Source organism: Melanostigma gelatinosum, assembly GCF_949748355.1.
Source record: "Melanostigma gelatinosum genome assembly, chromosome: 18".
In the NCBI taxonomy this organism is placed as follows: domain Eukaryota; kingdom Metazoa; phylum Chordata; class Actinopteri; order Perciformes; family Zoarcidae; genus Melanostigma; species Melanostigma gelatinosum.
This window is the reverse complement of record NC_136651.1, coordinates 11,091,444-11,232,537: the sequence shown is the minus strand read 5'-3', so window position 1 is coordinate 11,232,537 and position 141,094 is coordinate 11,091,444. Positions and strand designations below refer to the sequence as shown.

The 141,094-nt window shown below is 41.7% G+C and overlaps 9 protein-coding genes across 11 annotated transcripts in view; 4 read left to right on the top strand and 5 right to left on the bottom strand.

Moving 5' to 3' along the window:
- morn5 (MORN repeat containing 5) overlaps positions 1-537 on the bottom strand; it is a gene marked incomplete at both ends in the record, with an annotated part of 9,920 nt that extends 9,383 nt beyond the window's left edge. Inside the window, 2 exons of the mRNA XM_079289404.1 lie at positions 238-385; positions 491-537. Of these exons, the coding sequence (XP_079145530.1) occupies positions 238-385; positions 491-537 (195 nt within the window). The remainder of the gene's footprint in view (positions 1-237; positions 386-490) is intronic.
- A 181-nt stretch (positions 538-718) lies between these two features.
- Positions 719-5,747, top strand: ndufa8 (NADH:ubiquinone oxidoreductase subunit A8). Its single transcript, XM_079289281.1, has 4 exons — positions 719-903; positions 2,105-2,268; positions 4,244-4,409; positions 5,251-5,747. The coding sequence occupies exons 1-4, from the start codon at positions 853-855 to the stop codon at positions 5,386-5,388; spliced, it is 519 nt and encodes a 172-aa protein (XP_079145407.1). The 5' UTR covers positions 719-852; the 3' UTR covers positions 5,389-5,747.
- A 27,769-nt stretch (positions 5,748-33,516) lies between these two features.
- Positions 33,517-39,211, top strand: LOC306792837 (keratin, type I cytoskeletal 18; the record flags this gene model as incomplete). Its single annotated transcript, XM_079290177.1, has 9 exons — positions 33,517-33,777; positions 33,866-33,991; positions 34,461-34,543; positions 34,886-35,042; positions 36,201-36,365; positions 36,471-36,596; positions 37,499-37,716; positions 37,988-38,016; positions 39,096-39,211. The coding sequence occupies 9 exons, from the start codon at positions 33,517-33,519 to the stop codon at positions 39,209-39,211; spliced, it is 1,281 nt and encodes a 426-aa protein (XP_079146303.1).
- A 4,748-nt stretch (positions 39,212-43,959) lies between these two features.
- On the bottom strand, positions 43,960-45,204 carry rbp4l (retinol binding protein 4, like; the record flags this gene model as incomplete). The annotated part of the gene is made up of 4 exons (XM_079290207.1): positions 43,960-44,183; positions 44,277-44,389; positions 44,860-44,996; positions 45,088-45,204. 4 exons carry the CDS (start codon positions 45,202-45,204, stop codon positions 43,960-43,962), a joined length of 591 nt encoding a protein of 196 aa, XP_079146333.1.
- A 4,251-nt stretch (positions 45,205-49,455) lies between these two features.
- Positions 49,456-58,741, top strand: LOC306792331 (rod cGMP-specific 3',5'-cyclic phosphodiesterase subunit beta-like; the record flags this gene model as incomplete). Its single annotated transcript, XM_079289403.1, has 23 exons — positions 49,456-49,611; positions 49,831-50,142; positions 51,922-52,074; positions 52,808-52,897; positions 53,052-53,192; positions 53,298-53,372; positions 53,505-53,569; positions 53,831-53,897; positions 53,988-54,035; positions 54,149-54,298; positions 54,527-54,670; positions 54,843-54,908; positions 55,055-55,204; positions 55,286-55,393; positions 55,551-55,660; positions 56,678-56,765; positions 56,871-56,971; positions 57,102-57,209; positions 57,291-57,354; positions 57,450-57,524; positions 57,992-58,075; positions 58,346-58,480; positions 58,688-58,741. The coding sequence occupies 23 exons, from the start codon at positions 49,456-49,458 to the stop codon at positions 58,739-58,741; spliced, it is 2,544 nt and encodes an 847-aa protein (XP_079145529.1).
- A 1,960-nt stretch (positions 58,742-60,701) lies between these two features.
- atp5mea (ATP synthase membrane subunit ea) lies at positions 60,702-61,789 on the bottom strand. Its single transcript, XM_079289159.1, has 4 exons — positions 61,727-61,789; positions 61,243-61,297; positions 60,914-61,012; positions 60,702-60,800 (listed from the first exon to the last, which is right to left on the bottom strand). The coding sequence occupies exons 1-4, from the start codon at positions 61,760-61,762 to the stop codon at positions 60,775-60,777; spliced, it is 216 nt and encodes a 71-aa protein (XP_079145285.1). The 5' UTR covers positions 61,763-61,789; the 3' UTR covers positions 60,702-60,774.
- Positions 61,790-62,796: 1,007 nt separating this feature from the next.
- fyb1b (FYN binding protein 1 b) lies at positions 62,797-74,434 on the bottom strand. Of its 3 annotated transcripts, XM_079290178.1 has the most exons (19): positions 74,259-74,426; positions 70,435-71,434; positions 68,257-68,392; positions 68,079-68,152; positions 67,561-67,583; positions 67,002-67,063; positions 66,611-66,743; positions 66,260-66,419; positions 65,975-66,092; positions 65,817-65,836; positions 65,619-65,691; positions 65,399-65,485; positions 64,888-64,928; positions 64,520-64,592; positions 64,283-64,382; positions 63,853-64,015; positions 63,667-63,700; positions 63,554-63,585; positions 62,797-63,440 (listed from the first exon to the last, which is right to left on the bottom strand). In XM_079290178.1, exons 1-19 carry the CDS (start codon positions 74,259-74,261, stop codon positions 63,418-63,420), a joined length of 2,355 nt encoding a protein of 784 aa, XP_079146304.1. In that variant the 5' UTR covers positions 74,262-74,426; the 3' UTR covers positions 62,797-63,417. The 3 variants fall into 3 exon arrangements, 2 of the variants coding, with proteins under 2 accessions (XP_079146304.1, XP_079146305.1); XM_079290179.1 differs by lacking the exon at positions 65,399-65,485 and having other exon boundaries at positions 62,798-63,440; positions 74,259-74,425; XR_013772846.1 differs by lacking the exons at positions 62,797-63,440; positions 63,554-63,585; positions 63,667-63,700; positions 63,853-64,015; positions 64,283-64,382 and having other exon boundaries at positions 64,567-64,592; positions 65,382-65,485; positions 74,259-74,434.
- A 1,353-nt stretch (positions 74,435-75,787) lies between these two features.
- ccdc80l2 (coiled-coil domain containing 80 like 2) lies at positions 75,788-81,912 on the bottom strand. Its single transcript, XM_079290091.1, has 12 exons — positions 81,311-81,912; positions 81,118-81,206; positions 80,797-80,970; positions 80,509-80,660; positions 79,923-80,246; positions 79,508-79,742; positions 79,173-79,329; positions 78,481-78,617; positions 77,850-78,001; positions 77,585-77,688; positions 76,768-76,848; positions 75,788-76,679 (listed from the first exon to the last, which is right to left on the bottom strand). The coding sequence occupies exons 1-12, from the start codon at positions 81,579-81,581 to the stop codon at positions 76,348-76,350; spliced, it is 2,208 nt and encodes a 735-aa protein (XP_079146217.1). The 5' UTR covers positions 81,582-81,912; the 3' UTR covers positions 75,788-76,347.
- A 5,528-nt stretch (positions 81,913-87,440) lies between these two features.
- Positions 87,441-112,786, top strand: nnt (nicotinamide nucleotide transhydrogenase). Its single transcript, XM_079289793.1, has 22 exons — positions 87,441-87,492; positions 89,303-89,520; positions 93,257-93,486; positions 93,726-93,943; positions 94,143-94,230; positions 94,384-94,472; positions 94,686-94,873; positions 95,204-95,337; positions 95,424-95,615; positions 96,775-96,928; positions 98,074-98,235; positions 100,161-100,271; positions 102,145-102,290; positions 102,428-102,623; positions 103,166-103,399; positions 104,491-104,651; positions 104,852-105,031; positions 105,341-105,500; positions 107,503-107,584; positions 108,788-108,906; positions 109,438-109,553; positions 110,494-112,786. Exons 2-22 carry the CDS (start codon positions 89,364-89,366, stop codon positions 110,641-110,643), a joined length of 3,267 nt encoding a protein of 1,088 aa, XP_079145919.1. The 5' UTR covers positions 87,441-87,492; positions 89,303-89,363; the 3' UTR covers positions 110,644-112,786.
- The last annotated feature ends 28,308 nt before the right edge of the window (positions 112,787-141,094 follow it).

Here is a 141,094-nt window from a genome sequence, read left to right as displayed (position 1 = left end):
GGAGACGTGAAGTGAAAAACAGTAGAGAAACCTAATAACTACCACAATAATGGTGAGTGATTGCTAAAAGGGACCAGATGTAATATCAACTATAACCAATGTGAAACACACAGTCATGCATGTGGATGCATATAGTCTGACATGTACACACACACACACACACACACACACACACACACACACACACACACACACACACACACACACACACACACACACACACACACTACTCCTCACCTCTTTAGCTTTGCCGTTTTCCCAGGTGGCCTCATATTTACTTCCATTTGGAAAGTGTAGCACTCCTTTGCCATGAAACATCCCCTCTTTCATCTCTCCCACATACTTGGTCTCTGTGGGAAACGTGTACTCTCCTTTTCCATCCATCCTGAGGTGGAGAAGAGGTGGTCACATAGCAAAGATAAACTGAATCAACCATGTTTCATATAATTGGTTATCCTGCCGTCTTTAGGGTCATGAAAAATACACTTACTTGTCATTTTTCATCTCTCCTTTATAACTGCTTACGATGAGCTCCATTTCTACATTTACTTGCAAGCTTCTTCTCAAAATAAACAAACAAGCACAACAAACTGTTTTAGCAACTGGACGATACCGTACAATGGCTAAGTGTCATGTCACCATGGCAACAGAGCACCAAAGGAAGCCTCCCAGCTTTGTCCGCGCACTCGATTGCGTCATCAGAACGCGCCTCCGAGCTGACTGCGGCACCAAACCAAACTGACCTTCCTTTTCGCGGCCTCGTCGCTCGTCCTGGTGTCAGACGAGGACCTTGAATGTTTTGCGTTTAAACTTCTGCGTTTTGTTTCATTGTACACACACACACACACAGCCATGTCCACAACGCTGAACTTCCCGTCACATGAGGAGCTGAAGGTGGACGAGGTGAGCGGCGGTTATTTTCTTTAAGCTTGACTGGAAATCATAGCAAAGGCAGAATATGCTAGCTAACTAGCCGCTTGCTAACTTAACCTGCTGTCTGGTTCAAAACAGGCTCAGTAGTCCATAACGTTTGCCATTTGTGTTTAATTCCCTTTGCAATGCTGAGAGTTAGTCGGATAATCTAAATGTATAATGAGTCCACCAGCATTCATATCTGCAACTAGCGATTGTTCCGATATCTACGTTGACAACATTAGCAGCATTTTTTTCGCAGTCTTTAAAGCCCGGTTTATAGAGCTCCTATATAATTCCTTATGGTCACAGTAACTTTACAATGTCTGCCTCTAAACAAAGCTGGCCGGTTTGTGTCAGCAGCAGTGTTATTTGACACATTGATCTTGTCCTTGGAAGTCAGTTGTTAGCTGGCAGCACTTTGTTGTCTTCCAACACTAATAAGGCAACATCACAGATCTAACAAACACAATTCGTGCATGTAAGCTACAAGTTTCTTTTAAATTCAATATATTTAGAATTGCACTGTATTCGATGCTATTACCTCCCCACTTGTAAACCTTATGCTATTGTGTTATTGTACATGCGAAGTGGTGTTGTATAGCCAAGGACATAGTACATTGTTTTACTTTAGCTAGCTTTAATGCATTTAATTGCATTCACACATTCTCAATATTGATTATCGCGTGTGAGACTAGACTTTGCTTAAAGCACAGTAGGCATTTTGTAAAACATTTCCATCATATCTGTCCTGAAATTCCCATCAGGGGTCAACACAAGCCATGCACCTGACAACACTCCTGTAGTTATTAAATAATTTAAAGAGATGCTGGACAGAATTACCGGTATATATGGTTGTCCTCCAAGAAATAGCTCAGACCTCATAGCTGTCTCTTTCATAACGGTCTATTTTTCATTGTTGTTGTTCTAAATACACAAGTTAAACAATAACCACAACAAAGCAGGCTCTATGCAAAATTTTAAAAGGTGCACGTTTCACTATTTTAGCTAGCCTAGCCGTTTAGCTGCAGTCTCTGAACTGGATTACATTGATCCCCAATATTCAAATCAAACACATTCTTTCAGCTCTTTTAATGGGGTCACTAATATCAACACATGTCAGGATAATAATCCTGTCTCTCAGAAAAATGTCTTCATGTATCTACTATAACTCTTATCTGTTTCTGTCCAGATCAATGTCTCCTCTGCAGTGCTTAAGGCTGCTGCCCACCATTATGGCTCCCAGTGTGACAAAGCCAACAAGGAGTTCATGCTCTGCCGCTGGGAGGAGAAGGACCCCAGAAAGTGTCTAGAAGAAGGGAGGAAAGTCAACGAGTGTGCGCTCAACTTCTTCAGGTAACTCTCACCCAGGCTTTTCAATCTTTTTGCCGTCAAATACTCCTGATATATATATATATATATATATATACATAATGTCTGAAACAGTCTTTCAAGAAGGTTTACACATGGTGTGTGTTTTCTAGAGATTTAGAACAAAAGAGTTAATTAATAAGAAATGTAGGAAACGGTAAATATACTAGAAACCTACTGATTAGGCTGAAAATCTGAATTTTTTAGCGATGAAGGCTGCCACAGCGGTGTCATCTGCAAAGGTTATGCTCAGCGAGTGATTGAAGATGTGGCTGAACTTTGGAGCCAGCTAGAGTTTGAGAGACCATTTGAGTTTTTGTATTTTGTCCTCTGTGAGCGACATGTGGGTAGAAAATGAGCCCTGAAGTTGCAAATACTGCTGCTGGACATCTGTTGTTCTCTTGGTTATAGTTATTACGTTTACACAGTTTCCTATCCTGCTACTTGTTCATCTAATACGCATTCCATTCTATTGGCTGTTGGCGGAAGTAGGATGTAGATGCAGATGCAGATGCCAGTCTTCCCTTGCAGAGTATAATAGTTTAGTTTGCAATTTAACTCTAATTCTGGTAAGGGTAGCTAGTTCAGTGTTTGTACTATATGCGCTGAACTTTAAGTGAGTATTTGTGGCTAAATGTTAAGTTTTCTGATTTTCTTGTTTTTAAGAAATTCCGGGTGCGATGGTGTCATTAATGTTCTGAGGTGTATCTTAATGTAAGGAAAGATGAGTGATTAATTAACAGACAACTTGTGAATACAATAAGAATGCTCCACAATACCCGCAACAATAAAAGTAAAATGGAGAAAAAGGCCCTTTTCAAACCCTGCACAGTGAGGTAGTATATATTATAAGTAGGACCAAACTCATTGCAGGAGGATGTGATGGTAAAGGACATCTCATGCTCTTTTTATGGTGAGTTTATGCCTCATGCCATGACCAAACTGAATGTATAACAAGGAGAAATACCCACATTTTTGGTCAAACTTTAAATAACTTTCCTAGGATGTTCCCAGTGTTTCTAAAGTTATTTTTTATTGAGTAAGTTACTGTGTTGCAGTGCTTATCTTAAAGCTTTGGGATAATGCTATCCTATCGAGTCAGTATTTATTCCCACAAATCTTTTTCCATAATTATCTTCACTGTACTATATATTAACTTCATTTAATACAAATCTAATAATGATTGTTTTTTTCTGCATTTTGTTATTGAATGAGAGTGAGTCTCTAAATAAATGCTTTTAATATTGAAATGAAAGAAAAAACAAATCAAGTATCCACAACACCTTTATGTAATTTCTCTGTGCCATTTTATTTTATTAAACAATGATCTAAAGAAGAAAAGGGTTCATTTTCAGAGTTTATTGTGTCTATAAAACTGCCCTCGGGGCTATTGGGTGAAGTGGTCTGGGGTTCCTCACTCTCAACTGCTGCGTCTGTGTTTACTGAACGTTTTGCACTGCGCTTTGCCTAAATCCTGATCTGATGCCCATGCAGCAACTCAGATGCTTTTGTGTGTGTGTGCCTGCCTGTCTGTCTAAAACAGATTGTGTTTCTGGTTCTCTAAAACACATGACCTCTAATTTTAAAGCCGAAACAAACAACCGACACTCTGACCCCAAAGATTAACTGAGAGTTACTGTGAAAGAGCAATACCTGTAATTATTATAATGAGGAAAGAGTTGGGGGAAAAAAAAGCTGTAATTGCGCCCGGGACCTGGTTTGATTCTTAGCTGCTTCTGGCAACTGCCAGCAAACATTAGAATAACTTAAATCACTCGATCAGTTAAGAAAGTTGTTCTTATGGAGACCGTAAAATGTTTTTGTCATAATCCTCAATTTATTTAAAGTCTTTGACATGAGTGAAGCGTGACTTTTCATTCGTTTTTTGGACTATTACCCCAAAAATATTTATTTATTTATACACATTTTATTCTGATTCTGTTTGCACTCTTCCTCGTAGGCAAATCAAGGGCAGCTGTGCCGAGTCCTTCACGGAGTACTGGACCTGTCTGGATTATTCAAACTTGGCAGAGCTGCGGCACTGCCGTAAGCAGCAGCAGGCCTTCGACGGCTGCGCCCTCGATAAGCTGGGGTGGCAGAGGCCCGAGCTGGGAGAGCTGTCTAAGGTGAGCCATACGAGGGATTGACTGCATTCACAATGGCAGCAGCTCGCTTGATGGGCTCTATTCTGGCTGATTATGGGCTGTGCAAGAGTCTCTGATTGTGTCTGCGTCGTGGTGTCATTCGGCCGTAGTTCTGAGCAGACAAATCTCGCATTTTGTGTTGCTTTGTTTTTTCTTTTCATAAAATTGAGCAGGAAACAAAAGAACAAACATTTGACTTGATGTCACTTAGAAAAATGTCCAGGTTGACTGTCCACCAAGTTTCTCTGGTTGCTCAGCTATACAACAAATTGAAAGACTTGTGTTTGAGATGGTGGAGACCAGAGCATGTCAGGAACGGAGGAAAAGAGTAAAGGAAGGACAGACAGACCTGACACAGAAGTCCCACACAAAGTGCAAAGTAAGGGAAACGCAGGCGGAAGGATGAAAGAGGCTGTAAATCATGATCTACAACAGGAAAAGTCTTTTTGCTCATTCTTTGTTTTTACCAATATGTTACAATTCCCTTCCATGAACAAGCACACCGTTAAAGTTTTAAGACGAAAACCCCAGATGATGACAGAGACCTGTCGATCATACGGTAGCCATGCCCTAAACCTAAAGCATACATGTCCTCTAATTGGGACCAACTATTGATTGACACCAGTTAAGAATTCTCACTCAGGTAATACATCAAGTGAGAAGTAGGATCTTTTTCTCATAGACTTCATTCAATCAGCCATCTTTTGCAACCAGAGCAGTTTCCCCCTAATGGCTGTTAGAAGTTTAAAGTTTAAAGAAGGATTTTGGAGCGTTTACACTGACTTCAATGAAGCCCGTGACGCGTGTGTCTTTTCTTTCGTAGGTGACCAAAGTGGAGACCCAGCGGGCCCTCCCCGAGAACCCCTACAAGTCTAGACCACGTCCGGAAGCCAACCCAACCATTGAGGGTAAACTGGAGCCTTCCAAACATGGCAGCAGGTTATTCTTCTGGAGCTGGTGAGGCAGCGCCAGAAAGTCAGTCACCTTCCCAAGCCGTGTGATCAATGATACATCAGCATTACTTCAAAAGGTTTACATCTCTCTGGCGCAGACGGCAGGAACATGGATGCTGGTTTTGCCACCTTTATAAATGTGTACGGTCCGCGGGTTGGTTTTGGACAGAGCTTATGTCCTAACAGTCTCTTCATCAGCTGTACCTCCAGCATCGTCAAACAGTTTGACAAAGGAAGGAAGGAAAGATGGATGATTGTGTTAACAACGTCCATGAATACAGCTTTCTTGACCACTTCTGTAAATGTAATGAGTGAACCAATGCAACATGCTGTTATTGTTGTCAAATAATAAAAAGATAAATTATAATTCTGGATTTTAATGTCTTTATTGATCTATGGAAGACTCGGATGCCTTAAAAAAGATGTACATGTATGTCAGACAGATCAGCTATTTAGAGGTCCTGTGTTGCCAGACACAGTTCCTTCAATATCTGCAAATCGTAGGCACCGCCGTCGTGTTTGCACATCTGTGTTTTGTCAGAGTGTGTATTGTCAGACTTATGACGGGTGAGGTTGGAGGTCAAGGTTCAGGGTCACTACCTGCAGCCAGAGAGAGCAGCTTCCTATTCTTCCTCCCAGCTCACTTCCTGGACTGGAAGAAGACTACGGGAGTCATTCCAGAGATCCACAGTGAAGCGTGTTACTGCTGCCGGCACGCGTGTGTACTCGTGACCCTCAGTCAAAGGAGACGAGAGGCCGATTCAAAGACGAGCCGACCTGTGGAACATAGCGGACCGTGCCAAATCAAACACACCCGCTCACGTACTACCGAGATGTTAAAGTGTAAGTTACCATAAGTTTTTAAAACTATACGAGTAGTAGGCGTGATTTGTTTTGCTCCACTCCAGACGTCAGGCGGGTTGAGTCTTTAACCCACGTGCCATGTGGTTGATTTCTTTGGGGACCAGTAACATTGCATGATTTGACAGCTTTCTCATACACAAAAGCAGAGATGTGGCCGTAGGCTGTTTGCTATTGTTGTAAAAACAACTTGTTTCAGTGCCCAAAACGACAGACTTGACTTATCGCTCGGAGAGGTCGACTGCTATCTTCTGTCGGTCGCTGTGTTTTTATTCAGAATATGTGCAAACACGCTTTGAGCTTCTCTGGTTTTGCTTGTCTTAGATGGAACGTTGATATCATTTCTGCCTGCGACATTTTCCCCACAAGTTTCTTTTCATCCTACCGACAACGTTTCAACACAGTCACCAGCGTATTGCCAAGAACAACCACATATATTTCAGTGTGTACAGTATAGCTTTGTGTATGTATGCAGACGTGCACACGCATGTTTCTACAGGGCGGCACTGGCAGTTGCAGAAATCCCCTCACAAGGTGTGGTCTAGACCTGCGGCTGGCACAGGAAACCCCTCACAGACCCTCTTCTGACCTGGACAGCGGGACAAAGGGAGGAGGGAAGAAGGGATGCAAAGAGGAAAGGAGGTGTGGACGAAGGGAAACATGGAGGAGAAGGGGGTGAGGACAGACAAGGTAACAAATAAGAACATATTAAAGAAGGAGGTAGATGTAAAATAAAAGAAGCAAAACTTAAAGGGAGGTCGAGAATTAAGGGAAACAAGAGACAGGGTTAGAAAAAAACATGATCCAAAAAGGGCAAGGTGGGTAATGACTTGAAAGCAGGCAGACAGACAGAGTGGGGTCTCAGAGGTTGTTCGGTGGCTGGCGGTGAGGCCCCAGGGCTCGTGGCAGGCCCGTCTCCATGCGACTTGCAGGAAACCGAGGGTCATCGTTTGACACCGCACCGCCACAGGAAACGGGCTCTGGCACAGGAAAGAAATACAATACAGCGCTTTGACAAAGCTACAGCCCGCCTGGGAGCCCGGTGCGCTAAAACACTCAAACAGCCCAGCTTGTTCATAACACACGACTGTCAGTGTTCCCATTGTTCGGCGTCAGGTTGGACATAATAAAGTAGATGCTTGAAGTGGTGATGAGCACAGAGCAGTCATACCTGGTCGGTGTTTCTTTTTAGTCTTCTCATCACGTCACCTGTGTTCAGACTGAGGAACTAATTCCTGATGTTCTGCAGCACCATTATTTATTTAACAAAGCAGATTTGTGATAAATGCATCTATTTAAATAAAAATCAATTAATTAAATCGATCAAGTGATATCTGAACATTTACATTGAATTCCCACTTTCTGGAGTACATTACCAATGCATTACTTTACAGTATATCAGTATAATGCTATCGTCCACCTCTCTTCCATGAGACGTGGGCTGCGTCCATGCCATTAAGAGCCCCTAACATGTGGGTGCGCTTCATTTGGCAAACTCTAAAATGAAGGTGAGTTTGATTTGTTTATGTTGGTGAATCTTCCTCGCCATTTTTGCTCTGTGATCTTCAGACTGAACATGTCGCTGAGTGCTGCTTTCATGTCTCCTCGTACTGGACAGGGTGGCTTTGAACTGGCATGCAGGTTGCTCTATGTATAAAACAACACACACACACCCACAAAGCCACAAGTACCACCACTGCATCCATGACCGGTACTCATGGAGATTAATCATCTGAGAGCTTCAAAAGGGTAAGCACACTCGCACATGTGCTCACTTCCACGGCAGCTTTTAATCTTTGTGTTTCCTGAGAAGAGCCATGCAGGCGCATTTACAAGAGATGGAACATCTCGGCAGAGGATGCTCAAATGACTCCTGCTGTGCCACTGTCTGGTGTACCTGCAGGAGCTAAGCAATCTCAGTCTTTGCCAAAGTTGAGCAGTTTTGATAATGATGACACGAAGTAGACTCAGTGGAAAAAGGGCCAAGACTGTGCGCACATTTTGAGGTAAAAAAAAAGTACAATATCACATTTAAGAGGAATATTTATGGTATCTTAAAGGACCAGTGTGTAGAATCTAGCGGCATCTAGCGGTGAGGTTGCAGATTGCAACCAATTTAAACTACGCGGAGAACTACGGCGGCTGACTCGAAAACGCCAGTACAGCAGAGCCCGTATCTGGTTTGTCCATTCTGGGCTACTGTAGAAACTTGGTAATGTAACATAGTGGACTCTGTGAAGAGGACGCGCTCCGTATGTCGATATAAACGGCTCACACTAAGATAACGAAAACAAAGCGTTTTCTTTTTTTAGATAATTATACACTAAAGAAAACATACTTATTTTCCCAACAGACCCCCCTAAATCCTACACGCTGGACATTTACATTTGTGTCTTCAACCTGCAAGCACTTATCTAAAAAAAAGATGTTGCCACTTGGGGGGGGAAGTGGAAACAAACTGTGCATACAACACTGACGTATCACCTTTTATGTCGATATGGGGAACTTGTTAGCAAATTGTTGCCTATTTAAATATCCAGTGGGTACAGAGCTTCATTTGGAGTCGTGTTTATGGCCAACCGACGAATATAAATCCAGCAATCACTTTCCTTTCAGCTAAGTCTTTGGCTGCTACATGCTCAAATGTTTACGAGCACGCTGCTTACTTTGTCTTTACTATTTCGCGCTGGACAGGAAGTGTGCAGTCTAATCTTAAAGCTGTTTTCTCTGACAACAGCTGCCTGCTGCGGCTACAAACAAGGGAGACAAGCGAGAGCGGCAAAACCAAAACAGTGAGCTGAAAGATGCTGGAAAGCTCGAAAGGGAAATTGTAGATTTGGGTCATATTTGTCCGTTGGGCACTGCGAGTGAACCCTGTCATATTATACCTACTCATTGGACATGTTGTTATTTAGAATAGGTAGATTATAGCTGCTATAAATAACCTCTATATCAACATATCTTTATTGAGGATGGATTCTCCTCATTTATGATCCTGCTTCACTCTAATATCATATTCACATAGCAATTGGTGCCTTGCTTAAATTATCAGGGGAAAAAAAATGACACACAGACCATCAAAGCCTTCATCTGTACGGTGACAGAGTGATGACCATGACTTGTGTTTTGCATTCCAGCCAGACATGCTTCACAGCTGCTCTTTCATGCTGCAGTTTTGCCAAATGCCTCTCAATGCGTCGCTTAAACTAACATTTGGCAAATGTTAAGGTTTCACTCAAGGTGTTACTTGGTAGGGTTAAAGACAAGCCGGAGCAGGAGAGCTCTCGCTTCGCAGCACGCTAATGAAGCCCAGTCACACAGTCACGGACAAACGGCGAAACACATTAACTCGCGTGCATGCAGATAAGCACACTTGAACAAATGCGGAGCAGAAAAGACACACGCAAGCACGCACATTAACGGGTCGTGACAAATGTCTTCCCACCGTGATTAAATCTCCAGGACACAGCTGGAATTTTTGTCTTTTAGAATTATATTACAAAGTATTTTGTTTTCTCAGGGTAAGGGTTGCAGTCGTATTTTAAATGACTCCACCAAGACATCAAGATGGATTTTATGAGGGCTCAGCTATCTCGGCCTGTGCCATATGTTTAAAAATATAACTCAAACCGTTTGTTTTCACTGCCTGTTTACTCTGCGGTATCTTAGCAAATGGACTAATGGGAAGTATGTGATGAAACGAGACGTCCGAATGACAGCTCAGGCTGTTGTCACACGGCTTAACACTCAAGGAGTTGTGGTCTGGAAGCCATGCAGTGCAATGTTTATTTGTCTGCAGGCGTGCGTGCATGCATTAGTGTGTGTGTTCGATGTGGGTGTGATGAATATAAAGTGCTCCATGCAGCCTTGAGTGTTGGTATATTTGTGCATCTGTACATATGTGTGAGTAAAATTCATCTGTGTGTGTGTGTGTGTGTGTGTGTGTGTGTGTGTGTGTGCGTTTGTGGTGCTGCAGCTCCTTCTGGGCTAGGCCTATGTTTACTTTGGCCTGATCCCAGACCTTCATCACTTCTCTGCTGATAGCTCCATTCCTCCATCCCTCCGTCCCTCCGGCTATTTACAAGTCTACCGCAGACTGCTTCTCCCTGCGTGCCAACATCCAATCATTTTCCTCCCCGTCCTCTCCTCTCCTTCATACTGTCGTCATTTGCTTTATTTGAGACTGTTTCAGTGCTCTTCCTCAAAAAAAAAAACTAAACCCGTCCTTGTCTCACTCTTCTTTCTCTCAGCCAAATAGGTCAAACCTCGCCAAATTGGAGAGTATATGCACATCCGACCTTTACTCATTCTTTCCTTTGATTTATTTACGCAGTGGCGTATGTGCATTTGTCATGCTGTACTCCTTGTAGAGACAAGAAATGTGTACAGGTAAGTAAGTATCCAATATAAATCTTTTGCGCGGACTTCAAATATATGCTAAAACACAGTTCCCTTAATTAGATGATTGCCTTTTTAGATTTTGTATTGGTGTTACTCTGTTAGCTTCCATCAAACTAAGTAATATGAGTGATAGCTAAAGCTCTTGGCCTTTTTCTCAGCAGACATTTTGTATCCAATAACATTAACGATGGCTCTGTTCTATTCAAGCTGTGGCGCCATGCAAGGCCTGCCTGATGGTGTCTAATTTACCAGGTTGAGAACTTGAAGCATTTCGTTTTTAAATCTTAAATCGAATAAATTGTGGCAGCCAAGTCTTACAGCGGACATGTCCAACTCGAGTCCAAGTCTCGTCAAGTCGCTCTAGTCTACTGAGGAGTGAAGAGTCCCTTTACTCTCGTCAACCCTCATCTCTGACAGTACTACAGCATCAAAGGGACTTTTACAAAGATAGGATATAGATATATATATATATATATATATCCAAAGAGTATTCACACTACGCAGTACACAAACCAGCTGACACACACACACACACACACTGAACTCCAGCCAGTTATAATCTTGCTAGTAGCCAGAGTTGACTTATTCCCATGCGCTGGGAAGCCGATGTCGCTCTAATGCTGTTGTGCTTGTGGTTTCTGCAAGGTATACTGAAGCATTCCTCGGGCGTGCGCTCATCTAAACAAAGCGAGTTAAAAAGGACGCACAGGGGCTCGGGCTACACAGTTGTGGCGGGGCTTCACTGGGTGGCTCCTATCCGACAGAGGGCTCAGAGAGTCTTGGGTTTCCTACGCATGTCAAGGTAGGTTAGCTGTTCCCAGCGTTGGGCCGCTCTGAGGCCTTGGTGGGCTATCAGTCACAACGGGCCCTCCCGTCTCTCTCTCTCTCTGGAAGCCTCCTTCCCTCCCTCCACGCCCTTCTCCCACCCACCACTGCGCCTACACTGACGCACAGCCTGTCTTCTGGCTGTCATCCCAGGTTTAGGCTACATGTCAAGTTTTGCCCTTTTTACTTGTTCGTGTCTCTCAGACCTTACATCCCCTCTGCCTTGCACTTTACTTTCCACTCAGATCATGGTGTGTCACAGTACGGTCCTCACTTGTCATCTTTGATTTTGCTCTCAACTCCAACGTGCATTTAAAGCAAACTCTTGCTGTTCTGTAATTCTCTGCAGTCCACAATAAGCCAAAGGGGGAGAGCTACATTTCATTCCCGTAGGCCATGTTGAGTCATGTTTTGTTTATTCCTGGAAACATCTTGCATGTCGAGGCTGCAGCCCAAGCATATATTTTTAGAGAAAGTGAATGTATTTTGAATATCTCTGTATCGTTTTAGTTGGATTTAAAGTCTAAGTCAGACCGAGGCAGACATATAGGAAACACCACCTCCTCTTTGCAGTGTTTGTCTTGTCTGGGTCACAGTGAGGGAGTGAGAAAGAGACAGTCCAGTCCTCCCATCTCACACGTCCACGCCTCAACACATACATAATCACACCACTTCCAGGTTTACCGAGCCCATAGGGTCCTGCACTAGCCTGCATAAGCCACGCTACAACACTGTTGCTTAATTGTGAGTGCAGGCAGTTTGTGAGTCAAAACTAAAATAACGTTTTGCAAAAGAAAAATAAACTGACAAGGATTTTTCCTGAGAGGAAACCTTTAGTTTACTATATGACATGTTTCTTAATAGTGCTAAAGTGTTCAGTGTTCTTTAAATAAACAATGTGGAGTTTTGCATAGTGGGGCATGAAAGAATGCAGGAGTCTCGCTGCACCTCTCACACATGTCAGCAATTTGGCTGCCTTGTGTATTTTTGATGTTGGAGAAAAAAAAAAGGAACATTTCAAAGTAAACGAAAGAAGGAAAGTCTTATCCGCCTGGCAGCTGCACTCTGGACCAAATTGCTTTCAGCTGATGCGCTGCAGCTCAAACTTGCTTGGGTAATGTCAAGTGATGCATTGCAATACTGAGAAAACAGCGCAGACAAAAAATAAATAAAAAAGGAAAAGAAATGCTGGAAAGTTCCAGTGCTTATTCAGGCAAAGCCCACAAAACCCCCCAACACGCAGACATGCTCAGGAACATCTTATTTTAAGTTGCAGTTTTTTTCTTTTTTGATTTAATCTTCATTTAGTCGTCGAGGATCAAACAGTAGAGATGTGCGGCCTCCGTGTAAACAGTTTGATATTTTAAGCATTTAAGTGACTTACAGGGTGATATATCATTGCAAAGCTGAAGGGGATATAGAATATTTGGCTGACTGATTTTGTTAGTGCTCAAGAGGAGAAGCTATAGAGTTTTTCTATAAATTCAATAAATAAACAAAACATTAAAAGCCACCATAAGAACGCTCCAAATCGTCAAAATATGCTTGTTAAGCAAAACGGCATGCGGAAATTCTTCGTCTACCAGACACACACACACACACACACACACACACACACACACACACACACACACACACACACACACACACACACACACACACACACACACCGTTTGGACATGATGATGATGATGATGATATAATTCATTCATACACTACATTGTGTAACTACATGCTGACATCTGACAAGCATGTACTGAATGCCAGTGCAAACAAATGTGCAAGCAAACAAATGAAGGTACAAATCAAGCATGATGCAAGATTTATTTTTCCTTCGGCATGCAGGCGCGCTTGCACACGTACACAGCTATTTAAAACCCACAAATCACAAATGCACTGAAAGTATACAGTATACATTTAGAAATGCTCCACACACAAACACATCGAGTAAATCAAATTACGTTGCAAGAAAAATAGTGAAGATAAATGAATTTTCCATGTTCAGGGGATTAGATTAGATTTCCAGCAAATTGAGATTTCACAAGATTTTATATTTACACCTCGAAGTCATGACATTTCCTCCAGTGCACAACTGTCATCAAACTCATTTGCGAATTTCATTTTTCACACACACACGTTTTTCACATTTGATAAAATGCCATGGACATTTTTTCTTCCTCTATAATGGCTTCTCTGTATGGTGTTTCCCTAAAAGTCCTTTGCCAACAGTCCAGCTTAATATTACATAAGTGCACCTTTCAAGAGCTTTGAGGAGCAATCATTTATAATCACTTTAATATGCTCTGACAGGCTATGTGGATTTTATAAGAAGTCCACCTTGGAAACAACAGATTTGCCAATGGTTTGAAAGGAAATGACTGTACAAAAAGATAAATATATATATTTAAAATAAGGAAAGAGACAGTTCATGAATATGTTTTTCTTTCACTGGGATGTTGATGATACATCTGAGCGCTCCAATTTAACCCCTTTTACCAACTTTTACCTGCAAAACTCTTCTCTTATACATTCCTGGGTATTATTATTATGCTATTACCATTTTGGGCAACATTTTACGATAAGTCCCTCTATTTAGCATTTATAAGCAGTAAATAGTTTGTACACACTATAATGTCGTGTTTATTTATGTATTTTTCAACAGTTATAACTCCTAATGTGGACACCTACAAGTGGAGGCTGGTGTATAAACACACAATGAATGACAACACAGTTATAATATGTTATTTATGTCTTTGTGGGAGAAGTTATAACTGTTGGCAAATACTGTACATTAATACTCATGTAAAAAATTGGCTTGAAGCTGCATACAACGACATACGTTTTGGGAATGTTTTATTTAATTTGTCATTTTCAACAGAACAGGACATTCAAATGAAGCATTGTCATAACTATTTTTTTGAGGAGGCATTTTACCTCATGAGATATGAGATATGAGAGAGCAGGCAGGGGATGAGGGGAGAGAGATTGGTTATGACGCTGGAGACATTGCAGTTACACGGGCAGCATCTTATACCCCTCGGCCACCAGATTAATCAAGCAAAATTTATACAACAGTGTATAAAAGTTACAACATTGTTTTGTGGTTCATCTCAGTATTCTAGCTCTGACAAAATATGTCCCCATCAATGAATGAATGAATGAAATTTATTTATAGAGCGCTTTTCACAGACATAACATCACAAACTGCTAAACAGAGCAGAAGTTTAAAAGCATAAAAAAAACACAATGTGCCCCTATGGTCAATAAATTACATACACAGAGAAAAAAAATTAAAAATTAAATAAAAAATAATAAAAAATAAAATAAAAATTTTAAACATATTTTAAGAGCAGGTCTGGGACATGTGTTTTTACTCAAACGCCAGCCTAAAAAGGTGGGTTTTGAGCTGTTTTTTAAAAGTATTCACAGTATCTGCGAGGCGTAGAGTCACCACCTGCACACCCTTTGACTTGTGGAGTAAAAACAACACACTCCTTTACAGTAATTTGAAGAAAACAAAATAGATTCAAAAAAGTTGTGGCCAACCAACTAAACCAACCCGAACGGTCAAAAAACTCGCTGTATGACAAGAACACAACAGGTCCACTTGCTCTCTCCCAGCCCCCCGGCTCTGTTTACATTCTGCTGGCTGGGGGATCTGGAAGTGTTTGGCTCGGCTCTGCGCTCACTGGGAACTATCAGACGATTCACATTTTAAACTATTTTGATATCAGCTCTGTGGAGAGTTGCCGTTTTCCTGAGAACATGACTTGCCTCTGGGCTCTGGGGCCTGTTGCTGCACCACCAGAAGAATAAACAGAGGGAGAGGAGGAGAGAGGCGGGGACAGACAAGAGAGGACGATGGGAAGAGAGAGAGAGAGAGAGAGAGAGAGAGAGCATTTGTGTCCCTCAACTTCTACAGTAAAAACAAATACGTTTTTAAAAAGTAATCACACTCTCTGCTGCAAAAATCTCACGATTCTGAGGATAAATGCAGTGTAAACAGACCATGTTAAAAAAAACAGGGTTTAAGATGAGGGACACAATTCCTCATGCAATAAAAATACAAGTACAAAGACCATATTTGAGTAGAGGAAGATGTTTGTACACTGTATTAGCGGATGTGAGCAGCAGGGTCAAGGTTTTCTTGTGAGTACCCGCTTCTTATGTTGAGGTTAAAGGTGCTGGAATTAGAGGGGGAAACCTTCAGCCTGTGTTAATTAGGTGAGTAGTTAAGTTTCACCCTGTTTATGCAGCGCCTGAAGCTCTCTCTCTGTGTGTGTGTGTGTGTGTGTGTGGACAACATAACGGAAAGACCTTAAAATACAGTCAAACAACAGTGATGTTAAAAAGTGTATGATCATAACGTTCAGCTTTTGGGGACACGGATGTCTCTTTCGGCCTCTGGTGATTGGTTAATCTGAAGCAATTTACTACACTGCTGAGGGAAATATTGTACTTCTTATGCCACATTTATTTAACATCTGTACTTACTTTTCAGATTAAGATTTTTTCATAGAAAACATGGGATTGGTTTATGAAACTTGATGCTTCATAAATCATGTAAATGTATATCAAGGAGCTGAAGCTCCACCTCAACTAGCTACAACTTCAAAGTGCATCTTAATGCATCAATAATGATGATCAAATGATATAAAAAATATAGCACTGCAGGGCTTATTCAGCCTAATAATACTGACAATACTTCTGTATGTTTCCTTAACATTTGACATGTGACAAAGGACCTTAATACTGCAGCACTGTTTAATCGATGATGATAATGCAATATATGATATAAAAACGCACAATATTTTATTGATAACTCTATCATTGTACATGCACATTTAGTTAGTCTGTGATATGCGATATGTTGTGTATATGATATGTATGTCATTTAGATTTTTTAAATATCTTTTAAAAGAAAAAGTATGGATCCATTGTTGTTGATGTCGTAAATTAACACAAACCCTGACAACATATTTCATTTTTGAATTTAGTTATATTTAGTTTTTAGTTTTTTAGTTTTAAACTGCCTTCTGTTGCCTTGATTTCTCTCTCTCACACACACACACACACACACACACACACACACACACACACACACACACACACACACACACACACACACACACACACACACACACACACACACACACTGCTAATTGCTAGTCAGCTGCATGACTCACTTGTGTAGCTTGCTTCCTTTTAAATTGTGACTTACAGTAGTTGCTATAACCGCCTGTGACAGTCCTGACAAAAAAAACGCCACGACGGGTTGTATTATGAAGTGTTGTGTTGCTCATTACTATGCATGCGTTTGTGCATTTCTGAATGAGTGCGCATGCACATATTCCTAATGCAAGAACTTAAAACAACCTTGTGGCCAATCAACAGGCCCACCTTCCACGCTTCAGGTTCGTATGACCTATTAGCCAAATGTGTTTATTCAGTGTTTAGTCACTATTACCCTCAGTATGATCCCTGCACTAAAGGGCTAATGGCTGAACATTTTTCCCCCACCAGCCCGACTTCACCGTAAAATAATTGATCACATGTGAGAGTAACTGGCACGCGTTTCCTCTTGTTTTCCTAAAGAGGTGATATCATGCGGTCAGGCTGCTTGTTCGTCACCGAGATAGCGTGATTGCTTCCGGTGCTGAAGAAAGAAAAGAGAGAAAAGAAAGAAAGAAAGAAAGAAAAGTAGACATGTTGAGAGGGCAATGTGGTTCTCAGTGAGGTGCTGCGGCATCAAATCACACATCGAATAATTCGGTGTTATCGCTCTAAAAAACTGGCCCCAGGAGCGAAGCCAAAAAAAGAACAGGATTTGTTTTTCATGCTGTGTTTCAAATGTTCTTTCATTACATCAGCAGGAAATAGTCCTTTATCTAGAACTACACTACGCAGCTGAATTATTTTACCTCTTCCGGAGATAACGTTTCAGCTGCACTGATGCATTTTGTTGATTTCTTTTCCTGAAACATAAAATTCAACGGAAGGTTGGGTGAGATGTTTTTCTTCATTCTCTTTATTTCAGATTATAGTTCAGCATTTTCAGTTGTTATATCTTTAAAATCTGGTCTGTCTCATCAAAAGAAAAATCTGCATTGGCTCCTAGTGGACATTTTTTTACCTAAAATATGAATAAATCAAAAATGAATTTGCACTTTTCCTCATCTCTTCACCATTTGAATACCAATATTATGTGTGATAAATCTGTTAGTCCATGTCAATCCACATATGCAGTTTACTTAAAGTACCACAGGAAGGTGTGTGTGTGTGTGTGTGTGTGTGTGTGTGTGTGTCTGTGTAGTATATTGTTCTGTGTGTGTATTTGTGATTATTCACTGTGTGCATCCCATGTAACAGTAAACTCCTTCAAACTTGGTGTGTGTGAGTTCAGTATGTGAAGGGGCATATATATAAGTGTGCCTGTGCTGCATTTGTGTGTGTGTGTGTGTGTGTGTATGTGTGTGTGTGTGTGTCCTATATGTTACATTTACCTAAACTGCTGCTCTCTCTTTTTCCTGCTTCATTTTGACAAATTTGCCTTTCCAGGAAGCCTCTGAGGTCAGCGCAGCATCTGTTGATACTTAGGTCCAAGATGCAGTCATGAGCACTTGAACACACACACACACACACACACACATTTACACACATGTGCATGGTGCAGGAGCTGCTTTGTATAAGTTACTGAAGAACTGAGACCAATCAGACATGAAGGCGTGTTTAAAGTTCCTAAAGTGACTTTAAAGAGGAGTCTAGGTCTAGACCTCCAGATTTACCGGGGCGGTTAAGAGGGTGTATGTGAAGGAAATGGATCATCATTCTAAGGGGTCTAAACTTGAGTTATAAAATAATTGTAGCATTATAAACAACCGGCCAGTTCAATACAATGAAATAATACAATCGGAATCAATTCAGACTCCCAGGAGTTCGCTGTAAGCTGTTATGTGTTTGTTTTTCAGTGTTAAGTTTCTCAAATAAAAGCTTGACTTGCTGTCTTATCGTCTTCTCAGCATGTGTGCATGTACAGTATGTGTGTGTTTCTTCTCAATATCAGATTACTGACATGCAGACAGTTGTTCATTTTCTCAAAGCTCCAGCCAAAGCTTCCAGAACACCTGGATAGTTACACCGGCTGCATCGGTCTGGCCAAAGCCGTCCACCGCATCAGCCCTTCACCCTCGAGTGTTTTACCCTGTCAGTTTTCATTCCATTTCATTTATGTCTCTTCGCCCAAAACCACATTCCTGACCAAACATGGCCTGATCCCATCAAAGTGATGCCTCAGAATACCTCAGCGAAAACCCTCCGATACTTCAGCGGTACCACAGCGATGGAAGCGATGGAAGGAGAAGAAGCCCATTTTGCTCTCACGGTTTCTGGAACGGGTTCGAGGAGACACCGAGGGGAGAGATGAGAGAAGCCAGGCATTGAGAGGAGATCTGTGAGGAAAAGGGTTTCTGTTCTTGGTTTGGTCTGCAGCCACAGAAACTGGGCTTCACAGCCAAGTCCCTGCACAGAACCCAGAACCGCAGATCGCAGACCTCTGTCTCGGTATGTAGAGGGGTCTGGATTCCACTTTAACCTCATGTTTGTTTTTTCACATTCAGGCCATGAAGAGAAGCGAAGATGAAAACACACTTAAAATGAAGTGACTACTTGATAATTCAACACAAGCAGAATGCACCATTTATCACCTGTGGATACAGAATCACAGAACATCTCTATCCCATAACTGCAACGAGCCACACAGTTGCACAGGGTGACATGTCTGCAGTTTATTTTGAGTCAATCAAATCTTCGCCATCCTGCCGCAGTAAGTAGCCTCCTCGCCAGCGCATCAATTCCACGGCTGAAAATAGTGCATTATTTACTCGTGTTTGGGTTAAGTTTAGTGAACGCAGTGCCCAGATGTTTTTAACTTTTATCTGACGCATGCCAGCATTTTATGTATCACCTATCTTGTTTTTAAAATGCCTTACATTTAGTGCTTACTGTCCCATATTGCTATTTTTGGAATTCTATGTTGGAAAAGTTGTGTATTAAACATATTAACAATGATCAAATATCAATATATTCATCAGCTGTTGCATTACTTAAATGTATGCACAATTCAAACCATGGTTCTCTTGTTCTGTTGTTAAATACATGATGCATGATTACCTTTAGTCGTGATGGTTGGTGACTTGTTCACTGTTGCTTGGTGAGATAATGAATCTTGTACGATGATATAATTATACTAACTGGACAATCGGGAAACACTTTTAAATCATTGTCACACTTAAAAAGAAAGAATGCACTGGATTTCTGGATTTCCTTGACAAAGGTAGAAGACCTTCGGCGGAAGAAACCTTTCAACATCGATCTGTGCTGGTTGTTGTTTGGTTCTGGCAGATTAGCCGAAGGGGAATCAATGGGATGTCTTGATGGGCCAGCGGGCTAAGATGCATAACCGCGGCATCCCTGGTTAGGTTTCAGCGAGTTACTTCCACATTTACTTTCACATATGGCATTTCTCGCTTCGCATTGTCGCTCTTCGTGTCTCCTGTCAGGATCTACAGTTATATCCAATAAAGGCAAAAACAAATGAAGGGGAGCCAACGCTGAGGTTGTGTGTGGATTGAACAAATAAAGTTTATTACACAGCTTGAGAGGTGAGAGTGGATTTTTTTAAACTTTGGAAGGAACCGTTTCCAGTCATTATGCTAAGCTAACAGGCTGTAGCCGCACATTTCCCAAAATGTCAAACTGTTGCGTTTTTGTTAGATGCCAACCTGTTGTTTGCCTTGTGTTTGCACTGCTGCACAGAGCTGCGGGTGTTGCTGAACTGCACAGAGATGAGATGTTAAGATGTTAAGATGCTGCCCCACAGGGCGATGGACTCTCCGTGGCCTGCCGTGTTAACAGGACAGACCTGTTAGAAGAGCGAGGACCACCCCAACGCAGCTTCCCTCAATAAAACTCAACCAGATGTGTAATGAAGGCTGTGTATGCGTGAGGACGGTGTGTGGATGTGTGAGTGTAATCATTCTCACCCGTGTTGCCGTGTGTGTGTGCTGATGCAACCCCCCGTGTGGAGGTTAATGGACGCAACCTCCAGTTAGGTTTGACCAAGTTTCTGCCTGTCTCCCTGTTTCCTCTCTCCCCCCTTTTGTCTCTCTACCTCCCTGTTACCTCACCCTCAACTTTTGTTTTTGTCCTGTCCAACATTTTATTTTTCTATTTGCAGTGTTTTAGGATCTTTTCCCTCTCAGGGCTTACATGCGGAATTCATTTTCATATTCCCTTTCCATAATTCCCCTTTCTCCCCACGTCCTCCTCCTTAACTGACAGCCCTCCACCCCGGCTTCACCTCCTGTACACCCCCCACCCCCTCCTTCATCCCCTCATCCCTACCTTACAGCTGTTGTTTTGGATTAGTCAAACAGCTCCTGTCAGACCCAGTGATCCCTCTCCTTTGCCACCCACAGAGCTGCACTGCACACTCCACTCACTCACACTTTCTGTCTCCCCCTCAGTCTCTCTCTCTCTTGTGCACGTGCACACAAACCGTATTGACATCTTTGACAGGTGCGTGTCAAGGTGTCTCCGTGTGCAGGGCCGTGAGGTTGTCGTGGTTTCAGAGGTCTCTACAGGCTTTCTTTCTTTTCAGGTCCAAGAAGGCGCGACGGTGCTGGCGTACAGCTCACACCTCTCAGCAACACAAAAAAGAGGTTGTTGTTCTAAATCAGACAAGGAGCGCCATCAATTCCCAGAGTTTCACTTCCCTGGAATTCACCATACCTTTCAACTGCTCCTCTCTTCTTCTCCTTCTCCTTCTTCTTCTTCTTGGGTCTCGAGGAGTCTTTATTATTTTTTTTGCGAATTTTGACAGCTGCAGGTCCGGTCATCCATGCTGGGCGAGACAGACTGACACTGAAAAGGGTTTTGACACGATGATGGCAAAAGTAATAGTGTTATTTTAGTCATTTGGAGAAGGGGAGTTTCTGTGTGTGTGCTTGTCTTGTGTGTGCGTGTGCGTGTGTGTGTGTGTGTGTGATAGAAAGAGAGAGTCCAGTTACAATAGCACGGCAAAGATATGCATCGAAGCAGAATTGGGAGAGGTGCTGCATATAATAATTTGACAGAGACATGTCGAATCAATGATGTTGTTTCAGTGATTACAGAAATACATTGCTTTTACTTCAGCGCTTCGATGATACAGTATCGGGGTGTGGTGCAAAGAAAACAGAGGAGTAGCTGTTACTGTTATGAATGAGTGGCAGAAATCTGTCTCCTTATGACCATATAACATCTAAATGTTATGCAGAACATTGTGAGGTGATTGTTTTTTATGTCTGTGTTCATGACTTTGTATCAAGATCAAGCGGTAGCAGTGAAAAAATTAAATTTGCAGTCCAACTCAATGACAGGCCGCCTTCTCATGTGTTATGTGGTTGAATGAGACGTAAAAAGATTTTGTGTTCGTCAGAAATACAGATTGCAACTCTGTGCTTTCAGTGCTTTGAGCTTAATGCTACGTTTTAGCAAGCTAACATGGTCAAAGTGATAAGATGTTGATGTTTAGCAGGTATGATATGTACCATGGTCACCATCTTAGTTTATTGTGTTAGCATGCTAACAGTTGCTTATTAGGACCAAACAATATAAAGCTGAGGCTGACGAGAATGGTGTTTGCAGATATTATGTAACAAATCAAAGTATTGGACTAATATCTCAATTTCAGATAAAAGGTTATTGGATCAATGAAGGTAATGATAAATAGTTATTCTGAAGCATCACTTTTTGTGTAACTCAAAACCACAATTGTTAACTTCAAGGTGCCGCTAAAGGAAGAGTCAGTATCATCTGGGGACCACATATTAACAATGTGTTACACTGTGCTGGAATCACACAAAATAGAAGCTAACCAGGCCCAAAGACTTTAAACCCTTCAACAATGTTGTTTTAATTAGAATACTGTCTGCTTCGTTTCAGCCTTCACATATCAATCACCGTGGCTGTCTGCCCTTTATGGCCATATAAATAATGTATCAATCACACACACACACACACACACACACACACACACACACGTAGATTGATGTGGTGGCTTTAATCAGTTAAATAGCTCCTAGCCAATTAAAACTATTTCTACAGTTAGCAGACGCCATTATGAAGCCATCAGTGCTGAATGATGTGTGTGTGTGTGTGTGTGTGTGAGAGAGAGCGAGAGAGAGAGGGAGAGAGAAAGAAAGACATTACTGAGCTAAAACATTCAAGGTTTTGTTTTGAATGATCTTCAAATAGATTCATAGACCACAAGAAGCAGTTGTTCAGGTTTTTTCAAAGATTATTTTGCGTTATACATGTTTATTTACATGTTTATGTATGACCTCACCTCAGTTTCAACCTGCTTTACTCACAGCTGGTCAGACTCCCTGTCAGTAAAGATCACAATTTTTGGGAAACAACATCTTGCCTCCTCCTCTTTTCCCTCTTCCTCTTCCTCTTTGCTTCCTCTCGGCCTCGTCTCTTCCTCCTGGTGTTTTCTCTCCATCGGCCCCCTCTTGCCCTGCGTACTCCTTCAGCTCAGGACAAGATCCGACCTCCTTCTCCACTCGCAGGCTTCCTCTGTAAGACAATGGCAGAGCAAAAGAGCTGTGTGTGCAGAGAGCTGTGTGTGTGTGTGTGTGTGTGTGCCTGTTTATTTGCAAATGTACAAATATGTGGGGGGGTTATTAGTTATATCAGTTATAGTTATTAGTAGCTTTTGCATGCATATTATTTCTTTTTTGTATCTGCACATTTGTAGGTTTTGTGCACAGAGTAATTGTGTGTGTTGTTCATAAATAATGTGTGTTACTTTCTGTTCATGTAGATTTATGATGCAGGAAACAGTGACCATGTAAAACAATAGAAGATCCACAACACACACACACGTATTCTCTTTTGGCACTCACTTCTCCTGAAACCCCTTCGCTACCACAAGGAACTCCCTTCCTGCCTCAATCATGAAACACACACACACACGCACACACACACACACACACACACTGAGTGACACATCCCCTGGGCTCACAAGTCATCAAGATAAAGCTTGAACAGTTGTGCATCCTCTTTTGGAAAAGTAAGGGTTGGAAATAAGAAATAAAGCACAAGAGAAACAGCCCAGACAGGATGCAGGAAATACAAGTGAGAAGTCTTGTATGTCCACGTATACGAGCTGTCAAATTAATTTGTGGGATTATGGCTGTGAGGAGAAAAAACATGCTCATATATCCGTTATCTGTTCTTTCCCGCTCTAATAACCAATGTAATTTGTGGCCATACGCTGGTATCAGACTAGAAACAACCACATTATTGTTTAAAAAAAGAAGGATAGCAGTGTTAGCCTATCCTGTTCTTCATGAGACAATAACCTTGAGTGCCAGTGGTCACTTATAGAGGAACAATAAGCTTTCTTTCATGTAACCCTTCCCCCCTCTGTTTCGACGGAAGCGTTGGCGGCCCTCTTGAGACGGGCAAAGATGTCCTACAGCCACCGTCCTCTCCCCGCTGTGAATGCGGACCCTGAGATAAAGGTGATATAAAATACATGAGATTATGGTTGTTTCATTGAGCTTTCCCCCCTATTCTCTCTCACAATGCAGTAACAGTCAATCACCTGCATAAAAGAGCCTAAATATAGGGTTTAGGACTTGTTACACCACTACCCGCAGGCTTGTAATTTAAACTTTTCCATTCAGTTTTTTTCAAATGCTTTGGCTGCCGAGGGGAGATTGGCAGCTCTGAGTGGCCAGCAGATGAAGCGGCTGGCGCACTAATGAATAGAACGCTGATTGCAGGATCCCCAAGATGCAAATTGCCGTGCCTGCCACCCCTGACGACCGGCAATTACCGGGCCGCCGCGGCGGACGCCTCGTGCATATTCATCGCACTCGTTGGGCATATTGATCAACAACTTCACTTCGAGCAAGAAGCACTGAAATGTATCATGTCACTCAGTCAGTGCTAAGAAAAAAAAAATACTCAAATTTGACACAGTAACACCGAGCAGCACAAGCCCTTTAACTGTGGAAGGAGTGCTTATTTTAATCAGGCTCAGGTATCGGCTAATTGCTCACAAGTCACATTCAAGAAGAAGTGACAATGCTCATTTGTTAGAAAATATTCATCATTCAATTATTAATTCCTGCGTTTACTTTACCAAATGAACTGCAATTAAAGTCCACTGCCCCGAATAATGACACTCGGCTTTAAGGTTTGTCTTTATCGTGACAAATGTTTCCGTTTTTCAAGATGACCTGTTCATGTCAGGCTTCATTTAAAGCTTCAAAATTGACTTCGCACTACATATGCTCATTAAAGATGAGATCAGTTTCATTTAGTTTTAACAGGAGTCATGTGTCTTTGTAAGTCAGAATTATGTCATTATACTAATAGCGGTTCATTAGGGACCGTGTTACAATGACAAGCTTTTTTCTGTTTTCATGCTGCTAATAAGCACCTATCAGTGCTTAACCCTAGGCACGGACAGTTTTCCGGTTTTGGTTCATTTTGTGTCCGTTTAACTCATATTTTGGAGAGCATACTTTTTACTCACACACACAAACACACACAAACACACACACACACTGCAGGGCAGGCTTCAGAACATGGAATATGAATATGAAAGGGCTTCTTTCAACAACGGAAAAACAAGAGCGCTGCCAGCGGTTAATGGGACCAAATGAAGGAAAGATGAGCAACATCGGATTTTGAGCTCTCTCCCTCAAAACAAACATCCAATGCTCACATTAGCGATGGACCACAGCGCTGTGTCATTATTGTCTTGTGTGTCTTGTTTAGACCCAAAATAACAAGTATACCAATATTCAGCATTCTTTTGTCTTAGAAGCAACTTAAAAAAACATTTATTGAAGGATGTGTTGTTTTTTTTAACATGATAAAGGTCTTAATTAAAGCCCCTGAAAGTTTTGTGTCAATCTTCAGTATTTCTCATTAATTTAACATATTTATGACTAAATATTTAACGCTCAAAGTCCAAGCCATCTGATTCATCAGATTTTCATTCAACTGTTGCTTTACCCTGAGACCTACGACGTCACCTTTTTCAACTGAAGATCAAACCAGTAAGAAAAACATAGAAAACTAAATTCTGTCATTTCAAGATAACAAAACTGTTCTTACTTCAACAGAAAGTTTTATGTTCATTTTAGGACCCCATCACTCAAGAAGACAATTGAGGAAATAGGTTTTTAGGGCCTTTAAAATTAGATTTTGTAACAAGGCCCCTCTAAAGTCACTGATGAACCCAACAATGCAGGATGTGTGTCAGTTGATATTGTACTTCACCGGTGCAAATTTACAAACACAGTTCAAATGGGTCAAATCAACAAAAGCAGGTAAAATAGGTGCTTTTGGGGCAGTGGCTTGCAGTCGGTAAGCCAGCTGTATACTTGGTGAGCTTGAAACTGGAGCCTCACAAAGTTTGTTCCTCTGAGGTGCCACCGAGCCAAACTCCAAACTGCAAACTGTTACAGCAGCTCAGCTGTCAACAGAACTATAGCTTCACCACAAAACAGCTCCCAATGGCACTGCCCTCCCTCTCTCTGCTGCTACTTCATTGGGCTGTGAACAGGATTAGAGTTTGCCCTTAGGGAAGTTTTCCTCTGAAATAAGGGTTAACACACACACACACACACACACTCTTTCCCTTTCAACTTTTCATACACTCACCAGCTATGCATATAGATCCATATCTTAAATATTACCAACCCCTCTGATAATAATCTCCACACACATACTGAGCGGTCTGACGTGTTTACATCACACAAAAGCAACCTGCAGTCAGGCGGGGGGGAGGCGGGGGAAACCCCAAATGTAGGACGGGAAAAAAACTGTATCATTCAAGTAAAGGAAAAGAAAGAGCGAGTGCAGGTGCTGACCTCCTGAGCTGCTCACATATGTTGTTATCGGTGTGTAATTTCTCCGCTGCAGATTCTTATCTCCTTATCAGTGGACTGACGTCCGCCCATCAAACGGTGACTCCGGGCCAAGATTGCATCAATCAGGGTCTGGAGTGGAGCGGTGCTTTGAGCTCCTTAAATTGGTGGAATACTGAATCTACTTCCAATTGTTACCCTCGATTTAAACTTTTGATGGGAAACTGAGAAACAAAGTGGAAGAAAAAAATGCAGAAATATAGATTTGTGGGGGAAAAAAACAGCCTGCAGTTGAAACCATGGCTTGTTTGCATGTGCAACGTGTTGCTGTCTCAAAGAATATATCACAAGGTTTTCTCTATAATATAGTTAAGTGATTGCAAACAACAGGTTTTTTTTGCAGAACTCAATCTGCCATGGAAAAGTTGATTCGAAGAAATGTCCAAAATCCCTCCTGTCCAGCACGCATCATTTAAAGTCTCGGACAAATCTCAAGTATAGTCTTTGAGGACTAGGTCAGCCAATGGATACGCTTTATGATGTGATGTCATAGTTTACGGTCTGCAGTGATCTTAATATGATTCTTAATAAAATGTTAATGATTGCATACATAGGGCTCTGCATTAACACTTTCCACCTGTTTGCAATCATATTTTCTGGGACGCAGAACCTTTGATCAGGATGGTAATGCTGCAGATGAAGACGAAAAGGACTGGACTAATCCTTCTTTGGCTGCTCATCTGTGGCTCCGTCTGTCTGTCTGTCTGTCAGCAAACAGGAAATGCAAGTGACTCCTGCCAGCAACAGAATTGGAACAGGAAGCAATCACTTCAGAAGCAAAATGACGATTGAGACGCGTCAGTCATGTTCATGGCCAGTGCAGCAAGGATGTTGCACACAGTGATGCTGGAGGGATCTCAGGTTTGTTTCTCAAAGAACTTCTTTTTCAGGACTTCTAATAATATTTTGTTTCCACAGGAGGTCTGGTGTTTTAAATGCTTTTATATTTACGCCGGCTCTCACGCGTGTATTTGTGCTTTGCGTTGTGTTGTGTCATCGACTTACAGTTCAATGGTTCCCTCCTAACTAACAAATGAAATCACAAGTGGATTTTGTGTTTGTCCGAAACTGTCATGCTGATATCAGAGCGAATTTCACAATTTCCATCGTCCAAATGAAGCACATCATTGTGTTATTATGAAAGGGATGACCTGACCTGGGTGTCTTTGGTACCACGGTGTTATCTCTCCTCTCTGCCGGTGCTTGCGTTTTGCTGGCGCGGTCACATGATCGCTTGTGACAGGGGTCGTGAAGGGTCAAGTGGGGTCACGAGTAGTATCCTGGCATCCTGCCAGTCTAATCACCTGTTTATTTTTTTAACAACCAAACTCTGATCCACCCTGACTGAAGGAGGGAGAGAGAGAGAGAGAGAGAGGGAAGAAAGAGAGAGCGAGAAAGTGACAGTAAGAGGAAAGGTTGATCATATTTCATCTCATGTAGGAATGTGCCCCTCATCTTCAGTGGTAGTTTTGGTACAAAGTACGGTAGCCTGTTTGTTATTATTAGGTAACACATCCCTTTGTTTAAACCGAGCAGCCTGTAAGTGTAACAGGAAGTGGATACGTTCAAACTTGTGCTGTGCAGCCGGACAGTTCAGATTTACAGAAGTTTATTTTAAAGTCTGGTGGATATTCAAAAGCATCCGAAAATATCAAATGTGTCCAAAATTTCCAAAAAACATGGGTTTGGGAGAAATGTGTATAAAATCCAAACATTTATTTTTGATGAAATGGTGCAGCCACTGAGAAACGTAGACCCTTGGGTTGTAATATTTCACTCAGTGTGTTGTGAGGAGCAGGTCTGGAGGCGGAGCTGTCTGAGGAGGAGCAGGAAGTGGGAGGAGCCTATCTTGTCCAGAGCCTATATATATATGGGACTGAGTTCAGGGGTGAGCCGTTTAACCTGCAGCAGAACCCTGGGATCTCTTCTAACATCAATCGTTTGTCTGAGAGAAACTGTGAGTTCCCTTGCTCTCAGCACATAAAGTGCATTGGTGCTTGAGTTATTGATGTTAGAATTATGAACAATTAGTTCATTCTTGCAAGTAGTATTTGCACCCGATGTGTCAATGTGTCTTGTGATAACAGATGGTACATATATATAGATAAAGCATTGACTGTGCCAGCCTCACTTGCCCACATCCATGTGTTGATCGCAGTAGCCATCTTATCCTTGTACAGTCCTGATTGGGGTATTTTCTTCACAGCGTGAACATAATTTAGCTTCAATGAAGAGCTGAAAAAGCAGATACATAATATGCTGCATACATTTAACTGTTAGACAGTCTAGATTAATTTCCCAACCTTAAAGTGACCATTCTCTTATACCTGTAGTGCTATTTATAAATCTAGATTGTTTTGCTGTGAGTTAGTTCTGGAGGTATCGATGTCTGCATTCTCTCCAATATAATGGGACTATGGCACTCAGCTTGTGATGCTCGGAGTGAAAACAAATTATTTGAAAAATTCAACAATAAATGCCTCTTAAATCCACTTATCATTGGTAATTTGTTTTCTTCTTGTTTGCAATTTCATATAGGAACTATTTTCTTTCAACAATAGTTGCTTACAACAAGGTCTGTGGATTATCCTGCGTAACCGGGTCGTGATTTTTGGAAAGATACGTTGCTGTTGAGCTATTCAAATGTAATTTTTTGGCTCTTTGAGCACCACAAGCCGAGTGTCATATAGTCCTATTATATTCAAGAGAAGGCAAACATCTTGATAAATAGCAAGAGGAAACAAATATATTTTGATTTGGGGCTGTCCCTTTAAAGCTAATTGGAAATTAAAAGACAATACTAAATGCTAAAGAGTTAAAATAATAAAAAAATGTATTACAATTTTTATTCAAAGCCATTTCATTTAATTTAATCTACCAAGCATTTATAAACATGGACAATCCAGTGAGTTCGTCTGTTGGGATGATGAGAGCGAGCACTACAGCTTGTTACTGCCCTCTTTTGGGAAGAACTGCCACCGGCTTTGTTGTGGATTTGACTTGTATTGACCAGCCTTCACCACAGAGTGGAGATATATTACAGCTGTAACGCTGGAGATCACTGACTGGTGAATGACGTGTGGTCTAATGGGAATATATGCAGCGAAGGCACTGGAAACAATTTCAACCAAAATGAGCAATATTGTACTGCAAATGCATTGTATTACCCATATACAATAAACATATATAAATCACATCTTAAAACTAATTTCTATTGATTAGCTTCTCAATAATTATTTTGTCTTTTATGTTTGATATCTTATGTTCTATATGTTCCACGTTGTTGTAACATTTCTTCCTAGGATCATGTGCTTTTAGCAAACAAGCCTTCATCAGAGTACCACAACAGTGATGCAATATGATCATTCAAGAGGACTTTTAGCTGGTTTGTTTCTAATGTTGCAGCTTGTAAAATGTAAGGACACAGATACAGTGCAGAGAATACCGTGACTGCGTTATACAGGAAGTGATTATAGTGTACAGAAGAACAATGTCATGAACATGATAACCAAGCCATTTGCTCAAATACAACTTGCAGGAGCAAAACACTGAATGTTTGTGGATGCAAATGGAGACATTTACAATGCTGAAAGAGAAAAGAAACATTTCCTTCTCTTGTATTTGAACATGATAATATGTGTCACCCACACATTCATAATATCACACCTTCCTCTATGTTTATATGAGATTGTGCATGGACAGTTCAAAGAGTTATTGTTACAGTGTGTGTGTGTGTGTGTGTGCACTGTAGCTCTAGCTCAAATACAGCTTCATCTTTAAAGTTACAACTTCATTAACAATGGCACATTCTTTCGTTTCGTTCAAAGCTTCTATTTTTGTGTCAGCACGTAAACTATTATGAGTGTTCATGTTTGTTCCAAAGTGCTTCGGCCAGCATGTTTTCTTTGTGAGCGACTTGTTGAATATTTCATCTCTGACAGGTAGGAGCGTCAGGTTGCAACGAGATGACTGACTGCAAGACAGGAGTGCTCCACGCCACCCACCGAAACACAAACAATCAAGGGCCGGTGATGCTAATGAGATATATAATAGCACAGATGCAGAGGGCATGCTTTATTGTGATCAGCATGCAGGCAGCAACATGCTTGCAAATAAAACGGAGCATTTAGCAGCCATTTCTCTCAGGGACTGTTGGAGACCAAAAACAGAGCTAAAAGGAGAGTGAGTACAAGGTGGCCAGAAACACTGCTTCAAATTAATGATTATGTTGTTCCAAGTCTGCTGGATGTGTAAAAAGGAAGTTGATTGTGAATATGTTCACCGTATATAAGTCCCCTCGGTGTGTAGTGTGTGCACTTTTACCCTAGAAGTCTGTTTTCACATTCGTCTGATGAACGATCAGCTTAAGTCTGAGTTTCACACATCTGCTTACGAGCAGGATTTTGTGACATCGCAACTAGTTTGTGTGGGAGAAAAATGTATTTGTGTGTTAAATATATTTGTGTAAAATCATATCCATAATTTCAAAAGTAGTCATGTATATTCCCATCACTGAGGCCGGGTATTTGTAGTCTTTTGGCCGCCTCAACAAATTTTGACACGCAACTCATGCAAAACTCTATTTGTAAAGCAACTGCTTCACAATTGTCTGCCTAAGGAACAGGGTGCTTCTATCAGAAGGGAGTAGGAAGAGACGGGGAGTATAGCAGAACAGCCTTGGAGCCCGGGTGAAGATAGAGAGAGAGAGAGAGAGAGAGTGAAGATAGACGTGGGGGAGGACGTAGATAAACAAGTAGGGCAAGATCTCTAATGCAGGGGTAGAGCAAGCGCTGGTCACTATGACGTGCGGCCAGAGGTGAAATCAGGAGAAGACGAGTGGGCAAGGAGACTGTGGGTGATCTGGAAACCCTCGGTTATGGCTTGACCAAGGTGCACAGTGTAACTTGTCTCGGTGAACTGAAGAAAATCCAATCTCTCTCTTGTGTTTTGTGGGTGTTTGTTACTGAGTCCTAATAGTAAGACCCTGTGGTGTCTCACCACGAGTCAGATAGAGAACAGCTACTGAGCCAGCTGTGAAGTGTTGAGTTTTAACATAAATCATAAAGTCAACGAAGCTGAGCATCATCAACAAGAACAAAAAACATTACATTTGGAAGTCAATCGTTGCCCAAAAGAGCAATTTACACAACTGAGATGTGGAAACGTAAAATTCCCAGGCTACATATATACACATTACTATTCCAACAAAAGGGAAGAAGGTTGGAAAAAACACTGTGGAGTATAAATCCAAGCCAAGCTCTACAGAATTGATACAAAAGTAAGTAGAAATGTTTCTTATCAGAGCTGACCATTGTAGTACAGACCAACATTTATTCTGTAACTGCCTCATAATAAAGGTACAACGTGAGAATGGAGTATCTCAGATTATTGCGCCTCAGTAGTAGGCAGGTGAAATGGAGATATGTTACAGTTTCATCAAAAGACTCCACATATCAAAACCTCCAGGAGCAGTAAACACACGCCCCTCCTGTTCCGAGCTAGCCCCTCCCACTTCCTGCACACCTGCATATAAGCGCACCTGTAGCATCAGCAGCACAGATCCTCTGGTATTCCTCTGGACCCCGCTGTGCCTATCTGAAGAAAACTCTGGTGAGTAGGATGTTTTTTTTAAAGAAATTATTTCTTAGTAATTAGATTTATCAGAATTGATTTAAATTGTTTCCAGTAATTCCATTTGGTATTTTACAAAATGTAAAGACTGGAATTTTTTTTACCATTTATCTCAATGAAGACGACGCTCTCTTCCATTCAACAGTTGTCAACACAACTATTTGTCAGCTAATGATGAGATGATTTCAACAAAAAAATGAAATGAAAGTTCCATTTCCTGCACAACAATGTGTTTCTTTGTGTCACTGGAATTCACTCGGAATATTTTCCCGATCATTTTCCCATGCAAGCTCTGTCTTTCATCCGAACAAGGACCGTCTGTCTCCTGCCTGGTCCTTTGTAGTTTTGTGGGAACGGTGTTGCAAGGATCCAGTGACAGAGAGACAGAGAGGTTCCCTTGACCGCTAATCTGCAGAAACACACACACACACGCACACACACACACACACACACACACACACACAGAGACAAAGATACACTGTCCATGTTTGACATCCATGCAGCAACTAGTCACACTTGACGGTCCAGGAAGTAATCTGAACACCTGTGAAACACACCATCAAATGAGGTTGGAGAGAAAATATGAGGTATTTATTCAAAGTAACATTGAGAATATTTTTTTTTTGTGCACTGGATCTAAACAGAGTCATCACTTTCATAATATGTCATAACATGTAACCACATCACCAGTAGTATTAACCTTTAGGACATCTTTTTTTTGGAGCCACTTTTTATCTCCTCTGGTTTTTTTCTGTTTTCGTGAATCCTCCATTAGTGCCTTCTTGAATATAAAATGCACCTTATTATCATGGTAATAGACCGTATGAGAGCGTTCTTGGTCCCGGTGAGAGGCTCTCCTTCGACCCCGGGTTGAGCTGTGCTCATTTCCATTTAGATTTTACACTGGCTTGAGTTGAAGCTGTATTTGAACGGAGCCGAGATGGACAGACTGAAGAGGCTGTGACCGTAGTCAGTCAATGTCTTACATGCAGATGGTTCAATTGAAAAGCCACTAGCCGGTCACATGTGCACTCATTGAAAGACTCCTTTCATCATTTTTAGTGGTCTTGAATATAAGGCCCTACTTTGCGTTTAGCTGCCAAATGCTGGAATAAAACACATTTACTTAAGGGCCACAAAAGAGCTTTTCCACAGCCAGATCTCATGTAACTTAAATGACTGCAATACATCTGCTATTTGAAGTATTCTCCTTATCACATGTGTAATTTGAACATCCATCCAGTGTCTATTCAGAGAGGTGAACCCTCAGCAGCTGTGATGGATGTAACACAAGTGATCTTGCTCTTGTTCTGTTTCTCTCTTCATGTATTGCCTCCACTTTGTCTTTACAAGTTCACCAACATTTCCATGAGTTGTTCATCGTCGTTTTCCTCTTGCCCCACAGCCCCCCCCCCCCCCCCCATCATGGCCTCCAGCATGTCAGTGAGGAGCTTCTCTGTGAACCGTCAGCCCTCCTTTTCCAGCCGCTCTCTGATGGACACCGGCCGCGCTCGCACCCGCGCTTCCGTGTCTTTCACCGCAGCCAGCCCTCTGAGTCGCTCGGCCTCTACCGGCCAGGATCTCAACGGGCCAACACTGCAACTTAATGGCCTTCACGGCAACAACATCAACGATAAGGAAGCCATGCAGAGCCTGAACAACCGTCTGGCCAACTACCTGGACAAGGTCTGACGCATTAAACCAGCACTGTTAAGCGGTTGCTCATTGAACACTAAGATCGTTGAACTGTCTCTTTCTCTTCCTCTTCCTCCAGGTGCGTTCACTGGAGCGCTCCAACGCAGACCTGGAGATGAAGATCAAGCAGGTGATGCTCGACCGCATTCCCAAAGGTCATGATCTTGATTCCATGATGGCCCAAGCTCATGCTGTTGAGCAAGAGGTAGGCATGAAAGGACGTGCAACCACACCAGACATGCAGCATAGAGACCGGCACAAGTTCTCAAGGTCCACGATGATGACATTTGTTATTTTACATAGCCAAAACATCAATGCAAATGTGGGTGCAGGAGTTGCATCACTTGATTCATCAGAGGCAGAATTTGACCTGCGCTTGATCTTTGAGTTAACTTGTACCAAACCAAGCCTGAACAAAGTTAATCATTATTTTTGCCTATTTTGACCAAATGGAAAAAAAGTTACCGTTTAATGAAAACGCGATGCGTCACCTTATTGGACAATGATTCAAACCTGCATGTGTCTTTTGAAACATTGGTACCCCACTTTTACTGCCAGTATACCTTTAAACATGTGAGTGTAATGCATGAAGCATTAGAAGCAGATGCCTTCTGTGTGAAGACTGACTTTAGGGATTTTAAAGTCTATTGTTTCTCTACTTTGGTATTTGGCAGGTGAGGAAGAGGACCTTGGAAAATGCTCGTCTCATGTTAGAGATTGACAATGCTAAACTGGCTGCTGATGACTTCAGAATCAAGTGAGTGGTTCATGATTCAACTATCATATCACTTTGATTTAGACCGCTTTAACCATTCATTTCCTCCTTTTTACCCTATAACGTCAGAGTGCACACAGAGATTCTTGAGTACTTTGTATAATGAAAGTTATGCAAAGAGATGTCACGAGATGGACAGAACTAGATCAATGAAAAACACTCGTCTTCTTTTACATATAAATGTTTGTTCATCTGCAGACACATCCGAGCTTTAAAGGTGACATGCAACTTGATGAGGCATTTTGTAAGCAATTGTAAAGAAAGTAAATAAACATGAAGTATTGTGTTTTCTGCCTTTCTCTCTATTCATCTGGACTTGACGAGGTGGGAGACAGAGCTGGTGATGTGTCAGTCTGTGGAGCGAGACTGTGTCGCTCTGAAAAAGGCCAAGACCGACCACGAGCAGATCATCGCCTCCCTGAGAGGAGATCTGGACAGCCTGAAAGAAGAACTTTACTTCCTCAAGAAAAACCACGAGGAGGTGAGTCTGCTCGAACTCTGTCTGTACTTGTTAATTGGTCTGTACTCTTCTTCACCCACATGGTGTGCACGTCTTTTAACACGCTGTTTATCACATTTACTTCTCCATGACTCGACATTGGCCTTATCTTGTTTTCATTTTGGCCCTCGCTCTTATTCTGCAACCTGCCCTCACAAACAACAAGTTGTTTGATATCGGTCTGACCCAGTTTGGTGGACTCATGAGGTCTTATTTAGAGCCTGAGAGGACAGGGGGAACACAGTGTAGGGAGGGGGGGGGGAGAAACAGAGAGGTGGTTATCTGGTTACTCTGGACAAAAGACACACTAGATCTGGTTTCCTCAACTGCTCTTTCGGCCCAATCAGCTGATCTGAGGCGACCGGACTCCTGTCCTCTGGGGGTGAATAAGAAGATACATTTACCTCCTCTCACCAACAGAAGGATGGATCTCCTACTTACTGAAACACAATGTAAACAAAACAGCACCGATCCAATTCATGACCAGCTGCAGATATCGAGAATGAATTTCACGAACTGAGACTGGATTATTTAGGCTTTTGTTGATCCTGGAATACATTAAGCACATGTATCCTGCATGCATGTATACTTGTTTTACAGTTGCTTGTTTGTCTTATTTGACCACATGTGAAGTTCTGGACCCTGTCCAGTGTGAGGAAAGTGAACTGTTGATGCCTCTTAGTCTGCTCTCATATTTACGTTGAAAGTATAGACTCTCCCCCCACCGACCAAGCAAGGATACAAATACTGTGCATAGAATAAAATACACAGTGTGTGTGTGTGCGTGTGGGTGTCACACACAAAGAAACGAGAGTGAAAGAGATCCAGTGAATAATCATTATTAGAGTTCAGCGTGTGTGTGTGTGTGTGTGTGTGTGTGTGAGCTGAAAAGCCAGAGGTAAGGTGAGGTCGGCCCAATCAATTATGAATGGTGAACATCTAAATTATGAAGACGTCCTCACATCCTCTCTGCCACCCCGCGGTGAAGGGTTCACTATTCCTGGTTTCATATGTCGTCTGTATATTCACACACTGTACAATTTTAAGTTTATTTCGAGATGACAACCATCAGGTTCTTTTAAATAAAAACAAAACAAACGTAAACAAAAGATCATGAAGAAGTCATGTTTCCCCCTGCAGGAACTGGAGCAGATGAGGTCTCGTATTGCCAAAGACGAGGTGAATGTGGAGGTGGACTCGGCCACCGGGCCGGAGCTGGGCACCATTCTGTCCGACCTGCGTTCCCAGTATGAGGGGATTGTCAAGAAGAACAAGGACCAAACAGATCAGTGGTACCTCAAGAAGGTGAGGGGAGCATCTTTCATTTATTTCTGGTGACAAGAGAATTCTCTTAATACATGCATTTTCATTGGAGTGTACATTCCCGTGACGTTTCTGTGTCCTGTCCAGCTGGAGATGGTGCAGAATGACGTGAAGGAGAGCAACGAGGCTCTGAGAGGAGCTCAGAGCGAGCTGGTCGAGAGGCAGCGCTTCCTGCAGAACCTGGAGGTGGAGCTGGAGAGTCTGCACAAACAGGTGAACGATAGCTGTATAGCACAGACACACACACGAGACATCAGAGGATTTCATTCTACAAGCATTGACTGTGGCGAAAGAGACCTTTTGGTAAAGGAGGTGTCTCCATGTCAACATATAAAGAAAATGCACAAGTGTTCACACCTTTTGGCTCCATGAGAATGGATTGATTGCGAGAATTGAAGATTGCTGTTTAGAATAGGACATTCAACAATGTGCACATTGCAGCACAGCAATGTGCTTGTTCCTCCTTTCTGACAGCAGAAGCCTGACACAGTTGTGTTTTTGGTTTAAAAATAATCGTGCAAGTGATGTTTCTACACTTTCAGCTGTGCAAACAAAACTTAATGACCATAAAGCAGTGCAAACACCGCAACCGTGAATTTAAAGTATGACTATGAGTGTTTCTTTTTCACAACGCCAAGATGAATTATGGCGTTGTGTTAAAGATAGACTGGGATTAGAAGGGATTTGACAGATACAACACAGAAAATCCCCATTGAAGTTCAGATTCAGTCTCCATACACAGGTTTATTTTAAATTGACGTCAACGTCTGAGAAAAACCATTTGGCTTTTGGCTCTTCTAATCCTGTGTTGACAGTAAACATGTTCTCCCATGCTAATAAGTCATGCGAGACATGGCGGGTTCAATTGCTACATTCTATAGGGGTGAGTTTCTGTGGTGAGATGGGTAATCATGTCATCATGTCTGAGCAGCGATTTTGTTTTGGATGCCAAGGCCTTGCCAGCTCACAGGTATTTGTTGATTTTAGAATCAGGAGACACAGAGGTTTCGTTTCCACTGGCAAACACCTTCGGAGGAAATGGGACCAAGCCCGCAATGGAGTCAGGTAGGAGAAGGCAGTTCAGCTCTCTCACTATTTCCCCTTTCTCTCCTCAGATGTCGGCGCTGGAAGGTAACCTGGGTGAGACTGGCCAGAAATACTCTTCTGAGATGGAGCGACTGCAGGCCACCCTGAACCAGCTGGAGGACGACCTCTCGCAGCTCAGGCTGGACATGCAGCGCACCAAGACCGACTACGAGCAGCTCCTCCGCATCAAGCAGAACCTGGAGATGGAGATCGCCACATACAGGCGCCTGCTGGAGGGAGAGGAGGCGTAAGTTTTACAGCCTCATGACTGGATGAGAGCATATCAGTCCGCTATAGGCCGAAACGTGTTAGCTTAGCATAGGTTGATTCCAACAGTAACACAAACCCTGTAAAACCACAACTTGTCTTCTGACTATACCATGTTACTCAGTTTAGCTTTACAGGTCCTGGTAAAGCGGAAAAGCGCATTTCTTGAACTGTTCTTTGAAATGTGTTCATCTTGTTTTCAAGTCAATTTAAAGATACTAATTCTAACATGTTTCCTTTCTGCCCCTCAGAGTCAAGGAAGTTCCTCCTCCACCAAAAAGTGAGCGCCTGGCTTTTATTATTTAACTGACAAAAAGAGAGCAAAGTCACTGCTGGTATGTCAGAGCACCAGAAGGACTTTCAAGCACAGTATTATATAACAGCACATAAGCACTGCTCATTCATTTATTCTTATCACGCCCTGAATGAACCAGGGAGGCAAAGAGTGACTAAAGCTGTAATGACGAAGGAGATAAGAACAGCAAACTGTTCCCGTGTGTTTATGTTGTAATTTGACAGCGTTTAAAGACACATATTCATTCACACACCCAATTGGCCCAGGACTAATGGGTGTTTTATGCACCTCAACACAATGCAAACACCAACAACAGCTCAGCTCCTATAGCAACAAAGCTGGGTGTGAAAGCAGTCATCCCAATGTTGTAAGGTACAACATTGGGATGAATGTTTTCACACCCAGCTTTGATTCAGACACAGCAACAACTTGGAAGTGTGTCTTAATCTGACTGACTCATGCTGCTGGATTAACAACTGTTCAACATTCAAAAGACTAAAAACAACACAGAGTCAATCAACTGACGCCTTTAGGAGTCCTTCGTGAGACGGGGGAGTTTAATCGTTTCAGCTGTTTTTCGTGCTCATAGTTCTTCACTTGAAGCTGCAGAGACATAGCGTCTTATTTAGTTCATGTTCAGTGTACAACAAACCAAATGCATCAGGAGAATTAAAACGGTGGTAGTGCAGTGACTGAGCAGGCGATACTCAGAGACAACACACATTACAGAGGAATGTGAGATTAGAATGATTTATTTCCCTGCCTCTAATGGTTAATGTTTTCTCTCCTCTATCATACCACCTCATTGCATCTCATCTCTGCAAATCACATCCTCCTCACACCGCATTATCTCATATTTTCTCCTCTTTTCGTTCAATCTCGTATCATCGAACCGTTGTCTCCTCTTACAATTCATCATCTCTTTTCATCGCAGCTTACTTTCTCACCAGTGTAAATCTCATGCGGCCCCATTTATACTCGTCCTTTCAACTCATTTGATCGAATCTCATTCCAAATCATCCTGTTTTCTTCCATCTCATCTCATGTCATCTGTGTCTGTGCAGAGGAGCCTGATGTTCGCACCAGGAAGATTGTGAAGGTGGTGACTCAGACGATGATCAACGGCAAAGTGGTGGACGAAACCAGCGAGGTGGAGCAGATCGAGGAGACCAAGAAATAAAAAGAGGGAACCAAAAAGTGGCCGAAAGTGGCACAGAGCTGGGCTGCGGAACATCATTATGCCTTGCATAAATATGAGAAAATATTGTTTTGAATAGAGGATTTTTTTTTTTTACTTATCAGTGACGCTTTGATCAATTGTTTGTGTCTGGAGTAAATGCAACAAACATACAGTATATGTCCAGCACTGCTGTAGCTATGCATGCTTCTATCAATTTAGAATAGAGATGTGTTTTTGTGTGGGAGCAACTGACTAACCATCTTCATACTGTCTTACTAATAAAATGTTGTGTACTTAACCAAGATATGTATTACTTATTGTGGAAAAGTTTACTTTTTTTGATGTAATGCATACCTTTACTGCTTTTGCGAGTTTTGTCTTTGCTGTTTTTGTGTTTGTACTCTGACTTAATAAAGTTTCTTTAATCCGTGTCATGTGTACCCCTCTATTCTTTCTTAGAACAAACATTGCTCAAAAACATGTTCGAGATGATATGCAGAAGTTCAAACCCAGCATCAGAATGAGGTAGACGGGCTGGTTTGAGTATTTCTGAAACTGCTGGTCAACTGGGATTTTCACTGAAGACCATTGGGTTTACAGAGAATGGTTTGAAAAAAAGAAAACATCCAACATTGGACAGTAGAAGATTGTAAAAACGTTGCCTGCTCTTTGCAGATGATGTAGTTCAGACAGCGGCCTTCAGCATGCAGTGTGGCGGTTGGCGGCTGATTGTAGAGCGGTCGGGATGAGAGGCAGGTCTGAGGCCATGGCTCTCTGCTGGGAAACGGTGGATTGTGCCATATGGGTTGGGAGTGAGTCCCTGACACCTCATAGGTTGAGGGAAACGCTGGTGTGCATGCTCAATGGGCCCATAGATGTTGAAGATTGCCAGACGATAAAAAAGGAGAGACACATGTGCTTTGTAATTTGTGCTGTTGGTAGCCAAACGTGCAATCTTTCCCACAGTCATGAGGGTGGACACATCTGTTGCCATTGAGGTTAGGTGTGAAGTAAAGTCTCTATCAGCCAGAACATGTACTGCAGCTCTTTCATTGAAGACAAACTCTTGTAATAATTCGGTGAATACTGGGGAAATTACAATGATGAGACAGAGTTGTAAAATAAAACATGTGGCAGGCAATGTGTGTGTTGATCCAGAATGATTCATATTGTTGTCGTCTTCATGTTCGGCTTTTACTCTGCTCCACTTGACAGACTCTGATACATCTGACAATCTCCCAGTGAGCACCTCCTACCTGCACACACACTTTGTCATGACATCACAACCCAACCGTGTCTTCCATCAGCCCTATAATTTAGGGTCATGATCTTTGTAGAGGGGTCACCGAGGTCACCATGCTCCTAAACACCCTCATGAGCAAAAGTCAAAAGGAAGGAAACCAAAACGAACTGACAAACTGATATTTTGCTTTAAAAAAAGCATTGGTTTTATAGCTCTACAACACAGCGTGGAACCGGTGTTTTAGAATGAATTAAATGTAGAGTTGTTTTTTGAAACATCCGATGTAGAAAATGGTGTCTTGTTCTGGATTTAGGGAAATGTGATCCTTGAAACACACATTGACTCCAGCCTCAGGTTATCGCCATGAGCTCCACAGACAGTGTGATAAAAGCATAGCATGTTGTTTCCAGAGCAGTTAGACTGATTTGTCAAAGATCAGGAACAATTTCCCTTAAGTGGAAAGTCTTTTTGTAATGAATGCCAAAAAGCCTGCCATCGAGAGTGAACCGTTGCCATCTGTTCCGCAGGACAAACAGCTTGTAGGATCTTTTAAATTACGTTGTTTATCACAGTACAAGGTACTGACACTCCTTCCTGAAACAGGGAAATTCTCTCTGGGTTCGAAATATAATGCAAAATCTTCTAACTGAACACTTTTTCCATTTTGTGTCTTCTAGTGAAACTCCCCCACAAAACAAGTTTTAATTAGTAAACTAGGGCTGTAAAAGGAAGTTTTTCTTGATGAACAGATTTCTTTGAAAGTCTGTTTCATCATGTCTCTACTAATATGCTGCTGTTGTGTTGTGTTTTGTTTTGCAGTGCTTTCCCTGTAAAGCAGATTCATGGAGCACGAGCTACAAGCAGAAGCTTGTTCATGTTTTTTGTTGTATCTTTTAAATGGCGGCAGGTAGAGTACACAGGCAGTCGCCTTCTGTCTCTCCTCTGTTGTTCTCCACAGAGAGAGAATGACGACATGGTGAGTAGGAGACACACAGATCATTGGATTAAGCGGTCTGGTGGTGTTTCAAAAACAAGTTCATCTCCCATGTTCAGGTGCTGCATTCAGGCACCATTTACTGTGAGATCCCAACACAACACTACGTTTTCAGTCAAGCTGCAGTCATATATTTATTTCTGCTTTCTGGTGTTGTTCCATTACTGGTTATGTGAACAAGAACAGGCCGACATTTTAAAGGTACTACAAAAATCCCTTCAGTCAGATCAAATCTCATCCCCACCCTGAGCCCACAATCACAAACATAATAGCACCAATTATCTTTCAGTGCTCCAAAGTAGTAATAATGGGTCTTCCAGTTCATTGTTTGGTGTTCAATGTAGCATGACTGCCCTCTCGTGGCCAGATCTAATAGTAGCAATTAATGCACAATACAATTCACTCAAGGCAGCATTTGCAAACATTCACAATGTACAGTTTTATGTAAGGTAGAGTGTTTGAACAGTAAAGTCCTTTGTTTCTAGTTGAACGCAGCAACATGACACAGTCTGCATGGACAGTAAAAACGTAAACAGTATGAGAGGAAAGTCACTCGCTTGATATACAAAAGATCCTGAAAAACAGTAGATTAGAATGAGTAGATTTGTGTCTGTCATTTTATCCAAACTTTGCTGCAGAGAAGAACATTGAAGGACCCTGAACTCTGTCATCCTCCAGACGTTGGGTATCTGGGTTCGAGCCTCTTCAGACTCAAGCAGATAAATCCACTTATATTCTTACCTCAAGCTTGGAGCCTATTTTACGCGACAACAGTCTGGCCTTTAACAGTAAGTCTTACAGGTGAGGAGTACAGGTGAGACCACATCCTTTTTTTGGTCTTGTTTTCCATCAAAAGCGATGTCTACGTCGTGTTGGTTTCTTTTATTGTTTGGGTATAAAACATCGCGTATTAAATGGTCTCATTTCCAGGAAGGTCAAACAGTTGATCCTATCAGAGATAAGCAGACTGACTCTACGGCAGCTTTTCTTCCTGTCCCGCCAACCAGTGTCAACACTCACAGAGATTATTCACGCTCCCCTGTCATGCATTGCCATTTTACTACTGGGATGCCTCTACAAATATAACTGAGCAAACTCAGTGAATTATTTTACCTTTTTAGATACATCGCAGAAGAAATCTGACCGTAACCTGCTGAGACGTTTAAACAGGAAGAAGAAGAAAACATCTGAGAACATCTTTTGATGTTGCTGCACAACAGGGGTCATGATCCTTTTCATGGTGTACTGTTTGATAAAGAACGATGACACATGTACATCAATCACGCTAGCATGCTTCTGTGTTATATATGGAATACAAAGTGTGGTTGAAAAATGTCCACATCGTTCTATAATGTCCTCTATACGGGGTTGACAGCCTTTTAATCCTCGGTGTGATTTTACATCTCAAAAATAAGGTCATAAAGTCTGAAAAAAAGTGAAGTATTTCAAAATGTTTCCAGTTCCTTTTTGGAAAGAAATTTATAAAATAAGATTTTTGTCACAACAAAGTTCAATGATACATGTCCAATGAAATATTACTACAAATCACTGCTGTGTAGGAAACATTTTGTCATGATGTCATCTTTGGCTTTTGAGTTGTGTCCGAGCGGGTGACACTGTGTTGCACAAAGTAAGCCGGAGCATGAGGTGTATTATATTGGTTTACAGGAATGCTCGCCCATTATTGGCTTCAGCACGTTGCTATCCAGCGTGTTGCGTAACATCAACAGGATTACACACCAGCTACAGACACAAACATTCCCCGTCTGCCTTTCTGCCTCCCTCACTCTCAGTCTTTCACTGTCGACCATCTCGCTTCTCCCTTCATTCTCATTTGACCTCTTTAGTTATGTAGCTCCTGATATGATCGTTGACCCCTGGGGCATGCTAAGTAGCCAAACAGGTGAGTTAGTATGTAAGAGGACTAAGGTCTCTGAACATCAGACCACCAGTAAGCTCATGACTGATCAGTGTGTATTGTGTTGGGTCTGGCTGCATTCTCTTGAGCTCAGCAGGGATCACAGCCACTTACAAGTGCAGCATATTTTCAAGCCTTAACTGCTGACAAACATTTCTCTGTTTCTATGCTTTATTGAAATAAGGTTTCATGCTTTACCACTAAGGGATTTATATGCAGTCACAACTATTTTTTACAAAAAGGACAAAATTCCGGTGATATTGTTCAGAAAAATATCTTTTATTTCGTCTTTCAAAGCAGCAGTAAAATTTTCCTTACAAACAACGGATGAACACAGAGTGACAGAGGAGGAAATGGATTTTTAAAAAACTGATCTTTTTCCACTGTCTTTGACTAATTATATTCTCGTGTTTTTCCTCCTCTCGGTCTTTTATTTTTAAATTGTTCTGCATCTGTCCAGTCACATAATCACTCTCACATAGCTACGGGCCTTCTTACACATGCACTCTTTCAATCTCCCTCTTCTTGCTTTCAAGCCTTCTTGACTGTAACTGGCTGGCTTCACGCTCTCCTGCTCTGCTCTCTCTTTCTCTTTAGCAGGCTCCAGACTGCAGCACAGGCTGAAACTCTCCGGCCAGGCAGACGTCCTCCTGCTTCTGACGGATGATGCGCTGGATGGCGGGGGGCAGGCCGTGGGTGTTCCTGGAAAAGACAATGGCATAGCCGTCCTCGCAGCTACCATCTTCCTTCAGGGTGCGGCAGGTGTAGGTGATGGCGTAGTTGTCGTAGTCGGTGTCGATCACCCAGTAGTTGTCTCCTAGTTAGAAAGGAAGGAAGAGGTCAGCCAGTGTGAAGAGGAGTGAGGAGATATGAGAGGGGTGTGAGGGTGTGGTATGTGTGCACAGCTGACCTCCGCTGGACAGGTAGCTGGCCAGTCCCTGGTAGTTCATGAACATCTTGCCCGGGCTGGCAGGGTCGGGGACAGAGTACTGGGCGGCCATGTCAGCGCACACAACCCAGAAGCTGCAAGCACACACATGTCAGTGTCAAAGTGAACAATGTACGCCCACAACAAATCAACACTGTTTGGCTAATATCATTTTCTGTCAATTACAGGACATTTCAGCGGCGTAAAGCTCAGAAATTCCAATGACAACATACTGTATCATCGGCATATGCATATAGGCTACTACAGGACAGTGTACTTTACATTTCTCAAAGCAAAGCCTAGATTTCTTTCAGTATGCAGTGGCATAATTGCTTGAAACAGCTGAATTTCTTTAACTTTGTTTGTGCTTTTACAAAATCACACCTGCGCCTAACTGCTGACCCTGAAAACTGAATCAAGATGGTCTTTGTGACCAAACTGGCCATGATCAATAAGGGGCTTAAAGAGACGTGAGGTAAGATGGTTTTTCATTTGAATTATGTAATCTCTGCAGATAGTGAGTGAAATAAAGCAGGGTGAAAAGTCTCTCATTCCTCTGACGCACCCAAACAGAGTGACGCGTCCCTTGGAGGAGGCGGTCATGGAGCCGTCATCATCAATGGTGTAGTCAGCGGAGATGTTGTCCTGCAGGAACAGGCCCTCTGGATCTTTCTTCTGCAGTGCGTACCACTTTCCAGCATACTGCGATGAAAAAGAAGGACGGCGGTCAGAAAGGATTTTACGTACTTCTTTTTTCAACATGCATGCTGTCAATGTGCTTCAATTCACTCACCCTCTTGGGGTCAAAGTCCCCTTTGACTGTGAAGCTGTCAACGACACAGGAGGCAGACAGGCAGTGCTCTACGCAGGACAGCAAGACCAGCAGCAGAGCCAGTTTAGAGGATCCCATTCTAAAACCAGAGACAGACTCATTGATGACACAAAACCGATCTGTTCTACACAAACTTACAATAACGAACCAACAATTTATTTTCCCATTTGATATGATATGAAGAACATAGTAATATTACGTGACATGTCGGAAGAAAAAAATGTATTCTGACAAAAAATGTCAACACCTCTTTACACAGTCCAGTGATGAACAAGTCTCTAACGTCAACAGTCACAGCTGACAGACCAGACAGTTGACATCAAGTGCACAGTACGCGTTCAGAAAACACAATCACAGATAGCGTTTGCTGTTCACTGCAAATACAATTCGAAGTAGAAGGTAAAATGAGTAAAACGGCAGTGTCTTACCTGTTTGAGTCAAAGAAGCAACAGCAATTAAAAATCGACTGTTCGTGGTTATCCACCAGATTGAGTGTTGTGGGTCTTGTGTGTGTGTGAGGCAACCTTTATATACACACTCCGCAGACAAGCTTATGGCTGATTTTCATTGCTTGGTACTAAATAAGGTGCTTAAATCGAGAGGTAATCCTGTCGGGCTGAAATACTTACCGTAATCTTGTTTCTGTATAAAACAAACAGACCTTTATGTAACTGAAACAAAATAAAAGCAGGCACATATCTGAGCAGGTGCAGGAGCATGTACACATCAACAGAATTTGAATAAGCACATGGCACAGCACAGATTAAATGTTTGGATTTGGAGTGTGGATTTTCTCAACCGTAGCTAAACCTTTAAGTGTCAAAAGTGTAAATAAAGTGCTGCAACACAAAATGAAAATGTTCTGCCTCAAATGCCTACTGAGTAGCAACAGAAACTTTTGAGCTTCGGTCTCTGATGTCATTTTTGCAAACAAAACAAAAAGTCGATGTCTGTTATGAAAAAACTGTTTCCAAGAGTGAGTTTCTGATTAAAGCCACTCACGGTCAAACGACGCTGTGCATATTCAAAATATAGCATACAACGATTCAAAACAGAAGGAATGTCTTAAACAAAGTAATGTAAAGTAAAGTAGTCCTGTTGTGGATTGGATGCGTGCATGTAGTGAACTTATAACTCGCAGCAAGATAGCACGTTTTATGTGTTTTCTTGCATTTTAAAGATGGACTACTTTACTTTACATTACTTTGTTTAAGACATTTCTTCTGTTTTGAATCGTTGCACATGTCCATAACATTGTATGCTACATTTTGAATATGCACAGCGTCGTTTGACCGTCATGTTTCTTTGCGACGGTGCCCTGGCAGCCTTAGGGGGTCACGACGCTGACCCTGAACCACAAGGCCGCAGTCCTCCTGTCCTTTGGTGCATTGCCATTCCTTTCCATTTACTGTCAGCTATATTAAAGTCATAACATCTTAAACTACCAGAGGACAGTCACTTGTGTGACCATAGTATGTATTCCCTCTGTAGGACAAGGAGTGTGTGAGTGCTTTAAGAGTACGGGTGCTGTACTATGGGTCTGCTGCGATCTTGTGGTGAGTGTCAGCATCGCAACTAGTATTCTCTTGTGTGTGTGTGTGTGTGTGTGCGTGCGTGTGTGTGTGTGTGTGTGTGTGTGTGTGTGTGTGAGAGAGAGTTATGAGACATATTCAACACCAACATCCTGCTTTAGTACAGAAGACAAACACTTTGCCACAAAGATTGGACTTGCCTAAGGGAGGCCTAAACAAATAACAAATGTTGTGCAAGTAGGAAGAATAATTATCTTTAAACAACAACCTGCTGGAGCTGAACCTCCACTCACTTCACTTTCTCGATGCCCCGTGAATTTCCCTCTTGTTTTAGAAGTGTGGCCGTGCGGGAACTGACTTCAATCAACCGCAGCATGACCGGCTTAATTGCCTTTGCACACAGCTGGAGCACCGTGTTTGACTGGCCAGCATGAACCAAGTTGTTGGTGTAATGAAAGCGTGTGGGAAAAAAACAATCAGAGATGCTGTTCACTGGCTGAGGAACAGGAGATACGGCTTGTTTCTCCACACATTCTGTTGAGTGCTAATTAATGCGTGTAAACAAGTCTCGTATCTCAAACTTCACCTCCAAGTGGACAGATGTGACGCGTCTATAAAAGCAACGGTTCAGTCTGCTTTTGATGTCAGTTATGTCACATGATTAATTAATATCTATATACAGCGTTTTACCAAAGCCTTTTTTTGCATAATTTCAAGAGGGCCAAAAAAAAAAAAGCCTCTGATCTTAGTGGCCCGAAACAGCGTAGGCCCCAATGTCTCTATAGTTCCTAAGATGCTCTGTATCATGGACGACTGAACTGCTGGCTAAAGCCCTAAATGTCTCTCACAACCCGCTACTCTAAAGGGTCCAAAGTAGATAACGTCAGTCGAGCTACTGTTCCATATTTCGGCCTCCCCGTTTAAGAGGCACTACAATAACAATTGCAAAACTCTTTTTTTTTTTTTTTTTCTTAGTGTCTAAACCTGATTTATTTCTGAACCCTAATGAAGTAGAGGAAACATCTTCCTGCACAGAGCAGCATTCACGTAGATCGGCATAGATAGTGGGTTTTACACAGGAAACACAACAGGCTACACACAAAATACACACTCTGACCAAACTGACCAACCTAATTCACTATGCTATGTCGTACACACTCACACACACACACTGTGGACCTGCCGTAGGCCTAATCTATTATAGTGGAAGCAGATTATCTATTTGACCTTTTGTTTAAGGTGTTTACGGAACCTTATTATAGAGAGGTCCTCCCTGCTCTGAATGAAAGGATTCACTTTCTTACAGAAGCACTAAATGCCTCTCTTTCTCCACGTCGTGTCTATGTGTGTTGTTGACAGTATTCTCTCATTGATGTTGAATTAATGTCTGTCTTCCAGCTGGCGTTACTCCCTCGGCCCTATCAGGATGTCACTGACCACCACTCGCTTAAACAACGACAGTCATGGCTGTGGAAACCGGGGGAAAAGACACTGCAGGTAGACTCGCACGTGGAGAAAGACGGAGAGTTTGGGTGCTGAGATAATCAGCTCGTGTCCTAACTAAATAGGGCTTATGCCAGAGGAGGCGTTGTTTAATAAGGACTTAAAGAGCTTGTACAGGTAGACAGACCTGCATGTGTGTGAGAGACAGATAGTATACTGCAGTAGACCACTCGTGAACTGAAAAATATTATGAAAGACGTAGAATAAACTCAAAATACTCATGAACGTGTTTCTCATACTTCTGTGTTTCAAACATTCATTAAATAAAACATGGAAATACAGGAGTTACTACATTTGGATCCCGCTCTCTTTAAGAGTGCAAGAAGCCTGACTACAACTTTTTTTAAATTTGTCACATGGAAATTATTGTACGTAAGGTACCATAGACAAGGATTTTGGCACATACAAGCAGCATTTTACACAAACTACATACATATTACCATTCAAAAAACTAGATCATGTGTCTTCTCACACATTATCAAAGTGACGCTTTATATCTGTGCAAGAAAATGTGGATTTGAGAGGGAACCAATGAGCATTTTACTTCTCTGGAGCTCAGAGAAGACCTTCTAATTAGAGTTTATTACAACCTACGTATCCAACTCCCAATGGAGTTTTTGTCTCCTCTTTTACGGAATTCGCTTCATCAACAGCACACAAATCTCATGAGCTAGAGACACACACAGAAATTGAAAATTCAAGAGTGCAGTGAAAAGAAAGAGAGGGATATGTTAATTGTACAGCTTTAGTGTTAAATCTCTGTGTTTTCCATGCAGTATATTTTCCTGCAGGTTCATTTGATCTGTCTGTGCCGCTACAAACGTATACAGAATGTACTGAAGCACACTGGGCGCTGTAAAATGTGGCCCACATATCTGTTACCAGATGATCAGCTGACAAGTTTAGCAGAGGCCGATCCCTGCTAACCTTCAGCTCTGTCTGCTGATGACAGATGGATTGTTTGGATTCAGCCCTCTGCCTTCTCCTCAGGGCTCTCCCTCACTCAGTCCGCTCATCCCACGAACAGGGGGGATTAATTTGTACCTGCATTTGAATGTGTCCACTTCTGTTTTCCCCCTATGTGTGTAACACCTGGGTAAGATTTGTTTTCCTTTAGGGGATTGACTGGATAAACCGGTAGCTTTGTGTTTTGTTTTGCTTCATCCTTTTATTTCTATTCTGAGAAGTTGGAAGTAGCTAATTCGAGGAAGCGTTGGACCGAGCGGGAGCTCAGTCACTGAGCTGAAGAGGGAGACGACAGGAGCATTTGGGAGAAGAGGGGGAAGAAGGAACCATGGCCCAAAAGGAAGATGTGGAAAAGTTCCTCAAGGAGAACCCTGCATTTGCTAAACAGTACTTTGACAAGAAGATGAGCCCTGCCTCCATGTCAAAGGTGTCAGGACTCCCAGACAAGCAGATCGACTTCAGCCAGTTCAAGGACCTCACTCAGGTAAATTTCATTGTTTCACTTCTTGTTTATTAAGAGAGAAAAAAGCAGGTAGAAACTATTGACCAAACATTGCCATAGTTGAGCAACCAGAGTTACCCCACATAAACCTGTCCATATATAATATAACCTTTGCAAACGTCTGCACTTATAAGGAAGGTCCTAAGCATCTCTCCTGAAAACAAATTCAAAAAATTGGTCAATTTCTTGCTCTGTTTCAAGCTCGAAGAAAGCCAAATCATGTATGACCTGATCAAAGACATGCAGGAGAACATCAACATGGAAAAGGTGGTCTTCAAGATCCTGAAGAGAATCAGTGCGCTCATCCACGCGGACCGCTGCAGCTTGTTCATGTACCGTCAGCGGAACGGCGTCGGAGAGCTCGCCACGAGGCTCTTCAACGTCAACATGGAGGCAGAACTGAACGACTGTGTCGTGCCACCGGACTCTGAGATCGTCTATCCGCTGGACATGGGAATAGTGGGCCACGTGGCCATCACCAAGAAGACCGTCAATGTGAAAGATGTCACAGAGGTTAGTGGCGAGTGGTGACCATGAACGAATTAGAATGATGAAGTTCTATCTGGATGGGGTGCAGATGTTTAGCATGTCTGCAATGTTTGTTTGTTTGTTCGTTCATGACACTACCACCAGATGGCACCACAGCCTTTCATTTTTAAATCCTACACATAGTTTTTTAACTAGGAATTAAATGTTTATCTTTTTAACGATTAAATCTGAATCTCATAGTAACTCATTAATTAAATATGACTCAGCCAACCCGCCTTTTAAGAGGAGGTCCTGCTGAAAGTGTGACATGCAGACAAGTTTAAAATACATGGCACAGTTTGTATGTGGAAATATCAGCATGAAAACCAAAGCACAGCATTAAGGCCATTGCCTGGAATCTTATCAAATGTGTCATCAACATGTGAGATTAAATCCACTCCTTAGTGAACATAAGATGAACCAATACTTTGTAATATCTTTCACACTGTGGTATATTTGCCTTCAATGTATCTGGTTCTACGAGACAATTTTGGGCCACGAGAAGACGTACACAGGACGATCAAAACTCAGGACGACTAGCATGTTGCGGAAGGAATATGATGGACAATATTCCGAACCGCAAAAGTAATCGCAGTGAAACAGATATAGATCAAACCTAAAAAATAGCATGTTGCAGATGGACAAGCATTGATAGATCAAATTTGAAAAAGACTTGATTGTTTATTGTAATGGGATAAAAAGAGACGACATGGAGCTAAAACCCTTTTTGACTTTTGGTGATGCAAACAGTGGGACTGTAACCGACATTCCCCATTATAGAAATAAGCTAAACAATAGAAGCCATCTAGAAATAAAACCAGCTTTAAAACATAGTTTGTGTATCTTTACCATCCATTCCTCTGTTCATGAAGTAAAAACTACACAATGTTTTGGTGTATTATGACTATTATACAAACAGATGTATTTTTTGGACAATATTCAATACATATGTCCAGGCTGAAGCCGTATGTTTTTATTGATTACATTTAACTCACGATGTGTGCAGACAAGTAAAGGAAGAGTTCGTGACACGTCTCTATGAGAGTGTAAATCCCCTTGTCAGACATAATCCATTTATTTCCAGATCCCATCAGCCCGTCAGCTCTAGCTGTGGATTAGACGCCTCTGGCATTTGGTCAGCAGGAATCTAAAACAGGACAAAACAAGCTCACTTTACACTGCCTCCCTCCATACAGACTAAACTACATACTAAATGTGTATTTTGTCCATTTTAATTCAGTGCTGTGGTTTCATAATGAAATCACCTTCATAATCAAGCAGTGGGAAACAGCTGGTTGATCCCATGATTAGGACATTTTGCTTTTGTTAAAAAAAAACATCTTCCAGTTCAGTGTAGGGATTTTAGGTACTTTTCCAAAGAGATTATTGTCAAATGATTTGTCACTTGGACTAGGTTGACAATAATGGTTTTGGTTTTGGTCCAAATGACTTAATGACTATTAAATTATTAATTTAAAAGCAACAAGTGCAATTTATCTCATGATAGTTGGAACATAATTGACCTCTAATGAATCTACTCATGGCTCGATACTCTACAATATACTAAATGAGAATTACATCAATTACATCAATTTAGAGCACATTTACTGCATCATTTAATGCGCTATTAAACAAATTTTGTGCCAAATTTCTCTTTCAAAGCATTTTTTTTTTATGTTCGCAGTAATCGTAATGAAAGCAAGAAATGTTTGCCTTGCAAGTATCCTTAACATTTACTCAAAACATGTGTTTTCTGTCTTCTAGAACCAGCATTTCAGCTCATTCGTCGACGACCTCACAGCATACAAGACCCGGAACATTCTGGCTATGCCCGTCCTCAACGGCAAAGACATGGTGGCTGTGATCTTGGCTCTGAACAAGACCACAGGACCACATTTCACTGCCGAGGACGAGGATGTGAGTCCCAACCACACAAGCAACCGCACACCAAGCACACGCAGCTAAAAGCACAAACTCAGAGCAGAGCAGTTGGACGTTCAGAGGCCAAATCATAGTTTCTTTGACACACAATATTGAAAAGAATTGAATTAATTTGTGCTGAGTATCTCAAATCGTGATTATAACTTTTAAAGACAACTGCCATCGGTGTATCACTACAGCGGGTAGGGAATCCCCTCCGGGCTGACTGGTAGATCACTAAGGTCTTTACGAGTAGGACCAGTGTGTGTTCAGTATACGTTAGGTCATTAATCCCAATTAGCAGCAAACTAAGCTTCAAAATGGAAATAAGCTTTAGGTGGTCAAGTGCGTTATGGACTTAGATCTACAGCAGGTTAATGACTTCACTAACAGCACGTAACTTTAAGGCAGTGTGTGAAATCATAAGCAAAAATAAATAAAGTTCAGCACAATATATTATTTGTAGTTTTATTTGCCAGGGTTGCTATCTGCCTTAATATCATAATTACCTACCTTTAAATTAACCCACGAAATATATTCAAACATGCCTTTTATTTTAGATTCTTAGCTGTGAAAATAGTCTTAATCGTAACATAGAAACCAAAGGAGGAGGGAAAGTAAAAAGGTAATTATTTACTTGCACATTATTTCCTTTACGTTATCCAATCAGAAGTTTTGTCCGGACGGCGTATCATATCATGCGTTTCCTTTCTCCTGTTTGTCCGTTTAGCTTTTTTTAAAGTATCTGAAAATTGCCACGTTGAACTTGAAGATCTACCACCTGAGTTACCTCCACAGCTGTGAGACCCGCAAAGGACAGGTGAGGGACGTTAACCTGCACATATTTGAATAGAAGTCAGGAGTTTGGCTTTTCATTCTACTCAAATACAGAATGACTGCATCCAGCCACACTGCATGAGCTGACTGCTGTGTGTGTGTGTGCGTGTGTGTGTGCACGCGCGATGTTTCTCTAGCTGCTGCTGTGGTCGGCCAACAAGGTATTTGAAGAGCTGACAGACATCGAGCGACAGTTCCACAAAGCCTTGTACACAGTCCGAGCCTACCTCAACTGTGACCGCTACTCTGTCGGTTTACTAGACATGACGAAGGAGAAGGTACTGTGTCTTTCTCCGTCTTTGCCTGTATTATCCCACGTTTTCAGTTCAAGCATCCGTTACCAGGAAGCGTTGACTGCATTTCTGTGTCCGTCTTCCCTCTAGGAGTTCTTTGACATTTGGCCAGTGTTGATGGGAGAGCAGGCACCTTACTCTGGCCCCGTCACTCCTGATGGCAGGGTACATTCTCTTTATTTCATTGATCTAACATTACAATCAACACTCTGCTTGGCAGTAGAGATGTCGCCCTTGTTCCTTTTCCAGTTGTAGCTGTTTTAAACCTAATTTGTGTTTGTTTGTTTCTTACTCCAGGAGATCATTTTCTACAAAGTGATTGATTATATACTACATGGAAAAGAAGACATCAAAGTAATACCGTAAGTAAATCTTTTGGCTTCAGTCTGAATATTGATTCAAAATGTGGTCATGGATTAAGATGACAACAAAATACCAACAAATCAGCTTTAGTTATTTGAAGTCATCTACAGAACTAGCAACATTTTGGGGAACAGGGCTTGAAGTCAACGTGGTATATTTAAGTACCATGTTAAAAATATGATTAGCACATCAGACGGAGTGTCAGTAGCCTTAACTTAGTCACATCTGCTAACTTGTCTACTTGCTCGTGTGTCACGCAGCAATCCGACTCCGGACCATTGGGCCTTGTGTAGTGGCCTGCCTACGTATGTTGCTGAGAGCGGTTTTGTGAGTTTCTTTTCATTACATTGCTACAAGTCATTTAGAAAAAAGCCAAATCTTCCACCTCCATCAATCTGTTTTATTTCTGCTCCTCAGATTTGTAACATTATGAATACAGCTGCCGACGAGATGTTCAACTTTCAGGTAAGAGACCTTCGAGGGCTATCGGCTCAGCTATAAGGTGAAAGAGAAGAAGAAATCATTCCAAGGAAATTCAGAATTGTTCACATTGCATCACACGCGGTTGCTTGTTTCAGACTGAGCCACTCGACAGCAGTGGTTGGACCATTAAAAACGTCCTCTCGCTGCCGATCGTCAACAAAAAAGAGGAGATCGTTGGCGTGGCCACTTTTTACAACAGAAAAGACGGAAAGCCTTTTGACGATCAGGATGAGCAGCTCATGGAGGTATATCACCGCTGAATTCTGTCACATAATTAAATGCTTTTTTGGGAGATTTTTGTACACATTGAATATAGTTCTGCATTATATTGTCGCTCACTATTGATGAAGTACTCAATGATGCAGTTAATTAAACTCAGAAACTGTGATACAGCTTATCTTGGCGTAAGAAAAAGTCGAGCAGACAATTTCATTTGGACTGTTCTGTGAAATACGCGGTCCCTTTTTCCTCAGGCTTTGACCCAGTTCCTGGGCTGGTCTGTTTTGAACACGGACACTTACGACAAGATGAACAAGCTGGAGAATCGGAAAGAGATTGCTCAAGACATGGTGCTCTACCATATCAAATGTCGGGATGATGAGATCCAGAATGTCCTGGTCAGCACTCTGTACTTTTTTAAAATGTATTTCAAAGTTGGCCCATCACAGGGACACAGAAACGGTTCAGCATCCATGGAACACACTTTCTTTTCAGTGTGACTATCTCTCTGCTTTTGCTATTCAGTCAGTTAAAACTGACAGCCGCAATGGTTTTTCTCATGTCTCCCAGAACACCAGAGAGGTCTATGGCCGTGAACCCAGAGATTGTGAAGAGGAGGAGCTCCTAGATATCCTGGTAACACTGAAATTTGTAAATGTCACCTCATCTTTAGAAGAGGTGCCAAATTGATACTTCCTAAAAAATAATGTGTCTGTCTTTCTCATATTCAAGAAGGGATGTTTTATCTGACTCTGCTTTTGTTGTGTTCATTCACCTCTTAGAAAAAAGAACTACCTCCACTTATTAAGAAGTTTGAGATCTACGAGTTCCACTTTTCGGATTTTAACTGCACAGAGATGGAACTGGTTAAGTGCGCGGTCCAGATGTACTACGAGGTCGGGGTGGTCAAGAAGTTCCAGGTCCCTCAAGAGGTGATCTAGACATGCATGCAACATTATTATGCTGTGTTATAAAACACCAAGCTCATGAATTAATCAGCTCTCTCCACTCAGGCGCTGGTTCGGTTCATCTACTCTCTCAGTAAAGGCTACAGAAAAATCACCTACCACAACTGGCGTCATGGCTTCAACGTGGGACAGACCATGTTTACGCTCTTAACGGTAGCGCTGTTGTTTAATATCATGTTCTACTCTATTTACAATACAAGTTTCTGCAAGTGCTTTATGTTCCATATCGATGGCTTAAGCCTAAAAATATATCTGAAAAATGTGTGTTTTCTTTGTTTTAACCACTTTGTGTGTGTCTGTGTGTGCTCAGACGGGAATGCTGAAGCGGTACTACACTGACTTGGAGGTCATGGCCATGATAACGGCAGGCTTCCTCCATGATCTGGACCACAGAGGGACCAACAATTTGTACCAAGTCAAGTAAGTGCTGTTTAAAACTTTTTAATTTCTCAGTAGAAAATAGGAATCCTTCCTATTATCTAAAACTGTATCCATACAATTCAGTTAAACCTTATTTAAAACACATGCCACATAAAAATAGTAAATAAATACAATACAAGGACACCAACACAGAGGTATAATCATTGCAGTGCGACATAGAGACGTTTTTTCCAATGTTTCCAAAAACAAGAGGAATACATTGTGTCTCTTTGTGTTGTCTCAGTTAAAGCCATTGTGATTTCATTGATTTTAATCATTCAAGCGACATTTAAATTTGTACATAAAATTCCACGACACAGCATAACAGGTGGGGACATTACGAGTCAGAAACATTAGACTTGCACTTTGACATCTTGGTAGCACCATTCTGAATGCATCATTAAATGCCACCTGAAGCTTTTTTCATGTTTGCTTCACTATAACTGCACCACAAGCAGGCAGAGTGCAGTGGGCTGTTTGAACATCATCTATAGATACATATTTATGTGCCAGCATATTGTGTATACGGCGTATAACGCTGGTGCTGCACATTGTCTTCATCACAAATGTCTTACTTTTTTAGTGCTTGGTCTGCCATCAAAAAAAAGGAAGGAACATTTAGCTTCTGATCCTCCATGGTTTTAGCACACCATTACTTTAGCTGTAAGCCAGCGCTATGAGGAGACATGACAACTAAGTCATATTTTCCATAAACGGATTGAAAAGAACAGGTTACCCCTTTGATTGTTTTCTGCTTCATATCTGCACCTTATTTAAATGTGTTACATGTTAATGAAGGCCAGAAGCCGAAACGGGTTGGTCTTCCAATAAAGTTGTTCTATTTACAAAGTGTTGCTTGAGTTTTTTATCTTTTGAAAGTGAGGGACAATGAGTCAATGATCCTTCAAAACAGCCACAAAGTCATGTGCCACGTCAATGCTGACACTTTCAACATGAAACTGATGGGGATTGTTGTTAATTAATGTTGTTTATCATTTCTTTTTTTTATGCCAACAGATCTGGCAACCCTCTGGCCAAGCTGCACGGCTCCTCCATCTTGGAACGGCACCATCTAGAGATGGGGAAGTTCCTCTTGGCTGACGAGGTGAGAAAGGAGAGGTGAACTGGACTCGTACGTTCCTGAAATCTCTTCCTTGTCTCATCAGTCGCCAACTATGACTGATGCCCATCTCTCTCATCTCTTCTGCAGTCACTGAATATCTACCAGAACCTTCACAGGCGACAGATAGACCATGTGATTCATCTGACCGACATCGCCATCATCGCCACTGACCTGGCTCTTTATTTCAAGTCAGCACAATCTCTCATTGACTCACTCTACTTGTTAATTCCCTCATTTTTTGTACTTTCTCTCCTCTTGACGCTGTAAAAATACATGATGATAAATGGTAAACTAGCTCCTCTCCTCTGATCTCGTTAGGAAAAGAACCATGTTCCAGAAGATCGTAGACCTTTCACACACATATGAGGATGAAAAGAAGTGGGTGCAATTCATGTCTCTAGAAACAACCAGGAAAGAAATCGTCATGTGAGTACAGCGAGCATGTACAATGTTCTTTGTTTGTTTTACATTTTCTGATCTTCTAAATCTTTTCCTGTTTTCTTTCAGGGCTATGATGATGACCGCATGTGACTTGTCAGCCATCGCCAAGCCTTGGGCGGTACAGAGCAAGGTGAGAAGCACAAACATGTAATAAATCAGTGTCTCACTGAATGTTAGCGATCTGCTTTTCTACTGACTGTGTATTTCTCTGTGTGTTGCTTTCAGGTTGCCTTGTCTGTAGCAGCCGAGTTTTGGGAGCAGGGTGACCTGGAGAGGACGGTACTGGAGCAGCAACCTATTGTGAGTTAACAAACTGTTGTGTTTATATTTGTATCTGTGTGAAATAATGTGCATATGTCAAAAATGTTTGCTTACATTTCTGTCGGTTGACCAATCAATAAAAGAAAAATATATATATTTATATATATACGTATATCCGTGGCCTATTGCCTTGTCGATATATGCAGCGGTAAGGGTTGTAGATAAACACGTTTGGCTCGTTGTAGTATCCACAACCAACCTACACATCAAGTGTTTATTGTCACTATGATTTAAGTAATTTGCATTTCAGGCCTATTGAGCTCCTTAAAACATGAACTCACAAGAGGGAATACAAAGTTACCAGGAAAAGATGGTTGACGTCAAATAGATGTTTCGTAAATACGAACTCTTGCCTGTCACCTAGCCAGCAACTGTTATTGAATTCCTGGATGTTGATATGATTTTTTTTGTTAAGTGACTCAAACACTTTCTGTCCCTCCCACCAGCCCATGATGGACAGGAACAAGTCAGCAGAACTACCAAAGCTACAGTGTGGTTTTATTGACTTTGTCTGCACGTTTGTCTACAAGGTAATTTTTTAAATTGCATTTCAGCTGATTGTGTTTTTTTTCAGTTTCCCTAAAGCAAATAATCTGTTTAGTATATATTTGTAGTCTTCCTGTTCTATTTTTTTGTATTATTTTGTCCATAAACCTTCTGCCAAAATAAAAGCACAACCGCTCACTTATTTTCAGTGTAGCATCAACAACCCCCCCCCCCCCCCCCCCCTCACCTAATCTGCTCTGTTTTCATCTCTCATCTTTTTTATTTTATTTCAATTTGTACTCTTTTCTTCTCAGGAGTTTTCGCGCTTCCACCCACAAGTCCAGCCCATGTTTGATGGCATCCTGAATAACCGGAGGGAGTGGAATGCTAAAAAAGAAGAGTATGAGGCTAAACTCAAAGCCATAGAGGAAACTAAAGAAGTTGCCACAGTCAGTAAAGGTGCAGTAAAACTGTGCAGCGTATTAGAACTGCTACCATGACATTTGCCCAATTTTAGTCCTTTGTGTGAACACTGAAGCTAAAATGTTAAAATTGGTTGTTAGTTTGAATACTGAAATTGGCCAAAGGACCAAAAAAAAGGCCAATTATGTTGCAAATGTATTGACTCTTCCCTTTGATATGTCTTTGTCTGTCAGCTCCTGCAAACAGTGGTGGAGGCTCAAAGACCTGCTCTATGTGCTAAAAGGTAAAAAAGCCAGAGTGCACACAGACAGCTCATGACGGACTGACTCCAGAATTACCTGAGCATCACAGCCAGCCAGACAGTCGGTCTCACCGCCATGAAAGAAATGCAATAAAGTCATGAAGACGGATACGAGAGATGAATGGACAGTGCTGTAGTATTTCTTCAGATAAACTGGTTCCGATCAGAAAAGGAAAAACCTGAACCAGGAGAGACGTTTTGTCTTTAAGGGACACCAACCAGGTGAGACAAACATGTAAATCACAACAAAGGACACCAAACATGACTACTCTAGTCATGACAACTTCTAATTAAGGTTTTTACTCATCCTCATACAATATCAGCTGTTTTCTGAGGATAAATTCAGTTAATGGGTGGATAGAAATATATTTGAATTACTGTACATATATTTCAAAAATGATAGTTCCATGTTCACTCCTTCCAGTCACGAATCATTTACAAATGAGTTTGTTTACCGTGACTGCAGAGAGCCAAAGGTAGATGACAAGCTCGAGACCGCTGCAGTAAAAGATGTATATTTACTTTAGGAGAGAGATGCGGAATATAAATGTTGCTTTACTGTCTGCAAACAAGCCTTTAGTTGCTTAATCATGATGCCTTCATACTGTACATACATCTGAGACAGTAGCTGAGAATGTTATATTTTATGAAGATACAAATGTCTTTTTAAATAACATTAAATGTAAAATGAGTTGGTTCCAGATCAGATTAACTTTGCTATGACCTGAATGACTGGACCTCAATGGCTATTCTAACGTTCAAGCCATTTCTCTCCAACTGCTGCAATAAGTTACCACTTTATTAATCCCTGATGGGAAATTCATCTCTGCACTGGTCCCATCCTAAATAGGACTGTTGTGAGGTAACCTTGCAAACCTTTTATCCCATCATGCATCTTCGAAACCAATTTCTGCAGACTTCTAGAGCTGATTGAGACAAAAGAACAACTTCTTGTCATGACTTGTACATACTTCGTTCCTCTCTGTAAATACATTAAAAAAACCCATATTTTTCCAGTTGAAATAGAGATGCTTATTTTTAAATAGTGAAAGTGTGTGATTTATAAGTGCTGGCAAATGACTCATCAATCATTTCTCATTCACTTAAGTGATTGAAATATGGTTGTATCATGCTTGCCTCAATTTACTGATGTACAGGAATCACAGATGTTTATGTATCAGAGATCACCATAGTGTATTAGGCAATAAATGTACCTTAATATGCGGCAAACACACCCCTTAACATGTTTAAGTAGACTTTACTTTATGTTCAGTATTTTAAAGCTTGCCACTTCAAGTGCTCCATGTGAACGATGATGACCCAAATAAAGCAAATGTATTTTCATGATTGAGTGAATTCATTTCCTAGGATCCTGAAACGGAAACTTGTTCACAAACTAAAATGACGGACATGCAACGTACCGTTTGGTAACTCACGATTCACTTACTTAACATTCTGGAAATTGACTTAAAGTCATACGACTAGTTTAACTTTAATGGAAAGACTCATTTTATTTGAGTGTAACATGTAGAACATGTACTAAAACCTCATCTGCCACCACAATTATAATAGCATGTCGTATATAATGCTATGAAAGGTAAGGGAGAGTTCATAATGAAGGTTACAATATTACACAACACTTCTGTCCACACAGCACTGTCTACGACTGGTCCCTGACCCCAATCCTGGGATTGCTGCTAAACTAGGCCAGGATTACAACCATGCTCATCTCCTACTGAAGGACAGGTACACGCTCAAACTCACACACGCATACTGCAGTCACAAGAGATGTGTGTGTGTGCGTGCTACAGTGTATTCTGTCTTTGTATGACATGCTACTGTCAAACTAAACATGAAGACCGACTTGGAAAGGTTCATTGTTTAAAATCCTTTTCTATGTTAGTGTAAAGACAGACTCTAAACAATAAAAAAAACAAATGACAACATTTTGATGATTACATGAAAAATATGTTTTTGTTTATTGGGTTTGAAACATAGTGCCGCAGGTTTGGTGATCGTTCATTTAAGGATGGTGTCAGAATTTGCTGCAGAGAGGAGAGAGAACAAGAGGGGGAAATATGTAAATAAGACATTTGATGGAGATAATGTGAACAACAATAAAAGCTTTGTTTTGATGACCAACAGGAACCTGTGTTACCTTCAGACAGTTGTTTGTAGATGCGCTCCTGCTCCTCTCTGACCACCTTCTCTGCCTCCTCAACCCTCTTCTCCTCCTCAGCAATGGGCTTTAGGTAATCTGGACAAGAACAACACCACAACCGGTCATTATTTCAAAACAAACCCTTCAAAAATGTATTTATTTGAATGTGGACTTTTATTTTGCACATGGGCCGGGATTGGCTTGGGTTTGCTGGACTAAATGAGACTTTTAAACATTTATATTACTTCACTTCTGTTTAAATGTTGCCCTTGAAGTTTGGACATTGACACTATGACATATTGGCGCATGCGCAGACATTGACTTACCAAACCTCTGTTTGCCATAGAACACACCGATCAGCAGAGCAGACCATCTGGCCGTCTGAAATAAAAGTGATTCACAGGTGTTAACTGGTGAAACGACTATGCCCAACCAGCTAACTGAGTGGTCATAGTATATTGTTTAAACATACCCAGTGCGATTGACCTCATTGGTGTGACTGTGTTAAACACAACTGGCCGAGAAATAGCTCTACAGCTAGCAATAATAATCACGAACTTCACATCAGACAGATGTGGACGATGCCTCGATTATTCCTCCAACATCGATACCTCAGACTGTTTGTCTGGAGTAATGTGCAAGCCTGTCAATGTCACATTGCTAGCAATAGCTAGCATGCTACTCTAGCAACTAACATCAACCACAGTTCACCTGAAGATGCACGTAGAGAGGAAAATTAGTTTATTCCCTTTAAATTGACAAAATCACAACGATGACATCTTCAGGGCAAATAATGTGTGTTATTATTACCTTGATGAGCGGCGACACTGCGACCGGAGGAACCATGTTGAAGCGAGGAAGTAGATCACTTCCGGACAGAGCGGAAGTGATTTCTTCTTCGCTTTTTTCTTGCCATGAGAGGAACGTTTGAAACCTCCAGGGCTGCGATTCACTGTTCACCAAACGTCATTCTGTAATGTAACATTTCCAGTGTTGTTTTTTCTTTACTTTTTACTTTTTCACTGCAACAATGGACTAAAGCAACAGACGATGACCGTTTCATAGTGGACTGACAAGCTTCACAAGGTAATGATGCCTAAACTGAATTAATAATACTTAAACATATTGATTTGAGGCTGCAGCCTACATACCAATATCGAGTTTATATTACTCTATTATAAATTACTTAAACTAGGTTAGATTACAATAAGCCTCTCACATTAAAAAGTAAATAAAATCCTGTTCATAGGTGACAACAGAATGCACCTTATCATTTATTATATGAGGCACTTATATTTAGTTGTAGCAAAGCCATGCAGGTGCACTGCCAGGAAGTCTGACTCCCCCGGAAACAGCTCAAACACAATAAATAAATAAATACTAGATATATACGCGATACTAGATAATTTCCTAAATTCATCAATTCATTTTTACAAAGTCCATCCAAGACCAATTCATTTTATTTTGATCGATGAATCAACTAATCATGTCAATAAGTGCAAATTAAAAAAGCTGGGTCGATGTACCAATCATTGTTCTTTTGTTTTATCTTCAATCTTCACAGCGGATGAAAAACTTTCACTTCAAATCCAAATCCCAGTATGAAGTTTGATGTTGTTGTAGTTTCTGATGGCTGCCACTAGATGTCATCTCTACACTTCTTACCGACAAACTGCGCAGAGAAGTCATGATTGAGGAGTTGGAATTTCTTTGTTGCTGGGGAAAGCCAGTTTAAATTGTCTTAATTTAGCCTTACACACATCAAACACCTGCACACACATCACCCAAGTTCACAAGCATCACACCACAGTGTATGGTGCATGCTATTGTTAGATGTACTTATGGAACAGGAGCACTCTCTTTATAGCAGACATGCTCTTACTTCAAACAAAGGACAAACGAAGACGTGTAGAGAAAAGTCTAAATTGTATTTATGTTTTTCACAATTGTATGTACAGTGTTATAGAGGAACAGTCGTTTAGTCTACATGTTGAAACTTGAGACACCCGAGTTAGTTTGAGAGCACAGATAGCAATGGAATATGCACACAGCATCATGTCATGGACATTAACTGAAGACAAAATAACCAAGTAATGTTTACAACATAAAGCTATTATTATAAAAATACAAAACACAGTATAAGGTTACATATACACATACAGTGCTGTGGAGTTTCTAAAGGCAGACAGACATACGCAAATACTTTTCTATCAAACGTTTTCAACTTTACACAGATATGCTGCAAGTAATATCCTCATCAAATTGTTTTGTTTCGTTGTTTTTGAGGAAACGAAACAAAAAAGAATCCAGATCTATGAATCCACCTCAGACTTGTCCAAATTATTCATAATGGTGTTGAATAAATAGTGAACTGAAAAATGACAATTCTGTCCGATTATCCGGCGAACCAAAATATTGTTTTTCCAATGTATTATTAATGAACATAATAAATAACATGAACAATATCCGTGTAAAACAATAAACCCCAGTGCAGGATGTTGCTAATCGTTGTCATAGATGCAATCTGAAAAGAAATTGTGATATTCATTTAAAATGTGTTTTTATATTGATTTAGGTCCACTGTCTGGATATTTATAAATTCACATGAAATGATGAAAGATTAGCTGTGAAACATACCATCTCCAATGTCATCGTAGATATCTCCATCGCTGCAAACAGAAAGGAAACGATCAGTACAGACAGCATATTGTCAAGTGTCTCTTTCTCGTGTGAATGTTCGTGGTACTCACTTCATATCAATGTGGCTGGTCGATACGTAGCCAACTGTAAAACACACACAGACAGATTTTAGACTTGGGAGGTCCAATTTTGTGGCGCAACGAATGGGGGAAAAAAAGCAACAGTGGAATCTTGAACACGTCTTTTGATTTATTTTCTTTGCGAAACACAAACAGCAACAAGCAGCAGCTACTCACGCTTGCCATCCTCGTTCCGACAGATCAGTTTGTTGTCCACGGCTTTAACAATGACGTCAAGTTTCTCTCCTGCTTTGACTGGAAGCTCTTTCACACTCCACTTCTTATTGGTAAGTGTCGGGCAGATGGTGACCTGGTACAGCATCTGTATCTCCCCTTCATACTGAAGAAGAAGGACATCATCAATAGTGTGGCTGCAAAGATATTTTAATTTCACGTTCTTGATAGCACGTCAGCTTTTCATGGATGGCAAGCAAAAGTCAAACTTTAAATTAACTAGGATTATCGTGTATAACATGATAATGAATTTTGATTAAAAGTATTAATGTGTTTAAATTAGGGAGCATTATAGAGCAGTTGAGTTTTTCAGCAGGTGAGATCCTGGTAACACGAATATAAATATGCTTAGAGACATAATAGAGCGACTAACTTTAAACTTTTTCCTGAAGTCCTTCTCCTCTTTCTCAAACTTTTTCTGCTTCTTCGGGTCCATCTCTTCTGTCTTGCTTTTGCCTCTCAGATGTGGAAGGCTGGAGAACAAAAGCAAATGATTCTTTGGTTACTTCATGTTTTTTGTCAACCAAAATATGTTCTCTGAGACTTCTGAAAAATACAAGAATCAAATTGGTTGAGAAGGTTTAGTTTTAAAAAACGGATGTACTTGTACCTGCTGATGGGAGGAGGGGGAGGCAGATTATGAGAGTCAACATCATCGTATATATCCTCATCGATTGCTCCTTCTAGATATGTGTGTGGAAGAAGAAGTCAGTAATTAGTAAAGCTGATATAAAAGGAAGGCATTTATGCATTTAGTACAAACATAACTTATTAGAGATAAAAGTGTAGAAGCAATGTTATTTAAACTGCTAACCACTACGAGTGTCATAATAGACCAAATAAATGAAGTAACATTTAAAAAACACAGTTGCTCTTAAATAGAACAACATTGTGTTTTGTAGAGAATAATAAAAATCACAAAATGTTTTCATGAAATATCAATTTAAAACATTGTAGTATTATCACAGCGAGCAATACCTGAATTCCCCTCTGCAGTAAACTGGCTGGGTGGAGGCACTCTGGCACAAGAGGGGAAAAAATCATTTAAATGTTACATCATTTATATCATCAACTAAAAGTAGGTTGATATGATTCAAAGCAGCCCAAATTAACAATCATATTCATGATTTACCACACAATATCTGAATTAGTAGGCCTGTACTTGAAGGTGTTAGCAGATGCTGCCTTGATTTGTCTGATTACGTCAATAGTCGGACATCAATGTGAGGCATGCAAATGACTCGAGAAGATTAGTACAATCACAGATAATCGGCTGCACTGATTGTAATCACAGAAACAACAGCAAATTAACATCCGTCGGTGTTATTCAGTGAGAGGTAGAGTGGCTGATCTCGGGAGAAAATCAACATTTAACAGCGACTGAGAGGAACTGTTTAGCCATTGAAAGGGGAGTGGCGGCTGAAAGATTAGGGGTTAATAACAGTTGACAGTAGGTCTGTGATCAGTCTTACTACTGAGTGTATTTTACACTTTAGTGCTGTCAGTACGTCTGCTCCGCTCAAACATCCGCAGGAAGCTACGAGGCTTCGTAGGAGGAGACCTGGAGTCCAGAGGACTAGAGAGCCAACCAAGCATGAATAGACCTGCATTTCTTTCTCTGTTCCATTTCCCTGTATCTCAAGCATATTGTACTGAAACACTCAATCACCATTTACCAATTTCTTGTAAATATACAGATCAGTTCCCACCTGACATCCAGGCTTGAATCAAGAATATCATCATATATTTCTCCATCGTCATCTGGTAGCGGGGGCAGGACAACTACAGGACAACAGCGAATGCATTACATAATCGGTGACGTGTTTTGTCTCAGCGAAGCAGCCTTGACATCAGCTGTAACTGGATATAATGGAATGAGTTGTACAATTGCAAGGTTTTAAGCATACCTCCTGGTCCTTTCATCCCACTGTAGAGAGAGAAGAATTTCAAGAAATGAGTCATTTCTCACTATAGCTTGGAGAACATGTGGTAAACACGAACGGTCAAACTCCAGCAATGTTAAGTGCAACGCGTTGATGTAGAGTTAGAACATATAATTCCGTACCTTTTATCACAGACCACGTCGATGTCATCGTATACCTCGGGGTCGTACGCCTGCTGAGGTTGACGATTCTTCAGACTGTTGAAGTCAATTTCCACTGAAGTGGTCTTCACATAACCAACTGTTGGAAACAAAGAGTGAAATATTAGGTCGATTCATTTTCCTGAAATTAGGATTCGAGATGTCATTGAAAGTCTTCTCCTGTATTCACAGATTGGACTGGAGGGATGTTATGGCAAAGATGAGTGAAGACGATGAGACCAACGAGGGATAAATATGCGATCTTACTGGATCCGTCCTGCGTCCGTCCCAGCCACCTTCCCTCCGGGTTGCCCTGCACACGTATGATGTCCACACAGTCTCCCTGCTTCAGAGCCAGGTCGTTCTTATAGCTTCGGCAATCCACACGAGCCTTCCCCTGGTGGATGACCTCAACAGGGCCGACCAACTAACACACACAGCCGCGCACAAACGTATATGCAAACACACAGACACAAAAGAAAATCAACAAAAATATTAGGTCGTTACATTGATTTACGACATGCTCTTGACAGAATATTTGTCACTTTTTTTATGCTAAGCTAAGCTAACCCCCTGCTGGGTCTTGCGACCTATTCAATTGCTGTCTTGTTCACTCACTTTGAATTTCTTTCTGGTATCTTGTTCCTTCTTCTCACGTTCCTTCTGCTCTTTCTTCTCAGCCTCCAGTCGTTTTTTCTCCTCCTTCTCCTCTTTCTCCCTCTTCTTTTCTTGTTGTTGTCCAACCTCTTCCCTTTTGGGAGCGAGAGAGACAATGGGCAATAATTATAAACGTGACGGATCGACACATGAACAAATCCACTCACTGGTTGACTACCAAGACGTTCTTAAGGTTACAAAGTCAAAAACAAAGAGGACAGCCATGTAAATGTCAACATGACTGATTGGCTGAAAGAGTTCAACTACGGATAAATGCACATGTACTCAATCGGATTCACAGACACGGCAGAGTTAGTGAGATGTGGGATAAACAGGTAACGCGCTCTCTCACCATCGTTCATCAAGATCCTCATACATCTCTCCGTCATCATCATCATCATCTTCCTCCTGGGCCTAAAGAACGCACGAGTAGAAAACAGCAAATAGAAATAAATTACTCTCATACATCCTAACGTATGTATGTCACACTTCTGCAGACATTGAATGCACATTTTCTACATTTGCTCCAATATTCTAGTTTTCTTGTTTTCCCCGTTCCTCGTCTTTGTAATTACGCTCACATAAATGAATACTCAGTTACTTCATACGACCCACAGTTCAGCACTGATTCTGAATGTCTTCAGTTCAGCTGTACGTTCAGTCTGTTGTAGTTGTAGTCCGAGTTGTAACGTTCAATTACTAGCCTGTACAAGCACTTCACAGAAGGTTAAAAGCTGAGCAGTACTCTGCTTACTTTGAACGTTTAAAAAATGCCGTGCTGCACCCCTCTAGTGTCTTCATGAGCACACATGCATGTTCTTCTATGAGTATTCTTATGTATGTACGTTTGCATCTGCACGTGTGACTGTATGCACATTTGTATTTATTTAAAGTAAATCAGCATGTCTCACCTTTGCCCTCAGACTTGGGTGACCTAAAGAGAAACAATGAATCGACATTACAAGATAATTTGATCCTTGTGCAATAGCTACGATCATCATGATCCGACTCGTACTTCAGATCCAACTATTTTTACTCTCTGTAGTATTTCAGTGACATTCACAGAGAGTGGCTCAGACATCTTATCTTTTGATTCTAAATCATGGAAAACCACATGTATGTGTTACGTGTCACTCAATGAGAACTAAACTTGACTGTCTCGTGTTGATAGAAATAAAAAAACAACCTTTGCTTTAGCCATACAGTATATCAAAAGACATAACCATCCCAAAGTAGCTGCAAACATTGGTAACAGTAATTAAACACGAACAAGATATGCTGACTAAAAATGTTCCTTTTATGTGTGTCTTGGATAAAGTACAAGGTTCAGCAGCCCTCCTCTGTCTTCCTGTGGTGCTATGAATATAAAAGCCTTGCCACATGTGCTCATGACACATCGCGTTTGATCAGGTTGGTGATGTTACTGGACCTGTAGATGATGGTAGAGGTGGAGGAGCTTTGCTAAATTCATCGACGTCATCATAGCATTCATCGTCCTGGGTTCTGAAAAACGTAGTTGGGGTTTATTCTTGAGTTAACTGGAGAAGCTTTCCCTAGAAAGCATACAGTGTATATATCTTTTGTAAGTGTGTTGGTGTGAGGTTTACGTGGCGCCGGGGTGTCGGGGGGGCAGACTAGGAACTGCAGGCTGTGGGGGTTGAGTCGGGGTCACATGGTTGAGATGGTTACAGGGGTGAGAGGCCAGAGGAGTTGAGATGATGGGTTTCTTAAAGGCGCCAGGACCTGTAACAAAACCACATGGTCCCAAAATAGAAAGCTCACTGGAAGTGTACAGTCTCAAAGTGGAAGTGCTCATAATGGAGGACAATGGCCCATTTCTGTGTTTTTACATTAGCTGCAGCTGATTTGAACTACTTTAGCAATAATTTAATTTTATAAGTAACTAGTGGAGTAAAAACTTTACAATGTTGCTCTGAAATGCAGCGAAGTAGAAGTGTAAAGTAGCGAAAAATGGTGCAAGTACCTTGAAATTGAATTACAGCACTTGAATCACAAACTATAGTTTACTATAACAAAACAAATGGATAAGTATATAATAGAAATGTAGCATTCAACGTGTTACTTTTGGTCCAGTATTTGTCCGTGTTCAGGCACATTTCAGCCACCATCACCTCTGACTGGAAATCAATTCAGGTCGGTGTGTGTGTTTAAAAACAGAGCCTCTCACTCGCAAACTATCCCTTTTTGCAGGAACTTACTTCCTCATGTGGGGAAAGAAACTCAGCTGTGAGGGCAGAGAGCGAGGGGGGGGAGGAGAAAGGAGAAACTGGACAGGGAACTTGGCCGGGGGAAATAGAGGAACCGAGCGTGTTTCTGTGACTAAAGCAGCTGTAGGCTACTGCAGCTTCTGTGAGACTTGCAGTCATTTTGTACGGAATAGACAAAATGCAAATTGAGCTGCTGTATGAACATATCTTAAAATGCAAAGAATAATTTACTTTGAAGCTAAAGTCAACAACTGAAGGTCACACATTGCTAACATCAGTAAAAACACCACATTAACTTGTGTAGCAAAGTCGTTTTCACACTTCTCGAAGTCTGTGCGAAGTAGCGCTGCTGCTTGTGACAGAGAGGAAATGCTCTTGAGACAACAATCAGTGAATCCTCTTCACAGCAAGTGCCTTAAGCTTGAAGAGAGCTTTCATTTTATGATTTTGAAACAAATTATGCTGAAAACATTTGCAGTGTTTGGTTTGCTGTGTGTGTTGCTCACAGATTGGGAGCAGAGGGACAAAGACGTGAAATACCAAATGGAAAACAAATGCTGTGAATGCAGCCAGATAAGTTGAAGTATTTCTGCCTGTGGGTTCACACATGTGCACCTGCTGCAGAACTACTCTGCTAAAACGCTCTTTTTTTCCAGCGGTTTAAGTCAAGTCATTCCCCTGCCTTCCTGGTTATAAATTAGATATATGAAGGAGATTTATACCGAAAAGGTTACAGACTGTGTTTCTCTTCAAACCCTTTTATGATTCTCATTCCATTCGTAAAAGTTATAGCATTTAATTAGTTAGTAAGTTAGTTCAGCTTTATTTACACTAGCCATGATTTCAATTGAATGAGGCCATATTTCTGAAATCAGTGCAACCCCAACCCCACATTTTTTATTTTTCAGTTCAAAATTCTCCCAAAATGAAGGACATTATAATGCGCCAAAGAATTCTCCACAATTTAATTTTAGTGGAGAAAAACTACGTAATTTCATGTAAAATATCAGCCTTAAAGGTCATAAGAATCACAATCAACCTTTTCAGTCACACCTCGTCATCACACGTTGTATGTAGACACCAGCACCGCAAGAGGGTTCAGTGTCTCTGACTTCAGTTCACTCCAGTTGTAAGTTGTCTTCTACACGTCAGAAATCTCGTTTTATTTAGGTTGAAATCTTTACCAATTCATGAAGTAATGGTTTGGATTTTAACTTTATACTTCAGTGCTATATATCTATACATAAAATCGACCTGTTGTAGAGCTCTTTATAGCCTGCAAGAGTAAAAGTAAGAACTGTTAGCTGAATGAAGAATGCTTGCTTGAGCACTTAACGTGTGATCACACATTTTTGGGATACTGAGTGTTTTACGCGCTTATTATTTCGGCGGTGCCTCCGACTACACTTTAAAAAACTTTGCAAAATGCGACCGTGTAATGTTTTGCACCACAGTGACAATTGATTTAATTTGTGTAAATACTGGAACATATTCATTCACTGGATTGGTGGTTGTCTCCTCATTATGAGTAACTTTTTTTAATTAAGCCTTACTTACCAGTATCAGAGGCCACAGCACCTCTTTTAAAGCTCTCCAGGTTGACTCTGGGGGGTCGGTTGGGCTTGGCGGGAGCAGGGCCCAAAGCTAAACTGTTGGTGAGGGGGTTTCGCTTGGGGCCTGAAGCTCCATCACTGATATTGCTGCTCGTCTGAGGAGAAAGGTTTCGAGGTATTTTGATGCTAGGTTTCTTACTGGCTAGAGGTGTTGGAGGCGGGACGGAGTTAGAAGGACTGAGGAGCGGTTTGCTGGCTCCGTCTGCTTTCCCGTCATGATCTGACTCCTTGTTGAAGTTATTCTGAGCACTCTTGAAGTTGGACGGGGGCTTAAAAGCGGAGTTTGGCAGAGGCGAAGGTTTGTACGCAGTGTTTGGCAGAGGCGAAGGTTTGTTCGCAGTGCTTGGCAGAGGCGAAGGTTTGTTCGCAGTGTTCAGATGGCCTCCTGCCATCTCTTCATTTTGCTGCTGCAATTTTATAATGCTGCTCCTCAGTTTTTGTTGGAAACCGCTACCGCTGTCTTCTCTCGCCCAGCTGGGCTTGGAGTTAAATGCCGGAGACGGTTTAGGAAAGGCCGGGTCGGAGTCGGGCAGAGTGGTGCTCGGAGAGGGCTTGTTGAGCGGGGGCTTCTGTAGAGGGCCCTTTGCTTCAGGAGCCTGTGAGAAAGGTGACTTCAAGGGTAGCTGCTGTTTATTGACAACAAAAGGTTTTGTGTTGGTGTCGTCCTGGTTGTTTCCAAACCTGCTTGCCATGGCTTTAGCTTTGTTTGGTTCATGTGCCTCTACGTCACTTTTAGATTTCAGAAAATTGGGTTTCGGAGGAATATTTATCGCACCGCCTGAGAGGCTATCGAGGACAGGTTTCTTCGTCTGTATGGTTGGGCCGAAGGAGAGGGTGGGATGCAGGGGTTGTTTGATGCGTCCAGCCGGTGGAGAAGGCTCATCGATGCTCGCCCCAGCCGCTTGGAAGCGAGCCATCATGGCTTTTACGTCCGCTTTCTTTTCCTGGAAAGAATGGAAGAGGACCAGAGAAGGAGTCAAATATCAGAATACATAACCAGAAGTGAAATGAATATTCGGATATTCTGTGCATGCCAGAGTATAAAATGACGATTGAAAGTCCTAAAACAGAAACTGCTGTCCAATGCAAAAGAGGAATAAAAGAAAACAGAACGCACATAGACTGACATGAAAGTTCACATAGGAACAGAAAGTTGCACAACTTTTAAAATACCTTATTTGCTATCACGACATTTCCTTCTCTGATTTCCACTCGTGTAACTCTTGCTCTCTATCTTTGTGGTTACTGATTCAACTTATCTGTTTTTGTCTCTTTTCTTGTTTGTCTCATCCGTGTTAACACAAACCATGTCAAAGACATATAGAACAAATCTTTCTGTAAAATGTTTGAACCATGCAGGGCGGGTGTTTACACCAAATGAGCCAAAGTTAAGTTCTCTTTGGTGGTCACAGAAAGGTAACACTCTTACCACTTACAACACTGAATAAATCACCAGCTCCCCAAAACACAAAGTCCTGTATTCTAGCCTACAGAGTTTCCTTAATTTATCCTAATAAAAAGCTCTTCTCTATGATATGGAATTAATTGTGATAATTATTTGGATAATGTAGCCTACGAAGATGAGAACAGGGAACCAACATGTGTGCCTCACATCATATTAAAATGTATAAATGAAAAGCAATTTAAAAAGAGAATGTTCTCATAAGCAGACAGATACAACTTAAACAACACTTGAAAGCAAATTCTAATATGTTAATTATACAGTACTATAAAAAAGATAAACTGGTCATTGCAGGTATACAAAGAGCTTGATTACTTTTCAGACCACAGTCCATGTTGACTTCCTGGCACATTCTCCAGTGTCGGTAAACAAAAGGTACTTTTTTCAAGTATTTACTGTGGAAGGCGAGAGATATTTACAATATGCCTGTTTTGAGGTTGAGTGAACTTTAACGTCTAAATGGTTCATCGTGTGTTGCAGGTTGATTGTTTATTACACTGAAAAGAAGTCCATCGAAATAAGTCTACAGTGTTGCTCTAGCTATGGCATGATTGGATAAGCCATTCAAACATCTGCACTCTGGAAGTGTCTGTCCAACAGCAGAATGACCAATATGCCCAAAATAGCAGGTTCGGTCAATTTCAGTCATGCAGCTGCTTTACAAAGTGCCACAATGAACTGACCAAGTCGCAACCACACCTTTAATAAGGCAGGTTTGACTGGAGTCAGCACCATACAAGGAAGTGGAGATAAGAGCATGCTATTCCGACAGCGGAGCAGTTAAAGTGAGGGAAAACTGTGCAACGGAAAGAATAAATGCACTGCATGAACCGAAACGGGAAGTTGTACGTCAGATCTTAACAAAATATAACACCCAGCTGTAAAAACATTGACATTGACACCAAACCATGTTCCAGTAAAAAAAAGGAGAAGAAGCTACAATGTGTTATAGTAACTAGAATGATCTCAGTTTGATGGGTGATGATGTACATGAATGGTTTTAGACGTTTTCATTCCGCTGTGGAACATTGTCACTGTTTGATGGTTGTGAATGCATTCCCAAGCAGTGCAGCTAGTCACGGCGACTCTCTTCATGTTGGCCACTGTCAGCTTTGACTTCTCAAGCCACGGTTCTGTATTTTGGCACTCAAAAACAAAAAGGCTTTGGGTGGAGTGTCACTTTAATGGTGCCAGTAACATCTTCTAGGGGTGGCATAATGAAGTGAAGGGTGTCAACACGAAGCCTGACATGATGTGGCTGCATATGAAATCCGGGGAAAGTTCCCTCTGTTTCTTAACCACAGTGAACTCAAAATTACCCAATATGTTCTGTACCCAGACATGTTGCAATTACCACTTCTCTAAATGTTTGTGAGTTGCAGTTTTGTAAAAAGTTTACAATATTTAGCCAACACAGCACAACAGAACCACTATATAGCGTAGCAAAGGTAGGATTTATTGCAGGGCTGTTGTATTGGACTGCATTCGTTTCAGATAGATATGCTGGCAACTGACGGTACATTCTGGTTAAGCATATAGATTGATTCACCCTGTATTCGATCCATTGTTTCAGTGCGGGGTCACTTTTATTGTGTGTAAACTCATGGGGAGACGCGAGAACCATTGCTATGTTGGCCACAAAGACTACAGCCACTGGAGTGTTAGATGTTTAGCTAGTTTCCCTGTTTTTTGCAACCATGAATAAAAAGGCTGATGTCTGTACAGTTCTCAATCACAAGGACATTTCTCGTCAAATGACCTGCTGAAAAAAGAAATGCGAGAAAGAGGTATTCTGGTCAAAGCAAAGAGGAACCTTGATTTCTATTTCCAGTGAGATTAAAAGTGGAGGCCAACGTTGTCTTTCTTCATCTAGTTTACATGAAACCACAAAAAGCTACCCGAATGGTGACTCCTTTTTTTACACATATTTATATGTGAAGAAAATGAAACAAACATATTCAAATTCAAATAATCTGATGGGTAAGTAAATTGCTACATTGACTTTGTAGTCCAAGTTCTGTCAAATGCAAGCTGAAATATAATAGATCCTCTCTGAACATACATGCAGAAACTTGCTTAAACAAATGGCATCGTCAAATTTAAATGTACAAAAATGAATGGCCACTTGAGGGTGTATTTGCAAAGAAATACTCAATAATATCCATTCTTAACAGGCTACTTTACACATTAAGATTTCCAAAAAGCTTCGTTTTTTTCCAATGACATTCCCGTATCCCATTCTAATATCTAAAAAGTAATTTATCGAAATAGTTTTTGCAGTCAGCTGACAGTTCGGTTGTACTCACCATGCTGAGGGCAGCAATCCGAGGCGACGCTGCTTCGTCTGGACGGTTGGTGTAAAAAGTGTTGCAGAGTGTGTTTGTTCAGTGTATCAGCGTGAGTTTCTGTTGCTGTCGAAGAGAGAGAGACAGAGAGGTACCGAGATAAAGCGAATGACAAAGAGTGTGACAAAGCATTAAGTGTGTGACTCTGTGTTTGTCTGTGGGGGGGGGGGGGGGGGGGGGGGGGTGGACGCTCCAGTTCTGTAAGCTACATTAGTAGACTACTTCCTCTCCCTGTAGTATGTGTGTGTTTTGTGAAGGTGTGAGTCTCACAGCCTCTGTTATCTGTGTGTTTTGATCTCATGGATTTGCCTATGCCTGGCACTCCCTGCAGTTTTTCTCTGGGCTTAACAGCTGATGCCCACTCACTCGGTGGAAGGGCCACTGTGTTCCTCTGCAACCGTATTAAACACTTTAAACACAGTTCAAATGAGCGATTTCACTCAAGAAAGTGTGTGACTAAAAGCTACATAGCCACAATAAGCAACAACCACACTATAATAAAGAATTTGACCACATGTCTGCACAACAACAAGCCCAACAGTCTACAGCCGTGTGAGGCTGCACAGTTGGGCTTTGAGCTACCAAGGCAAGCAGAGCAACATACCCACAACCACAACACCACACTCCGATGTTTAGCAGGTTAAATGTCCACGCTCCTATTCTTAGCATGCTAAGATTAGATAATGAGCGCGAGATGATAAGTCAGTGGATCGACAAAGTCTGCAGCCTTCATCCTCTGAGGTCTATAACCGTCTATACAAAGTGTCATGGCAACCCTACATTAATAGTTGTGTGTGTATTGCGATCAAATGTGAGCCAACTGTGGTCCATGCACTGTTTCTGGGTGTTGGCTTTGTGGCCATTTTAGACTTGTCAAGCTTTGGTTCAGGATCAACATCCAGAATTGTCCCGTGCATTTTCAGGATTCTGGCCCTCAGACTGGTGTGAGCGACTGATTTGATCTTCCTGAATAAAGAGAAAAGCAGACAATAGGACAGATGTCTCACTCAACCTCAGTGGACCGCCTAGTGGACGTCATGGGACATGTGTTGGCAAACCAGAGCAAGCTGTCAAGGCTTAGTAGACCGTACTTCCTCATGATGGCCTCAGGTATTTATTTTTCGCTATTTGTCGCTTCAAAGATATTAGCAGCATCAATGCGTATTTTATTGTTGTTGTAATCTTTTTGGAATGGTGCTTGACCTACAATGCTCCGAGGCTGATGCACGTGCAGAAACTCACGTCCACATTTAGGCTTGTGTGTTGTTGATTGTCACACAAATACATTTCCCCTAAACTGAGTCTGCTTACCTTCTCTTGATGATTTCACTGAGCATTGCTTTAGGATATTTGCATATTCACTCTTTTCTCTACTCTGCCTTGGTTGGTCTATATGACGCTATAGTTGATGACTTTTCACATTTCAAAAATGTAGAAAACCAAAAAAAAACACGTTTCTGGCTATGTTTTTTTTTTTTTTTCAACAACTGACAGCTTTTGCAGAAAGGTTAAATTGTGCTTTTTTATAGAACTGTTACAAAAGAATGTCCAGCATCAATAACTCTTTGCAGCTCTTCAAAAAAAAGCAGATGCTTAGCTCAGCGTTAAGGAAAAGAACATCTGTTTTGTTTGAATACAATTAAAATTTTAGCACCACAACATTTCAACAGAGGGACTTTCCATTTTTATACTTTACAGAGTGAATGTGTTTGAAAAAGAGTGGACAGAAGTGTTGCCAAAGAGCACAATCTGCTGGGCCTTGGATGGACTTTCTTCTTGTTAAACTGTTGCTGTAATCAGCCATCTTTTCATAAAAATAGAAAAAGTTGAAGGGTGCACACATTCTTTCCCCTTTTTGAGGTAAACCAATCAAATAACTTCTGCTTTTGAAATGTGTTACTTGTAAACATAAAATATTCATCTTATTGTTGTGAGTCTTTGAAGATGTGAGTCCTGGACCTGTAAGTCCTGAAGATGGGTTTTTTGGAGGTCTTTGTTTATGTGTGATCTCATCTTCACTCCACTGCATCCTCTTTCTCCTTCTCTCTCATCATTCCTCTGACCGGCGATAGTACGTGTCGTCCGCCCCGTCTTCATCATAGCCAGGGAAATGCCCCCCCTCGCTGCCTCCTGTCCCTCTGTCCTCAGGGCAGTGGATCCCCAGTCTCTTCTGCAGCTTCTCCTCCTGGAGGCGCTGCTCCATGGAGTCCACCAGGTCGTAGATGCTATCCAGGGACCACATGGGTGATGGGAACCACGCCTTGACATCGCTATCCTTCCCCACGACCAGCATGCTGTAGTATTCCTTACTGATCTTCAGCTGTTCTCTCAGATTGTTGACCATGTCACGGGATAACGGCTCCACTTCACTCTGACTGTGACCTGGTGAATCGTAAGTGGTGCACTTTATTAAACACATGTAAGTTGATGTTTCCCTCACCGTCGACTGCTCCACATTACTGTGACTCACCATTTAGGGGAAACAGCTCAACAGTTCCTGATGCTTTGTCTCCAGTTCCAGTCAGCTTCAACATGGCAAAGTGGCGAATACCTGAAGAAAAAAAACGAAAAATAAGTAGTGGGTAAATGTGAGCAACAAATAGCCAGTAGTGGAAGAAGTACCCCGAACATTTACTGAAGTAAAAGCAGCAATACCACAGTGTAGAAGTTCTTTGTTACAAGTAAAAGTCCTTTATTCGATTTTTCCTTAAGTTAAACTACAAAATAATTAGCATGTCAATGTACTAAAAATGCTCATTTTGCAGAATGGCCCATTTTAGAATAGTATATATATAATATTTTGGAGGATTATAATAATTGGTACATTAATTGTATCATTTTAATGGTGCAGCTGGTAAAGGTGGAGCTAACTATTGTTTATCAATCTAAATCTGCAAAGTCAATTCAGTAAAACGTGTCATATTTCCCTGTGAAATGTAGAGAGTTGAAGTATAAGGTAGCATACAATGGAATTACTCAATATTTTACTTAAGCACTGTACTTAAGTAAATTGTTTTATTGTTTTCCCCTTCCTGAAAATGACTGTCAGGTAGCATAACACAGTATAGTTTCGTATAAATAACAATATATTATAACGTAAAAATGATGCATATTATATGACCAGTTGTTATAGTTATTATTTAATTCTACCCAATAAGTCAAACAAAGTGTTTGTTTAAAGGTCAGAGGGGAAACCTGACTCAGTTGTAACGTTTCCTTATTGCGCCCAAAACTGCAGAACAGACAGTTCTGCATTGTTCAGTATGTAAGTGTGGTGAGCTACTGACCGAGGTGACACTCCTGTCCACTGAGAGCAGAGACCTGCTGTTGGAAGGAGTAGTCGTCCTCAGAGGGTGCCGAGATGAGCAGCAGTCTCCTCTTAGACATGAACCTAAACATCCAGAGGAATAGCCATGTAAGTTTAAATGTATAAGTCAGCATTATGTGACATCAGGGCTTAAGAATGAGAACATTTTGTATCTGATTTTTGAAGAGGCTGTTTGTCCCTATGTAGTATTAGTGGATAACGAGCACTGAATTACAGCACAGTACCTGATCAGTGAGTTCTCAGCTCCAGGCTGCGGCTTGCCATTAGAGCAGGACGGAGGACTCCTCCTTTCTTTTTCTTTTTCGGAACGCCTTGAGGGAAAGTCGTCAATGTACTCGAACAGAGCAGGGCCTGACGGAGGAGCCTCAAAGACTTTCTAGGGGAATAATAAATGCTAATCAGGCAGAGCAAACAGAGAGACAAGTGTAGTCAAGTGAAGTGTATACTTGTATTACATAGATTTACATCAGGGGTTCGTGGCATAGCCTTACACAGCAAAAAAAGAGAAGAACATTGTAAAAAATACAGCAATGACACAGCTGGATTATAAAAACTAAGTGAGGAAGAATTGGCTGTTTTGTCAATCTCTTACTAAATGATGCTGGATTCTTTTAGATTTTCACAAACAATTGAAAGGATGGCACCAACTTTGTCCAACAAGCTTGAAGGAAATGTTGCCTCTTCTGTCTTAGCTTGGCAGACGAGGTGAATATTCTCATCACTCTGAGCCGCCTGTGAACTCAACTGCACTTCCAGGTGTGATCCTGAGTGAGAGTGGCACTGAACACGAGCATGCATACTTACCAAACCCACATTAAAAGACAAAAGAACAAAGTGCAGAGGAGACCGTCTTACATTGGGTTTGATGTCGTAGTCTGTGACGGTCATGGAAAAGAGGTCAGAGGACGACAGGCCGAGCTCCGCTCTCAACAGAGAGATCAGGCCTGAATCTGAGAAATGATCTGATCGGTCACTGAGTTGAGGCTCCGACTCTGAAACAAAGAATATGCAAATGACTGTGTCTGCATATAGATGAAAACATGTGTTGCCAGTGAGCTCAAAGCAACCCTGTGGTTTTAGTGCTACAACCTCATACCATAGACTCTTGTTATCTATTCAAATAGCTGCTGTTTAGCTGTTGGAAGTCAGAAATACCCACAGCATTTAAACACACCACAGCTCAAGAACAAATGTTGGCAACACAATTAACAAGCAGTCTGCAGCTACATTTTTGTAAAAGTAAAAGTAAAGAGGAAAAAGCTTGAAAAACACTATATATGATCCTTTTAACAACAAATGCGAGAGTGAATAAATTCACTCGTTCAGACCGTTGTACTTAACAGTGAATAAGACCTCTACTGCTGTAACTGATCACAACTTTTTGTTCGGAATACTCAAATATTACTTATATGTAAAAACAAATCGATCATATCTGCACAAGATTCATTGGATCGCCCCTCGATAGAACCTAATCAACTGTTATTAAATGCAAATTTTCAAACAGACAATATCATACACGTGCACAAAAGTGTTCGAGCCCTCCTTGCCGAGCTGGTGGTGTTGCAGCGTGAGCTTGGCGTCACTTCCCTCTCCCACAATGGTCACCACAGTGATCTTCCTAATAGCGAGGTCGCAGTGTTGCTTCTCGCTGGCGTCTTTCTGCTGCACGTACAGTGTTGCGTCTCTGCTGGGCGTTGAGATCAACTAGCACCAGTGCGACACACAAACAGAAGCATCACTCCGAATGGCGGATATAAGGTCCTGATCAGGTGCAGATGTGTCTTAGGAGTCAAATGTTTTGCATGCGCTTTATAATGTGGATGTAGAGATAAAAGACTGAGAAAAATGAAAACACCAGAATTCAAAAAGAGACAGTTCTCACCATTAACCTTCTTGTCCCCTTTAAAGTGTTCAAAAAGTCCGCCAGTGCTGTTTTATCCTTCTCACTGGGCTCTCTGTTGGACTTTTTACCTCTTCCTTTCTTCCCTTTTTTCCCTTTACCCTTTTTCTTGGATCTTTGTTTTTCCTGTGTGTCATCCTTTACATTCTGCTCTTTTTTATCTTCACTGTTTTCCCCTCCATTACTTATCTTCCTTTCTTCCACAGCGGAGACAGGCCTGCAGTAGAATAGAGAAAAAAACGGACTTTGATGTTCATCCAGCTCTAAAAAAGCACTTCTGTCTGGTGTAGATGAGAAGGCATGACCAACCAGATGGGAACACAAAACCTAAGCAGAGCTTTAACATCCACACTCTTTTGTCTACTACAAAAATGGACCAAAAATGTGAAGATAGTACCTGTCTTTCTTCACTTCATCGTGACTCATTGACACAGATGGAGGGCTGTGCACGCTTTCCTGTCCGTTAGAAGACGTCCGACCGCCACTGCTTGAGCCCTTTCCCCTCGTGGACCCCGCGGCAGGCGCCTTACGGATAACAAACCTCGACCGTCCACTCAGTATATCCTGGATTTTACTCTTCAGGGCAGCTTTTTTGTCCAGGGGAGGTTTTCTTCGTAATGCCACGACAGAAGTCACATTACCTCGCCTCTGAGGGCTCAGTATCATCTTCTTTTTCATCTTTTTTCTTTTCATCACGACCTTTTTTTTAGTGGTTTTACACCTAAATTAAAAAAACAAAACAGGATTTGTTTCCATTTTTCCGACATAACTTCAATTAAAAATGTGCTATAGATTGGACAGCACACATTAACATCTTACACATAAACAACTCCTACAAACTGAAGATGAATTTTTAGAATGTGAAATCTGGGTAATTTTGCTGACAACAGCATGACTTTCAATTGAAAGTGCACTCACTGAACTTGTTATATCTTTCCTCTATTCTCTATCAGTACAGTAAATGATACAGGGTCTAATGGAACCTCAAGTTGGATCCTTTTCGGGTCATCTTCTCCATCTTCCTCACGGGGAGCTGGTCAATGAGCTCCAGAATCGCCTCAACACGGACCGGATAAGGGAAGCGCTCACTGACCCGCAGGTTCTTCTTCAGAACCAGCATGGTGAACCCTTGCTCCTGAAACAGTCGTTGCAGTATAAAAACTCAAGCGCAGGTACCCACAAAGGAGGAATAGACAAATTCAATTCATAAAAAGAAAGAATTCAAATGGGCTTCAACTTGTTTACATCTTGTTGTAAGACTAACTGGTTACCTGCTTGGTAAGCTCCAGGTAGTGCAGCAGTTTGCTAACTGTGTCAGGGTCCAGGCTCTCCACTGTGGCGTCTCCTTGGAAAGTTGTTTTCTGGATCCGACCTTCCATCATGGCATTCTGGATGATGGTGATGATGAATGTGTCTCTTTCTGCTAGACGGCAGTTCAGCCCTTTCTGAAAGAGACAGGGGGAGACAAAGGAGTTACAGAAGAGATAGAAAGGATGCTGTTTTTAGTTAAATTACTTCAGAATGTTTTCCCAAATGAAATGAAACACATTTAAAAACAATCACCAAATGGTATAAATAAGTCAGTACAGTACCTGCTCCATGTCTTCCAGCTGCTTCTCCATCATACGAAGGTAGTGGTCATTGTGTGATGGGGCTGTTATCACCCACAGTCGCCTTTTACCTGGAGGAGAGAAGGGGTACTGTAAGTACTGTACTGTAAGTACGGCACTGTAAGTAGGTAAACGGACAAGTAGGTACATCAGCTGATCAGTTAATGTGTCTTGCCTGCAAAGTCCGCCAGGAAATCCAGCTCCGGAGCCAGGCTCGATGAGGACTCTCTGACCCCTCTGTTGTCCGCATGATCTTGGTTCAACCCCAACCCCTGCTCGATGCCCGGAGGGAGGTCTGAGTAGTCTCCCCAGTCCCTCACGTTAGGGTCCAGCTGAACCTTGGGCTTGCTGCGACTGATGCCCGGCCAGGCGGTGAGCCAACCCGGGTAGCTCCAGAGAACAGCAGACAACAGCAGAGGCCAGTGTGAGCTATAGAAAAGAAACATCCTTGGTGATATGGTTGAGTGGCTGGTTCGTTGATCAGCTGGAAGTGGTTAGCAGCTCACAAATCCCCTTCTGAGTATAAAATACATTTGTGGTATCGTAGGCACCAGTGTTGCATCTGAAACAAGCCAGATGGATTTGTGAGCTGTTTAAAAGTGATTTAAGAGGATAAAAGCTCCAGAACGTCGATCACAAAAGTTGACAAATCCCCAAGTTCAAACCCCCATTAAAGGCTGAAGAATTCAGTGTCCTAAAAAAACAGGTGGACCCAATCTGACTTGAGTGTCAAAGGTAAATGAACAGCAAAGACTGCAGGGATGTTAGCCTCTCTCACCAGCAAAGAGACTGACTGGGGAGACTTCCCTCTCCTTGCACACATGCGCTCCTGGTTCACATTATACTCCGGGACCGTTGACAGGAAATTCAAAGAATTTTCTGGGACTTCAAAGCATTTTCTTTCTCTCTCTCTCTCTCTCTCTCTCTCTCTCTCTCTCTCTCTCTCTCTCTCTCTCTCTCTCTCTCTCTCTCAAACACACATTCTCTGTGTGTACGTGTGTGGTGCTGCTTTGTCCCACAGCTCACTGGTTTGGTGTCCATTCTCAATAGAAAAACAATCAGTCACATGCAAAACAGACACATTGTTTCGTAACATTAGTCGTATTGGGGGCAGCTGCCCCACTGTGTTTTTGATCAAGAGAGTAAACGCCTAACTGCTTCGGGGGTGCTGCTGTGTGTCTGATCCTGACCTCTGAGCCTCCTCCAGAGAGAGGCAAGTGAATAGACAAGGATCAAATACTTATTGCACTATTGCAGGCTGCCTCACACGTGTAGGAGGTGAAAGAAAAGCGACTGTTGACATATTGAGGGAGTCAAAGTGGGAGATCATAGTTTGAGCAGGTCATCTTACTGTAAAGCCATTTGTTCAACAGGAGTAAAAGCTTTTAAATGAAGGCAAATGGCCGTGACCATAAATAACCCAGACAGTCTAGAAAAGTTCACACCAGTTCAAAGTTGTGAACCTGAGACAAATGTGCCCATGGGCGAGTTAACCCTCCAGGAAAAATACATGAATTCCTCCCATCACTGCCACCAATTAAACTCTTAACCACATCAAACTAAGTGATACGATAAAAGCTGTTGAGGGTCTTTAAGATTGTGAGTTGTTCTCCTTGACCTCAAAAATACACATGTTGATTATGATTGTTTTATTATGTCACTGGGGGAGAAGAAGTAAAGAGAGAATATAGGAAACAAAAAAAACTAAAGACGTTCAAGCGAAGCAAATGTAATTAGAAGAGCCGTCTTTAGGGTGAAAATCTGAAATGAGAACCAGGCGTAGCAACAATGCATTCCACTCTCTGAGCCTGATAAAGAGAACCAGATGATCAATATGTGTGTGAGAGAGAGTATATATACTATATACAGGACATATACTGTAAGTGAAGTGAGTGTCAACAGGTTCTGTCTCAATGTCACTTTTTCATGAGCAAAGATTTACAGTTCAAAGACAGCCAACAACCTCCAACGTGTCTCTACAAGCACAGAAACACAGATAGAATTTGTCCCTCACAAGCACTAAATGTATAGCACATGGGCACTGGATGAGCGAGGCATCATGCATGAACTGACTGCGAGGAGGAGAGAGGAGAGAATTGCCTCAACGTAAATTACAATATGGCCTATTTCATAATGTATCATGAAAGTTATCAAACATCGAGATACATTCTGCCCAACACCTCCAAGGAAATTCTACCTTATTTATGATTACTCTATTCAGTTTATCAGACCAGATTATAATTTTCTCATTTCAAGGAGCAATGAAACTTAAAAATAATCAACAATGGGAGAAAACGAGTTCATGACACAATGTAAAAAACTCCTTAGAGGAAAAACATGAGTCTTGCGCCACATGTTTGAACAACTGTGCCATTGCTAGTAGTGAGTGGAAGATTTATTTTACTGGCAAACAGAATCCTATGTTACTTTTGAACTACAGCTGACTAAAGTGAGCCGGCTAAAGCCGTTTTACTGTTTTTTAATTTACCGACCCTCCAGGTCCTGCAGTTCACAGACTTCTGACCTCCATTATCAAGCTAGACAAAGTGCTTCTGGTTGGTGATTTTAATCTGCATATCAATGATACCACAGACTGTATTGCTACTGAGTTTCTCAATATGACTGAATCTTTTAATTTCACGCAACATGTTTCTGGCGCCACTCACAGGGGTGGTCACACCTTGGACCTTGTGTTTTCTCTGGGTCTTGATGTTGATAATACCCGTTGTGAGGACCTGTTGATCAGTGACCATGAATGTATTTTCTTTGATCTTTCTGTCAATACTGACCCCTTGTGTCTGAAACAAACATTCCACTCCCGCATTATTACTCAGAGTACAGCTGATCATTTCTCTATGCACTTCTGCTGTGATATTAACACCAGGGCTGCCTATAACACTACTCCGTGGATGACAGACGCTGTGTGCAGCCTGAGACAGAAGTATGTTATGGGAAAATATGTCAGTCTACTGTTTTAGGGTTAAGGAATGTGAGTTTTAGAAGAGCAGGCACTAAACCTTGTGTCTTCTAAATGAGTCTCGTAAATTTCGGATCCAGGGGTCTTGTTAACTGTTATCTGGTTATCTGTTTTCCTGTGCATTGTTTGTCTTCAAAGACGGCGACACACAGAGGTCTAGATTACAGTACTTCCTGATGAGCATCAGCTGAAGAGCATGACCCTTTTTAGGTATTTATGATGGGTGATGGTTCACAGGCTTTTTCCGTCTCTGCATACTGTGACTTAACTCTTTGACCAGGTCACAGTGACATCAAAGGAAGCATCTGACTGGGTGTTTCCATGGTTTATTGTGGGGCAAACTGATAAATAAAGGGATTTGTAAACCGGCCATAAATTGCCTTCAGGGTATCGTAAAGACAGGACACTGTGCTTCAAAGGAAAACATCTGCCTTGACTGGTTTCCTTCTTTTGTTTATTCTTGTTTGCAAACCAAGATAACAGCATGCTGACTGAGAATAAATGTCCATGCATCTGATTATGTTGTCAGAGCACCTCTAACAGATGACGGTGATGTATCTGTGAGACTGTGTTCTCTTTGCTTGCAAGCAAATAAATTGACTATTACAACTTTGATCGTTCATCCAGACTCTGTTTCATTTGACATTGATTTGATAACACTTTGACACTCTTCTCCCGACTATTCATAGAAATATTCCACAACAAGTGTCGCAGGACAGAGCGGCTCTGGAAAGCTACTGGGCTAGAAGTGCATCGTTTATATCTCAAAGACCTCAGAGTTTCTTTTAATACTGGAGTAAAGGAAGCTAGAACTGCTTATTTTGCCAACCTAATCTCTTCTTCAAAGAGAAATCCCAAGATTCTGTTTGACACAATTAAAGGAATTGTTTCACCGTCTGTCTCCACTTTACCATGCTATTCTGTTGACGATTGCAACAAATTCCTTATCTATTATATTGATAAGGTAACAGGTATTCGGTCTGGCATTCAGCCTGGGATCTGTTCATCTACTTGTAGCTCCTCGCAATCCCCTGCTGTTCTGGACTCTTTCCAACCTATCAGCCTTCAAGACCTGATGGACTTAATTAACAAAACAAAGCCATCATCTTGCCCTCTGGATATAATTCCATCCTCTCTATTGAATTGAGTAGTGGCCAAACAACTTACTGCTGCACTGGAGAGGCACAACATGTATGACAAGTTCCAGTCTGGGTTTCGTAAGCAACACTCTGCTGAAACCGCTCTCCTGAGGGTTTCAAATGACATTCTCATGTGTGCTGATGCAGGTGACTGCTCTGTGTTAGTTCTTCTGGACCTCAGTTCTGCATTTGACACTGTAGACCATGACATCCTGATTAAGAGGCTACGTGATTGGGTGGGCATAACTGGCATAGCGTTAGACTGGTTTACATCTTATCTCAATGACAGAAGTTTCAATGTCTCTGTGGGTGATTTTGTGTCTGTTACCTCTCCACTGTCTTGTGGTGTACCGCAGGGCTCGGTTCTGGGGCCTCTGTTATTTTCCCTTTATCTGTTACCTTTGGGACCGATCATAAAAAGCTATAATGTGTCCTATCACTTATTTGCAGACGACATCCAACTTCATCTGTCATTCAAACCCAGCGAGGGATTCACATTAACTAGGCTCCTGGACTGTGTCAATGCCATCAGAGACTGGACGGCAGAAAACTGCTTGCAACTCAATGACTCTAAGACGGAGGTCCTAGTTATTGCTCCAGAGGAGTTTGTTCCCATGATCAGGCAGATTATTAGTCCACTCTCCTCTGCTGCCCATTGCAACCTGCGCAATCTTGAGATTTTCTTTGATCGATTCATGTCGTTTGACCCTCATGTTAAGCAGCTGTCCAGGTCATGTTTCTTCCATCTAAGAAATATCAGTAAACTGAGATCTGTAGTATCAACACCTGAATTAGAGATGATCATACACACATTTATCTCTTCACGCATTGACTACTGCAACTCACTTTTCACATCACTCAGTGTATCTGCTCTTAACCGTCTGCAGGTCATCCAAAATGCTGCCGCCAGATTACTCACCAGGACAAATCGACGGTCTCACATCACCCCCGTACTCCGATCTCTCCACTGGCTTCCTGTAGCATCTCGGATACACTTCAAAATTCTCACCATCACTTACAGAGCACTTCACGGTCAGGCTCTGGCTTATGTAGCTGATCTACTTCGCCCCTATTCACCCGCCCGCACTCTCAGGTCAAACGCTCTAGGTCTTCTGTCAGTCCCACGCACACGATTTAAGACCCGTGGTGACCTTTGAGGCAGTGGCCCCGAGGCTCTGGAATGCTCTGCCTGCAACTCTGTGCCTCGCAGATACTGTGGATACTTTTAAAAGCCAGCTCAAAACCCACCTGTTTAGGCTGGCGTTTGTGTAAAAGTAAACCCATGTCCTAGACCTGCTCTTAAAATATGTTTTACATTTTTATTTTATTTTTTATTATTTTTTATTTTATTTTTTTATTTTCTCTGTGTAGATAATTAATTGACCCTTGGGTCACATTGTGTTTTTTATGCTTTTAAATGTCTGCTCTGAAAATGTACACACACAGAATACATTAAAAAAACATTTTATTATGCACATGTGTGATAATTTATGTACAGAAATTATTTGGTCATACATTTTTGTAATTCATAGTCATTCCCAACAGCCATAACACACAAAAATGCAATGCATCACATTATGTGGTTCAGATACAGCTGCCTGTGATTATACACTTGGCCAGTAGGTGGTTTCGTGTGCACATGAAGCTTCGACAAATGAACCCTTTCTCGAACCAATTGGCTGAAGTGGTTCGATGCCTCATGAGGCTTCATCTCACCATCACTAGATATATGGTAAAAGAGCGCTCCTCAGTGGACATATACAGAGCTGCACCTTCAGTATGTTTTGCCCATGGTTTGGGACGCCATTTCTCATATAGTAGAATACACGTAGTATATGTGCTGCTTATTCATACATTTTTTTATATGCATTTGCATTGGTTGTCTATTTAGAAATGGACTCGTGCATATGCTTCCTGCAAAGAGGTTTAAACAAAATGTATCCATAAATTAACCTATAACTGATCATGTTAAGGATAATAATGCAACATATGAACCATAATGTTGCTCTCAATTAATAATATGTTGGGTTAAGTGTTGGTAAAACAGTATTTGAACTACATTAGGCCTATGAATGACTGTGTTATGCCTCGTCAGCGACAGCACATTAGAAGTACTCGGATAACCTCTGATGCGTCATCTCATGATCCAATAAAACTGCTTTATCGGCCGCTTTCACCAGACCTCTTCCGGGTCGACAAAGAGTTCTCCTCTGCTGCACAGAGCCAGGACTATTGGCAAAGGTCAGTCGAGTTGTCCGCCGCTAACCTTCCCACTCTCACTTTTCACTGTGCAATTGTTTCGTTTTTGCATTTCTGCGCGCGAGCAGGTGTCTTTTTGAGTCATGCGTCGCGTTCATATGCGAGACATGCGTATTAGCTGCCGGCTAAACGCGCTAGCTAGCTAGCCTATGTTAGCTTTCAGCCCCGGATAAATGTTGCAGACAAAAGGAGGAAAGTGGCAGGCACAACAATCATGTTTATCTGTGACTCAGATAATCTGCAATGAGCACCAAAAACACATTTAATCATTCAGTTGTACGCTTTCATTTTGTATGGACTACACACAGTTGTGAGGCAGTGGAAGCAGTTGATTTATTTGTAATTTATTGGGTCACAAACGTTAAAGAAGCCGTTAGCTAGAGGTTGAGAGCCCTTCAATTCCTGTCCCGGGTTTAATCCGGATTCCGGACAAAGCAAACCCGAGTGTGACTCAGTGTTCATCCGTTTTATGAGCTAACTATGGAGCAAAAATGTTGATACTCTTTGATGACGTGGTAGGATTAGTTTTTCTGACTTCATTTAAGAGTCCTGAACACAACGCATCCAGGCTGTACTGAGAGAAATCAATAATGTTAATCCAGACTGCTCTACAAGCAAAGTTTAAATTTACAGATGTGCAGATTTTTTTTATTTTCTGTGATGGTAAATTGAATGCGTTTTGATTGTTGTTTGGACAAAACAAATTCATTTTAAGACATCAGCCTGGACTCACTTTAACTATTTCTGGAAGACTAAATGACTAAAAATAGTTGACATGACATAATTGACAACCTACATTCAAAACAGACGACCTACTTTGTGCTCCATATGCCGATGCTGTTCCCTTTGATGCTATAACATTGATTGGAAGCAGTGCTATATTGATCCTTTGACTCAAATACAATAAAATCTACCACGTAGGCACCAGGAAAATAATGTCAAGTTCTTAACAGTCAAAAACTCAAAGATTTTCAATTTGCAAAGACATAAAAAGGAGAAAAGCAGATATTCTCTTGTTGGACATAATGAAACTACAAAATGACTTCATTTTACCTTGATAAATGACCCAAGTGATTCATTGATTATCAAAATATGCTATTTCAATTAATTGTCAAATCATTTCCGCTCTAGTTTCAGATCTAATAAAATTGTTGTCATTATTGTTGTCAGTTTTAATTTGAACTTCCCCCCCCCCCTTATACTGATGTGTTTTTGACCTTTTACCTAAAACAGTCTCTTTACTCTTTATCGCCAGTCTATTCTAGTTTAACCCTACCACATCAGCTAAACTATCCGTCTATCCCAGTTCCATTATCTCCCTTTTTAAAGTAAACATGCAGTGCCCCTCATGCTGTCTCCTGCCTTAGAGTCGTTCAGTAGGCTGCGATTGTCCTTGATTTAGTTAATTTACAGATGTGTCAGTGTTGTTTGTCCTTGGAAATAGGACACAGGTGTACATATGCCTGTGTCCAGTACGGGTGTTGGATTTGAGTCCAAGTGCATGTAGGAAAGTGTGTGACCTATTGCATAAACATAGGTCATAAGTGTGTGTTTGATCTACAAGGGAACAGGGTAAGGTATATTTATGTAAACCTGTGAGTGCGACTTAAAGTCCTACTTTTTCAAATGGGAGAGTATTTGCAATTTTATTAAGATCTGATTTATGATGGATATAGATATTGACACACATATTTGTTCCCTCTTTCTTTCACATACTTTCATCCTCTTCCTATTTACCCATAATCCCCCTCTGCCTTCTGGTGCCCCTATCTCTCATTTGTCTCTTCCCCAGGAGGGGTGTTGTGTGTCCTGTTGAGCTCCTCCTGTCGGTTAGTGTCGGGTGTGTGTGCACCATGGCGAGCATCCTACGTGTTGTGGCGACCAGCTGCTCGGCCCCTGTGTTCAGCGGAGTGTCCTGCGTGAAGCTGCAGAGCGGCGGCGGTATCAAGTCGTCATGCCTTCGCTTTTTCAGGACTCATCAAGCTCTCGGACGGTGTGCTGCCAGTCCAGGTGACCCACGATACACATTTGGCACTAAATGCAAACCTGAGGTTTTAGTTGTAATGAAGGCTCACCACTGAGGTCACAACATGCATAGAGAGCACACAGGCGGTGATGGTAACACACTGTCCCAGTGTGACGGCGACATTTGAGTCTTTTCCAGCCGTCCTTGAGCAAATAAAACGGTTCCAAGCGTAAATATTTTGATATTGCGCCAGTTTGTGGACATTTGATTTATTGACTGTATACCTGCTTTGCTTGGCAAGCTGTAAACCAATGAGATTAGCATCAGCTACTTGCGTGGACAGCTACCATGTATAAGGCAGATTGTACACATTTGATGAATATATATGTCATATATGAAGTGTCACTCTATGTGCTACTTTCTGTTCAGCCGTACGAGCAAGAGCTGCAGAGGGACCTGAAAGGGAAAGGTCGCCTCTACAGCGAAAGAAAGTCAATTAATTGATTTTTCGATTGACAGAAAGTTGATTGGCAAATGTCTTGAAAATATATTCACCAATTAATCTGTTTTTTAATTTAAAATGACATTTTCTGGTTCTCTCAATTGTGAGGATTTGCTGCTTTTGTCTGTTTTATATTATTGTACAATTAATCTGTTAATCGGAGAAAGTAAGCAATTTATTTGTCACTTTGGAAAATGTGAAGTGTGCTTTATAGTCCAATGGTTAAACCATTAATCGGGAAAATAAACCATTAGAATAAGAGTTAGTTGCAGCCTTAATTGCCCTTCTGGTTTACTCGTGTTTTATTGGCTAATGTGATTTTCCAAAGAAACTGAAAGTGGATGATGGCACAGACAGGTATAAAAAGCAGACACGTGGTGTACATTCGAAAGAAAATGCTCAGGTCCAAATTTGTGTATGTTTGAGCATTTACATAACTACATTTCCCATGATGACTTGGCTCTTTTTTTTTAATAGGTGCATGTCCCACTCGTTTACGATTAGGTAATGTGGCCATCTGAAATGTAAAGTCATCAGATCAAAAAGGGATGGTTTAATTCATGGATACCAGACTTATTTTCCTTCCTGTTGGACTCTAAATGTAAAACACTTGTAAACCAGCTGTTGAGGTTTTGTAGATGCACGTTTTACTACTGATAGCAACATGAAAACACCACCACCTGCACCTTCTGTGTGCATTCTCATGTACCCTTTGTGGCAGGTGGCAACATACTCATTCCCTCATCAATGGTACTATTCAGCATTAGAAGTGTGCTCAATTCACCTTTGGCCGAGTAGAGCCCTACCCATTCATTCATTCATTCTTACCTTTGCATGCTTATTCCTTTTTTAATTCTTTCTTTGTTGTAATTATGAAGAAGTCAGTCCCTTGTTTATTGTAGAGGTCAATGTTGCTACCTGCATTTGCTTTGAATCCGAAGGTCACATTGAGCGTTATTCTCCATTTTCCATCCCCTCACTTTGTACCCAGTAACGTGTGTGTGTGTGTGTGTGTGTGTGTGTGTGTGTGTGTGTGTGTGTGTGTGTGTGTGTGTGTGTGTGTGTGTGTGTGTGTGTGTGTGTGTGTGTGTGTGTGTGTGTGTGTGTGTGTGTGTGTGTGTGTGTGTGTGTGTGTGTGTGTGTGTGTGTGTGTGTGTGTGTGTGTGAGCCAGTACCAGCTGGTTGCAGGTGCTTCATGTGTGCGTGTGCTGGGGTTATGATTGTGTTGGTCAGGGGTGCTTGTGACCTGGTTCATGCCGACATTCCTGCAGTTCAGCCAGCGCCAATAACAGCTGGCAGCGTCTATTCTGGACACACAAGTATCAGCTTACAGGCTCGTAGAGGAGGGGCACACGCACACTGCATATAGATGTGCTTATGCTCTGACCTCTGGGGAGCCTATAGACATGCAGTGTAGACCGAGAGAGTGAGTTGATGTGAACTACGTCATGGACAAAATGACGGTTACTGGCCCTCTCAAAACATGCAAGCACTACAGACTTGGATGTACTGGAGATGTCTGTTTGTGAGACCAGTGTTACGACATGAATACAGTAACTATGCCTCTTGGTTAGCAGATGCGTTGATCTGTCCGTTTTCACGCACTCTTACCTGGTGTTCCAACATTAACATCGTTGTGCATTATTGGGAGCGTGCATGCTGAGAATCAATCTGTGTACAATATCCCAATTGATGGAACAGCGTTTTTTCACACTGCGTCCATGGCCTTAAAGGTACATTGTGGATCTCATTTTCGGTGTTTCTTACACATTGTGTGTATCCTTGAGGTCTAATGGAAGTGTTGAATGCATTTCCTTCTGCTTAAAATGCTTACAATGCCGAATTTGAAAGACATTTTTAAATCCTAAGTCACATTATATCCATGTTTGTTGAAACGGCTGCTGCCCACGTGCATGTGTACCCTCGTGGTCGTGCCCGTTTTCTTTGATTTAGAAGTAGAGGTTTGCTGCTGCTGCACTATTTTCCGGTTCATGGTGGTTGATCGGGAGTATCTGCTGGAGTTTGAACTTAATCTAAACTGCATTGTTATGCTATGATAGACCCAGCTCTCTGACTTTATTACCTTCAGCGGCGTGCTAGGTGAGTGCTACATTTGTTGGCAGACACAAATGGGATGCACGATGCATTCAGTGGCAAGTTGTGACTCTTGGTTTATAGAAATGTTATAAAGCAATAGCTGGCAACCATTTTTTTTTACTGTGTTGTTGAGCTTTTTCATGAAACAAAAGTTGTTAGGACGGGTCACCACAGCGGGCGAGAGACTCGTGTGTTTATTTACAGGCAAGGAGACGGCGGGAAAGAGCTGCAGTGGAATTTTCCATAGGAGTTGACGCGTGTGAACTGACCGCTGCTTAGACACTAGACCTGAATAAGAGTTCTAATAAAGACACAGAATGAGCTGGCTGAAAATATTAATAGTTCAGCGTCATTGGCATACTCATTGTATCTCACTTGACATCTTTTTATCTTCCCTTTACCGATTTAAATTCTCATAAACTTCTCTTTTGTTCTCACACATGTTTAATCAGATTTCAATGTCAGTTGTTCAGTTAAACTATTTGGTCATTACTGTAATATCTTGATTGAACATTAAGATGGATTGCCGTTACATTTACTTCTTGTGCCAACAGCAGGTCAGTTTTCCAGTGATTAATATTTATCTATCTAATGAATTGGCACATTTGGTAGAGACATCCATGATTTCTTTTGGTTCACTTTGGTTTATGACCAAATACCTGCAAAACTAAAGATTCCCATGAGTCTCAGCTGTACTTTTTGTTCAGTGCGAAGGAGCAAACGTTTGCATGCTAACTCACCGCGTACAATCCTCAAAGAGCCACGAACATCTCTGCTGTGGACTCTCACTGTTGTTGCTGGACACTGACCTTGTCTGTCTGCCTTCATTGCACACACAGTACAGTATTTATGGTCAACACAGTTTTTTAACTCCGCTCACGGCCGTTTCCTGAGGAAATTCTCCTTGAAGCTGCAGGTGTTTCCGCCTGAAAGAGTATTTTCCTCTGTGCTGTTGTGATGTTTATAGAATAAAACAGTTTCTAATTATCAAAGTACCTCCTTTGTCTTAAATCATGAACCCCAATAATTGCAATGATCCATTCTATCAACAAAAAACAACCTGTGAAATATCCTGTCTATAGTGTGTGTATCTTTCTGCTGTTTGTGAATGTTTTAATTATATTGATTAATATGACTCCTTCCACTGATGTCTCCTGTGTGGTTTCTCTTTGCCTCTGCAGGTATTGCATACAAGCAACTCACAGTCGGCGTGCCCAAAGAAATCTTCCAGAATGAACGTCGTGTGGCGCTTTCCCCCGCTGGTGTGCAGGCGCTCATCAAACAGGGCTTCAACGTGGTCGTGGAGACCGGAGCCGGAGAGCCTTCCAAGTTCCATGATGAGCACTACACTCAGGCTGGAGCAACGATTAAAGACGTTAAAGATGTCTTGGCATCTGATGTGCTGGTTAAGGTAGGCTTTAGGTGGGGGGTGGAGGGGGAATGAGAGGTGGAGTGTTTGATAGGTCAGAAAGGCGTGAGGAGGTAAATATGGTTAGGGTTATTCAGTGGCTCTATTGTTATATTTATTGCTTTTACAGTCATGTATAATCTGCCTTTAAAAAAAAAAATAGAAAACCTACCTTTTACTTGCACAGCTATTAGTGTACAGAGCTTGTCCTGTTCTACTTCAATCAATCGCTCTACTTCCAGGTTCGTGCTCCCATTTTCAACCCCGACTTGGGTGTCCATGAGGTGGAGTTGATGAAGGATGCGGCCACTTTATTCAGCTTCATCTACCCAGCTCAGAACCCCGAGCTGATGGACATGCTGTCCCAGAAGAAGGCCACCGTCGTGGCTATGGACCAGGTGCCCCGAGTCACCATCGCCCAGGGCTACGATGCACTGAGCTCCATGGCAAACATCGCAGGGTATGTCCACGATGCCGTCAACGGAGGTCACTGCGTTTATGAAAAGCGTCCTATCGACTGGCTCACTGATGAGTTTCATCTTTTTAATTGGACATGTTAAATGCTTGCAGTTCATACTCAGACTCACGCACTCACCATCCATATTGCTTGAAGTTTCATTGTATCATTTCCTGTGTTATTTTGCTCTCCGTCATTTCAGGTACAAGGCGGTTGTGTTGGCAGCTAATAACTTTGGTCGCTTTTTCACTGGACAAATTACAGCAGCTGGGAAAGTGCCACCTGCAAAGGTGTGTAGTACGAGTGTTTCTGCATTCAAAGTTTCTTTTGTTGTCAAAGAATAGATGGATTGTCGTAAGTGTGACTGTGTCCATGCCAGTTTTAACGCTGTAAATCCCTGTACTGGCCAACCCAATCTATTTCATGCATGTTCACGTGAATAGGTTCTGATCATTGGAGGGGGTGTGGCTGGATTGGCTTCAGCTGGTACTGCCAGATCCATGGGAGCCATTGTCAGAGGATTTGATACCAGGTTTGTTTTGATGGTACTATTTTGATAGTACTGAAATCTTAAGGATTTAAAACTCCTTGAATTCAGTTGTTTTAACAAAGAAATCTGCCAATTTCACCCAAGGTCTCTGTGTGCAGTTTTATGGACAAACAATGTTACGTTGACATTACCAGTCTAGCAGAGATATTTCCCTCTTCCTGACTAAGAAATCCCCCCCCCCCCCTTCTCTCTTAGAGCTGCAGCTTTGGAGCAGTTTAAATCTCTGGGCGCAGAGCCGCTGGAAGTGAACATCGTGGAGTCGGGAGAGGGCCAGGGAGGCTATGCCAAGGAAATGTCGAAGGAGTTCATCGAGGCAGAGATGAAGCTGTTTGCCAAGCAGTGTCAGGAGGTGGACATTGTCATCACCACCGCTCTTATCCCCGGTATGCAGAGAAGCACAGACTCACGCACCGCGTAAACACCATCTGTAAATGTAGAAAAGGACACATTGTCGGTCGTGGAGTATCACAGAATGTGAGAGACGTGTGTTCTGGGCAGGTAGTCAGAGAATTTAGACATAAAAAGTGATTAATATCTTAACCAGAACATATTTTAAAACTGTTTCCCATTTGTTCCATTACTTTGTTGGTTTCAATAGTTTTTGTACATTGCATTGGCCATGCGTACACAGTAGCTGTGGTGATTATGTTTCACTCCTTGGGTCGGTGTGTGTGTGATGCCTCCATGTCCGTGTTTCCATTGTAACATTGCAGGAAGGCGTGCACCCATCCTGATCACCAAACCCATGATAGAGAGCATGAAAGATGGGTCGGTGGTGGTGGACTTGGCTGCTGAGGCCGGAGGAAACATCGAGACCACAGTACCCGGAGAGCTGTCTGTACACCAGGTCAGCTCACATGCGCTCTCAAATGACAGTGTTGTTTTTGTCGATTGTCTTGTAATTTATTTTAATTTATTCATTATTATCTTTAGGGCGTAACTCATATCGGCTACACAGACCTGCCCAGCCGTTTGCCCACACAGTCCAGCACTCTGTACTCCAACAACATCACTAAGTTGATGCGGTTCCTCAGCCCGGACAAGGATAACTTTTACCTCGATGTCAAGGAGGTGTTTGACTACGGGACCATTGCTCACGTCGTCAGGGGATCCGTTGTCATGCAGGTACGACGTGCAATGCACAGAAAAAAACACTTGAGGGAATCCATGCAGTCATTTATAGAAATCATTCAAAATGTCCTGCAGGTCCTTTTCACCATCACTAGATGTCACCCTCAGACAAAACAATCTTTTCTTCTTACGCTTTGTCCCCAAAAATGTCTCGAAACAAGTTAGTGTTAGTTCATTACAATGAAAACGTTCTGTCTATGCGTGACCAAATTCGTCATCTCAAGTTTTTATTTGTAATATAATATCTGCTGATGCTACTCTAATAATGCTTTTGTTGATAAGAGCCTATAAAAATAATGGCCTGCCGATGTTATTGGCCTCTATTGGCTTGTTACAACTTTAGTAATAAGTAAGTAATAGAGCATATGATGTCGCCTGAGGGAGAACAAGCTTAAAACACATTGCAATCCAGAGCGGCTAGTCTATTCCCTTTCTGTTATTTGTGTATTTTTAGGACCTGTATTTGATTACATATTGGGCAGATTCAATCTCCTCACTTTTTACATTAAAAGGCTTCACTTTTTTAGTTGTGTGGTAATTAAGAAACAATGTTGCGTTATTTTTTCAACTGTAAAATGTTCGGATCAGTACAGATCTGGGTCACAGCTCTGCGAATTTAAGGGATCCTTAAGAAAAATGTTTGTTTTTGTGTTGATGCAAGTAAAATATTTCTATCTCCTGAATGTGGATATCAGTACTTCAATCCAATATCCATGTTTTTCAGTCTGGTGGACGCATATCATTTACACGTCTTCAATCATAGATCATTGTTAACTTTTTAGGAGAATACTTTTGCTGTAATCTAAGCGGTGTTCTTTCGGAGTAAACAAATAGATTTGCGATGGTAATTTGACTCGTATCTGATACAACGATCACACAAATGAGGCTGAAATGCAGATATTACTTACTGTGCTTACTGATCATTAGTTTGCTTACTTTGATCTTGACAGTGTGGTCTAATGTTTCAGAGATTTAGGAATGCAACAGAGGACATTGTACACCATCAGGTGATGAGATCAGGGAATAAAGTGTAGATAACTACAAGCCAAGCCATTAATATGGTGGATAGGAGAGATTGATTGAACCTTCTGTTTGCTCCCCCCCCCCCTCTTTCTCTCTTCCACGTCATACCTTTTCTCTGTCTAAATTCCAGGATGGAAAGAACCTGTTCCCCGCTCCCCAGCCTAACAATGTGCCCGTTGCAGCGCCTCCTAAACCCAAATCCCTCCAGGAGCAGGCGAAGGAGAAGGCCGCACAAATCTCCCCCTTCAAGGCTACACTCACTACTGCTGGCGCGTACACTGGAGGTTGGTTGAATGTGCCATGAAATATATGAGTTTTCTGTTTAACAAAATAATTTAGGAGGATTCCATGTCTGAGAACGTTGCTCATTTACAAGACTTGTTCTTGTTAATTGTCCACATCGGGTCTTAAGGGAGGTTGAGGTCTGCCAGAAGATGAAGCGTAGGTTAATAATCAGATTTTTAGGTCGCTGCTGGAATGTGCACAGGAGGCGAGAAGTGACACACACACAGACACCCCGTTAGTGTCAGGAAGTGTGCATTGTAAAAAAAAAAAAAATAAATAAATCTCACGCTGAGTGTGTGTTTGAAGTAGTGCTGTTGCGAGTGGTTCCCATGGTGCCACACAGCGCTCTGTGTTAAGTGTGCCACATGCAGTGAATGTGGTTCACACGTTGTTTAGGCGCTCGAGTAGTTTCCTACTTAATACCAACTCACAGCTGCTGGTGTTAGCTGCTCTTTTTTAAATTTTATTTTAAATAGTGAGCGCTTGCTTAATGCTGGTTACATGCTCATTAGCGTGGCATGTAATGTACCGGTAGTCATTTTGAATCATTTTAGATTGACGGCCATGGAGACGGATAGCATCTTTTGCTTCACCAGGCAGTTTGTTTCAAGCCACCAGACAAATTGCTCTTTGACTGATAATTATACCTGTCTGTGGAAGTAACAGGAAATAAGGACATCATGGGTGGTCAAGTGCCTTCCACATCTTGCAGTCAAAGAAAATGTGCTGATAGTTGAGGAAATATACTTCATCCAAAGCTCATTCATACTAATTAAACTGCTACTGTTGGATCAGAGATGAAGAAAGATAAGATGGGAAAGAATACTTTGTTTTTGTTTTTATAATCTTTTTTTTGGTGGAATTATTGGATAGTTTTCTGTCTTCACGTTGGGCTCACAGTGCATGTATATTCAACCTGGGACAAAAGGGTTGCAAGTGGAGGTTACCTTCTGTTGTGGAGTCATACGGTAAAAGGGTTGGGAAACAAATGACAATTTTCCTGTTCTAAATATACAGTTCACGCAATGTTAATTATCTCAATTGCTTTCACATTATTCTAACAGAATCTTCACCCAGATATGCTGTTCAAGCGTTCTCTTGTTTTTACAGTAGCTATCTTTTTTTCCTAAATTTCTTTAACCAGGCGCTGCCACCCTGCTGGGTCTGGGTCTGGCAGCTCCCAACGCCGCCTTCACGCAGATCGTCACCACCTTCGGTCTGGCTGGCATTGTGGGATACCACACGGTGTGGGGAGTCACTCCTGCTCTGCACTCTCCACTCATGTCCGTCACCAACGCCATCTCAGGTTGGTTGTGTTTTGGTGTGTCTTTTACAAACACTCTTTCGGTATAACGCGATCCAGCACTACACCACTGCTAGCGTCAGGCACAAGGTAGGGCTGAACACTGTGATCTGAAATCTACAGCCAGATTTAGTGTCTCACTAATCTTTTATAGCAATAAATGGGATGGTGTGTGTGTGTATATATATTCTAACACATAGTGCAAAAACACATTCTGGCGGAAAATTCAGACCAAGCCAGGAGATCAAACATGCCACCCATCAGTCCAGCAGATTTCTCTGCAGCCGCGCCGTTATTGGGTCCAAAATAATAACGTAGCAGATTGTTTCCTGATTGTCGGCTGCAACTTAACACAGAGGGGTTAAGAGGTTAGAGAGGTAAGTGCACGTGTGTGTCCTCGTGGCTTTGATCACTCTTAAAACCCACACCGGGGTAGGAAGTAACACACCGTCGGTGATCTCTGAGGGTCAGGGAAGTCGTTGCTCGTTTACTCGCGCACACGGCCGGACATGAGCGCTCGATTGTGGAGCTAAGCAGTGCAACAACTAAGAGACCGCTTTGACTTCCTTTTTAAAACCGCGTCACTTGCACCAATACACTATTTTCACATTTTGTATCTTCACAGCGTCACACTTGTTCTTCTGGGTCTTTTTGCTTTTATTTTCTGCCATGTTCTGTCTTCCTGAAGTGTACCATCTGTTTAATCTGCCAAATGTAATCGATGAATCATCACTGAACATCAGTAGAATATGAGACGGCAAATGAAATGAATCATCACACGTTAGAGTTCATTTTAAGGTCTTTCTGTCGACTTCTCTCGTGTCTGTCCTCCATCTGTCCTTCTATCCCTGTTATTTTCCGTCCATATTTGCCGTTACTTTATTATCATTTTTTTGTATTTCTGTCACTGACTGACTGTGGTTATGGAAATAGTGAGACCAACATAACTCCGTTAATGTTATGCCAGGCATCGTAAAGTCACACACGCAATCACTCAGACATTAGGGAATCATATTGGAATTTAGGGTTTGAGTAAGGGACAGTTATATTCTTCATGTGGGGATTATAGTGTTACAACCAGTGGTGACGGACTGGTGGGTCATCTTGAATTCCTCAGACACTGGTCTCGTATCCAGTGGCTCATTGAGGCACATCTTCATATCTGGTGTCTGATAGAAATGCTTTAATCTACTTGAGAGCACTGTCACACTGTGCCTGTAGCCTGGTAGCTGAAGTTTGTCACAGCGATGTTGGCCCACCCAGTATATGTATGGTGTGTGTGTGCACTGATGCCTATTGGCTTTCTTTCTGGCCAATCTATTAGTTTTAGTAGCCAGGCTTCCCTTTTGTGTGTGTGTGTGTGTGTGTGTGTGTGTGTGTGTGTGTGTGTGTGTGTGTGTGTGTGTGTGTGTGTGTGTGTGTGTGTGTGTGTGTGTGTGTGTGTGTGTGTGTGTGTGTGTGTGTGTGTGTGTGTGTGTGTGTGTGTGTGTGTGTGTGTGTGTGTGTGTGTCACACACACACTCTCTCTACCTGCTAGTCAACCTAAATTACACTCAAACACAATTACTGCAGGCTCTTGGGGTGCCGTGTGCTGCATCCGACTGCCTGTAAGTCATTACAGGACTGATGTTATCAAGGTTTCCTGAGCCTCTTTTGGTAAACACACACTCCCACAATCTTTCTATTTCTGTCTTGTTCCAATGTGGGAAGCAGACAAAGTATTAGCTTAAGAAACAACTCTAAAATCCCTATAGCTGTTACACAATGCTGTGTTAGGAACTCTTTTATGACCGAATTAGTCTCTTTAAAAAAAAAAAAAATTTAAATTTTTTTTTTTTTGGTAACATCTTCACTAAAGGTTTCACGGTCCCGTATAACAAATTATGAACGTGGAGGATCATGAATACTTCACTGTCCTTGTTCTGCAGGTCTGACGGCTGTGGGTGGTCTGTCCCTGATGGGAGGCGCCTACACCCCATCAACTACTGCTGAGACACTGGCTGTGCTGGCTGCCTTCATCTCCTCGGTCAACATCGCTGGTGAGTCACCCGCACGTGGACGCCTCACAGTGATCACTGCCAATTACAGCAACCTTTAGCCAATAAAATATCAAACTTAGGACGAAGATTGAAGTGTTTTGTATTGATTGTAATAACATGCTTTCGAACCAAGTTTTGCAGCTGCCCTCTACCCACCTGCTCAGAGTCGGTGGCTCTGGCCTGGACCACACACACATGCATCTCTGCTATTTCCCTTAATAATTTCCATTATAATGACACGGTGTTCCTGGAGTCATTATGATACTCATCACTCTCTAATAGTCCTGTTCTTAGCTCACAGCTCGACACCAGGCGAATGAATACAGCTAACTTGCTAATCGATCAGTTCAGCCTGTTTGTTTTAATTTTTTTATTTTTTTTTTTAGTTCAATGCAGAGCTGTGCATCCTGCACCAATTCTCGGGCCCTGTAGGTTCCTGTGGCAGTACTGTTCAAACCACCTATTAGTCTTTTAGATTTCCCTCAACTAAAGCATGCTGAAATACCACAGCCTCTATAGACATACCTAGTGTAAGTTCTGATCTTCTACATGGGTTTGTTTCCACACGCACATTTCTAAGCGGTTTACTGCATTACCCATAAACCCCGGGGAACAGAAAAAAAACATTCCATGGACTGGGACGAAACACAATAATGAAATTTAGCTCCAAAAAAACAGATCCTGACATTTATGAGTTTTGAGGAATGGGTCGCTGGCCGAAGCTTCTTGTTCCCTTTGTGTCTCCGCAGCTGAAAGATGTGGGAATGCACGGAAAACACCTCCGTCTGTTGAATATCTTGAGCTAACTATGTTTCCTCACAAACCCAATGTCAATGGGCAATATCACATTCGTTATCGTCCTGTTATTGCACCAGGCCGCTCATTTCAGTCATTGAGCGAAATCTTATCATTAACTCTGATTTATTGATGGCTTATGATTACCTTCATGGTAGAAACGGACCAGCTGAGTCGTTGAAAGATGCTCTGACTTTCTCATCATCGGGTCAAAATTCATATAACTAATATAGAGATGCACTAATCCAACTTTTTCACTCATGAGACCGATAACGATACCTGGGATTTGGGTAGCGGCTGATACAGAGTGTCAATCCAATACCAGCGTCTATTTAATAAGCTGTATGCCTCACTGTGTGGAAGTGACTGGCATGTACAGTAGAGCCTCACAGAGCTGCTAGCCTGTCTGTAGACTCTACGGCCTCATGTTGGCCAGTGTTGCTGATTGACTTCTGTTCTTGGAAGCTTTCTAAATATAGTGTCGGCAGACCACTTCTGGGTTTGAGAAACTAAATAACCAAAAGAAACGAGTAGATGCTGGCTTTGCGTTGTTAAAATACGTGAACATTCCTCCATGTTAATATATTGACACAGATTGGTCAGCAATAATATTAGTCCGATTTTTGTTACACTTTTCAACCAGAACAGTCTGACTAAATTTACATGAACTGGTAAGGTGTGTGTGTGTGTGTGTGGGTGTGTGGCTGGCTACAATAATGCCAGGGGAGAAAAGAGACACACACGGAAATGTGATCTCCTCCTGTAAAGCAGTGAGACACCGTCTGGTCCCGGTTTGAGGTTTTCTACTTGAAATATTTACACTGACATGAAGTAGACTCATTGAATTCCTCACATTGGTTATTAGGCTTGGCAACAGTTTTTAGCTGTTGACTGAAACACCTGTTGTCTAAAAATAGATGTTCTTCGTGTACTTCAGGTGCCTTTACATCCCTGCATCAACACCTCTTACACAAAGTGTTACATTACTGCTCGTATTTCTTCGGTAAAGCAGATTTTAAACCCATTTTATTGCCATTGTAAGTACAGATGTACTCAATTTCTCTGGCTCTCCACCCAGGTGGTTTCCTGGTGACTAAGAAGATGTTGGACATGTTCAAGCGTCCCACTGATCCTCCGGAGCATAACTACCTTTATCTGCTTCCTGGCGGTGTCTTTATCGGTGGCTACGCTGCTGCTCTGCACTCTGGATACGACATTGAACAGGTGCGGGAGGATGTTTGAAATTCCATTCCCTCCCCCCCCCTGTGTTTTCCCAGATGTGGTACAGGCCCTTCCAAGAAAAGCCTTTCGTTGTCTATAATCCCCTTTTTTCCCCATTCTCTGCCTCTTTCTTTGACCAGATGATGTACCTGGGCTCGGGTTTGTGCTGTGTCGGTGCCCTGGCCGGCCTTTCCAACCAGAAAACAGCCCGTCTGGGTAACGCTTTGGGTATGATGGGAGTCGCGGGGGGGATCATTGCAGCTCTGGGTGCCCTCAAACCGAGTCCTGAGCTCCTGGCACAGATGAGTCTAGCCATGGCTGTAGGTGGCACTACTGGTGAGTCAGTATGTATTTATATCAAAAGGAGGACAAGGCAGAGTGTTTCAGCAAATGTGAATTTGTGTAAATTGGTTTTGCATTGTTTGTGTGTCTGTGCATGTATTTCAAGCCTGGCCCGATTGACGCTGCAGGTGTGCAGAGCGCAACATCAAACACACCATGACTAACTCCCCGCTAGACTCTGGGGGTCTGTCGAAATGGTCAACAGCATGTATTACTCACTTTTTCTTGCTCATTGAGGATGGTTTGATCATTTAAATGCTAAATGTTCCAGTAACGAAGCGGAAACCTAGACTAAACTATCCACACAGACAATGTACGCACGCACACAAAGCGTAGACCCACTCACAAACATGGAATTTCCCCGAACAGGCATCATCAGCAACACCTGGTTCCTCAGATGGACCCACTTCCCAGCAGTCCTCTTGAGTGTGTGTGTGCACGTGCTTGTGATTTGCATATTATTAGTGTGTGGGTCTTTCAGGGCCACTGCACTTTATTTATTTGTTATCTCTCCCTCTCTCTCTCTCCCCGTTAAGGCTTGGCCGTTGCAAAGAAGATCCAGATCAGCGACCTGCCCCAGCTGGTGGCTGCCTTCCACAGCTTAGTGGGGATGGCTGCCGTGCTCACCTGTGTGGCCGAATACATGATCGAGTACCCCCACTTTGCCACAGACCCTGCCGCCAACCTCACCAAGATAGTCGCGTACCTCGGCACCTACATCGGCGGAATCACTTTCAGTGGCTCTTTGGTTGCGTATGGCAAACTGCAAGGTGAGAGAAGCACAGTCGTGTGTGTGTGTGTGCACGTAATATTCCCTGCAGAGCAAACCTTTACATTTCCAGTATGCTAATGCACAGAGCCTACATTAATGTTTTTATTGCCTTTAAAAGTACAGACGTTGACACAGGTAAAGAAAGAGTAGGCCTGAACTGTCGCCCTTTATATGTTTGGGATTTGACGCTTTAAAAGAGTTACGTTACATGATACAAGTTGGAAGAACCTTTATAGGCGATTATATTGGTAGTGGCTCCCAAAATGTCGATTCTTCTCTTTGTTATATTTGTGTTTTTGAGTGTTACACATCCTAAAGATCTTATGATTTCATGAATTAGCACTTAGTATTTCATTTTATTATATTTGCAACAGCTTTCATTACCTGACTAATTGTTAACATAGTTTACTCGTTTGATTCTTTGTCAGTCCATAACCACCAGTTGGGTAAGCTGTACATTTTATTGCACTTTAATATTTAGGGATAATAAAAGTAGACGATATGGGATTTTATCACGGATCGAGTTAACCGTCTCATAAGTCTTATTTGTGGTGAATTTGAATTGTTTGGTTAAACCGTGGATATCATCACAAGTGACTTGTAAAGCTGTCTAGCTCTCATAAAAGGAACATATTTTGATTGTCTGTGAATGAACTTCACTCGAAACAGGATTACCGGTAACAGTATTTATTATTATTGTTTTTTTATGTCAGCTTCGCGAACTGTCGTTATCGACAAGAGCAGGTCTGACGCGTCATGCTGCTGCTGTATGCTGTGAAGGGGAAAGAGAGAAAAAAAATTAATAGTTTGTCGAGTTCATGCTGGCACCAGTCCTAGCAGTCACTCTGTCATGTCCATGTTGACTGCAGGTGTTTCATGAGGGCAAGTTCTGCATGATCATGACGTTCAGTTAATGACAAGTCTCCGGTGGTACTGCTATTAAAGATTTTTGCTGCTGTTTTGATTCATGCCTTTTTAAGACTACGGTTACAGCTGATTGATAAGTAAACACAAGTGTTTATGTGCAGTTATTAGTGGTATTTTATTTAAAATCCTCGATTTAAAATCCGGCCTCTTCTCTCCATGCAGGTGTTCTGAGCAGTGCCGCCCTGGCGCTCCCTGGTCGCCATGCTCTGAACGCCACTCTTATGGCAGCGTGTGTTGGTGGGATGATTCCCTACATGCTGGATCCCAGTTACATCACAGGCATCACCTGTCTAGGATCTGTGTCTGCTCTCTCCGCTGTCATGGTATGGCGCATGTGTGTGCATGCCGGTCTGTGTGTTTTTGATCTGGAAAAAAATAGTTTAAAACAGCTTATCTCTCATCAGTCTTTAGATTATAATATGTCATTTATTGTGCACGTGTGTGTTCCTTCAGTTCTTAAAGAGCTAATCTGATTACAGCAGTGGATGAAGCTCCTCTCCTGCGTTCTTCTTCTCTCCTTCAGGGTGTAACCCTGACGGCAGCGATTGGAGGCGCTGACATGCCGGTGGTAATCACCGTACTGAACAGTTACTCGGGCTGGGCCCTGTGTGCCGAGGGCTTCCTGCTCAACAACAACCTGCTGACCATCGTCGGAGCTCTCATTGGGTCGTCTGGAGCCATTCTGTCATACATTATGTGTGTGGTGAGTGGAGCCAATTTTAAAAACCTGCGCCGTAGAGCTGCTGCCTTGAGTCTCTGCACCACTGCTGTTGCATTTGATGCGGTTTGTAGATCAGCACAGTTTAATGTAGTTGTTCCTCTCCTTTCCACCAGGAGGGACTCTAACTTTACCGCAGTAGAGTCCTTCTTGTAAATACAAATCGCAGGTCACAAATGTGTATTTTGAGGAAATGTCCCTTTCAAATGTCCCCTGATTGCTGTATTTTGCAGTACACAGTCGATAAAGTTAAGGTAATATGACTAATTGCAAAACGTCTCTCTCCCCTCTCAGGCTATGAATCGTTCACTGGTTAGCGTGATCTTGGGAGGCTACGGCACGACTTCCACCGGTACAGGAAAACCCATGGAGATCACCGGGACACACACGGAGGTCAACGTGGACCAGACCGTCGAAATGATTAAAGACGCCCAGAGCATAATCATCACTCCAGGTACGACACACACCAGTACAAGCACATGCAACCACACACACACACACACACTTCAGAGGGTCTCTTGTACGTGAGTGGAAAAACATGGTACTTTAACTTTGCCAGTCACTTTTTTTTTTTTTCAGCATTAGCGAAGTGTGTGTTCTGTTTATTTAACCTTTTCTTGACCCATGTTACATCACCATTTTGCTAGGCTAATTGACAAGTCATGGTAGAGTGGCCACACACACACACACACACAGGGTTTCTGTGTGGTCGTCAGTCCCAGGTAAATAGACATTCTACAGTGCAGCGTATGTATGCGAGGTCAAGGGAAAATGAGATGGAATGCTGGGTTTATGTTGACAATTCAAGCACTACGTTCAAAATTGGCTTCTTTTTTCGGGGTTGGAGAGCTCGGGGTCCTCCCTTTGTTCCAGGTACATGCTTGTCTTCGTTTCACGTGTTTTCAATATTCGATTTTAATTCCGTGTCTGAACTTCCCACTTGGACTATTACGATGGTCCTTGGGGCTGCCGTCCTAAAACCTTCATCGTTTGGCCCGGTGATATCTCACTCCCCTCACCAGACTCTTCCAAGTTCCCAATAGTTGTTTTACTCACGTGGGTACATGTAAACACAGACTAAAGGCATCCAGCCTGCAAATGAGTGATTCCAGTCACACTGCTGAGTTCCTATATACCAAAAATAACTCTTCAGAGGAAACTCTTGCAATTTACAAGATTTAAAGTGGTCACATGGTTGAGAAGTGGAGGAGAAGTGATCCATGTAGCAGCATCCAAGATAGATTCAACTTTACTTTGAGACCAATGGTCTGACAGCCCAAAAGAAAAGCAGACCAAAGACATGTTTAGTGGGAGAAATGAGAGAGCGGATATATTCTTTGGTAGCATGTTCTCAAAAAGGTCAACAAACAATTCAAGACGAGACGAATAACAAAATGCCAGACATTTCTTCGGAGGATTATAGAATGACATAAACCAGTGAAATGTCAGGATTCGAATAAGTGAAAAAAAAAAAAACATCATCGAACGTGTCAAAGTAACTTTATGAATGAAGTGCTTCAGTCAGTTGTTGAGTAATCCTTTTCGCTACCTTTTGAAGTGAGCAAGCCAGCTAGTATTGTTCTCCAGCGCCGGCCTTCAGTCGGACCCCTTGTTTCCATTTTGACCAGTCTCTCTAATTGGAGCCGTCACAGTCACTTTCCCTGATGGACTTCTGTGGAAACTCGGCCTGATAAACACAAGTCTTTTCCTGGCTTCGTCTGGCCCATCGCCGCATGGCCTGGGTCCACTTCTTTTTCTGATGGGAGAAACTCCACAGAGAACAGTCAATCACGTTTATTCCCCCCCCCCCCCCCCCTTTTTCTATGCTGAATTTGAAAGCTTGTTAGTTTGACTGTTGTGATGTAAAAAAGACAAGTTCCTGACTGGTTGTTGTGACACGGCTAGTAAACATCACTAGACCGTTTGACGTGTGTTTGTGACGGGGTGATACAAATCAAGTCTCGCACAACAGCAATATTAAACACGAAGAAGTCTGAGGCTTGGAGAGAAAAACCCATATACTGTGTATAGAAGGGCACCTCAGTCGGGTACATCTTTGCTGAAACGCTTTGAGACTTGGTTGTCCAGTTGAAGGTTGCTTTCCACCGTCACCACCTCCACACCAGCTGTCGGTCAGACCGCTGCCTGCCACAGATGACTGTTTATGTTTGTATAAGTGCTGCTTAGCACAAGCTCTGTGCTTTTGTATCGTTAGCATGGTAACTTTTGGTTAAAGGGGCTTGTAATTATTATAATGCTTGCTCGCTCTGTGCTGTTGAGCATTTTACCGTATTTTTGGGTTGGTGAAGGTTAGTGGATACTAGGGCTGCAAAGGAGTTTGAAAAAAAATATATATATATATGTATATACTGTCATGAAACTTGTCTTGGACAGGTAGACCGTACTCCGCTTTAATATCCGCTAATTGTGTCCTGTCGTTTTAAACTGTCTTTCAGGTTATGGACTCTGCGCTGCAAAGGCCCAGTACCCCATTGCTGAGTTGGTGAAGATGCTTAAAGAAGCTGGAAAGAACGTCAGGTAAACGGGTGATAAAACAAACTCATCTACACATTAAATGTACATTTATTGAATTCATCGAAAGAAACTCCACTAACTATTGTATCTCAGGCAAACAAAAACAGAAGTGTAAGACACTACAGTCAGTCATTTATACAGATGGACAGCTACATAGATATACATGTAGATTAAGGATGCAAGGAATTAAAGTCAAACTATTTGACCCGATACAAGATGTAAACTGAGCCGTGGAGGACATAAAAGAAGAGTTGTGGTTTTGAGCTTGATGACAAGAAGATGGGGCAGGACAGATAGGAAGAGACCTGTGTGCGAAGAAGGAATGAGGAAAAGGAAATGTGAAAGGAAGGACGAGGTACAGCATGTGTAATTGTCCTGCCTCAGTTGTTTGATCCTGGCTGTTGCAGCTGCTGCTACTTAGAGCATTTGTAGTTGATTAGTGGGAAGTGGGTGGTCACACAACAAGCCTTTGCCCTGATGTCTTACTCCTCCTCTCCTAGTTTTCTCTGTTCTGTATTCAAATGCGTTCTCTTGAATAATCGTGTTCTTACTCTTCATACCTGCGTCATCGCTCTACACCTCTCCCTCAGTCTGGAAGAACCATCTGCCGTTCTATTCCTTTAACGCGACAGTACATTGACACTATGAAGTCTGGAATCGCAGCACTCTTTTTTTTTTTTTTTTTTTTACATGTAGTCTGAATGGCATTACATGAAGGGCAGACAATGACTTTTCAATCGGCAGCCGTGGTCGCTAATAGATCCCAGAAACGTCTGCCAACTGCACTCTGAATCTGCCCTAAACTCACCCCAAAACAACTGAAAATAAATCTCCAAATGGTCGGTCAGAGAGAGGGAGAGAGAGAGAGAGAGCCAGCCACCGGGATTCAGTGGCTGGTGTTAATTTAGTACCCAGATTACATGACATGGCTAATTGAGTTTGAGAGCTATGTATACCCAGTCACACACATGCGTACACGCTCAACAAATAAAACACAGTCGAGGATTACAATGGGAAGTGTGTGTGTGTGTGTAACCAGACTATAATCACAAACGTCTCTCTACTTGTACAGAACCTCCATCTCATTGTCTTTCTCTGCCCATCTCGATTAAATTTTGATCGTATCTCCCTTGATTTAAGAAAGTCAGGTTGTAGTTAATAGGGCAGTGACTGTTTTAAAGTACTCATTCAGTTTTGTTTTCACAGGTTTGGTATTCACCCTGTGGCCGGCCGTATGCCGGGTCAGCTCAACGTGCTGTTGGCTGAAGCTGGTGTCCCGTACGACATTGTCCTGGAAATGGAGGAGATTAATGAAGACTTCGCTGGTAAGATCCAGTCCAGTCTTTTATTGTCCACGCTATAACCTGCCATGAATTACTGAACTGACTCATCTAGAACGATTGTGACCCAACATGTTTTGATTTTGTTGCAGCTTTTTAGAGAGTTGGCATTTGAAAGTATGGAGTTAAAGGACTAGAGAGTTTAATGAGAAGATTTGTGTTGCTCTCATGTGTTTATGCTCAATATGAAGCTGGAGCCAGGAGACGGTTGGCTCAGTGTAACGACTGGAAGCAAAGGCATCAAGATGTTTATCTCGTTTGTTCACATAGCAAAGTGTTAAAATGACAAGTAGTGGTTTTATGGCAAATTAGGAGGTAAAAAAAAATCCTGGAGTCTGCCTAGCAACCTCAGAGTGAAAGCTAGGCTACAGTGATACAACTTGTTAACTTAAGTTGAGAAGCAAAAGATTGGAAAAGATAAAACATCATGGAGCCAAAGGCCGGTGCAAATGAATCCACGAGGTGAAAGGATTGAGATGTTTTCTGATTTTATTTGTTTGTTTGGTGACCGATCAGAAACGGACCTGGTCCTGGTGATCGGTGCCAATGACACAGTCAACTCGGCCTCCCAGGAAGATCCCAACTCTATCATCGCGGGTATGCCTGTGCTGGAGGTCTGGAAGTCGAAGCAGGTGAGACATCTGGTGCATGCATGTGTGATAATGAGGTTGCCCTGAAGCCCAAAAAGATAGAGGCGACTGGATTTTACTACAACTGGACTGCTTTTTACCGCCCCAACTGAATGTTTGAGTCTAAACCCGTCGAGGGGCCTCCCATTTGAAAGCACACACACACTCACACACACACTCAGGGCTCACGTACATAGAGGCAGATTGTTACAGTTCCAGGTGCAGTCCCATGCTGATCCCATTAGTGGTGACTCTGTCGCTGTGGAATGACGACATTCAGAGCATCCCACTGGCACCGATCCGAGATCTGGGATTTATACAGCGCTCCCACTTGTTTCCACACACTTTCCTCTGGGGAAATCAAAGTGGACATTCCACCTTAACCCCACACGCTAATACGGACGCACACAGAGACACGCATACAGGTGCACAGATAAAGATGCACAAAGAAAAAAAAAAAATGGGTTTACAGAAAAATCACACAAATGCTTTTGACTGGCCATTCATAAGTGCTCATGCATGAGTCATGTGCAAACCACACTAACAAACATTTACATACTTTTACACACGTTGAAGTCTGACTTAAGTCAAATACATCTTCATTGAATTAATGTTTTCCAAACCAAACTTTCAGGTTATAATTTAATCAGTTCTACTGATTGACGAGCAGTGTTTTTAATAAACAATATTGTTGAATATGTAAATACAGCAGCTGTGGGTGACTTTTTAAATTGCAAACATCCCAGCTCTATCTCTAGATCTAAGCCAAATGGACAGAGGCTGTTGAGGAGAGACTGGCAATGATCAGGGGGAAATTCAGGGGTTTTTTTCTTTTTAGAAAAGTTAGCAAAAATTCTTTTTAAATGGTTCTTCAGTATTTTCGCATCCAATTGTCCAAATCGAGGCTAACGGGTGCCCGTGGCTGTATCTCGTCCCGCTCTAGGTGGTTGTGATGAAGCGTTCCCTGGGTGTGGGATACGCGGCTGTCGACAACCCCATCTTCTACAAGCCCAACACTGCGATGTTGCTCGGCGACGCCAAGAAGACTTGTGACGCCCTGCAAGCCAAGGTCCGCGAGTCCCAGAGCCAGTAAGGCGGACGCCTCTACTAAGAGCACACATGGAGGCGGAAGACGATGAGTCAATGGTTTTCCAAAAGAATATCTCCACATTAACGTGATCTTTGTCCGATTGTGACTCAGCCAATTGAGCAGAGATGATTTCAAAGTGTTTGGCTCACCCTTCCTATCATCTATGAATAAAAGCAATTGCAATGTTTGCTGTAAAAAGACACACGCTTGTGCAATAGGAGCCAAGCGATGCAGATCTTGTAGTTTTTCTATTGCGGTAATGTACTCGGACAGATTCACAGGCACGACTTTTATTTCTAGACATTACAGGAAGGATGCGTCAACCATTTGCATGTGGTTTGTGTAATCTGCGGAGCAACCGGCAATGTCTTCTTCATTATAGACGCCTACATTAATGTAAAACAATCAGAAATGTAGATGCAGACGAGTTAAATTTCACTGTTGTGACGTTTTAGGAGATAGTCAATAGTTGATTGAAACATTTTAGATGAATTGTAATTAAAAAGGAACAAAAGCAGAGATGTAAAGGTGAAACCCAAAAGCAAGAGGGATGAGAGAGTTGAGCACCAATGCTTTTCCACACTGTTAACTGTTCTCTCCCACATTTTCTCCAATTTTCTTTTATTATCGTAAGGCAATTTGGTGTTCCCTTTTCATATATAGATCTATCAGGTCTATTTGCTGAAAGGCTAAGAAGGCTAAAAAAAAAATCCTGTACAAGTGAAAAGCAGAATAGTGCAACATTTTTGTTAAGTTCTTTCAGTTCTAGATTCATACGGTGCTAAAAGATTTTTGTATTCGGTCCAATAATGATCATAAACAGAGAACATCACGTTTTAGAAGCCATAGCCAGTGATGGAAACCTAGTCATGCTTGGGTCTAGTGACCTCCACCTGTGCTTCTAGTGCAGCAATCGCACGCGGATTCAAAAAGATTAAAGAGCCATTCAAACTGCGTCTGTCAAGCATGTAATGCAATAAACCAAATGGATCTGACCTTTCTTTTTTTTAACCATGACGCCACAGAAGTGATGTAACGCTCGGAAAGACTACCACTCCTACAAACAAGCACTCGTGTATCTCTGGTAGCTGAATGGATTCAATGATGTTTTTGAACCAGGTGCCTCACATCATCCTGTGTGGTTCTGTTACAGTGTACATGTGATGCTGGCCTTTGGCCTTTACGGAAAAGAAGGGTGTTTTTCTTTTGAAGGGTATGTGGCTCCATCCACTCCAATGTGTGTGTCCTCATTTGTCTAGTGGGAAATGAAGGATCACTGTTTGTAAACTAGGGCCAGATGTTAACCTGACTGTTGAGCAACTGTAAAGAAACATCGCACTTTATTCAATGTGTTGCCACATTTCGGAATGCATGGATTGTTCAACATTGTTATTACACATTTCTAAATTGAAATTGTCCCTTTCATTTTCCATAAACATAAACACGTGCCAAAATGTGCACTTTTACTCTCAATCTGGATAGAATCTACGGCACAAATATAAAGATCGCTGACAAAATATCAGTAGCTCCCCCCTCGACACCGAACTACGTCATAACTAAAAACACCAGAAACTTGGTCCATTTTGATTTTTAAATATGGTTGGTTTGCTTCCATCCTTTTTATTACTTTTCATGGTTAATGATACAGTAGATGAATTGGTGAGAAGTTTGCTGTAGTGCTGTAAGAAGTTATAGTTTCATCCTGGGACCCTGATACATTGACCATGACAACTATCCTACCTCTCCTTAAGAAGACCAACAACTTTACAGAGGACCCTGATCTGACCAATCACGTTTGACTAAATCTACCACAGGACGTCTGACGGACCCGTCGCTTTCTATCCACGCGCCTGAGTTCAACCGGTCAGCTCTCATGTATCCATGTATCCTGTATTAATCAAGTTAATGGAGAAAGAGAATATTAATAGTATTGCCAATGTGTCCCCTTATGCCCTTACTGGTATTGTCTTCTTAAGGAAGTATTTTTGTAAAGAGGCACCATATTTGTGCAGAGCAACAATGGGGTTTTGAGGTTGTGCAACGTTTCAATGCACCGCGTAAGGGAGATGAAATGTACTGTGAATGTTTTTTCCCCTTTTGTTTATCATGGAACAACTTCATCCCTAATAAACCTGTATTTACACTAGATGTTGCCCGAGGCTGTCATTCTTTCCCCCGACACACTCGTAAAGGTGCAAATGAATTCCTTTTATAATGAACAAGTTGATCTGCAAGGTTTTCCCCGAGGTCGACCACAGCTTCGATGGTAATGCTGTACCTGCACGATTTTATACGCTGGGGGTTGAAAACTCAAATATTTGAATTCCCTGGATGAAGGATCATTGAGGGGAAGGAGTTGTATCCACACTTGTACGCATGCTTTACAGAGGGTACGCCAAATAATGTAAATACTTTCTGCAAAAGTATTAGCTGTATCAAAAATCTGGCAATCAGCACTTTGATGATTGAGGTTTAAAAGACAGTTGAGGCAACTGGCAGGGTGTTAAAGAGGAAAAACATGCAGGTGCATTGGCTACAATTATCTGAACTGTAGAAAGGAAAAATAAAAAAGATAATGTTTCCTCTGTAGAGTGCCGTGTTGCTGTTTATTGTTAGCACACTGAAATGTAAAATGAATGCAGCCGAAGAGCTCAAGATAACAGTACAACTGTGTTTTCTTCAAAATGATACGTCCCAATTGAAAAGCTTCACATGAAGCCATTGAAACGCAGCTAGAAAGTAGGTTTGTTTTTATCGTCCTTCCGCTGGTGTCATGCAAAGAGCATTTCTTCTATTCCGAGATCAACGCGATAGCTCTGACTTGATGAGGGATACTTGATTAGGAAAGCCACCTCTGCAACCTCAAAGTGTCCCTGTGCAGCAGAGTGGGATCGCATGAGTCCGTCATGAGGGTTGTGATAATGACCGAAATGTAAATATCAGTTTGTGTGACATTTTCACCTACAAGCGGCACTTGATTTGCTATTCATCAGCGGAGAGTGAACTGGAGGTACTTTAGAAGGTGAGTGGGGCCCTACAGATGTAGAGGAGATTAGACGGTAGATAGATCCGTGAAGATGGGGATTGCATGTGTGCGCGATGAGGGTGGCTTCACCCTGTAACAAGTAGCACTCAGACAGGCTGTTATCTGCTCTCAGACTGGAGGAGATCTAAAGAGAACTGTCACAGTGATAAAAGAGTGGGTTGAGGAATGACTTATTTTTGGTGCATCCGTCTGAATTATTACCTGCATGAGTTAAACGTTTTTTTTTTCTTTATATTCATAAAATGCACTTCTTGCAGATGTTTATGTCTAATGATATATGTGGAGGGTCTCAGGTCGGACACAGGTCATGTGTGTGTGTGTGTGTGTGTGTGTGTGAGAGAGAGAGAGAGATATCCACAGCCTGATAAGCGCTAAGGTGACAGCCTCCTCAACTCAAGCTGAGTCTATTGTCACACCGCCAGTATTTACCCAGAGTGCTGAAGGACAGCCAGCATGTTCCAGCCACAATAAGCCTCCATCCCTCTGTCCGTCTGTCCTCCCTGGAAAATAAAAAACACAGTTTGTTTTGCCCGGCCTTGCATGCAATTTGACATGGAGAATATTGAATTATTCCTGCTGACAGTCTGTTTTGCTGGGTGAATCCTTTTTTAATGTTTTTGATGATGAGACTTACTATGCGGATTCCATGTTTGATAAGGTCAGTGAGCGTGCATGTATACGTGTGTGAGAAGAAAACAGGCAGTTGCAGATGAAGCGTTCAGATTATTTTACTTTCAAAGTAAAGATACCACATATCAAAGTATAAGCACAGAAGTGTAATCAGCAATGTATGACAAGTAAAAGTACCTATTATGCAGAATGTCCACTTTTAGACATGGGTGGATGAAGCTGGTAGGGGGCTAGAATGATCTATGGGCTCTTATTGACCCCTTGTTTGCCTCAGATCTACATTTGAATACAGCCCCCCCTGGTAGACAAGACGGGTATCAATACAGAACCCGGGTTGTGGCTCATATGATTTCAGATGATTTTGTTTTAGTGGTGTAAGCTACTGTATACCTCCAAACAAAAGTGTAACTGATAAAATGATCACAAACCAACTGACACACAATCGACCTGGTGCTTTTGGGGATCCTGAGGGTCAGAGGCCCTGGAGCAGTTCACTGCTGAGCCCTTTGCTCATTCAGCTGTACTTTCTGTCTTTATTTTATTTTTTTACAATACATCAAAATGCATCATTTCATATGGTAGTTGATGGAGCTCGATTCTTCTTACTGCATGCAGTGGTGGGTAGTTTGATATGTAACAGTGCATCGTATATTATAGACCACGTTCACGTTTTGTATATAAAATCTCAACCCATAAAGTATTTACCACTGGAGGGGAGTAGAAGTATAAAGTACCATTTAAGGTACCTCAAAATTATACCTTTAGAATTCCATCACTTAAAAGACATAAATATGTGCAGATGGCAGCTTACATTTTGTAAATATTAGATACATTGTAGCGTGCAACACTGTGCTTCGAACATAGTTTCTCAAACAGAGCTTAGACTTCTTCCTATTTGATCAGAGGATGTGATGTTCGACCAAAGGACAAAACAAACAAACAAAAACACTGCGTAGAGCCACGAAAAGGGAGATTATAATGAGCGTGGGGCACTTTGTAGCCTTCTGGCTGTAACATCAGACACACCTTGTTGAAAAACATGGCGGTCAATTTTAAACCTTCATTGCTCCGCCCACTCCTGATCGGTTCTGCTAAATCTCCCATTAAGTAAGCTATCACAATACTCAGGCATGAACTATGTCGCATTTCATAAGCAATCTACCTCGTTCATTCATTTTTGTCACGCTTTATGGATAAATAATGTGTTTACAAACAACAAAAAGGGAGACTTTATGGAGATGTGGGCCTCAAAACGCCACGTGAAGTGCAAAGGGAGTCTCCTGTGCTGCTTGTTGCTGCTCGTTGGGGACATGGATGCGTGTTTGGGACATGGATGCGTGTTTGGGACTGCAGCTTCTCTCACTGCCTGAGGTGCCGATGTCGAGGGACCGCACTTCACTTCAACTAGCTAAGTACCCAAGTTACAGCTGATTGTTTGCGTTTTTCTGTTTGCTGTCTGTCAACATTTTGGCTTTGGGGATGTAGCTGAACAAGGGTGTTGTTTTTCCACGTTGCTGTGTCCCTGCACTATTTGCTACTTGGCACTCCACATGGCTTTCTTTCACATGCATATGTCGTCCAGCTGCATTGGTGACATCTTGCGCTTCGGAGTAAATGTGTGTTATCTCCTATCTTGCTTTAATATTATCCATGTGACGTCATGCTGCCCTCTGCTTCTGTTGTTGATGATGCTGCTCTCAACCAATCCCAACCTTCTTGCCACATAGTATCAGTGCACCGTTGATACTCTGTTGTTTACGTGCTAATGTTTCAAGCAGAGATTGTCAACTTCAAGCCAATGCTTTGCTATGTAGCTGATATAGCCTGATGCTGTTTTATTTGGTTTCATTTCAAATGTTCCATCTCAATTCTCTTCTCATTGTAATGTCTGGAGGTGCTGTGTTTGGGAATGAGCCACCTGCTGGGGCACCACATCTTAATAGCACTCACCTTGGTTTGTGTTTGCTGGTAGTGACAACTGAACACATTCTTTATTAAATCCCATTAAACTGTGAACATATAGTGTCTGAATGCTACACGGCAAACATCTCATCTCCCCCTCCTCACTCACCACTACAGGAACCGCACCGTTTCCAGCGCTGTCAGCTCAAGAAACGCATTTTAAATCAATGCTATGCAGACAGGCTCGAGTCTCTGCAGGGTGTGATGATGAGCGCCAACCTCAGACCCTGCAGCCCTAAAAAGTGATGCTCCAAACCCACAGACCCCAACTGATTGTGTGTGTGCGTGTTAGAACGCATGGCCTTGTGTACATGAAGTAATCCTTGTTAAAAGGCGTGCAGATGAAACTATGTGCGATTGGAGAGATTTGTAGCTGGGTCCCTCGCCACAGAAGTGCATGCGTGTGTGTGCGTGTCAAATTCAGGCCTGAGGATGTGGCTGTACGGGATGAAACTTCTCCACAAGCCTTTATGCCAGGCTCAGCATCTAACATGTCTTTTTATTGAATTTTTTTAACCAATCTGTCTGAATTCAGTCTGAACATGAACCACACACTGTATTTGCTCCTCAACTGACATGCAACATGGACGTACAAAGCCTGAACTCACCACAGGTGGCGTTATTAATTATGTTCAACTCTGGTCCCAAATCCGATAAATCAGTTCTCATAAACCCGTGGCACAGTCTCATTAAACTATATTATTGCGTGTTTTACGTTCATACTCAACAGAAATATGCTGATGGCCATATTTCAAAAAGGCATTAGATCCAGTCATGCAGTTTCATACTTGAACTTACCAGAGCTGGATACATTCAAATCCAAGCACACTATAAAGATCTTAAATGTGGCAATATTATGACGAAGAATTCCTGGACTTTAAATAAATGCCCATTTCCTTGTTTTTCTATATCTTAGACTAAGATGTAAGATCTTAGTAAAGTTTTAAAATAGTTAAATAAGGATTAATTACCCTCCGAGTTCATACTGGTCTTGCTCCCTGCTGGAGGTTTTCTTTAGGCTGAATATATCTCCCGGGATAAAGTGGAGGTCCCAGAACATAATCTACCGTGATGCAAATCAAAGCTTTGTCTGTTTGTTGCATTGCTGTTCTGATGTCCAGCCAGATTTCGAGGTCTCTGACCTAAGTTGAGCCTACTTTTTTTTATTAAATGAAGTTAAAATAATAAAATAGATACCGTACATTTATATTTGCCAATGTGTACAGCTTTGAAAATGAAGCAGTCTTGCTTTTAAAATATGATTTACTGTCATTAAGTGTGTCTCCGTTATCTGTTGAGTGAACGTTATAAGCGGTATCAAACTGGACATCCATCATCCGGATCTATCCCCGCAGCTCTGGTCTTGTTCTATCTGCAGGTAGAGTGATGGTTTGTCGTCGGCCTGTGTTATGAATGGTGGACCTCTCAACGTGAGGAATCTCTTTCCTCCTTGATCTCGAGCATGTTCCCTCGCTTAATGTCTAATCTGATCATCCGAACAGCTTGTTTGGAGAAACTGCGTTATTGAGTGGTGTCTTAAAAGCCCCACGGTCCCAGGCCTCTGGGCTACATCGCCCTGTGGACACACACACACACACACACACAGACATACACAACGTCTGCCCCGGACTGTCCTTAAGTCCTTTTGACTGCGACAGCCAGAGATAAATGTAGACACGAAAACCTGGCCGGTGAGCAACGCACCTGGCCTCTTAACTGTTCAATTTCATTGCTGCTCAGGGCCGGCTAACATAAACATTGTGGGAGTGTGTCCTTTTAAGCTGCTTTTATTGTCCAGCTGCTTCTCAACCTCTGGATGTAAATAGTTTGAGAGGTTGGGATGGAAGGATGAGAGAAGAGGGGAACGAGGCGGGGGTGAAAAAAAAGAGGTGAGGGGGGTTTCATGTAGTGGTAAGAAGTGAGAGGATGGGATATCATCTGAAGTAAGGCAGGCTCATTTAGAGTGGTGTGTGTGTGTGTGTGTGCGTGTATCTCTGCATCTGTACGTTTGTGCATATGTGTCATTTAAAGCAGAGGCATCACAAAGTTCAGAGAAACAAAATGTTTATTGAAACATCTTCCCAGACCACTTCGCACCAATTTGTTATCGTCTTGTGGCCAGGCGAGAGTTGTAGGAGCAAAAAGAAATGCAAAAGGAAACAAGATGTATTTACACTGAACGGTTAGGAAACCCAACCTATGCAAATTAAATGTGTGTGTGTGTGGGGGGGGGGGGGGGGACTGATGTGAGGCTCACTGCTGCTGCTGTCAGACACAAACACTGGGATGAAAATGAAATATGTCTGCTATGTAACTGTGATGTCTGATATCTACTTGTTGTGCTGAAAGAGGATACATTTCTCATTTCCCCCATGCTTCCTACTTGACATGACTTAACTAAAGTCAACAGCATATTTTTTTTTATTCCAGTTGGGTATTCATGTCCTGGTCTATATCTGTCCATTTTGGCTGTGTGCTGTGCTTCTCTCTTGCACCTCCAGTGATCGGAACAAATACAAAAATACATAAATGATAAATGAGATGCCTTGCATAGCACAGCACTCAATGTTTACACGCATGTCTTGTATGAGGGTTCCCATTTAGTTGCAGTCGAGCAAACAAAAAAGCTGGCAGGTGAGAGACATTTCCAGTCTTGCGTTTTATTGCTCTGCCAAACACTAATTTGCGTTTCTTGTGTGCTAGCAGTGTGTACATTGATGTGTGCAGTAATGTTTCCAACATCCCACAGTGTGATCTGAGAAGCAGAGCAGTTCATATTGTAGTCTCATATACAGTAGGTACCATATAAGCTGCTGTAGATGAAGTCATTCCCAAAGACGTGTTGGGACCCACAGGTGGGTCGCTGTAGGTTTTACAATGGTTGCCGAATACATTTGCAGAATTTCTTCCATAGTCTTCAATTGAACAATTATATCTGCACACACCGTTTGAGCCACATGAGGGAGCCCGAATGTTCGTATTGTTCTGATAATTGTCATTTTGATAATTGTCATTTTGAAAAAGTGGGTCCCCAGAAAGAAGAAAGTTTGGGAAACACTGTGCTAAGCTAACTGTTGGGTTAGGTATGCATAAACTATAAGTAAGAGGCAGATTTGCAATTCATCAAGCCTGTATTCCATGCTAAAATGCTAACATTTGTCAAACTGCTTTGTTTTATTTCATGTGAGACAACGGAGAAAAGGACCTCAATCCCATGACACTTTGAGAAGGTTGACGAAAAGTTTCCTTTGAAGCCTTTTGTTGACCATTTTTGCTGGCTGTGGATTAAGTCTAAGCCTACAGTTTTGGTATATGGACTTGGCAACAGAATGCTTTTACATTTGCAGCAGGGCAGACCAGGACGGTGCACCCTAACAATGAAAAGGTTCCTGGGGGCTCCTTTAAGGGTCCATTCAAATGAGCCGCTGGTAGAGCCAAACCAATAAAAAGTTAAAACTTTGCACACTTTCAGGCTTAATTTGATAGCCAACAATATTTAAATTGGATTGACGTCAATATAAGAAGTTTAAATCGATCATTATTGGATATGAAGTGTAGAGAGTATACGGGCCAGCTGTTCACTGTTAAAGAGTTGTTATCGTCGACTTGTATTCAAACACACACACACACACACACACACACTGCTTCCCTCTGTCTCATCATACCCAGCACCATAAACACACCCAGCCTTGTCCTGTGACATGGTGGACATTTCACTCCGTAATCTGAGGTGTCTTTTATCTTCGGGGGAACTCCAGAGCTTTCCGTGAGAGTCACTGAAGAAACAACCAAAAAGGAGGTCTGGAGTGGAGCTTGACTCCCGCGGGATCTGACCTCGTGCGGTGTCCTTTCTCCGGTTGGTAGGGGGTGGTTAGAAAGTTTACCTTCTCTTGTCAAGGTGATGAAACTTTACTCATTTCTGAAGAGAAGAAATGATGCACAGGAGGCAGCGACCAGGGGAAAGGACATACAGATGCTCTCCCTCCATACTCCCACTCTTCTTTCCCTCCCTGTTCCTCTCTCAGCGGTGATGTAAGTGTTTTCCAACACTTCTCCCGTGGTATCTTTTTGTGCTGTGACCTGTGTATCTGTGCGAGGATGGAGGAGACGTGATAAAAAAGACTGAGGGAACAATAAAGAAAGGAAGGAATTGAGAGACCGGAAGCTTGAGTCTATGAAAACCTAAAGAAAATAGGGTAGTGGATGCATCAATGTAAGTGTGTGTGTGTGTGTGTGTGTGTTTTTGAGAGAAAAGTATCTTCAATGGGAGTCCGGTATCAGCTGCATGACCTCTTCAGTGTCAAGGGGGCCTCATCAGCAACGTACACAAAAGAGCAACTGACACAATGAAAGAGGGAATGAAAGAGGGATAGGGTTTCACTGGCAAGGCAGGAAAAAGAAAACATCACATCTCTTCCCTCCCTTTGTCTCTCTCTCTCGCTCGCTTTCTGAATCTTTCATAGTGTTTGCAAAACTACAAAGGGAGAAACATCTGAGCCCCGTATTTGAGCAGCACTATGTCATAGAAGGAATGTGCCACTTGTTTGAGACTGTGTGTGTGTGTGTGTGTGTTTGGATGACAGCGTCCAGCCGCAGCCTGCATACCTCACTTGCCTACCTACCTGAGAGCCTTTGAACGCTCCCCAGCTGTATGGTGGCCCATTCAGTGATCGGTGGCTCTCATTCAGTGTTTGATCACACAGTCTGAGTGGGTATCTGATGGTACCTGTTCGTGAGACACCTAGCAACCGAAGTGTTGGCTTGCTGATATGTTGGACTGATATTGGTGTTTTTGCCTAAAATTGGCAACAGGGCAACCATTAACATGCCTCTCATTTGATTGGATAACATACTTAGTGATTGTTCGCCCATGATGAGAGGTCCCTTGTTATGCTTCTCACACTGTGGACACCTGCTGAACAAAGCATCATTGGCTTTGTTTTGTGTGACCGGGCCTTTTAAAGCTTTACTACGTAGTTACAGAACCTGTGAGTGCGCATGCTGGCTCACTGATGAGGCTTACTGGTTTCACTTTTATAAACCCACATCATCGCTCAGGTGTTTTAAAAGCACTTGTTGTTGTTGTTGTTGTGGGTGTTTCATGTCTGTCGGGATGGACATGGATGTATAAGAACTGGACACAGCGTTTGAAGTTGATTCCCCTTAAAAAAGAGAGAGCTGAGTTACAAACGTCTTTCTCAATGTAAGTCTTTGGGGAAAAAGTATTTTTTGGGCCCAATGGCGTCACGTGATTGACCCAGAAGTTGTAATTCCACAGTTTGCCCACTATGTCAAATTTACTTCAAAGCCTGGTGCTTTTATTTGGGGCTTAGGGATAGACAATAGATATAGCTGGAGAAGAATAAAAGGTGGAACAGAGACGGTGTACAGGTGTCCCGTCCTTGCTTGAAATTGTGGAAAACGCAACAAAGAGCAATCTATCCCTCTTCTTCCTGATGAGATTCAGATAATCATGTTGAAGAAATATTGGTCTGTACATTGGTATGTGCTTCAATTTATCTTAGTGTCATTTCTATCCACGTCTCAGATACTTTAATCCGCAAAAGCATAATTACCATCTGGGACGCATTGCGTTAAATTGAGAATAATATGAGAATATAGAAAGCTATCAATGCCTCGCCAACTACACAGACATGAATATATGACTGACTTTGACGCAACGAACAGATTCCAGGAAGATACAAAATAACAGTGGTTATGTTCTGCCAGACGAAAAAGTAATTTTAAATCAATCACTCGGATTGGAGAGATTCGGCGCCTTGCAGATGTTTTCAGGATTGTTTTTTAAATACAAGCCAGTCGGTCTCTTTATTGGTTGATCAATCTTTCATTTTTCCATTTTCTGCTCCTCCACACAAGCTATCAAAGCGAATCTCAGGTCGTTTTGTTATGTTTTCTCTCATACTCATTGTATTATAGAGCCTCACAAGGTATAATGGACGAAATCCGATCCAAGAAGAACGGTGAGATTAATAATGCTGAGAGGAGGTTTGGCTGAGGCTCTTTGGAGGTGTCTGCCAATGAATGAATCTAAACGTGGGGGAACAGTTGCGATCCACAAGTCTCCGTTCGCCCGGCCATCCACCACAACCTCTTCCCCAAAGACGTCCTGTGGTAGTGCAACGTCGCGGCGCTTCAACCGTTGCTACTTTTGAGAGGACAACCTTTCCTATTGTGATGACAGCAAGTCACTTGAAAGGGAAAAAGATGGGTCGATTGAATGAACAATCAATGCTGTTCTATGTTTTGTGGTGAGGATAGTCTGGCACGATCACACCAGGCTTTTGAAGTATGTTAAATCGTTACATTGTGTGGTATTGCAAGAGCATGACAACGACTAAGGGCAAGGAAGGCTCAAAGACAGACATGCCAGCATGAAGAAATAAACAGAGGGAGACAGAATAAACGGGGAAGAAATAGGGGAACCCCTCATTAGCGTGACAGCCCGATGAATCACCCCTTAAAGGAAGGTAATACAACCTAATTTAGATATATTTTATCGTTTAACTCTGCTTGTGCAGCCAGGCCACACACGGCAGCAGCGGCAGCGCAGTCTGCCAAGAGAACACAGCAGAACAGGAGATATTAATAAATATTAATATGACCTGCCTGTGTGTGTGTGTGTTGGCGCATGTTTGAAAGTGTGTGTGGGTTTATAGTTGTGTGTGTGTGTGTGTGTTACAGCATCAGTGTGAGATGTTCCTCAGCTGTTGCCAAGGAAGCGTGGAGGTCACGGTGACGATGCGCTGTGGAGAGTTAAATTGTACATGTAGAAATAAAGGGCAGAGGTTGTTCATTTTATTATGCTTGATTGCACTTGTCGTGTAGTCGTTGCCTATTTAATAGTCCCGTCTATACTCTTCAGTTTGTTTTGCCATTGGCCTGCTTAATAGCAAGTATAACTTTTGCTTTTGATTCAATCCAGCAGGTTTGAGGAAGAAACTGATAAAGTGTGTCTGTTTACTTGTACGCGCTGTAGATCGAAGGCTTGTTTTGGTTCGTGTGATTGTGGACCAAGACCATGTACACCAGCCGATCTCTGGTTGGGCTTGAGACGGATAAAACGCAAAGCAGTGATGGCTGTTTGTTTAATAACTGTTCTTTCCCTTACACACAAAATGTTGCTTTGGTTAAGAGGGGTCACATTTGGTTTGTTGGTTAATCCAACGCTTTGGTCCAGACTGACATAACTATTTTACGGATTGCCATCATTTTGTACAGCTGTTCATAGTCCCCAGAGGATGAACTCTACTGACTTTGTTAGTCATTTACAACCTTAACATTTGTATTTTGGTGTACGCTGAGAAAACCTGATACTGAAGCATGTGAATTCAATTTTTTCCAGCCGTTTGGAGTCCCGCCCGCCCGAGCGCTGGAATATTGTCCTTTCACAACGGGTGTGCATTTGACTGATTTTTGAATGTGGTTTGTCCGGGTGCCTGATAAGATATGCACTAAATTCTTTCCGGTGTCTTTTCCGGGTGATCGACTGAACCCGAAGACCACAATCAACTCCTGAGACCAGAGCTGGAGCTACAGTAACACTTGTCTTTTCAATCATGCTTTTTAGAAGCACGGAAATTAAATTGAGCAAAAATAGCTCTTGGATCTTCAAAACCAGACCAAATAATGACTCGAGCGTAAGGTTATGAACCTCTAAACGGATTAACATGTGTTACTGCTATGATTTTGGACAGTTGAGTGGAAACAAGATAGGCATGACTCTGCTGATAATGTTTTTGAGAGACAGGTTTTGAACTTGCGTGACCGTATGTGATCATGGAATTGATGTACTGTACAGAAAGAAAACTGACCGAGCCAAACTGTGATGGAGATTGTAAAAAGTCCAAGCCTTTGAAGTTCTTTTGTCGCACTGAACTCACACGCACGTGTCAATATTTCCAAACCTGTGTTCATGTTTATGAAAGGCATTCAGCTATTTGTAACTATTAGGATAATCAATAAAGTACAAGAACCAATAAGACTGTTTGTTTATTATTTGCTGCCAGATATTTATTTTTCCATCATCTGCTCACATTAGTTCAGGATGTTTATTCCAAATCTTCCACACACCTGGGATTTTATGTGTTTGTTTTCTTCTCCAGTGCAGATGTGCATGTGTACAGTAAGGGTACTTTGTTTCTGAGCAGAATTGGCAGTGTGTTTTTGAAATGTTACACCCCGGCCTGCACATAGATTGCTCCACTTGCCAGCTCATCATCAGGCCAGGGGCAAGTGTGTGTGTGTGTGTGTGTGTGTGTGTGTGTGTGTGTGTGTGTGTGTGTGTGTGTGTGAGAGAGAGGGTGGGTGGGTGCTGATGTGTGGGTGTTCCTTGATTACCCTGTAGTCTATGGAAGTATAAGGTTAAGTAGTGCAGCATTGGTTGAAAGACTACCCAGGAAGGTGCATCATCATTATCAAAACTGAACTGATGACTTCATGATGACAGTAATGTGAAATACTGACTTCTTACTTTCATCTGTCTTCATCTGTGTTCTCTTCCATGTCCTTCATTGGATGTAATAAAAACCTTTTCGTTATTACAGAGCCATTGATCCATCTTACTGTACACATCATCGATATCAATTTTTTTTTCTCGGGGACATTTTGCAGGGGGACGGAGGTGCTATAAACCAGTTTATACTCACATAGCAAACAGTTTTATACCGTTAACTACTAGCTGCTGGGGACATAACAGTGTTATTGGGCAGATTATTCCGTTTCTTTACAACTTTAGTTTTTTTTTCTTGGTTTTGGCCATTTATTATTTAGGTATACGATGTTGTATTATTGTAACATCGCTAAAATGAAGTTCCATTGGGTCTACGTCTGTCTGTAAACTCCGATCGATGTTTAAATGGAACAGTATGAGCAATAATTTAAAGGTTTGCCTTTGTTTTCTCTTCCATATTGGTTTGGCTAATCAGGTTTCTAAACATGTTTCTTTTAACCGTGTTCCCAGATCTTCTGGTGAACAGAGTTGATGGCCAAAAAGGATCAATTTGATTGTATAAAAACAAACTGAAGTGGATCTTTTATTCAGTCCCGCTTCTGATCACCTGCTGGTCTCTAATCTTTAGATTCAGATCCAGAAAAGCTTCACAAGAATGACTGAATTTACTGTTTCAGTGAGAATAAGTCCTTCAAGCACAAGCACAAGATGACCACAGATGTAATATCTGAGATCTTACGATAAATACACGGAACTGCTGCAAAACACTCCGCGAGGAAACACTTGAGTGTTTTACTAACGTCAGACTGAACTTACTACATTTCCTCCTTCCATTGTTAAGCAACGTCTGCGTTCTTGCGTGCGCATGTACTCTGTGTGTCATACATGGGCGTGCGCGTCTGTGTGTTTGTGTTTCCCCGAAACAGCGCTGCAGAGTCCCAACTCTAAAACAAATACAGCAGGAGGTCACGGTTAAAGATGGGCCAAGACAGACACCACAAAGAGAGAGAGAGAGAGAGATGTCAAATAAACCCGCTGCCTCCAACATCTCTTTTATCTATCAGAGTTTACTGCTGATTCACTCTGAATATATCGTCAAGCTCACGTTTGCTTGTGTGACACGCGTGCATTTGTATGTACATTTACAATATTTGGTTATTTTCGCACCTTTTGTGTATGTTCTCAGTGGAAGCGTTACACAACATTGTTTTCTTGCCTCAGCTACTTGCTGCTGCCTGACTTGTGGTTTAAAGAAATGTTTATCTTGCGATCCCTTCCGGGATTCTGACCCCCGGGTCGGGCACCACTGGAATAGAGTTGGGAGATAAAATGGCATTATATCATCTCAAATATGGATCTTTTTTTGTCTGTCATACCTAAAACAAGTCATCTGTAACTTTAGTTTTTGCCCATCAGTATTCTATGGATTTTTATAACAATGATTATTATGATGATGACCAAATCTCAGCCTCCGGGTTTATCATAATTGTGTTTTTTAGGTTGACTGATGTTGAGAATACATCTTTTGTATGTTCAATCATAGATACACATGCACACTCAGGTGCCCGTCACTTTTCTGCTACTTTCCATCTTGATCTGTTCCATCTTTAATGTACATCTAAAACCCTGCTCTCAAAGGTCAAGTGCTTCAGTGTACCAAACATGTTTTAGGGACACTTTGGGTCTATTACTCATGTTCATGTGTTTCCGAGTGGTACAGAGTAACTTTGGGGTGATTGTGTTAACAAAGGGTGAATCATCCCACCCCTAGCTGGAAGTCTCCCCACTGGGGACTATTGTAAATATTTGAGAGGAACTGTTGACATGAAGATAACACTGACTAATGGATATACAAGCCTGGACTCAGAAAAGCACTGATGGGACTGTGGGAGTGATGGCGGAAAAGGATGGGTGGGTGGGGGAGATATTGGAAGGGAGATGGAGAGAGAGAGAAGGATGGGAATGTGGTAAAGGACCAAGAGCAGAGAGGGGAGTGGGCAACGTGGAGGGGAGTGGAGTGACATAACTATGGAGAAAGTCAGGAAAAACAGATTGTGTGGTGGAAAAAGAGTTGACGAGGCAAAGGCAGGTGGAGAAACGAGAAGAAACTGACTGTGCATCAAAAGAAACTACCCAAATGAATACTTTTAGTCTTCCCACTGGAGGAAACACAAATATTCTGTCAACTAAAGTTAAAACAAAATTGATCTTTTTCAGGCTTCTGCCTCATTTTCCGACGTCCTGCCTTTTGAATGTGCATCACAGTTTCATTTTGATGAGTGAAACGGAAGAAGCGGAGAGAGATAGCTGCAGGCTGGAAGGGGAAAACTTTCCATTCCTGCACTGGTGTTTAGTTTGAGATTATATCAATATTGATAAAACTGTCCGTAACACTGATTTCAGGCAGATTACCTTTACTATTCTGAGAAGCGAATAACGGCAGAAAGGAGGCGACTGCAGCTATTAAATACACAATCTAATACCAAGCCTGAATTCTCCAGGACAACAATACAGAGTGTCATTCATCTTGATTAAAGTGTTGGAGATGTAGCGAAGTTTACACTTTTAAATGATCATCATTACAATGACTTTTATCAACAAAAGAAAGGTCAGTGCAGAATTTAGAAATGCGATTCAATTCAACACAAACAAAGGGTTTCCACCCTACTTTCAAGTTAAGTCTGTTCTGTTTTCTTTGTTCTTGCACAATGTTGGTTTGAGCGATAGATTACTGGAAGCAGCGTTTGAATGTTTAGATGTTTGTACCGGTGTCGGGTTACAGAGAGAATTCTTAAAAAGCATAGCTGACAGCAAGATTATCTATTTCTGGTTCTGTGTGACACACACACACACACACACACACACACACACACACACACACACACACACACACACACACACACACACACCATACATCCTATTATAGTGGTGGATAATACTCTACTGAAAGGAAAAAAGCCTCTGGTGCTGTAGGATCAGTTAAACAAGTCCTCTTAAGGGAGGGTTCAGGGAGTTTAGTGGAGCAGCAGGTTCGCGCTAAAAAGGGAAGGTAACTAAAAACTTAAAAACACAACAACTCATCCATTGAACATTAGCCAACAGTCACATTTTAACAGGATTTCCAAAAGACAAATTGTTGCTCATTCTCATCCACTACTCTTTTGCTCGTAGTGGGGGTTGGGCGCATCGAGGAACAGTCGCTGGGACTAACTGTCTGTTCGGCACTTGCTGAATTAAAGTAATTGAATGGGGTTCGGCATATTTAAATCACCCCGTCCATGAAAAAACATTCCCCAGAGTTCACTGAGTAATGCAGCTTCCAGCTCGATAGATTCTTGTGGATGTTCTCTAGACTGATATTCCACAACATAAACTAAGCTCTTGGCTTTTCCGAGACCAAACGGTTGCAAACGGGCACAGTAAGCAAACTTCTTTTTCCCTTAAAAGGAGGAACAAAATACTATCTGTGTGTATGCAAAGCAGCATTCTCATTTATCCAAGACTAATATGCACATGTGACATTTGGAGAACTGTTCTGCATCTATACATTCCTTGCGGGCCTGTTTCTGGTCTGGCCTGTTTGTGTTCCTTAATGTCACTGAACTTGACTACATCCAGGCTTGGATAGAGTGTTTGGCTGCCAAGTCTCTATATTGTGCAGTTGTGCACAAGCTTTCTTGTTTGTATCAGTACGTTGCCATACAGCTTTGTCTTGCAACTTAGACATCCGCTCTTTCATGTATCTGCCTTGTATCTGTTTTGTAATGTTCACGGTTAAGCAAGTAAACATGTTGTCCTTTTCATCCCTTGGCTGATTGATTAACGAGATGCCGCGTGTGATGTTTTTGTAAAGAAGGTTGTCAAGCATTCTACATTTATCAATAAATAACTAATTGTGCCTCAATTACTACAAATTCAAATTAAAGTGTTTGAATATTTTTAAATCCTGCCCTCATATTAAACCCTTCTGATTTGGAAAACATTGTATTTGATCAGATTTTGTGCAAAACATGCGTTCATTGGAAAATACAATAATTCTCCGATGCTCCGGCCATAAACGGAGCATGTCAAGAATTCAAAATAGGAGCAATGCCAAGGTTCAGTGAAGTAACCATCTCGGCAAAGGGAAACCACAATCCACGACAAGGAATCTCAACAGGCCTTGAAGAATGTGGAAAAGCAAGACTGTAAAATAAGGAGACAAAAAGTCGAGAAGGAGAGGAATCTTCAGAGGAGGTCTGGAGGACACTGTACCCTGTTTTACATGAAAACCTCAACACGCATGTTGGTTTAGCATTTACTTGCATGTTACTCACAAAGTCACAGCACTGATAATGACTCGAGCGTAAGGTTATGAACCTCTAAACGGATTAACATGTGTTACTGCTATGATTTTGGACAGTTGAGTGGAAACGAGATAGGCATGACTCTGCTGATAATGTCTTTGAGAGAACAGGTTTTGAACTTGCGTGACCGTATGTGATCATGGAATTGATGTACTGTACAGAAAGAAAACTGCCCGAGCCAAACTGTGATGGAGATTGTAAAAAGTCCAAGCCTTTGAAGTTCTTTGTCACACTGAACTCACACGCACGTGTCAATATTTCCAAACCTGTGTTCATGTTTATGAAAGGCATTCAGCTATTTGTAACTATTAGGATAGTCAATAAAGTACAAGAACCAATAAGACTGATACTCACAAACTGCAAATAATTACCTTGATATTACCCCAAACCAGTGGTTTTTAAAGTATGACACCGTCTCAGACAAAATTGAGACAACTGCATTTCTCCCCCAGTAATGTCCAAAACAATGTTGATAGTGCAACATGAAAATACTCCTATTATTCTTTCTCTTACTTCTCTATAGGGATACACATGCTGTAACTTTTGGAAATACAGAGTCCTTAATTTGGGCGCGCTGGGAGTTGTAAACAGGAAGTACAATGTTGCCAAAGCACGGTGAGTTAGCTGCAAACTTTACTTTTTGGCATATTGGCGCAATAAAAAGTATGCTGAATCAGCTATTAACAGTTCCTGTTTACTTCTGTACTCATGGATGTACAGACAACTATCACTGGATTACTTTGTAATTGTAGAAAACTGGAAAATGTGGCTATTCTCAGTTATGTTTTCTATGATATCTGAGCGGATTTATGGACTTTCATTAGCAATGGGATAATGATATCATATCAACAATTTCTATTTCATTAGAACAATCAAATAAGACCAATGTTTCATTTATTAGGAATTTATTAACCTTGGCTCCCAAAGATATGATGCTCTAGTACTAACTAACCAATGGCACATTATAAATTTGAAAGAAACAAATATTTGCATCTTCGCAGTTTCAAATAAACACACATCTTTGGCAAGACTTGCAAATCAGCAGCTCATGTTCCCGTCAAAGAAAACTTTGGCGAATAATTTATTCCACCATGAAATTAAGAATTGCATTTAAGCCTTCTTGATTTCGCAAATTCAATTAGAATTAAAGCAACATTCACGTAGTTCCCAGTGAATCAGAGAGAGAGACAGACGGGGGTAAAGTGAGTTTGTCACTTGCCAGTTTAAGTGAATACAGCGTTTGAGCTGTTGCCCAACTTTGTTGTCAGAAAAGCATCCACAGTGAAGTGTGTGTGTGTGCGTGTGTGTGTGTTTTAATGTCTGTGTGACTGAGCGAGTGCTCATGCATGTGCAACGTTAAGTGTTCCAGGAATCAAAGTGAAATGAGAGGGAAAGAAAGCTCAAGCTCCAAAGGACCTTAACTACGCCCTGAAGTGCAAGCAGCCCCCTGTCCGTTCCACATTTACACACACGCACACCCACACACATGCACACAGACACACTCACGGCACACTGACCTGTAGCCCATAGAAGAACCCCAGAAAGAGGAGAGAACAGAGCGGCCGGCTGCCTGTAAAGCATGACCGAAGAACTGAATAAAACAAAGTGACCCAAGCAGAACAATTTAAACCATTTTAATTTAGTAGTAGAGTAGACATGAATCAAGTATTTTATATGCTCTACTATTTATTTTTTTTGGAGTGAGATTAAGAATCAACTAGGTTTAGCGTAGTCGGGCTAACTGTTGTTAATTTCCCCATGCAGCAAAAGAGCATTGGTTGACTTTTAGTTGTTCGACAGTTTAGGATGATGGTGCACAAAAATAATGGCCGGAGCTTTCACATCTTGACCAACACAGTTTGTATAAAACTGCTCCTCCACCCAAAGAAACATTTGAGGAATAATGTGGGATAAATTAAAAGTGAAGTGCTTCCATAGGTTAATGCTCAGAAACCTTGTAAAAATGCCTTAATAACACTGTGTAGCTCAGTAAGAAATAATGGGGAATTATGCAGCAAAAATGATTTGGAATTCCATTACTCATTTAATGTGTTTTCTGCCACATCAAAGCATGCGTCAGTGGGTGACATGGAGGTCCTTGTAGTCTGATTCAAGATCTCTCAAGGGCTTTTAAATGTGTGTTTGAGCGTGCATGTGCGCAAATGCTTTTGTGTGTCGTACATGCAAGTGTTGGTGTGTGTGTGTGTGTGTGTGTGTGTGTGTTTTTTGTGTAACTTTTGGTCAAGGTGTGAGTCATGCTGCGTACAGCTGTGGTCCAGATGAAGGAGGCCACCTGCTCCCTCCCTTTCCTTCATTTCCTTACCTCCATCATTTACACGTTCTCCCAGACATACAAACAACCTCCAATTAGGCCAGCCTTGACTCACTCTACGCCTGTACTTTATACACACACACACACGCTCACGCGCGCACAAACACACTCTACCACCTCATATTGGGTATGTGTTCTTGTCTGTATGAAATGGATAAAGAAAGAAAAAGAGGGGGGACATTGATTGATTTACTTGGAAGCGCTGTATTTCATGTAGTTGTAATATGTGCTTTATAGCATTATTTTGCAAAGATTAAAAGCAGGACTCTAGAAATCCCAGACATAATGCTCCAGAAATCCTCCACACCATCCCGGCTGACACCAGTGTGGTTTTTGGCAGAGATGGGACTAAAATTTGTGATCCAAGTCATATGAGTACAAACATGCCAACTCGGCAAGGCAGTTGTTTGACCGCCCGAAGAGACCTTGTATTTCCAAAAAGTCTGAAATAAAATAAAAAATCTTTTTAAAGTTCCTTCTCCTGTCAGTTTGTCAAATATATATATATATATATATATATACACAAATATATATATATATATATATATATATATATATATATATATATATATATATATATATATATATATATACATATATATATATATATATATATATATATATACATATATATATATATATATATATATATATATATATATATACATATATATATATACACAAATATATATATATATATATATATATATATATATATATATATATATATATATACACAAATATATATATATATATATATATATATATATACACAAATAAATAAATGTTTTGCCTTGGTCCCAGTATTACGAAACATTTTTTTAGATTTAAAGGACAATCTCAGTTTAAAGGTAAGCGTGACTATAATTAGACACAGCCTTCGTTAACTACGTTCCCATTACATTTGAACAAAAACCTTTGTAAAGTATAAATACATAGCAGGGAATTTAGTTCTGCGCTGCCCCCTCTGTTAAATCACATTATGCAGTGGACCAAATCAAACTTAACATGAATATTTTCTCAGTCAGGACTGACTGGATGCTTGCGGTTTGTGTGTTTGTGCCTCATTCTGTCACGGTGGTCGTCGGTTGGACCACACTAGGTGTGTATGTTTCTGTGTGTGTGTGTGTGTGTGTGTGTGTCAGTTTGGAGGGATGTAATGTGTGTTTGTGTGCATGTGTGTCCGTATCAACCAGCCATATCAAATCTGAGCACAAATAAGAGGCATAGCTTTGCCTAATTTCAGCCAGTCAACCAACTGATCAACCCGAGTTCAGTGTCCGTCCTGATTGGAGGAGATGTGATCTGAATTCCTGTTGGTAATGCTAATTACCCAGCATGCTGTTCTACTTGTGTTTCATCCCACAATTGGTATATTCCTAGATCGGGTCTGTATTCTGGTGTTTAGGCTCCAATATTTCACTTCCCCCCCAACGTTCCTGACCTTCGGTTGAAATAAACCAAGTGTGTAGAAGGGGAACAAAGCAAGATGGCAAAAGCAGGATGGTTTGAATAAAAACAGCCAAAGGAATGTTCAAATATCCTCTCTCTACTCTCCCATCACATCATCGAAGCCATGCAGTTCTGTTGGCACATGTTCCAAAATGTTGGATGAATGTAAATGAATCAGAAAGATGCCTATTGTACCATATTGCTCATACTGTTATATTTACCCCGTCGCTGCATTTAACCTTAGTCATCATAACTTATACAACATCCATGATGAATTAATTACAAAAACAACATGTCATTGTACAAACACTGTGTTCTGTAGCTTTTCTTGGTCTGCTGAATGTAGCTGTCCTGCTAAGTATCTCAATAAAGCTTGCAATAAAGTTGTACAAACATTGGTGAAATCACCCATGAGTCATGCCACAAACAGCCCAATATTCCTTTGATTAACGGCTTAATAGTTTTCAGCAATTTGAAATATCCAATAATTTTATACGTTGCAGATTTTTAGCTGCCATTACTTACAAATGGTTCTTTTTTACGATTTAAATGCATTTTTACACAAAATCTTTGCAAAGCAAAAGTTGGATAAAATGTTATGTTTAAGAGGAGAATTGGAAAAGCCCTGTGCGGTACAATGACGAGAAAACAATCCTGGTCTTTTAATCTCGCGTCACAAAGTTTTAATAAAAGCACATCAAAAGGTCTAGTCTATAAATGGCTTTTCTGTGTTTATCCCTGTTCTCCATTTCAGCCTCCATACATTCCAGTCAAATGAGGCCTCCCATTGGACCCAGTCAGTAATCAGCCCACTGGCTGCCTGCTGCTGTTCTGTAATACTATTCTAATAAGCAGTGACTGCTGCTTTGATGAAGGCCTGCTACTCCTACTGCTGATCTACTGATCTACTGAACTTACTCCTACTTGGGTAATTAAATATAGCTGAAAAGAAGGAAATGGACCACCGGCTCTCCTAGTTTCTGCTTTTGCTCCGTCCCTCCCTTTTTCTTTCGCTCACGTCTTTGCGCTCGGTCTTCCTTCCTCGGGTTCTAACTGTGAGCTTTTCATCATGCTCCACTGCTTTCTAGTTCTTTCCTCACTCGTCAATGTTTTTTCTTTCTCTCTCGTCTCTTTAATTTTCATATTTGTTGTTTCTCAAGTCTGGGAGAAGCCTCCTGCTGAACTCCTGCTCTGATCTCACTCCTACCCAGGCAATTAAATCAAGAGAGGCAACGGCGGGAACATGGACCACCGGTGGGGAGGATGGGGATGCAGATTTCTTTTCACATTTTGTATCCCCTCCTTTTTATTGTTTTCTGACACACTTTGTCTGTGATCAACCATTCCATAATTTTCCTCTTCGACACAGTCATCTTTTTGCATCTCTGTTCTTCTCTCCATTATGTCTTGTTCAGTATTTTACCCTCTCTCTGTCTGTCTCTCTTCCTCCCTTCCCCCTCACTCTCTTGATTGACTTGAGTGGGTGAAACGGGCCAATTTGTTCTCCCAGGGTCTAAAATTACCTGCCTGTCTGTTTGGATGTGGAGACGCACAGATGATTTCTGCTCTTCCATCAGAGGCCGCGGTTCATGTCGTACAAAATCAGCCTTGTTTGCACAGGACCATGCACAAGGTTTTTGCCCCGAAGAAACTCCTGAGAACTGTTGGGATTATTCCCTGAAACAATATTAAAGTTGTTTGCATTGACTTGTAACCGCTGAGGACCAAAGCAGAGCCCCATTTGCAAGCTGAACAACTTCAACAACTTACAGAATAAAGGCCAAAAAAACAAGTCATGAATGTTGCTTTCTCCACACGAGTCAATCCTAATAAAATCCAGATTCTAACCAAATATTTAGACTTCGAAGGTTCGTTACTACTTCATAAAAGCAATGAAGAGGGATTCATTTAAATGTGCTTCTGGATCTGGCATGATTTTTGACAGCCTTTCACATGAATGTGGAATAAGTTCTCCTGATCATCCTCAAAGTGTATCTTGGTCCAGTGAAATTGCAGTTGTTTGTCTGCCATAGCAGGCCACAACGTGAGGTATGTCTGAGTTCGGTTTGCCTGAGAGTCAGCTTGGCTCACGGAGGATGGCTCCCTGGAGGAAAAAGGCAAGTTTGACATGTCACACGAAAAGCACAAGTGTGAACAATAAAAGGAATGATGCTTGAGTTTCAGGGCCCTGAAACACCATGTCTCACTGTCATGGTTTACTGGGACATTTGATGTCAAACAGAGCTGTTGTTGGTTATATTAATAATACCTGTACTGTAAATATCTGCAGGCCTATTTCAGGGCTTTTTCCCAGATTAAGGTCTGGCGATTGCAAGTGTGCAGAGCCTCCTTTTTTTTTTCATATCTGAGTTTTTGAGGCCTCCTGGCACCTTTAGCATTGAGTTTGTTTGAAAAGATGATGTTTCATTTTATATTTGAGTAGATCTTTGTCTCATACTCTAATTTCATCCACAATGTTGGGCCAATGTTATCAAACCTGCTCACATTTTTAGCAGTGTATAAATTACATTTGAATCAATTACTTAAAGTAATCAAAAGGAAGTTTATCTGGTTCTGTAATGGGTACGAGTTCACAAATAGTCTCTTGTGTAAATGTTATCACTTCTACAGTACAAGGTACCACGAGGAGACCCGAAAACAAACCACCTTTAGTGCAGACCAGGCCCCGTTTCAATGTTCCGTTAAAGCGAGCGCCGCTGAAAGATGCTTTCAAGATCTCCGTAAATATGACAGATAAAGTGCACCTCGGCAGAGGCTTAGGAAGGTGTGAGCGAGTAGTTTTTGCTCTCATTCCTGGCTGTGTCTGGCCCTTGTTCAGCTCCCGTTTCACTGTCCTGTCAGCCCACATACTGGGGGTCTGGAATTAAAACGAAACAAAACAAACATAGCACAGATTCCATTGTGCGTGTGTGGTTTTTAAACTTGGCTTTTCGGGGTCACTTCAGCTATTCCTAGATGCAATTTTGCGCACTCGCGCACACAGATACTCAATATCCAGATGAAATAACATTGCCTCCGTGCTCTAAGAGGTGTATTAATATTGGCACCGCTCTCTCGGATTAGGAAAAAGACAGCAGATATTTCTAGACAGACATTCTAATTTTAATACTTTGCATTAAAACACATTTGGGGCTGATTTTTTTTCGAGCCTGCAAAGATCAACAGTTATTGTTTTTTGTGTGGTTTTTCGGAGCCCGGGATTTTGTGGCTACATCTCCCAGTCTCCAGCGTGCCTGACCTTTTGTGCTGATTCTTTGTCTGAGGAATACTTTTCCACCTCACTAGCTGCGGCGCTCCCCTGTTTTCGCTGCTCATTCTCTGGGTGGAGAATGTGGGTTTTCTTTCTTTGTCAGTGTGAACATTATTTCATCTCGAACCCGGTCTGTGGAGACTGTGGTGAGTTGGGGTGACTCACACACAGCCATGTTGAGTGGAACTGAACATGGCTGTGTGTGAGTGTGTGTATATTGGGGGCTTTATTTCTCAAACTTGAGCTGACATTAACTGTCACTTTTGATTTATTGCATGCCGTGTTGCCCATGAGTAAACGATTCTATTGTCCTCTTTGTCGATGCAAAATGACAAACCATCCAACTAACAACCTCCTTTCTGTACTGCTTTATCATAAAATGACCACGGCAATACATCTGAAGTCCAGTGAGGCAGCGGACTACGAATGAACAAGACAACATCACCTCTACAATGTAGTTTACGATTAGGCTGTATACATTGTGTTCCAAATAATCACATAAACAGTTGACTTATAAACTAACTTACAGTTTGTTTGAACTTGATGTTTCGACAACGCAACTGTGTGCAGCAAAATGAGGTGTCATTATTTCAATAAAAGTAAAGATCTGGGGTTTCATTTCCTTATTTTTAATATTTAAGATCACGTGTAAATCTGAGGTCAGTAATACAACCATTTTTTTCGTGAAAATAGAATTTAAAAAAATTGTAATGTAAGCACTTCTTCGCTTTTTAGATTTTTTTTTTCTTACCATGTGCGCCAGGGAGCCCTTTGTTTAAAAAAAAAAGAGAAAAAAAAGTTAAACAGCGTCGTTGTTGCTGCTGTTGACAATCAAATACTATACAGGGAGACACGTTTGTTTGACATGTCCGAGACTTTTTAAGGCTTCTCAGATGTCTAAACACTTCACAGGTTTATAAATGAGACAGGATTTTACACCTTACTTAAGTTATCAAAGCGATCGCAGTAGAAACACTCATCCAACAACTCGACACGCATTGTGTTGCCGGGGGACATTGCATTGTGTTCTGGCAACATTTCAGGCAGTTTCAGATTTTTTTTGCTGGATGAACACGTTCTTAGCCTCAGCAGCTCATTTGCATATTATATATACTACCTGAAGATTGTGCTAATTACGAAAGAATTATGGTTACAATACATTCCATCTTTTAGTAAGTGGGTCCGGAGATAATATTCCAGTGTATTTTTTCTGTAAAAAAAAACTTTTACAGATTTCTGTAAAATCTGTAAAAGTGAAAATAATGAGCCGTGATTGTGACTCTGTGTCTGAGTGATGCATCTGTGCGTGCCTGTGTGCATTTGTTATCCTCCCTGGGTTGATGACACCAGAACTGTCTGATCCCTGTTGTATTCCACAAGCAAACACCTCCACCCATTATCCCCCGAGGTCTCAATAAAGTCACCTGCTAATACAAAGTTTATTAGCGCGCAGAGCCGCTGCAAACTCAGAATCTTTCACAAGTGACTTGTTATTGTTTTTAAAGCCCTGTTTACTCTGCACTGCCCCACCCCCAAAAAACCCAGCCCCCTCTGGGCTGCGAACCAAAAGCTTTATTAGCTGGATGAGTGTTGGGTGGCCAAATCTGAATGTGTGTGTGTGTGTGTGTGTGTGTGTGTGTGTATGTGTGTGTGCGTGTGGCTAACTGTTAGAGTTTCTATATTTATGTGCTTGCCTGCTTGTGTTTATCATACGTGTGCGTCAGTGTGTGTTTCGACCAGCTGCTGTGGTGAGGTTGACTTCACCTCTTAAAATGTTCTTCGGGAGGTGATTATCACAGTATTTGTTTGTTGTTTTACAGAGTGTGGCAGGTGGTCACCTGCTGACAGGTGCAGTGTCACGCCACATTAAGCTGCATGTATTAATTATTACTACTATTGCTGTTTTCTATTCAGCGAAGTGTAAGTCGAAGAGACTGATCTTTGTGGAAAGTCAGAAAATCATGGAGCTTGTTTTTTTTTTATCGTTTAGATTAAAGGACAACCAGGGCTTTTACTGGCTTGCTAACAGTTTAATAGGCTTTGATGGAAAGGGTATAGCATTACTGCTTTCTGTGTTGGCCAAATTCTCTGAAAGTCATCTCTGCGAACAGTCATTTGAACTTTTTCAGTGTAGCACAATGATGTCACCAAGTCATCGCTAGCAGCTCCATGACTTCGGAAAAAGTGCGTTCTTCCCAAGTAGTTTTCCTTATTCACACATGCAGCTCGGCTCGCATCTATTAGGCCAATGCTTTATGTTGCCTTTCAAAACATGGCATTTCTATAGTCTGCTAAGTAGGTGCCGTTATTGATGATACTGAAATAAATCGTGGAAATATGGAAAGATGTGATCTGATCTGTTGATGGCCAGTGATTGAGAATCGTTCAGCAGGTGACAAACTTACAGTTTTGACTAATATCAGCCATTACGGTCAATGGAAAAATGATCTTTTTTCATGTTCAAACTAAACTGTAGACCCGACCTAACATAGGGAGCTTCATGCTGTATTATTTTAGTGTGAGCTCTACATTCTAAGGTTTCCCATTTTGAGCAGTTCACCAATTATACACCAACACACCACCAACACACCCAGCCTTTCTGGCTGAGAAGAGAACATCCTGTCTTCTCAGTGACAATAACGCGTCCACACTGATTCATTCTTGTATGACAGGCAACAAGTGTCCTAAGGCTGGAATTCAACCCAGGAAGTTTTAATGGACTTTAAAGGTCATTTGTGGCCGTATTGTCACGATCTCGCCTGCAATTGTTTTTCTTCCGACCCAGCAGAACTGGAGATATTATGTTTTTTGAAGCTCTGTCCAATTTTAAGGAATTGCCATGAATTACAAATGAGTTGCTACTTTTCTATGTGGCCAAATTTGAAGGATTTTAAAACTTGACTCATTCATGATATGGTTCACCTTTTACTGTACTTGACAGCTCTCTAAATGACTTGAGGATAACGACACACAGGTGGAGAGCTGCTGCGATCTCTGCTCAGGTAGACATTGCTCCACTATATCTTCACATAGACAATAGTTGTTTGCTGCTATAGTAATGCTTTTAATGTTAAATACAACTCTTTTAAGGAAAAGATGCCACCACATATAAATCTAACCTTCAATTGTACTGAACCGGATTGCCACAACCAGCGTGAAAGGGTTAGAAAAATACTGATTATCTGTGGTCTAGTCGAGACTCTTTCATTTCATCAAATTACATTATTTTTAAATTGTCCACTTGTGTGTGTGTGAACAGCATACTGAAGCTTTTCTTCACTTGGACTTTCCAGAAAGAGGTTAAACACACTAAAATCCTATTCCCACAACCTGCTGTAATGTTAAGTCAAGAAACTTTAACTCACAAAGACAACAGTTGCTCCTTTGACAGATTATGAAGAACTGACTTCACAGGCCCTGACGGCACTGAGGGACATCTTTATGTGGATACGGGCACATTCTCTGTTTCGGAGATGTCGTGAAATAGAGGATGCAAAGTGAAGTTCAAACACAAACATTCAGCCTTCAGTCTCTTCTTCATTTCCCTGGTTTCAAGAGACGTTTTCCCGTTCACAATGATTATCTAAGCTGTGGAAGATCTTCAGAATAACACATAATGATTCTGTTTAGAGATTCTTTTCTCTTCAGTTCGGGGCTTATCAAGAGTGATTAAGATGAAACGACTTGCATCCCACCAACAGCTGCTGAGGGACTAGACTATATGCAGTAATTCACTTGATATTTCAGAGGATATAGTGCACAGTGAAGTATCTATAATCTGTTAGCGGGTACAGGTTGTCATTTTCTACCGCAGCAAGTCATTTGGTACACGAACGTCTTGGTTGCACTTTCTTGGTCCTCTTCCTAATTCTACCTTTTCCTCATCTCTCTCACCTTCCCTCATCTTTCCATGTCCCTCTCCTCCGCTCTCCGTCTCACTCTGTTTAGTAGGTCAACATGGCCTGCCTCCTCTCCACATTAATTGTTGTCCTGCTGTATCACGCAACCATTCACAGCTGGGACTCATTAGACCTGCGTCTGTGTTTGTCTGAATGTGTGTGTCTGCGTGCGTTTGTATATGTGTGTGTGTGTGTGTGTGTGTGTGTTCACCAGGCCAGAGTAATTCCCCTTCTGTCTTTGATGAGCAGGTTGGTCCAAGGCTCCGGGCTGAGTTCTGTAAGATGCTTCACACTTTGATGACATGCTGTTGTTTTGTCGTTTTCCATGCATCGCTTCTGTCTCTCATGTGTTATGTCAAAAGCGGGACTGCGACACTGAGATCTTTGTATGGTTGCTTGGAGGCCTGTGGTAGGCTACTTGTTGTGCTGTGAGAGGCTCATGTCTCCTGTCATCAACTCTTTGTCCTCTCTATCTACGATGAGTGATGCATAAAATATGTAATTTCACTCTGTGGCCATGATATGAAGCCATGCAAACTGCTGTATGTAATATTTTAGTGTCGGTTAAAGAGACGTCTGCACGATTCGTGTCTTTTGATTGTTTGTGCTGAATGCTGAAGCAGTGCAGCAAACACTTATCAGAAGCTTCTGAAAAAGTGCTGCCAGAAAAGTCGGACTCAAACCTGTGACAGAAAAAAAAACAGACCCAGAAGACCCTAGAACATGAACCTATAGGTCCAGAAAAAAAGTTCAACCCCCATTGCCCAGTTCACTTCAGTGTCTCAGGAGATGCTACAGTTGGTTGATGATTCAATAAGTTGATCGACAAAAAAATAGTTCCGCAATTGTATGTGTGTTGAAAAAGCAGCATTTGAATATGCAGCTGCATATCGTTGACTTAAGATGTCGTGATCTTGGAGCGGATCAGTTTACACGTTGTCTTTATGCTTGATTTTCTTTTGGAATAACTGATATTATTTATGTGCCTCAAACACAACAGCGTTGCCAGAATTGCAACATTTTCAATCACCCTCTCCCTTCCT

Excerpts from the sequence above, each read along its gene's own strand:
- ndufa8 (XM_079289281.1), top strand. The coding sequence starts at position 853 with ATGTCCACAACGCTGAACTTCCCGTCACATGAGGAGCTGAAGGTGGAC. Across the intron at positions 904-2,104 it reads AGGAGCTGAAGGTGGACGAG|ATCAATGTCTCCTCTGCAGT; the intron begins GTGAGCGGCGGT and ends GTTTCTGTCCAG. Across the intron at positions 4,410-5,250 it reads AGCTGGGAGAGCTGTCTAAG|GTGACCAAAGTGGAGACCCA; the intron begins GTGAGCCATACG and ends TTTCTTTCGTAG.
- atp5mea (XM_079289159.1), bottom strand. The coding sequence starts at position 61,762 with ATGGTTCCTCCGGTCGCAGTGTCGCCGCTCATCAAG. Across the intron at positions 61,298-61,726 it reads CAGTGTCGCCGCTCATCAAG|ACGGCCAGATGGTCTGCTCT; the intron begins GTAATAATAACA and ends CTTTTATTTCAG. Across the intron at positions 60,801-60,913 it reads CTACAAACAACTGTCTGAAG|CAAATTCTGACACCATCCTT; the intron begins GTAACACAGGTT and ends TCCTCTCTGCAG.
- fyb1b (XM_079290178.1), bottom strand. Across the intron at positions 65,692-65,816 it reads TGGGATGAAAGGACCAGGAG|TTGTCCTGCCCCCGCTACCA; the intron begins GTATGCTTAAAA and ends GTTGTCCTGTAG. Across the intron at positions 65,486-65,618 it reads GATTCAAGCCTGGATGTCAG|TCCTCTGGACTCCAGGTCTC; the intron begins GTGGGAACTGAT and ends TTGGCTCTCTAG.
- ccdc80l2 (XM_079290091.1), bottom strand. The coding sequence starts at position 81,581 with ATGTTTCTTTTCTATAGCTCACACTGGCCTCTGCTGTTGTCTGCTGTT. Across the intron at positions 81,207-81,310 it reads TTTCCTGGCGGACTTTGCAG|GTAAAAGGCGACTGTGGGTG; the intron begins GCAAGACACATT and ends TCTCTCCTCCAG. Across the intron at positions 76,849-77,584 it reads TGGACAGGAGTGTCACCTCG|GTATTCGCCACTTTGCCATG; the intron begins GTCAGTAGCTCA and ends TTTTTTCTTCAG.
- nnt (XM_079289793.1), top strand. The coding sequence starts at position 89,364 with ATGGCGAGCATCCTACGTGTTGTGGCGACCAGCTGCTCGGCCCCTGTG. Across the intron at positions 93,944-94,142 it reads TCCATGGCAAACATCGCAGG|GTACAAGGCGGTTGTGTTGG; the intron begins GTATGTCCACGA and ends CCGTCATTTCAG. Across the intron at positions 98,236-100,160 it reads CGTCACCAACGCCATCTCAG|GTCTGACGGCTGTGGGTGGT; the intron begins GTTGGTTGTGTT and ends CTTGTTCTGCAG.